Genomic DNA, 144,179 nt, shown 5'->3' with positions numbered 1-144,179 from the left:
TGTTAAAGGAATCGTTTGACAATTTGGGAAAATGCGCGCATTTGCTTTCTTTCTCCCCCAGTGTACCGCATACTTCTCTCCCATCCTCCTACTTTTGCTAGGTCAGCATTTTATTCTTCTTACCCAGAGTCAGACAAATTCATCGATTCCCTTCCTATGGCTCTTTATGCAGTTTACTTCAGTATAATACAAATTGAGCTTAGTTTATGGATATCTATGAAACCAAGAATGTAATGGCTGGTATAACCAAACGTCATGTACATTAGAAATAAAAAAGGGTCCAATTAGCACACACAGCCATGTTGAACAGCCAAAGTAGTAGAAAATATGGGGAAAAAAAGGTTGGAACTGGACCCTGAAAAATCTGGAAATGGAGTTTACTCTGAAAAAGGTTACGAATGAATTTACAACTGGAACCACTTTTTGTTATTGGTTGCCACGTTGCTGAAAAGGTTGCAAACTACTTAAATCCCTCTGCTCTTAAATTAGGTTGACATTTGATTAACTTTCTTGCCAGGAGTTTGATACCACTCTCATGTCTGACATGAAAGTCAATCTTCTCTTCAAACTCTCAGCAATCGAGCAAACGAGGATATTTCCCAAAATGTTGAACAATTTTAATTTCAAATAATTCGGGATGCACCACGCCAGTTTTTCTGCAAGTAGCATACCAGTAGGCCTACTTAGGCTACATTTTGGTACGTGGCAGCAGCAAGTACCAATATGAGTACTTAATAATAATTATTTGAAAACCCTTTAACCGTTTGTTGTTTCTTTACATAACTCATCGGGAAAGCATGCAATGTCGCCTCATGGGTGACTTCAGGAAAGCAGAAGGATTTTTTCAATCCTGTTCTGTTTCTCCGACATCTCCGACTCTGAAAGCGGCCATGGTATCTTCAAAAAGTGAAACTGCCGTGTTTAAGCTAGCTATTAGCTTACTGTAGGTTAACGTTACCTGCTGCCAAGTGTAACGCTAACTAGCGTCACGTGCAGTGATGCATGATAGAAGTTGAGTGGGCTTCGGTTGTATTGGAGTAGTTTTATGAGTATGAGTAGCACATGAGCACAGTAACGTTATCCTGTTACCCATCATATCGGTGCATCCCTACATAATAATAATAATAATAATAATAATAATAATAATAATAATATAATAATAGTCCTGCAGAAGTTCTGGTAGGTGTATTTTGTTACCTTTGGACAGACAGGCTAGCTCTTGTTGTCCTGTTTCCAGTCTATTGTTATGCTAATCATGTGCTAATTGAAGTTAGCAGCCTGCTGGTAGCTTCATATTTACCATACAGACATGGGAGTGGTATCACATGGTCTTCTCATCTAACGCTCAGCAAGAAATCAAATGAGCACATTTCCCAACATTTTAAACTATACCTTTTAGGTGTACATTGTGTGGATGCATCAAACAATGTGACAAATCCACTTTACTGAAACTTAACAACAGCAGTGTCTACCTTAAAACAATCTCTCATAAAGGAAAACATATTCAGCTGGCCCTTTTAGAGGGGAAAAATGATTGAGAGCAGCAATTGAAAGAGGAAGTAAAGAAGGTCAAAAAGTGATCTTTATTTTCTTAAGAATCCCTACCTCTGCTATTAACCAGTGGTAGTTTCTTAACCTTTTTGGTCTTGAATCAAGGGCCTGCTCAGTTGAGTTTCCCCCAAATGGAATTAGACTAAAATTACAACATGAGGTCATGGCTCCCTGGCAATGAACTCAGCAACTAAAAAGGGGTTAGCAAAAAAGATTTCAAATCTTTGAAGAGCATTGCTTGGTATAGAAATAATCACAAAAATAAAGTCAATTATATTTACTGAAGTATGTCAGAGCATGTTAAAGCCAGAAACCTCAAAGTGGGAGGACTACAGCATGAGTTTTATGGAAGTGGCCAGTTTCGGCATTCTTGTGTTATTCCCAAAGGAACTAAAGATAGCAGGGCTTTAAAGTACACATAAAGACTTGTGTGCATAAAAGACATACACACATAGTGCCTTATAAGTTAAAGTTTGTTCAGATAGGTACCTAAAATATCAGGTCTGTTTCATTGTTTTTACAATCACGGCCACTCGCCTTCTAATTATGTGATCTTGCAAAATGGTTGCGGTGTTGCATAAAGTTTATATTGTGAGGACAGCAGCGAGTAGAAAACACCAAAGTGGAGGAAAAAAAATCATCGCTGTTCTCAAATTGGTGTAAGAAGTTACAACAGAATTCCAAACTTTACACTCAGCTTGGATATGATAGCTGCGTATGATGTTGCGAAGCTGTGTTTGCGTCTGGTTTTTAACATCTTTAAAGTGCAGGTTCCTTTGCTTTGCTTGCGGTTCGTCTTTGTCCGACAGCTTCACTTATGGGGCTTTTAAAACTAACGTCCTGGGGCATCATTTTAACCACCTTCATATGGAGCAGACCTCTCTACACAGCAATGCAGCTGCTTCTTAATAGCCAATGTTGAATGTTACAGTAAGAAAAACAACTATATATGTTGGTTTGGAATTTACCTCATATTGTATCTTCACAATAATAGAAATACTCATTTTTTGCTCAGCTGTGAGGAAGACTGCGACTCATCATTTGTGTGACATTATTACTCCCACAGAGCTAAACAAATGCTGGGTGTTACATTTATAATATTTTATAATACAACTTCTTGTAACTATTGCAACACAATCTCACTCGTCAAATACACACGACTGCAAAAGCTCCTTAAAATTTACGTTGAGTTGGTGAGACAGTTGGAAGACCTTAGTCAGGACGACCACAGACAAAATGTACCCTGAGGCTTTGCTGAGTAATGGTAATTAAAATAATTAAAAAATGGATTTTGATCTGAAGTGGTAGTCATAAGTGTAATGAGACTAAAAGAAGTAAACAACAAGTAATGTGAGCAGGCTGTTTTGGTGTTTGTTGGAAGTCTTCTGTTCATTGTAAGCGGTGCTTTATTGTACACACACAGAGCAAACAACCTCCAACAGAGATTTACAAAAAAATAGCAATTACAACATGTCCTTTCAACCCAATAACACACTGTAATGGACCGGCAGCCAATAACTGTCATGAGTGGGAATGGCAAAACAGCCCTTGATCTATTCAAGCTATTTAGATTTGTGTGTGTGTGTGTGTGTGTGTGTGTGTGTGTGTGTGTGTGTGTGTGTGTGTTTGTGTGTACTGGTTGATTGTAATGCAATGTGATTTCATGGTGATATCCCTCAAGTATATTACAAAGTATCCTAAAGATTTTTAATACGCTATACCAGATGAATTCAACCTGGAAAAGTGGCAGGTGTCACACTGAAGATGACTAAAGTTGTCACTGGACCTTTTACACCTGAATTCCAAGATAACAACTGGAGTGTCAAGCTGCTGAAATTCAAAACAGACATTCTTAAAACCAAATGCATTCTGGTGAATCTATTTGAGCACATTTCTTTTCTTAAAGTAGCCTTTAATATGTTGCGTTGGCATAGGCTTGAATGTAACAACAATAACAACAACAGTAACAATTTAGGTTCCACACTCTAGTTTTAAAGTTGTCATAATGTTAAAGATATTTTTAAAATAGCGCTCTGCCAATTTAGCATTGCACTACTATAACATAGTCAGGCATATGACAAAAAAAAGGGATCAAAATCAATGCAGCAGAACTTTATTAAAATGCATTTTCTTCCTTGTCAATACCTGGCGCCTACATTATCCACAATGCAACTAGGCACACACACACACACACACACACACACACACACACACACACACACACACACACACACACACACACACACACACACACACAGACGCTAAATCAGAAAGCTAAGAGAGTATGTGAAACATGATGAACTGGAACACATGTCATGTGTCAAGTAGTGGTAGTGGTCCATGATGAATTAAACATTAAATCACCTGCACTGGTGTGTAAAGCTGATATGAGAGACATTCATTGTGATGTGTGGGTGGCTGATCTGTATGCCACACCTCAGTCAGACTCCCATCCAGCGCACTTCCTTTGAAAAGAGATTGGACAAAGCCTGCTGCATGTATGTAAGCAATCACACACATGCTGTGGATTACTCACAACATGATGCAGATCGCCTGTTCTCATGCGGGACGTGTCATGAGTTTGCAAATTCTTTCCTATGAATGAGAATCTGTCTTAAAGACATCACCAACTACGTCCTGCTCTTTGTTTAATCCTGCACGTACAGCTTTAATGATCTCAGCTGTAAAAACAGAGCGCATACTCATCTCCTCCTCCGCGCCCTGTCCTACGGCAGGTCCCTGGAGGCCCGTGTTGGCGAGGGGGAGTTTGCAGTAGTTGTGGGGACCCAGATGCTAGGTTTGAAGGAAGCTAAATAACTTCAAGGTTCACTTGGTTGAGCGCCGTAAGACATATTTCAACACTTCCTTCGCTCTCTCCCTCTCACTCTAGGTGGGTGCGCCTCCACTGTATGTTTGTCTAAGGCGGTGTGAGAGAGTGAAAGTTTGTGTTATTCCTCAGTGCATATCAATCCTCCTACATTTATGCAGCCAAAAGGTGTCTTGTTGAAAGAAAGAATATCAGGAATCGAGTGCATTGTAACGCCATTTTTAGAGCAAGGAGAAGAAAAAACAAACAAGCAGCGAAGGGGTGAATAGAAATGTTATTGTGAGTAAGTGTGAGTAAAGTAGTTAAACGCTTCCATTGCTCTCCCTTTCTCTTTCCCTCTGCCCCTCAGGCTCCATAAAATGGCAGTGGATAGCAGGCCGTCCCTGCGGAGCATCACTAGGATAAACACACACTCATGAATGGCCTGCATTGAGCCGGGGCTGGAAGGGGATGCTGGGGAATACCGAGGTCACCGGTGGACCCCTCCTGCCGGGTAGAGGTCACCACACTGACCGCCCTCATAGCAGCCAAAGACAAGGAGGATAAATTCTTTGGTAAACCCCTTCTCCACTCCTCCACTGCCATCAGCCCTTGATCCCTACATCCCTCCTTTCTGCATCCCTTACGAGTGAATTGATAGCCCCATGAATCCCCCTGCTCTGCTACTGAGAGACTGATTATTTGTTTAGACTGGGAAAGTCATTAAGCATTAACGAGAGAGTATCAATCTGTCAGGCTGTTTCACTGTCAGCTTGAGCTACTCTGCACCGCAAACCAGGTAACAACAGTGGAAAGTACTTTCATAGGTATATCCTGAGCTAAAGGACGTGTACAATAACAAACTGATAACTTGCTTCAACTGACAACATGATCAAAATGTGGTGGAAGATGAGTGTATTTGACAGCTTAAACGTCAGGCTTATTGAGTGTAGTTTACATAAGACGAGGCTCTCTTGCTTCCTGATTCAGCGTGGATGGAACCGCAGGTCAGGTTTGTCTGCTACTTGAAGCCTTCAGAAAAGTCCTACTGACAAGTAAGAATAGTTTGGCATTTTGGAAAATACGCGTATTCGAAGATTGATACCACTCTCCTATTTGTAAAGAGTGTCAAAGACTTTAGGAATTAAAGCTGCAAGCAGTGTTGGACGGTTCCTCACACCTCCTTGCACGTTGGGGTTACTGGCGGACGCCGCTCCTTGCGGCCGTGCCTTTGTGCGGCACTCGGACACTGCAAATCGTCACCGATGAAAAGGGAACTCTCTGCTGAGTTCAATGATATCCCACACAAGACTCCAAGTCATACAGTTCTTTAGCTGTGAAAGTGGGCGTGGCTAAAGTATAGGGGGCAGGCCAAACCATGACCAATGAAAACGGAACTCTCTGCTGAGTTCAATGATACCTCACGCAATAGTGTACATCAAATCGGTCATTAGTTATTAAAAAAGGGCGTGGCTAAAGCATAAGGGGTGGGTCAAACATCACCAATCAAAAAGGAACTCTCTGCTGAGTTCAATGACACCTCAATACACTACCTTAAACGGTTCAAAAGCCATAAAAGGGGGCGTGGCCTGAGTACATGGGCGTGGTTAAAGTATAGGGGCCGGCTCAGTATCATATGTAGACCACACATTATAAGTTTTATGTAAATCGGATGGTGTTTGTCATATAAGGCTGATTTCCTGTTGCCAGCTATAACCAAAAGTTAATTTTTGCTTATAGATGTCCTCAGGCCTGGACCCTTGTCAAACATGCCAAATGATTGGACAACGTACACTCAAGTAACAACAACTTCTTCGTTCATCGATAAATGCTGAAAATGGCCGCCACGCCCACCGTTGGACGAAAACTCAAGCTTTTAATAACTTTTCATTGTTAAGGTATTGAGATGGCACAAATGAAAACAAATTTGAAGTCGATTGGATGAAATCTCATCCAATCGATCATCCAAAGTTTGTTAAAGTATAGCTCCTTGACTTTTAGGCCTACTTCCTGTTGCCACTAGGGGGCGCTATGACTTGGAGTGAATATCGACCTGTAGATGTCCTCAGGGTTGGACTCTTATGAATCCTGAAAAGTTTCGAGCCAATTGGTCAATGTACACTTGCTTGCGTTAAAGGTATGGCTCCAGTGAGATTTTTTGTACGTCTTGACACGTTAAATATGTTTACCATGTTTGGTTAGTCTACGTTAAACGTACTGCAGGGGCTACATTTTTTTAATTTTGTAGGGGTCGCTAACGAGCCATTTTTGTGTGCCTATTCCCGAAACCCTTAAATAGGTAAATTTTCACCAGGCTTGATGCGACCGCCAATTTTGGTGAGTTTTTGAGTATGTTAAGCCCTTCAAAAAGGCAATTCATTTGCTGGAAAAAGAAGATTTCCTTCAGTTTCAATGGGGCCTTCGCCGCTTTCGTCGCTCTGGCCCTAATAATGTTAAATAGTGAGCCTTAGAGGTGCTGAAAGGAAGATTTGTTTTTATCAAGCTAGCTGTTTCCCCCTGCTTCCAGTCTGTAAACCTAACCTCAGTTTGTTCCTCAAGATGTTCTGAAAGTGTTTTCAGAAACCTTAAAGACTAACCTATTTAACTGGGGTTTTCAAAGATTGCAGCCCATGCAGCTCCTTAACACTGTAACTCAAATTTAATAGTAATACACGAGAACTGCAAACCTAAATGTCAAAGTATTTGTTGACGAGCAGATGGATTTAAATAGTTTGCTGCGCCACAACTTTTTCGCCAATGTGGCAGCGAATACAATTTGGAAATTAAGAAATTGAGTCAATTTTCAGGATCCATCCATTTTTTTTTACTATTTCTTCTTCAGTTTAGTTATGCCATTACATTTTCAAGAAGTTTACTGTTGCATCTTCTTACTTATGAATGGGAACTGCTGTTTGATCTCATCCATAAACTAATCTCAACTCTTATTATACTGTACTTTTAGAGCCATAGGACGAGCATCAATGAATTTGTCTGACTCTTAAGTAAAAAAAACAACTGTCAAATTCCCCCTAAAACTGACTTAGTCTATTCAATTGTTGTATATGCAGGAGGAGGGTTAGAGAAGTATGAGGTACGTGGGGGAGGAAAGGTTTCACAGCTAATAAATGACCAGCGTTCAGATGCACAGATTTATGTGTTTGCTCTGTGACATCCTGGCACCATCCAACCAGCACTGTATTTCACCTCTCTTCCCTCATCGGCACACAGTAACCCTATCCCCTCTGATGACGGGCAGAAAAGATGGAAACACGCTGATCTGTGTAGCATATGTGCTCACGCTGGACTGAGACCACGTCCTGGACCCCCTACCACCTCGTTCCACCTGAGTGCAGAGTGACGGGAGAGGATGGAGAGATCAAGAAGAGGAGGCCGGTGCGGCCAGTGAATCCATTAAGCTACTGTAAAAACAAGGAGCCGCACAGGCCCGGCAGAGAAGTCCCAGCTGTCCTAGTTGTTGCTACTGTGTGCAGCTTCAGACGACTTCATCTTGGACTTGTTGTTAGGTTTGTTTTTGTCAGTTTTAGCAGTTAAAAGTCTCATTCTGGGCTCATGGGCCCATGGTGGGTTCTTTCAGATGACTTTCAGGAAACCTATCATGCTCTTTTCAAAGCAGTTTTTCCTCAAGGCTGTCTCTTATTGTCAAAATTCTCAACTATGTTCATCTGGCACCTACTATCTTTGCTTTTAAATCAAGAACTCACTCTGCAATCCAGTTTTGTTGAAAGTTTCCACATGTATTATTCTATCATGTTTGAGTTGGCTGCATCGGGCTGCACTGCTATACATGAATCAGTAAAGAATAAACAGCCACTGAAGACCATCCAGGGCATCGTTTGAGAAACTTCCGTGGCTAAGGAAACAAATACAGACTTTAAACAAATTTAGATATTGTTATCTTAGGCTTCACACACAGCAGACCACAATTAGTGAAGCCCTGCATATGTTCAGCATAACCCACCCACAACATTGTTAGAGAAAGATGAGAACATGTCACTATGTTTTATAGTTAGTCTTTTTCATTTGGCTTTTTTGTTTGATTGCTTAATTAAAAAGAAACAAGGACAATACAGTAGAGAGCTGCATGCAGAACCTCCCCACCCCCCACCCCCTCCTCTTCAAAGACATTTCTGACTAGCTACCAAAACATGATTATTTCAATTTTTGTTTTGTTGTTAAAACTTCCTCTCCACTGACAGCACTGCAATTCTGGGAAGAATGTGTGTGTGTGTGTGTGTGTGTGTGTGTGTGTGTGTGTGTGTGTGTGTGTGTGTGTGTGTGTGTGTGTGTGTGTGTGTGTGTGTGTGTGTGTCCAAATATTTCACTTGTGAAATGTGAAAAGTGATTTTCACGTCATGACATAGGAACAACATTGAATTCACATTTGGCAACTAGACTTTTGGTTTTTCACAAATATGTGAAATATTACAAATATGTGACAGAACGTTCCACATGTGAAAACGTTTTTTCTGGTAAACAGAAAAATATTGAGATTAATTTTTTTTATTTTGATTAGATGTAGCATCATATACTATATGTTACAAAATCAAATCAAATTGAAAGACATTTTGTATCATAAATATCAATAATCCTTCAAAACCCACCATATATGTAATTTAAGGGCGACCGTAGAATGTAAACCCCTCTTCAGGTTGTTAAAACATCTAAATCGCTCATGGAATTATTACCCTGAAATGTCCACGCTGTAAATATGAAATGAAATAGTTTTAACCAGTAACTTGCCACATCATCAGTATCATAGAGTAAGAGTAGCAGCACTGTTTCCTGGTAAAACAGATATTTTGCTGTTTGGAGAAATCCGCTTGCATAATGATCAGACTGAATTACCACTATTGGGTGGTGGTAATTAGTCTTGGTGTTCACATTTAAGAGTGTGTGTGCACTGATGGTATGTGGGTGTGTAAAAGCCACTTTTGCAGCTTTGCCATGTACGAGAGGGCAAAATGGAAGCATAAGTGAGGCACTCCGAGCATTGGAGATAAAACGTGAAAAAAAAAGAGAAAAAAAACCCTAACCAGAGTGATTGTATTGACTGGGATACATGAAGCGAGTTCAGATTATGGAACTTCAGTAAACACACAAGATGGACCTCCTTACTACTCTGTGAACTGTTGCAATTTGTGTAAAATCGACTAGAAGTGCTGCTTTTTGGTCCTGATCAGGTGTGTTTAGCTTGGGTTAGCAGTAGAATTGCATTAAAATTCAGCCTGTAAATTTAGCCTGTGCTAACACCAGGGGTAGGCTACATTTCAGCAGGTCTGCTGCACCCTGCTGTGCCCGATATGTATCCAGTTACCTGCCAGTGGAGCCACTTCACATATTCAACAGAGATCAGTATTGGCGGGCTTGACCACCCTGAAGCACAGGGGCTGCTGGACACCCCCTTTGGCGAAGTTGTACTTTGATAGAGGCCCCTGAAAATGTTGTGACGGGGAACAGGAAGTGCCTACTGCCTTGGGAGGAAGTATCAAATAGAACAGCATCTTTTTTCCACTTTGGCGAAATCTTTTTCTATAGTGAGTTTTACCACTGGCACTCCAGACAAAAGGGGGCTTTCAGCAGGGACTTGCTTGGATATACAGTGTTTTTACAGTTTCCTTCCTCCCTTTGAGAGAGTCAACATTGTTGTTGCACACTAGGTGCACATTTTCTTTCATTATTTTATCAAACCTGTGGAGGGACAAGAAGGGAATGGATAAGGGTTTGGTGAAAAAACTTCTGTCAATTTCCAGAAAGATCCTCTAAGACGAAACATAAGACTGACTGCAGTAGATGTTGGGAAATGAACACTCAAATACTCATATACTGTATTTCCTCTCACTCCTTTCCCCCCAGTAATTGTTCTTTTTCCAGGCCTTACCGATTCCTGCCTAAGAGGGAAGTTGACAATTTAAGAATGTGTCTTTCTAAGGCATTTTCCTCACCTCGACAATGTCATACATAACCATGCACTGTGTGATCACAAAATCAAAAGCTCCGGTCCTTAATATGTTGCAGAGGGTCATGGTTTTGTCTTTTTATGTGGCTCACATTTTGGCAAAGGCTACATCCAAGAGTCGGGGTGCTTGCTTGTGAGTGTATCCTAAAATCTCTGGATCTAATTGTGGGTTGATCTGTTGCTGTGTGAGAAGAGCACGTATGTCAAATATTGAGACAGATTTGGGCAAACTTCCAAAAGCCTGAGAAGACACGGAGGAAAGAGGCGGGGCAGGATCGAGCCGACCACTTAAATGCTCAGCTCCAGCGTCTCCCTGTTCCTTTCAGAGACCCGAGTCATCTGCCATAGACACTTTGTGGTCGCGTCAATGAGGCGGAGAGCTGGAGGATGGGGAGGGGGAAGAAATATACAAACAGAAGGGAATGTTTCGGGGGAGGAGACGGGAAGACTATGTAGGAAAGGAAAAGTGAGGAGTGAATGAGCCTACATGGGTGGTTTTCACTGTTGACATTTTCCCTTTTGAGTGACAAGGCCGTCGTCATTGAGAAAATCGATGACATAATGCAGAGGATGCAGACTGAAATTTCAAACTTGTCTGAGGAAGCCAGAGTTTGAACTAGTCCCCCACAACCCTCCCCCCACCCCCACCCACCCACCCACCCACACACACACACACACACACACACACACACACACACACACACACACACACACACACACACACACACACACACACACACACACACACAGATAAATGCTCTATATATGGATATAGACAGGCAAAAGCTTTTCATATTTACAGTTTTTTTTAACATATCCTGCAATATTTACCATGAGTGTACCTCTGTGTGTTTGCTGTATAGGTTGCTGGCAGTCTGTGTTTAGAAGCTCAGGGGAAATGTTTGGGTTCTGCATCGTGTCAGCTGCAGCCGCTGGGTGTGGATTACCTGTGGGTGTCATGATGATGAACGGTTTGCAGGAGCTCGATGACGTGTGGGGGGGTTGTTGTTTTTATGGGGGTGGGGGTGGGGTTGTAAAGTTTTTTTATACTGAAGCGTTACTTAGCGATGCTGCTTAATGATGTGTAGGATGCAAACGGTCAGCGGATGCTGCGGTGACATCACACAGCCGCCGGACTCAGAAGTCTTTGGAGGGACCAGGATTTGGGACTTTCCATCTGGCTGAGATGCCATGACTACATGTGCAGCCAATTTTTCTTTGTTCTATTTATTGTTGTAACCTAAGTAGGAGATGTCTAGGTAACCTCTGTACTTTGTTTCAAGTGGACAGAATAATAAATTCCTCTGTAACAAATGGTTTGTTTCAAGCCGCCTGTTATTTTATCATCACATTCTGCACAAGCGTGATGGATAAGCTACGCTCCTCAGTTGTTTGTATATGAGCGGATAGCATGCCAAAGCAAACATGTGCAGGGCTAAAAAAAAAAAATTTTAAAAAAGAAGAGAAAAATGGAGTGAGAGGCAGCGACATAATTCTGCAGCAGATCCCGGATCTGCGGGTTCACACCGGGGTGAGACAGGCAAGATGTAGAACAAATAAAAACACCTCTGAAAGTCTTCAGCTAAATAAATGATGTGCAAGGACGCGTAAGCTTGCACTTCATAATGTGGTGAAAGCTCAGTGTTTCTCCCTGGCCTGGCTGGAGTGAGGTGGCCTGGTGCCAGAGTCTTTAATTCCTCTGTCAAACAGCACTTCATGCATCTCTACAGCTGATACTGTAACTGCAAGTCTCATCATGTGTACTCATCACTGCCGTACTTTCACCATCACTCTGTCTGGATCAAAAGTGCCAAAACATGATGGAGGCTTTGTTCCCCTTTTTTGTTAGCAAGCTCTGATGAGAGGACGCAGGAAGAAAGAAAGAAAGAAAGAAAGAGAGCGAGAGAGAGAGAGAGAGAGAGAGAAAGAAAGAAAGAAAGATGCAATGGTTCAGAAAAAAAGAGAGAGCAAAACGCTGGCATTACAAAAGGGGAAAAGCAGAATATCCCAAAGCCACTCTTGTGTAGCAGGTCCTTGCAATTCTGAGCAGCCTCTAATTAGGGTAGTATTCAGGGGTGGCATTAGTTCCCAAACTTTTTAATGGGGTGGAAAGCGGAGCTCCTTTTACAGAGAGAGGATAAGTGTAGCGACTGTTCCATACACTGAATAGCAGATGGAGAGATTCTGCACCTCCCTGGGAGGTATTCACTCTTTTACTTCTTTTTTTTTTTTTTTTCAATTTCATCCTTCTACTCACCCCTTTTCCAATTTTTTCTCTTCTGCTTTCCACACATTTCACTTCAACAGATGTTCTAAGGTTTAAACCCATTATTCTTGCTTCTAATTTAAATCCACTGATCCAAGTTCTAACAGTAAAAATGTAGTCTTCCGGCCAAACGCTAGCAAATTTACAGCGTTGATGATCACTGTCAATTGTCCCTGTAATGAATAAATCAAATTAATTGACAGATGCATAAGATTTTATTCATATATTAGTTTTTTTCTGAAATGGGGATTAAACATGAATGGATAAAAAAATAAATCCCTGCCCTTAATATTAAAAGTACGCCTGATAACTTCAGAAATACCAAATATTTAATATTTAAAACGTGTCAACACAGATACACAGAAACACACCATTTCTAGTTTGCTTTTATTTAGGATCTTTTAATGTCTCGCTCCTTCAATGTCTTTCCTTACTTAATACTTGGTGTTTTTATTGGTGTTTGAATTTAAAAAGTTTTACTATCAAAATGATTGCAAACATTTGTTTGCTTTTCATTTTTTACGAGGTAAAAACACATTGTTAGTTATAATTAGTTTATATGATTTATGCTATGAATAAAGATTATTATGACGATAACGGTGATTTCAATTATTACAATGCATTATATATATATATATATATATATATATATATATATATATATATATATATATATATATATATATATATATATATATATAAATAGCTTAGTTCAGCTCACTGAGGACTTCTGGTTCTACTTAATGCAGTACAATAATTGTATTTTATAAATGCATTATGGGGCCAGAAACACAACATGTTTACTGTTACACTGCTTCCTGACCAAATTAAATGATCAGGTTAACTTGCATTTATTATTTGTTAGTGAAGGATTATGAAAGTCTAAAGTTAGTTTTTGACATTTGTATATCACAGTGTAATTCATTTTATTAACCTTAAAATACTACTTAACAGAGGAAAAGCTAAATCTTTTAAAAAAACAACTTTTTTTCAGCATGGGTTCGAGTTAAAGTGCTCATGATGTGTTGATGCTTTTTATATAGAAATAGCCAATCAATATAATATATGCCTCACCGTAGAGGGGCATATTTCTGTTTCATTTTCAAATATGTGTGCAGTATTTATCAGTTTTATTTCATAGCTGAACACATTTTAAGCCAGGAAACATTTATTAATCCTATTTTGCAGATGTGTTTTTTTTTTGTTTTTTGTTTTTTTACAGTTTGAATCCAAGTCCAACTGGTATAACTATCAAATGTGTTCCCAGTAGTTGCCAGTTTTCTGTCTTAGCAACACATTTCTGTTACTATATGTAAAGTGATGTGAAGCTGTTGAGGTCAGCATGAGACTTATTTATTCAGTAGGCCTATACAGTTGGTGTCCAAAGGGGGCTCAAAATGACCCGTTTACTGGCCCTACAGTTTATATTTTTACGACTTCCTTTGAAACATAGATTATTCTCACAACCGTGAATGCCTCAACACATTTTACCCGAAGCCCGATGTCTTTTATGGGCTGAGTGTGGTGCTTTATCCCCTCTCCTCATGACCTGTGACCCAGCAGGATAAACTGCTAACTGAGCTTCAGTCATGCTCAAGGAGGCTGATGCCCACATGATCCATGACATTTCGTGAACTATAGGCTACCTATATTCTGCTGCTGTTGATATGGCCCATGGCAAAACACTCAACGAACCAAATTCTGCAGTTACTTCTAGTTCTATATTTATTTTTTACCTTTTATCTTTGTTTTCCTTGTTTTAGCTGTATGCGTATTGATTGATTTTGCAGTGTGTGTGTATATATACAGTACATATGTAGCAAATTGCAAAGCGTGTGTTAAAGATAGGATATGATATCAATATGAAGCCATTCATGGTGATTATTATTATTATTATTATATAGTACTGGAAAGGGGAAGGACAAAAAAAAAAGCTTTTCCTTCTTCCTACTCCTTTTCGGACATGTTAAGTTAATATTGTGTTTTGTTTCGAAATAAAACATTCATTAATTCATTCATATCTATCTCTCTGTAAATTGTTCTTGAATGTAGGCTGTGATAAAGCATTCTGATTGTAATACAAGGTGTAGAAACTGCACTTGGCTTTTCTCTTAATGGTGAATTTAATTCAGTAGTAACAATACCCTTAAACATGGTCTGCTCCACTTTCAACACTCCTAATGACTTTCTCAACTCCTTATTTTAAATATTAGACACATTGTTTTATCAGTTTATTTATTTATGAATTATATTTCAGATTTGTACTACTAAGCTAAACTTCTAGCCTACTACTACTACTACTACTAATAATAATAATAATAATAATAATAGTAATAACTGAGTAGACAATAGGCTATTTTCATTTTTACTACACCATTTAACCAAACAAGTGCCTGCAGCCCACTGGATGGATGGATAGATAGATGGATGGATAGATAGATAGATAGATAGATAGATAGATAGATAGATAGATAGATAGATAGATAGATAGATAGTGTGCAAGTAGGCCTATGTTATATTTATTTTTTACATAGCCTATTGAATCTTTTTTCGTTTAACCAGGAAGGCTCTTAGATACACTAGCCTATTTATTTTACAAAATGGTAGCGAGAGCACACACAGTGACATGTAAAATAGCATATACCCTAATGTACAATGTTGCCCAATAGCTCAATAAGCTAGGAGGCCCTGAGAGACATTAAAGGGAGAGTTCGACTCCATTCATTCTTCATGAAACGTGTTTTCAGTATGGGGTCAATGCTTGATATGAACCCCAACTCTTGGCAAATAATATTCGCCCTATTAGCTTATTTGGCGAACGTGTGCAAACACGCAGCACCACTACCAGAACAACACGCAGAGAAAAGACTGCTAAATGAACTCTACGTCGAATATGTCACAGGAAATCCTACAGAATCGCCTACCACAGGACTGTACACCCACTAATGGACGGCCTTTTTCAGATAGAGACTGTATGCGATAAAACACCATGAGAGGGTCGCAGTCTTCACTATTGAACACAACACCTCTAATATGTAGTCCACTAATATACACTATTGGTGTGTACATATAGAATACTGAGATATTATATAGGCTATTGAAACATACAATTGACCACGGACACAAATGCATCCCCATAGAACTCTTATTGTGATAGTCCAGCAATTGGAGAAAAAAATCTCGCGCTGCTACATTTGTAAACAAGTCTATACAGTAGGCTACAACTGACCCCCTTCCCTTCTGCTGTGTGTGTGTGTGTGTGTGTGTGTGTGTGTGTGTGTGTGTGTGTGTGTGTGTGTGTGTGTGTGTGTGTGTGTGTGTGTGTCTGACTCTCGTTGCGTGTTACATCATCACGCAATAGCTGTCCTCCCGTGGCCTAGTGAACTGGCTCTAAGCGCTGCACCAATTTAGCCATCTACTACACACACACACACACACACACACACACACACACACACACACACACACACACACGTTGCTTTGAATCAGGGGATGCAGACACGCGCAGTCGACGGGCGCACACATCCAGTCACGGAAGCAGCGGGGCTGTATAGGCTACATTATACAGGCTACATGCAGAGCTCGTGAAATATTAAAAACAAAGGGATCTAACACGTAGCCTACAGTTGCAGCTCTGCAGCTGCAGCACCTGTTTCGGACTGAAATGTGTTTTAGAAATGAATAGGCCTATTAATAAATATGTAATTCCATTACAGGTCTTTCTTAACTATATAGGCCTAATGGTGCGTAATTATCTGCACATTTCTCTGCGCTTCTGCGTAAAAATGGCACCTCTATTTGGCTGTTTTGTCACCACAGTACAAATGACATGCTCTTTTGGTGCCCTATGTAGGGGCTTAAATAGAGGTGAGTAAACACTAAAAATGGTGAGTGGATTTAGGTGGTTTTAACCTCCACTACATATCTGCCCGTGAGCCCTGTTGGCCCCGTGGCACACCGGAGCGAAGACTCCAAACATTTCATTTTCTCTGTGGAAAAAAAACTGTGTCAAATAAGAGCAGATAATGAAATATTAGAAGAGGGGTGTTTTCTCAAGAGCTGACCAGCTGTCGACATCAGCACCGGTATAATCAGCGACCTGAAGCAGGCCAAATACAACCCCTGTCTCACCCCTCTGACACCTTCCTGTCCGCTCACCGTAATTACGAGGATGAGTGTGGGAGAGGTCAGGTGGACACGCAGGCCTCATGTGCGCATGTTCCAAAGTGTACAGCACTGAGATTAGAGTGTGCAACATCTGAACAAACTGTTTGATCACATAAACAAATACATAGGCTACATTTCTATTTTTTTAGTGGCTTAAGCACGCTTTCTGAAATGAAAAAAAACTTCCCAATCCCCACTCAAAGCCATACAGTTGTTATCCTGCAGCCTAGTAAGGTTGTTGTTACTGTATCAGCTGATTAATAAGCACAATCCCAGTGTGAAGATGACCCAATACGGTCCTACACACTTGCAATTTAAGGTTTTTGGCAAATTATTAAGCCTAATTTCCTCCAAAATATAAGCCCTGGAGTAAGTCCAGCAAGTTCAACGTTATTTAATGAATGTATTTCCAAACAAATTACCTTTTTTGCAAAACGAAATTTATTCTTGATGAAAAACAAACCGTGTAAAAATATCACACTTCAATTACACAATACTTGCCAAAAATTTACAATGTTTTATTACTGAAATAAACACACACACACTGCATATTATTATAAATGTATGCCTTTGCTCTGTGTTTTTAATACAAAGTTCAAATCGAAACCATAAAAAAAGTTTTGATTTGCCAAACTAATAAAAAAAAAAACATGGATGTGTTTGACACAAATACATTATTAGCCTATTTTCAAAACATGTGATCATTTATAACCTGCCTATTAATTCGTTATCCTGAGACGCCCTAAACAGTGACTGAAACGAATTGCTCCATGGGAAATATAAGGAAAGTTCGTGGTCAAAAGTCAGATTCACACTGAAAAAAATTAACATAAATATATATTTTTAACAGCATGAATTTAGGCACAAATAGTGTTTTTTTATGTCCATCATTCAGCTGCGTGCTATCAAACAAACATACAAAAATAATCCTACCTTCAAAAGAGGGGCGTTTTTTTGTTTTTGTTGCTGTTTCTTTTTTTTCTTTTTTTTTTTTTTTGTGTCTTGAAAAGTTTGTTGTTAAGACATTTAACAGTCGCTAGTGCCGCTGACAGCTCTGTTCGGAAAGTTTTCTACCGGGTGTAAAACAGCTCCGGGGTGGACGGTCTGCGCCTGGCTGGCCGATGGAGGCCCCAGAGAGGACGGTAAGACCGGGATAACGGCGGGAGAAGTCCTGGAGGGGCTCAGTGACCCCCCGATAATACTCTCTATGGAGAAGGGAGACCGCTGCACCGGAGAGCTGGACTTCTGAGCCGGGGCTGCAGCCTGCACGCTGGCCGAGCCCAGACTGGAGCCGAGCTGGGGATAAAACCTGCTCCTGGCTAAGTCCGTGCTGGTTGCCATCAAAGACGGCGCGGGGATAATGGTTCCCGTGTGTGCATGCGAATGCCTGGAGTGCTGATGCTGCTGATGCTGCTGATGCTGCTGATGCTGCTGCTGCTGAAACGCAAAAAGTGCAGAGTGTGTGTGGTAGGACTGGAGCTGGATGCCGTATCCTCCGCAGCCGTACGGTCCGTACCCATACGCAGCAGCTGCGGGGATAAAAGTGTTGTGTTCCCTCAGCAAGTCCTGCGCCTGCTGCCGCTTGAAGCGCTTCCTCCTCCTCAGAAAGCTCCCGTTGTCAAACATATCAGCCGACTCCGGGTCCAAGGTCCAGTAGTTGCCCTTCCCAGGGTTCCCGGGCTCCCTCGGGATCTTCACGAAGCAGTCGTTGAGAGACAAGTTGTGTCTGATGGAGTTCTGCCAGGCCGGGAACTTCTCCCTGTAGTACGGGAAGCGGTTGCTGATGAAGTCGCAGATCTCGCTGAGAGTGAGCCTCTTTTTGGGACTCTGCAGGATGGCCATGGTGATTAAGGCGATGTAGGAGTAAGGGGGCTTCACCAGGTTGTTCTTGCCCGCGGGTTTGTAGCTATCCCTCGAGGAGCCGGAGCTGTCCAGGCACGGAGGAGGAGAAGAAGAGCCGTCCAGGAGGATGCCGTCGTGCATCTGCGCCACCTCGTCCACGTAGGAGCGCGTCTGGTTGTCTCCATCCTCCCCTTCGCCGACCACGTCAATGTCGGTCTCCTCCGAGAGGATAGAGGCATCCGACATCTCTGAGCTCAGAGTCATGGCTCACACACGACCGTGCCCTCGGACGCCAGATGAGGAAACGATGAGATGCACAAGCTGCCCTGCCCTCCCTCTTCAAAAACTCATACGAGGAGGGGGAGAGGAGAGGAGCACGTGTGGCCGTTGGTGAGAGATGTCCCCCTGTTTGCTCTCCCTGTTTCCATATGTTTTTTTTAAGGGTTTTTATCGCCGACTAACGAACGGTCCCGTCGATGCCAGGCTGAGAAAACGAGCTGGGAAACCTGCAAAAGGGCTAAACCTGAATCACAGAGGGGGCGGATCTTCTCCTGTTATTTATACCGCCACCCTGATCACATGGGGAGTAAACGTCACCGAGGCAAATTAAATGAGAGAGAGAGAGAGAGAGAGAGAGAGAGAGAGAGAGAGAGTAAATAACACAAAAGGGCTTTGAAAATTAACTGAGTGGTTTAAAAAAAAAAAGTTTGGTGTGGCCTACATCCTTTTTAGTGGTCATTCCCGGTGGCCTATAGTCCGCATTAATCTTAATCTAAAGTTTTTATTCTAACACAGTGTTGTGCGCCAAAATAGCCAAGATGTTGGATGGTAAAACAAGAGCTTTAGGGAAGTCTATCTTGACAACAGTGTAATTTATTAAGACTTAGTTAGGCCTACTAGCGTGTACATTAAGGGAGCACATGCACATTTTAATGTGCAGAACATTATTTTTTTCAAATGGATTCAAAAAAAAAAAAGTTCAGATAAAATATCAAATTGTATAGCCTATAAAAGACCTGTGATTTTTAATATGAATGCATTCAAAAATAGTACCGGAGACTACACACCATATCGAGGCAGCTCAGTTTGCGTGATCCGGTAGTTATCTAGATTATCCGCGAGCCATTTGTAATGGAAAAGAGTCAGCTGTTAACTCGAATCAGTCACGGGTCACGCAGAGCATGCAAGCCCCAGATATAAGGCCTCTGCCGTGCGTCTGGGCTGGAGCATGATTCTGCTGGTGTGTGTGTGTGTGTGTGTGTGTGCGCGCGCGCGCGCGCGCGTGTTCATATCGATCTTATTTGATTTTATGGAGATAGGAGGATGGAATGAATATTTTAAAAAGGTGTACAAAAAAAAACAAAAGCAAATCTAAAAGTTTTACAGGTTAATCATGCGGCCTAAAAAGAAACAAAGAGCTCATCTTAAGTTAGTGAATAGTAAAAACTGTGTGTGGGCCCATTAAAAAGCATGATAATACATAATTAATCTAATTGTCTAGATTAAAATAGATTTAATAAAATACGTGAAGCTCAATTTACACTATTAATCGGTTTACGGTTCATTCAGTCATTATTAGATAAGTAGGCCTAGCCTAAATCAAGATGAGTAAGAATGAGGTAATAAACTGTGAATATGTATATGTATATATATATATATATATATATATATATATATATATATATATATATATATATATATATATATATGATGTTTTATAATGATTGTATTCTGAACGAGCATCTCGCTGCCGTTCAGCTTTGTCTTCAAATGTGACTTAGTTTTTGATACTGTAGGCCGAAAATGATTTGAACTGTTTTCCTTTTTTCTTCAGAGAAAACAGCAGACATGCTCCTTTTTGTTGTTGTTGTTGTTGCAATAACAATTCAAACAGAGCAAGCTTATTTACCAAAATAGTGCACTCTTCTGAGTTTAATCAAATAATTAAAGAAAAAAACAACTTTCCCAAACTTATCTGCATAAGCCCCCCCCCCCTTCTCTGTTCTAACAAGAGAAGCCAATTTCTTATAAATGCAGTTGACCTAAAACAGATTTACTTCTAATACACATCTATGCATAAGGTTTCTTATGGTGACTTTATTCCAGACTGATAGATGGATTCAGGTAGCCTATACTGTGTGGCCCTTCAGTAACTTTTCAGATGTTCCCATTTGACCAGCGCCATCTAGCGGTGAACTTGTCTCACAATTCAAATACTTTGGGCCCATAAAAGTTAAAAACTGTTGCAGCTGTATGTGTCACAACCAGCTGCTTAGTACTAACTTCCCTTAAACTAACTTTTTTTTTTTTTTTGGTTTGAAAAAGGGAAGTTGTTCTAAGATATATAATTATTAATATACATATTAACTGCATAATAACTGCACTGTTGTAAGGGAGGGAAAAATACTTTATTCATGTTCTCTAATTTCTGCTAACACTGATTGCTATTTCCTTTTCTCATGGCCGATTGAAGGCTTTATTTGATCTATTAATCATTCCTTCTGTCACTTCAGTGTTTGAAATGACACTCTATAGTCTGCACTATCACCATATTATAAACTCATGCCTATACTCTATATTGATTATTGGTATTTAATCTATGGACAAAATAGAATCTGATGAAAAACATTAGACAAACTCGCTACCCACGCTTTATATACAACATTCATTAATAATTCCATGAATAGCTTTTGATTATCTTATTTGAAAATAAAGTCAATGAATCAGCTGTTTACAAACAAGCAGGGATTTTTGCAACGAGGCTGATGTATTAATCGAATAGTTTTGACTAATCGGTGTTCTTAAGCCATATTCGCCTCACTGATTTTTTTCTCTCATTATAATCAATAAGCTGTCCGTATTGATTGTGCGATGATTTAGCGTTGTGTTTCATCAGAAATGATTTATCAAATAAAACTTCAACCTTCTTTGCAGAGAGGTTACCGTGACTCTTTTTGTTTATAAAAGCACGTCATCATGCCTATACATGCACGCGCATTAGAAAACTTTAGCCTTATTCTTCAAACCTTTAACAACTGTTATATACAGTCATTTTGTATAGGCCTATATTTGTTTTTCTGTATTTATTGTTTATTTCATATTCATGTTTAATATGTTTTTGTTGTTTGTTTGTTTATGTATGTAGGCTATGCATCTTTCACCAAGGCACATTCCACATAGGCTAAGTGTAGGCCTATTTATTGTGGCAAAACAAATTCTGATTCTGACTTCTGATTTGATTTGAAACCAGAATGCACGAATGACTCACGAACATTTGTAAATCCAAAAAAGTAAAAAAAAAAAATAAAAATAGTGTGAGTGTATTTCAACTGAGTAAAGTTTGTAGAGCCAAAAAGATTCAGTTTAAGCACAAGACTTGTTTGAATGCACTGTCAGAAAAAGAAAGTCAGCATTACGCTAAATGAATGAAGACCAGGCGATTTTTTTCTCTCTCTTCTTGAGCCGACACTTAGCTTGCATGTATACAACATCAGCACTCGCATGTGTGGTAGCCTAAACCACCTCTAAAGTGTTTCTAAACCCCCCCTCGGTGATCCGAGGGTGTTTCCGTGCCACGGGGTACCAAGAAAGCACTTTAATGCAGTCTCATGCCTGCCTGCTTCTTGCTCTGACAAAACCCCTGGGTGTCACCGAAACGGTCCGTCTGAGAGGGGTCTGTGCATGGGCCATGTGATTAATGTGTATCACATGCAGAAGAGGCGAGACTAAAGTACCACACCAGCAGAGATACTGTGCGTGAGAGAGATGGACTGCAGAGAAAAGTGTTGGCTTTACACGAAGAATATCTACGGAAGAGGATTAGGGCCACATGTGGAAAAAAAGTTATTAAGTTCTGACTTTAAAGTCCGAATTCTGAGAATAAAGTCCGAATTCTGACTTAATTCTGAGAATTCTGCCTTTAAAAAAAGAAAACTTAAAACAAAAATCTTTTTTCAAAAATCTTTTTTTTAAAAAGTCAAAATTCTGACTTTCTTCTCAGAAATCTGATTTATTCTCAGAATTCTGGCTTTATTCTCAGAATTTTGACTTTAAACTCAGAATTCCAATACATTTTTTCCACATTTTTAAATACCACATTCATCCGTATTTAAATGAAGAAATTTTAGACATTTTAACATTTTAAATAGTTTACAATTGCATTAGAACTGTGCTATAGGCCTACATAAAAATGTCAAAACGTGTTGCAGTTTGTATTCCTGCCCTTCAAGAATAAAAAACTTTTTGACAGTGGTCATGGTTTTTCAATATCTCCAAAAATGTGCCTCTGATCTGATTTATACCTGACTGTCAACGTTTCTCAGAGTGCGATATTGACCTCGTTTGTGCAATCAATTGTTCATGTTCAAATGTATCCTGTCCTGAATATGATCACCACTATTGGGCAATATTCAAATAATGTGCAATAACCCACACTGCATATCACACATAAAACCATATTTATTTTTGTATATGTATATAGCGTCATCATCATGTTGTTATATTTATTTATTTTACATACATGTTGCCACTGGAAAAGGAGTTGCTTTTAATCTCATTGTACATGTGTATAGTGACAATAAAAGGCATTCTATTTTATTCACATTACTAAACCAAACTCTCAATTGATTCTCATTGATTGACTCCAGAGTTTGGTAGGTTTTCACTCATTTTTTTATCTCTGTGACTGTGAGGTAAAATTTGGAACTTGGGGGAAAAAAATTTAATTTATTTGAAGTTTGGTTTTTTTTTTTTTTTTGGGGGGATGATGGTTACTTATTTAGAGCCAAAGACAAGAAACCTAAAGCCCTTTCAAAAGTCCCTTGAACTGCACCGAAAGTCCGAAGATAATCCAGCCAGACAGAAATCTTCAGTTTTCCAACTAACAGCACCCTCAGTAGACCAGAATGCAATGCAGACATGGACACCATGACACACACACACACACACACACACACACAAACACAGCCGGATCTACCGGAGTAAAGCTGATCTGAGGTGAAATATCCTTTGAATTCAAAGAGAGTGCACAATGATATCATATCCCCCTCAGCAAGTACGGCACACATTCTTACTACTTTTTCACAAACTTTTTTGGCAAACAGGTGAGCTTAGACTGAATGATAAGAGGTGAAAGGGTCACGTACAGGTGGAACCTTTTGCCCGAGGACCAGTGTTAAGTGCACATTTGGATATGATGAACATAGTTTGTTTATGTGCTTATGGTTAATGGATCATTTTATGTTTTTTAGTTATTTGTCATCATAAAAAATCATATAGGTGTGAAGGTACTGTGATTAATGAACAAATGCAAGAGCTATTTAGGCAAAAATATATATTCATATATAAATCACATCAACATCATACTGGTGTTCTTGCACTTTTAAACCTAAATTTGATGTAGAAGAAGATGCCATCAATTTGTCAAATATTACAACATTTGAATACAAATATGCATGTCCTCCTAACCACACCAGTGTTCATCACACAACAATTGTGTCTGGTAAATGGGCACGGCCATTATCATGTAAAAACAGGCAACATGCCAACACTGCACTGTAATATGCAAATGTAGCCTCATCACCACACTTAGTAGTGTAGTGACGTAATAAAATCCGTTCTGCATGCATGTCTTATGGCCACTCGACTAGTGACAATATAGATCCGTCTAAACGTGACACTATCAGAACTATCAGCTGCAGCCTGAACTTCTTGTGCACGTATTCCATCAGCGGTCGACTCAACAACACAAAGAAAGAGGTATAGCGGAATGATGTCTTAGTGCTTTGATATTGATTTGCCCTCCCTTTTGAGGCATGCTTACAGACTTGAGGAGAGTTAAAAATATGATTGGCCAGAAAACCTATTTAACAAAGGGTTTATTCTGGAGCCCTTTGCAAAGTTTTTATGTCATCCTCAGAATCAAATCAACTCAAATCAAAAGATTAATTTTGATCCTCCAATAACCATCCCACGAGTTACTTATTTCTACAGCCCAGAGCACCTCTGAATTGGCAGTCTTCTGAATGAACAGGATGAAGGTGTCATACTATTGCTCCAAATGGGCAGGACACACACGTTGTGTTAACTGACTACACCCTTCACAGGCTATCTGGCCATCCCGCCTGGGGTTATCTACCTATTGGCAGCACCTCTCACTTTGTAGTATTACTCCTTCAAGGATCCCTCCTATTTAGAATTTTGCAGGTTGCAAATAATCCTGAGGAGAACAGGGGATCATGTTTCCCTGAGTTGGCATTGGATCACAATGGCCCGCCAAAAGAACACTGAAAATAAATGAATACAAGACTTATTACTGCAGCAAGCAATCAGTTCAGTTTCCTGTCTATCTCAAACACGTCTGCACATTGTGCACCTGCATGTGCTTCACAGTAAAAGCCTTTCACTCTTGGAGATGGAGAATCTGACAAAAGCAATTCATTAAGTAAGGAAGAATTATCATATGAGCGGGCTTTTTACAGTGAAGCAGATGGATTAAGATAACACACGTGTCTGGGGTAGTCCGGCGTGCTTGTCAGACTGATTGAACTAACACGTTTTGCCATTAAAAGGTGAGCTCAATGGCTATATTATACCATTGTTATATTTATGATGTTAAACAAAGGCAAACATCATTTTGATTTCATCATACTGTATGTAGTCAGTGGTGGAAGAAGTATTCAGATATGTTACTTGAATAAAAGTAGCAATACTACAGGGTAAAAATACACAAGTTAAACTTCTCATTCAAAATGTTACTTAAGTAAAAAGTATCAGCATCATAATGTAGGCTACTTAAAGTACCAAACGTAAAAGTACTGATTATACAAAATGGGCCATTTCAGAATTATATTATATTACTGGTTTATAAATAATAATAATAATAATAATAATAATAATAATAATAATAATAATAATAATAATAATAATAATAATGTATTACTTTATCAATCCTGTAAGGGAAATTGCAATGTTAATATGACACATATGGCACATAATATCAATGCATTCAGGTGTACATTACTTTAATGTTGCGGCTGATAAAGGTGGAGCTCATTTTAAATGCTTTATATACTGCTGGTAGCTCGCCTTTATTAATATATCATCATTTATTAGTTGATTTAAATTTGTAATCTAAATTTGCAAAGTAACTGAGGCTACCAAATGAATGTAGTTGAGTACAAATTACAATATTTGCCTCCAAAATGTAGTGCAGCAGAAGTATAAAGTAAGTGGAAATACTCAAGTAAAGCACAAGTACCCTACAATTGTACTTAAGTACAGTACTACAGTAGATGTAGCCTACTTTGTTAAAATCCACCACTTACTGTAATGCATTTCAGAGGTTGGTACACCCAGTGAAGTTGTAGCCTATAAGCTTTATAGTTTTTCTTAAACATGCACTAAAATTTCAAATATTGTATGTCTTCTCAATCTGATGCAGATGCAGCCCCAAACCCAATTTATCCATCCTACATGTTATGTGGTGAAAGTGTCGCCTGCAAAGCTAAACACAGGGCATAAAAACCCTCTGCTAGCTAGAGCTTTTTGCCGTACGTCACTTCCTCCCTCCTCTCTCGCTTCCATCTTGCTCCCCGCATGTGTCTGCTGTTAGTTTACAGGTCAGTGAGGAGCTTTAAATACCTTCTTCCCTGCACTGTTTCTCCCCGATCCGACGGCAAGAGGTAAACGAAAGTCTTTTCTGACTAGATGGCTGAAATCTGGCGGTGTTTGGGTCTAACATTACTGACGCAGTGTGTGACAGGCCGCCCACTCCACAAGCTCCCAGTTAGCTAAGAAGCTAGCTAAAGTTAGCTTACAAGTTCTTTCACAAAAGCTAAACCACACCTTGTTTCCGTGCAATGGCTGGCTGAATTAGTCCGCAGGCGTTATCTTACAACTGCCTGCCGTTATCCATGGTGCTTCTGGCTTATTTTGTTTGGCCCACCTCAGCCTTTTGTTATGTGTCTGGCCTCGCTTGTTGTGCACAATGCAGACAACCGAGAAGGGGAACTGTTAGCTAGCTTTCGGTAGCTAACGTTAATTAATCAAACTTAGCGCACTTGACTGTGACACTGACAGCTCCTCCATGGTTTTTAAAGTTTAGCTTACTTACTTGCCGCTTTGAATGCGGTCTAACCGCCGACTAACGTTACCACACCCACGCCAAAGCCTCTCCTCACTGCTTGTGTGTGTTTACGTGTGTGTGTGTGTGTCGTTGAAGCTGGATTTCCCATCATTATTATTAGGGTGCGAGGAGGTAACTTATTAGCCAAGTTAACAATGACAATGTATGGCTACATTGATGATAAGATGGATACAACAAAACCGTTGTAATGTTTAGCACAACGACATTTGGTTTGACAACAATCCACTCCACTAGCTAGGCAGTAAAGTTACATATTTAAATGTAAACAAATATAGATATACATAGAAAATACACTATATTTTAAATCAGAGTGGCGATTCAATATTTACAGAATATGGTTATATTGTTACAAGGTAATATGGCAGACAGACATCCCATTTATATCAATGAGGGCAAACCAAATATTAGAAACACCCCATCAGTATTAAAGAATACAGCTCGACATCACCACTTGAACTTGAGCCTACCAAAAATTATAAAGTTAAATCAACACATCTCTATGGTAAAGTAGTATGTTTACATGAACTGTAGTAATAGAATACCCTATATGGCTAGAGTTATAAGATAATGTAGATTTTATTGATCCCACACTGAGGGAAATTCCCTTATGTTGGTAAAAGATGAATACATGGATGGTTGTGGATTCTACTTTTACTTAAAGGCTTTTTGCATCTGCATGGGGGTAAAACTGACTTTATGCTATCTCTTTTTGGCAAATTTTTATTTCAACAACCGGGGTGGCTGCTAAGGTTGTGAATTGCCAGAGAGTAGCTCAATGAAGAATAGAAACAATCGTCTTTGTTTACAATAACTCAATTGTCAGTAGGGTTGGGCATCATTTAGATTTTAACGATTCTGATTCCAATTCCAATTCTTCCTTTCGATTCCGGTTCTTATCGATTCCTATTCTTTGAGTGGTGGAGTTGAAACGGGTCACGTGCTTATTTCACAAATAAGAGGAAAGTTTTATTTTGATTCAAAGGTAGGTTGCAGTTTGACGGGGCTTTTTCAATGTAAAATAAAGCCATGCTAGAGCACCGCTTACTGTGCTCCATGGCTGCAACACAACAAGCGCCTGGCTGCTACGGAAACCAAAACTTGTGCATGTTAAATTTGGAACCCATGATCAGATTTGAAACCAAATCCTCCAAACGATTCCAATAAAGAAACGATTCCGATGGAATCGTAATTTTTGAAACGATTCCAAGTAGGAATCGGTTCTCGATGCCCAACCCTAATTGTCAGCATGTGACATTTCAGCTATGCCTGATGTGTTCCCAAAATTCATGTTGTCAGTATGGGATTAGATACACAGCCACGTACAGTAGTTATAATAAAGCCCCCAAGAAAAAGACCATAAATCATTATTTACCTAATGTCTATCACCATGCCACCATCCATGTTCTCGTTTAATTATTCTTTACTCCACAGGTATCAAACTCAAATCCGGCCTCAATATTAATTTAGGTTCACAATCAATTTTGGCTGCCTAGTTGTGGACCAAACCAAAAACGGAACTGTTTTTTAAACTGTAAATACGCGACATTCAGAAAGTCCCACAGTGGCAGAGAGTTTGCATATCGGCAGCGTCAGGCTGTGAAACGGGCTGTTGTGTGTCGACTCTTTTAATAATGTAATCGCTGTTTTTAATGATTTGCTAAATTCCATGATGGCTGAGGAACATTTTTGTTGACTTATTTTTTTAAAATTTTCCCACAACATAAGCTGCATCTCATTGCCTCCTCCACTTGCCTCCCTTCCACGCGAGGAAATCATGGGAGGAGAGAGAGGCAATCAGCAGATGAATTTGTCAGCTGTTCAGGCAGAGTTAGCGAACGACTTCTGGTTCGACTGGCGAGGAGTCAAGGAGCTATCAAATAAGGGCCATGGGATGCAGCCATTGATTGTGCCTGCTAGGGCTGGGTATAGAATTCAATACTTTTTAGGCACCGACCGAATTGTCTCTAAAGTATTGAGTATCGAAAAATGCCTCGTCATTCAATACCCAAGGAGTAAATCTCATCAGCGTCAGAGAGCCAATCGGCACGCAGCATACTTCTATCAAGATCTAGTAATGTTTGTGATTGGCTGTCTAACGTTACAGGTCGTAGATAACGCGCAGGAAAAACTGTACGTTACACAGAGGCTAACGTAGTAGGAGCTGAAACATAAATAAAGGATTTGTGCCGTAATTTCATTTTGTTAAAACATATTTTATAAAATTGGTATCGGAAAAAAGTATCGTTCAGGAACCGGTATCAAAGTCACGGTATTGGCATATTTTTGAACAATACTCAGCCCTAGTGTCTGCAGAGTCTTCAGTCAGCGCACAAACGAACCAGATCACACCAAATACTCGTCTCTAAATGCACTAGCCTCAATTTTAGTTTGTTTTGATACAGATGTCTCATTTTCATGGTGTTGCAGTCTGAAAATCTCCTTACTTGCATGCTGTACTCTCTTGTTGGCCTGCTTTACGCTGTATTTGCAGCAACCACGCTTTTCTGTCTTGACCGTGTCATTTTTAGCTTAAGTTCCATGTTATACACTTTGTAATGTTTGCGTGAGTTAATTGCTAAATATCCAAAATGTGTTTTAAATAGTTTGTTCATCCCGGAGGCTGTCAGTATAAAAGATCAGCGGTGCCGGTGACACTCGCATAATCTTAATGTAACTTTCTTTTTCAGATGAAAGAATCAATTATGAATCAAGAAAAACTTGCTAAACTACAGGCACAAGTCCGCATCGGCGGAAAAGTAAGTAACACAATAAACGTATAATCACAGGTTCCTTGAAATGCTTGATTTTCTGCAAAGCACTCTGCCTTCTCTGCTGTTTCTTAAAGCTTTAAGACATGCTAAGTAAGGGTTTGGCACCGTGTTGTCAAAACTATTACAAATGGGGTCAAATCAACTACTCTGGCAAAGGACGTGAAACGAGTTACAACTTGTACTAAAATAATAAAACATGGATTAAAGAAATTCTCCAATTGAAGAGAGAAGAGACCTGACATTCTGTATGTGTGAAAGAGAATTTAAATGCTAGATGATCTGAAGAAGACTCTGTTGTCAGGCAGTGCAGCTGTTTACATCTTAAGCTCTGAGCAAGTTTAAAAAAAAATTAGTTTTAATAAGAAAAGATCATATTATCTATTGTTTGCTTTACAAAGCAGCAGTAATTTTTTTTATGAAGAAGTGTACTGTGGGCCAGAGAGTTACTCTTCTTTAAAGGACAATTCCGGCGCAAAATGAACCTAGGGGTTAATAACATAGGTGTACCGAGTCGACCGTTCTCTGGGACATGTTTTCATGCTAATCGACTGTGCATTTAGCTTGAAACAAGCTAACGCGAACCGGTGATTAGCTGCTAACGCTACCTTTCGGAGGACAGGGTAAATCGCTATTTCATACCACCAACAAGGCTCAAAATGGGACCACACTTCAACGGTAGCATAATGAGGGTCCCTACATGTAAACCGAAGCATTGAGAACTTTGTAAGTGCACAGACAGTTTAATAAAAAGAGATTATAAAGACCGTAGCGTTCATGTTTACATGTGGGCGCCATCTTGGAAACCCATGACCAGTCGAATCACGAACGCCGTGTTTAAGCTATGTTACTGGTTGCCTGGCGTTCGTCGTTCGACTGGTCATGACTGTTTTCCAAGATGGCACCCTCATGTAAAAATGAACGCTACTGTAATTATAATTTAATCACCGGTTCACGCTAGCTTGTTTCAAGCTAAATACAGATTCGATTAGCACGAAAACGTGTCCCAGAGAACGGTCGATTCGGTACACCTATGTTATTAACCCCTAGGGATTGTCCTTTTTAAGGCAAAAATCCCATATCCAGCCTATGAGTTATGGATACAGAAGATGATGCCTTAATAGATCATTAAGAACTAACAGAAATATGTTTGTATGAATGTCTCCATAGGGGAGTGCTCGCAGAAAGAAGAAGGTTGTACACAGAACAGCAACCGCAGATGACAAGAAGCTCCAGTTCTCCTTAAAGAAACTCGGCGTCAACAACATCTCTGGTATTGAGGAGGTAGGCGGAACCTTTCGTCCCAGCTTTGTCCCACTGTGATTTTGTCGTTTTGTCGTTAACCGTGTGAAACGTTGGTCCGTTCCAGGTTAACATGTTTACAAACCAAGGGACAGTCATCCACTTCAACAATCCCAAAGTGCAGGCGTCCCTCGCAGCCAACACCTTCACCATCACCGGCCACGCTGAGACCAAGCAGCTGACCGAGATGCTGCCGGGGATCCTGAACCAGCTGGGAGCCGATAGCCTGACCAGCCTCAGGAGGCTTGCCGAGGCCCTGCCCAAACAGGGTCAGTAACCTCATAATCACGCTGAAGTTAGAGGTGTGACGAGATCTCGACCCGCGAGATTAAAACGTGACGAGATTTAAGTGTCTCGCGATATCGGTACACAAGTGCAGAGCAGCAGCCAGCGTGACGGATGAGTCTGACTTTGACCTCGAAATTAGCATAGAAGATCCCCCCCCCCGCGCGCCTGTTATCCAAAATTGAGTCAGAGTTAACTTTTGCAGAGCGATTAGCGGAAGAAGAAAGCTGCCTGTAAGACCCAGCGTTAGAACGTTAGAGTACTCTCTCTCTCTCTCTCTCTCTCTCTCTCTCTCTCTCTCTCTCTCTCTCTCTCTCTCTCTCTCTCTCGTGACTTTCGATTGAATAAAGGACTTTATTAAACTTTATTGAAGTTTTTTTATCTATAAATATTGTTAGTCTCGATCTCGTGAACCCAGTCTCGTGTCTCGAGTCCCAGCATCCATCCCTCTATAGGTTCATGGCTGAATTTTCGGTTTAGTCCGTTTAAAGAGAAGAGCCTTGCCCTCAGGATTTAACCTCCAGTGATTCTGATCATTCAAACTGCTCTTCATGTTTCTTACTAGCATGACAATATTAACGGGCGCAATAAACAAATCGCGAAAGCCTGCAACATATCGCAATGGACACTCGGAGACACTGGAGATTGTTTGTGTTAGTTGACAGAAATATCAGTAGAAAACTGCACATTAAAATGTAACTGTCTTTTTTTAGTGTCTTCCTTTTATTTGTCATGTTCTAGCAGGACTGCAGCAAAACCGAGGACCGTTATTACATATTTTCCCTACTTCTTACCAATGTTTTCTGTTCTTGCAGCTGCAGATGGAAAGGCGCCGATTGCAACAGTAGAAGAAGAAGACGAAGATGACGACGTTCCAGGTGAGTGCTTAAATGGCGGGGCCTTCATTTCTTTGAAGGTTTTTCTATCATTCTGTTGCTTCCCAGCAGACGAACATACCAGCCAGGAAGCTAAGCAACGTACTGCTGTGGACGCCACCGTACGTCAGTTTTGGAAACAAACTTTGGTTCACAAAAGTCACAACAGATGGAGGCAGCGGTAGCAACTCCCGTGTTCTGTAATGTAAAATGACCATTTCTGTCAAAGGAGTCCGGTGGCTTTGAACAGAGCAAAATGTACTTCTGTGGACGGGGGTAGCAGCAAAATGGGTTTCCCAACCCTTCAAAAAATCGTTTAATGTAATTTACATAAAAGCAGAAAGTTATATGGATGTTAGTGTAATTTTATTAATTGGTTAATAAGAGTGTGTTAGCATGCGCCCCGCAACATTTACTATAGCGCATTGTTAGAGTGATGTTGGAGAATAGAGACTCTGCAGGAAAATCGCCCTGCCCCCACTGCTAAAACAAAATCCTAAAGGAAACAGTTTACTGGGTTTAAAGGCTGCATTACAGTAAATGTACTTGTCGAAACTTAACAGACTGTAACTGTTCTATTATTTGCCTTTACCACTAAGTCATTATATCCGCATTACTAGTGGTTTATTTATCTCATTGTGTAAATATTTTGTGAAAGCACCAATAGTCAACACTACAATATCATTGTGGTATCGATATCGACGTACTTGGTCAAAAATATCGTGATATTTGATTTTGTCCATATCGCCCAGCCCTAGTCCAAACTTAGCTCAGCTAACATTGACTCAGCTCGTTCACATTATCGATCGTCGATTAGCTCGCTGTGGTAACCCACGGCCCTGCTTTTTTAGCTAAGGCTGAGTGGGCGTTTCCATTTGAAAAACCCAGAAAAAGAACGCAGACAGTCTCTGCCTTTTTAAACAGTCCATGCACCGGTTCCACCATTCACAATAAACGATTACCTGAACATGTTATAATTCAAATTTGGTCGTCTTGGGCATCGTTTGGATTTTAACAATTCCGATTCTTCCTTTCGATCCCAGTTGTTATCGATTCTGGATTCCGATTCTTTGAGGGGTGGAGTTGAAACGGGTCACATGCCTATTTTCACAAATAAGAGGACATTTTTATTTTGATTCAATGGTGGGTTGCAGTTTTACCGGGCTTTTTCCAATGTAACAAAACCAAAAAAAAAACTTTTTTTTTTTTTTTAAACTCAAAAAAAAAAAAAAAAAAATAAAAAATTTTAAAGTCACACACTCTTTTTTTTTTTTCTAAAAAAAAACCTGGGTTCAGGAACCAAAACTTGCACGTGTTAAATGGGGAAGCGATGATCGGATTTGAAACCAAATCCTCTAAACGATTCCACTGGAATCCTAATTTTTGAAACCATTCCAAGTAGGAATCGGTTCTCAATGCCCAATCCTACCTAGTCTTGCGTCAAACTCCTTTTTGCAGTCTCATGTAGAAATGCTCCTTCACACTTGTCCATCATGAGGCAAGGTCTTTTTCTCCTCTCCGTCAGTTAAACAACCACGGACGCTTTGTTTTCTTTTGGCTTGTGAAAGGGGTCATTTAAAGGGGATTCATCATGACTTTAAAATGACGGTGCAACGCAGGGTTTTCGTGTTTGAATCTCATGTCCGTTGTTTATAAGATCTTAAGATTGAGTTTGGATCACACACATGAGGTTGCCATTACAATAATCTCAGCTTTTCCCAGGACATCTCTCCCTGTAGCCCCGGCTCTCACTAATGTAACAAACGATTACACATGGATTCAGCAATAGGAGCACTTGAAGCCTGATGGTACAGGGGTTAACAGCCGTCGCCATCATGTTGTTATTGGAGTTAAGTTTCCTTTTTGTTCTCCCACTGAAGGAACATGTTTGCTCAGACCTTTTGGGTTGTTTCCATTTTAACCCTCGACCCCTTTTGAGCCAAAACTTTGAAAGGCAGATTTCTCACATTTCATGGAGTAATTGAAGCCAACTTCTTTGATGCTTCGCCCCATCATTTTTACAGCTGCTTTCAGTAGTTGTGAGGGCCTCATCTGTCGAGCACATTGTAGCCTTACGTAAGAGCGAGGGAGGGAGGAGAAGATGAGCAAATCATCTGGATTGCATTCCACCTAGTATCACGTTTCAGATAAACACACTTTTCCTGAATTGTGCTCTGGCACCTCACCGTCATTTGTGTGGATTGACGTGCCTTTCTCCACGACTCCAATCAATTTACCACTTTTGTTGTTTCAGACCTGGTGGAGAATTTCGATGAAGCATCTAAGGATGAGGCTAACTAGAGGAAACGGGACTCCCTGAAGTGTCAAAACCTGACAGGACCATGTGAGGCACAAGATGTTGTTCTGTCTATTTCGAGAGGTGGAAAGTTGATAGTTAAAATACCAGAGAGAGAGAAGATGGAAAATCTGTCAACTTTTGGCTGTGAGCATTCTGTAAAATGTGAAACATCTGAAAAGAGAGAAAAAAAAAAAAAATATTTGTCTACTCTTAAGTGAATTATTTTTGAGTACATTTTCTAGAATAGTACTCATATTAAAAACCAGGGGTAGCAGTATTTTAAGCCTAATGTATTTTAGTACTCATTCCACTTCTTGTCCACCAGACTCTACAAATGATTGTTGTGCTCTGTATGTCCAGGTAGAGTGAGAGATTGTGTGTAAAACTTGGCGTACAAGTCTCCCACTGTGCGTCTTTTTCCTCCTATGTTACTGAACCTTAATTCTTTGTGGCCTCACTCAAACCACCATATCTGGAATAAAATAAACCTTTGCTACTGTCAATAAATAGCCAACATTTCTGTTTTTTTTTTTTTCTTAAAGTATGATTTCCACAGCTGAAATACTGTAGTTGTCCTTCTGTAAAATGGTCAGCATTAGAGTCCGGATCGGGACGAATTTTTCTGTCCAAGGCCGGCCCGCGTCCGACAGAGCCGTGACCGAACCCGGCCCGAGCCCGACAGGTATTAAGAAATTTGTGTCTGAGCCCGACACAGTTAAAATCTCATTTTTTTTTCCCTCTCATACTAATGACACATGTAGGCTAGGCTACGTTTGTTTGTGTGGAAAGCCCGCTTTTATTAAGCAACTGTAGGAAGGCATTCAGAAATGTCAACAGATGAGCGCATCAGTGCACACGGGGCAACAAGCGCACGTTAATAAGCTGTTAAAATGTTCGTCGTGTTAACCTTTCCTGATCGCTTCGTTTCTGACCGTGATCAGAAAACCAGGAGAGACTGGTTACCTCCAGGACAGACGTTATAACCTGAATAACCACCAACTCTGCTCCGGTTGCATATACAACACGTCTGCTTCCTCTATCTCTCTTCTGCCCACTTACCACACACACACACACACACACACACACACACACACACACACACACACACACACACACACACACACACACACACAGAGCTCTCTTAAAAGGAGATGCAGCACCATTTTACAACAAATGCCTTATCGCGCTGATGTGACCGACCCCGACCATAATTTCTAAATATCTGTCCGAACCAGTCGGCCTCGGGTCGGGTATCCATGCCTTAGTCAGCATCATTAAGTGTTGGTCATGTTTATCTTTGGCCAGGCTGTTGTACATTTATACAACTCTGTTAAATACGGTGGCTGACAGGGGAAATTGCTTTCCTTATTTTAAATGTACTTGAGGTATTTCAGTGAAGTGCTCCTTTTAACTACGGTTGCCGACGGGGGCAAACAAACTGCAACTTTATGAAACACATGCAAATTAACGCACTCGCAGCATTTAGCAAATGCACACTCCACTGGGACAACTATAATGGTGTAGCTACAAATAAGACATGACAAGAAAGAAAATATATAACCACAAAATTGTAAAAAAAAAAAAAGTTAGATTCTTGGCTCAGAACTCTAATCCTGTAGCTTTACATTCTGCGATACAGACTTCTCCCCTGCTTCTATATGAAACCACTCAACAGCTAATAAATACGTATATAGTCTCCCCATGACTGTGACTCTGTTGAATGCAGTTTAAAAAGATCTTTTAATTAAATAACCGCTTTATATCAGTGATTACAAAACAGTGGTTTGACCTTTTCAACTTGCTATCAGTTAAATATCTGTACAGAAGGATGGGCGATACTGAGGTCAGTACAAGTTATTTGTTAATCCACCACCTCTGACTGGTGTAAAACACGAGCACCATCGTACAGTGGCAAACGGCACCACAATAACCTTGTGGGACAATTCAAATGAGGTCTTTTAAAATTCACTACACATCAGTGGACATTGGTATCACAATACACATACATCAATGAGAATTCTATCGCATTACAACGCAAAAAATAAATAAACTCGGTACAACCAACACAAAGATCTTCAGGATCCGCAAACAGCCGGTACCGTGTGCATTCCAGTCTGCGAGAACGTATTTCCAATCCACTTCCAGTCTTCAGAAGTGAATGAGCCACAGACTGAATGTGCTTGGGCTCACCATGAAGACCAGACGGTATGAGCATGAGGCAATTCAACAGATTACATTAATATTCTTTCACTCTTAAAAACGGTTTCTTATAACGGTTAATACGTTTAAAAAAAAAAAAAAACACTTGCCACTACGGGACTAGGTTGGAACAGCCAATGATTGCATGTAATGTAATATACGATATGAAAAGATTCAAAACCTACATGTTTTTAGGTAAAGTGCTCTCCACATTTGGCAGCATACTACAGGTGGAGTGCAGTGCATGCTGGGCTGAAGTGAGAAACTTCAACTTTGTTTTATGTTCTTATAGAAAAATCTGCCATTGTGTCCAGATCAGATATGCTACTGCTGCATTCAATGTGAAAAGTGTAAAGAGTAAGACAGTTTGAAGAAGTTAAAATTGAAAAGTCACACAGTGCAAAGCTTCATGTGCATGATGGCAACTAAATAAGGTTAGGTTAACGCTGTTAAAATATCACTTAGTGGAACAAAATAGTCCCGTTGGCCGACAGCGTGGGCGTGCTACATGATTGTCCAGAGCCGAGCGGCGCCCCTTCAGGATTTTTGTTTTCCTCAGGCGTCGCAGTTCATTCTCTGATTGCCATCAGTAACTTCAGTAAGTGCGCCTCCATCACCTGTTGAACTAAACACAAGCATACAGTATGTAACTGAACAGACCAGGGCTGCAACTAATGATTGTCATTATCGATAAACCTGTTCATTTTCTAGATAAATCGTCTGGTATATGAAATGTCTGAAATGTCCATCCCATTTTTTTCAAAGTCCAAGGTGATGTCTTTAAATGTATTTTTAAGTTTAATATGATATAAAACAGATAAAAGCAGACTGATAAAGTGGCGTATGTATGACACGGCAATTCGTATGCCATTTTGGCGTGTTATTGAGACGCATAATCACTTTTTAGCATGTTTATCAACGCCGTTCGGCCGCCATTGACCTACATTACCTGTGAATTTTCTCCGTAGCGAGAAGTATGAAAGGACGTAAGGACGATGGGTAAAACGCAGGACTTTCACCCAGGAGAGCCGGGATTGCGTCCCACGTGTGCCGTTTTTCTTCTTTCTTTTTTTTTTTTTAAAGCCTTCCCCAATGTTTCTTTCCTAAACCCAACCGTTTGGTTTCCTAAGAGTGTAACATTGGTCACCGTCATTTTTTTTTGTGTTACTAAAGCCTTTCCCAATGTTCTTTTCCTAAACCTCTGTTTTTGGGGGGGTTTTTAACACGCGTGTGACGTTCTCGCGATAGCACAGCACGTTCCCCATGATAACATGCAACGTGGCAACGCCACGTGGTGTGTATGTTTACATCCGCTGTATACAGCGTAGACATACATGTGGATAGCTCAAAATGCGTACAGATAACACGCCATTTGGCTTTAGGAAAGTGGCGTGTATGTTTATGCAAAGTCATGATGCCATGTTGGATAAAAGCAAGAAATATTCATACATGAGAGGCCAAAAACAGCATTTTCTACCTTTTTTTTTTGCATGAAAAATCACTAACGATCAATCGCTTATCAAAATAGTTGCCGGTTATTTTTCGGTCGATCGATTGTTGCAGGTCTAGAACAGAACGGTGTCATTTTAAAGTGAATACTTATGAAACCTTCACTCTCAGAAGGGAGACAAAATGGGATTTGGCAGGAAAAGTTTTTCTGAGAAGCTTTTGATTTTTGGAAGCAGCAGCGTTGTCGACAACTAATTTCCTGCTCAGACCAAAGTACGGTATGACATGCATTTAGAGGAAGTCCAACCTGCCTCCTTTGAATCTGTGTTTCCCACTTCTGGGTTCATCAGGAGGATGAAAGGTCATTTTTTGGCAGAATTGTGAGATTATTTATTGAGTAGTAAATAACTCAAATATTTTTTGTGAGCCTTTTATTAGAAAAGTTCAATTGATTTGAATAATGGCTAACACTTTACTTAGAAGGTATTTACATAAGACACTGTCATGAACACATGAACTCTTATTTGTCATGACAAAAACCGAATGACACTTAATGACAGAAGCGTTATGTCATAAACTTATTTATAATGTTTGACACGTGGATGACAGTGTCATGTCACGCTTATGTAGATACCTTCAAGTAAAGTGTAACCAAATAATGTCTAAGATTATATTATGTACTCTGACATGATTAACTGCTGCCTGTGGTGGGGTGGGAGGTTATGAGTAGACATGGCTTTGTTTCAAGGGATGATGACCGTTTGATAACTCAGTTTGAATAGCGGAGAAAGTACTCTTGTCCACATAAGACAAACATTTAGGCTCAGACTATGGTTGCGTCTGAAATCGGGCCAAATGCGGCCCCTTGCAGATTTTGATCCGGCCCTCATATCAAATTTAGGTTCACAATAAATGTTGGCACACATAGCTTTTGTCACTTTTTTGAAGTTTTTGTCACTTTTGCGGACACTTTTGCCAATTTTTCAGTTTTTTTGGTGCTTTTTCTGATGTTTTTGCCACTTTATCAGTTTTTTTGGTGCTTATTCCAATGTTTTTTTTTCCTAACGTTTATGCCACTTTTCCCGACGTTTTTTTGCTGCTTTTTCCCACATTTTTGCCATTTTTTCCGATGTGTTTTTTCCGATGTTTTTGATGCTTTTGCAATGATGGCTAAGGAACTTTTTTCAGACTTTTTTAGGACTTTATGTCGACCAAACTGTAAGTGAGAAGACTGTATAAAACATGCAATAATGAGATATTTGACTTTCTCTTAAATAAAACCATGTCAATAAACTCTACATCTGTAAACGGTAGTGTGGATCTTTTCCGATACACTAAGCGGTAATTTCCATCATCGCTTCCTGAGAGCCTCGTTGCTGTTGAAGAACCGTAACCATGGTAAACCCTGCCGACCTCCGCTCTAGCGGAATTGCTAGATAATGCCCAAATTACTGAAAGAGGGGAATAACTAGACCAACAGTCGTTTATGTAAAAATTTTAATTAGAGCGTTATTGACGTTAAAGAGCTCCTTGGTTTCTGTCGGTTATGAACGTTGTCGTTACTACTGCATTGCATTGTGGGATATTTATGCCGGCGTAGTGTCCAGTATTGCATACTGTAATATTTTACCGGAAATAGTATGCAATTCGCGTACTATTGGTTTCATACTAAGGACATACTAAAAAAATGTCATACTGTTTTAGCTACTAAATAGCATGTTAGTATGGAATTTCGGATGCAGCCTAGGTGTTTAATGTACACATACCATTCCGGTGGCCCATAGCCACAGCCATGTCCATTGCATTGAATCCGGAATCTGACTCAATGGTAGGATCAGCACCACTCTCTGGAAGACAAGCAACATACCAAAACTTTATTATTGTACATGTTAGACACGCCGCATAACATTTCCTAAACAAAACTAATTGCTGTGTTTATCCCCTGTAAGAAATAGTAACACAGCTGGATCGTTCTGGCAATAGGTGTTACTTGGAGTAAAAAATTTGTCCTCCTCACCTAACAAGATTTCAACACAGCGCACATGGTTCCCATGGACAGCGTACAGCAAAGGGGCTCCTCCATTCTGAAACCCACAGAAGGAACATTACAACAGGCCACATAGACTGATGATCACAGGGCTTCATTTCAGTACTACCACACTGCACATAGCTGTACATACTGTACATGTCTGTCTATAGACATATGCAGTGTGTTAACATAATATATTATAAGAAAAACTGAATAAATATGGATATTCAGTATGAACCATAGGTTCAAACTGAATATCCATATCTATTCAGTTTCACTTTCTTATAATATAAGAATATATTATGTTAATACACTGCATAGGTCTATATTATTCTTACTACTATTATGTTACTGCTACTACATTGCACATATCTGTACATGTTCTCATATTACATAACCATATTTATTCTGCTCTTATAAAGGTAACCGCTAAAACACTGCACATATTTATATTTAATTTATATTACTCTAAACCAACTGTATACTTCTGTAAACCAACTGTATACTACTGTCTACACCGCACTATATTTCTTGTCCTGCCTATGCACCACCTGTCTATACTTTGTATATCGCATTGCACTTTTCTGCTCTTTTTGCACTTCTGTTTGGACCCAAACTGCATTTCGTTGTCTTTGTACTCTGCACAATGACAATAAAGTTGAATCTAATCATCAACATTAAAACCCTAGCACAAAGTGAGTGAAGGATCTACATTATAACATTTGTTGTTGCGGTTATATTCTGCTTAAGCAGATCCAGTAAACATGTGATAAAAGCTTTGTATTCTTACCCAGTCATATTCATTGACATCAACACCACAGTCAATGAGCATCTTCACAATATCAGTGTATCCCTTGCTGCAGGCCAAGGACAGAGCACTTTCCCTCCCTTTGGCCAGGAGGTTGGGATCGGCACCCTACAGCCAAGAATGATACATACCAGTAAATAAATAAATAGATAAATAAGGAGAGCATGCTCTGATATAAACAAACCATGATATATGAATAATGCATAAAGTTTCCCACACATTTTGGAGCAGAAACTCGACCACAGCGATTTGTCCATGTGCAGCTGCCCACATCAGGGGGGTAAAGCCTTCTTCATCTTGGAGGTTGATGACAGTCTCTGTTAAAATTATACATCAAATGCTGCTTCTTAAATTTGAGTATTGCTTTTTTTTTCCAACAAAAGAAGACATTTACATCACCTTGGGCTTTGGGAAATTGTAGTGGCCATTTTTCACTATTTTCTGACATTGTGTAGACTTAAAAAAATAAGTTAGTTAGTTGCAGCATTAAACACCAGTGGTTATGAGTGTTGTTTTATATAATATCATCACTGCATGACTATGAGATATTCTACCCATTTGACAACCCAAATGGGCTGATTACCTTGTTCAATCCTGCTGGCCAGAAACACCATTTCACCCTGGGCTGCAAGCTGATGAATGGACAAAGCTGAGAGGGAAAACATGCACGTATGGATTAACATTTTGACTTGATTCATGTTCGAGACATCCTGTCAAATAAAGTTAAAACAACGGTGGTACTTACAATGCACCAAAAGAGGTGTGGAAGAAACCTCATTGCCACGGTGTTTATTGGTGAGTGTGGTGGACTGTTTGATGGGGGAGAAGTGTTTGGTGGTGGATGGCGTATAAACGTGGCGCACTTGTATCCCCGGGGAAGGTGAGGTCTGGATGTTGCACTCAGCTGAAAGAGAAGAATTTAGTGTTGAGTAAGTACACACAAGTTCCAGCTTCGTACATCAGACATTATCACAAGATAACCAAACTTGCACTGTATTTATATTTCAATCTCAGACTATACTGATATTGCACTATTCCTTCACTCTCTTCAATTGTTATTGTATATTTCTTGTAAATGATATTGTACTGTACTGTTATACTGTATACTTAACAGTAGAGCTGGGCAATATATCGATATTATATTGATATCATGATATGAGACTAGATATCGTATTAGATTTTGGATATCGTAATATGGCAAAAGTGTTGTCTTTTCCTGGTTTTAAAAGCTGCATTACAGTAAAGTGATGTCATTTTCTGAACTTACCAGACTGTTGTAACTGTTCTATTATTTGCCTTTACCCACTTAGTCATTATATCCACATTACTGATGATTATTTATCTAAAATCTCATTGTGCAAATATTTTGTGAAAGCACCAATAGTCAACACTACAATATCGTTGCGGTATCGATATCGAGGTATTTGGTCAAAAATATCGTGATATTTGATTTTCTCCATATCGCCAAGCCCTACTAAACAGTATTTTTTTTTTTATATTTCTTACTGTCCTTTCTGTTTTTATTCTTTATATGTTAAGGGAGTGTTGTACTTTGAGAGCAAAGATTAACCGGAGTCAAATTCCTTGTTTGTTTACGCAAACCTGGCCAATGGACCTTTTTCACAGCAGACATTTTTGTCTTGTCATAGTAGGAAAAGCACAGCTGAAATTGATAACCTTAATGATGGCTCAGTTCCATCAAGTGTCCCAGTAAGCTATTTCAGTGAGTCAGCATGCACAATACCAGGGCCTCTCCTAAGTGGAATGCAGCCATCAGTAATGGTTTTGAATACACTTGTGCTTTTCCTACTATGACACGTCAACATGTCTGCCGTGAAAAAGGTGTATAAAGCTGATTCTGATTCTTACCTTTGAATAAAACAGAAGCCACCTCCAGATCAGAGTTGACCTGGTCCTGGATGTTCTTGCTGTCCTCCTCGTTGAGCGACTTGACAAATCTTGAGCAAACGTTCATGTCAAAGCGGTTGGGCAGGATGAACTTGATGCCCATAGCCACATTTTGGGCGCCCGTGTCATCTGGGCTCGCTCCTACCGACTGCTCAGTCTTGATGGCACTCAAGTCCGGCATTACACAGATCCCCTCCATGTCTTCTGCTGACCCACCAGAGGCTGACACGGTAACGTTGTCCATCCTCTGATTTACTCACCGAGCTGTCACACCGAGATTAAACTGAAGCCAGCGCACACCTGAAAAAAAACAAAAAAATCGGTCGTTTGTCTCATAACTTTGGCTGACAATGCTAATCTATATATAGCAGGTCGTAATATTAAATACACAAGACTCTCTGTTAGCTATCAGCTAGCTGTTGTTGTCGTAACCTTCCCGTTAGTCACGTAAAAGGACCGTGCTAAACGCATTTGAACATGGAAACACTTTTTTTTTTAAAAAGGTATTATTAATGAAGAATTAAGAAAGGTCTTACTCGATAAGGCATTGTTTTATTTAAATATCTTCATGCGGTCACCCCTCTTTATCATACTGTCTATGCTCTTTATTCGATGTTTTGATAAATTTACGCATGCGCAATTAGTTGCGTCCAGAACGGGGTGCATCTACTATTTACCTCCCCCTTTTTAGTTCCGTTCTCGTGCTTAAAGTTGCCCTACGATAGGAAATGTTCTTTTGTTGGGAAAGAAGAAACGTCTCCATATTCAACCTTAACTGTCTATGTATTCAACATGGTTAGCATGATCTGCAGTATTGTTTAATTGTATGAACCTATTGTTGAGTTTGTGTGACTCTGTACTGTCTGTGTATTTGTTGAGTTTTATGTAGCCAAATTTAAAGGCCCATCTAGGGACAGGCATTGCAAATCTAAAGGATAAAAATGCTGTGGGGTGTGGTATTGGTTTAACATACTTGTCCCTATACAAATAAACTACTTATAAAATTATATATAAATATAAAATAATCCATGGTAGGGCAAACGTTTTCTGCCAGATTGACAATTGCAGTCTGACATGATGTTTGTCCCCCTATATTTTTTGCTGGGAAAAATAAAACATTTCCATAGTTACCAAGGTTAGCATGATCTGTAGTATTCATAAAACAAAATCCTTGATAGTAGGGCATATGTCATAAAAGATAAAAGTGCAGAAAAGCTGAATGTAATGGGATGGACAACAACAAGCTTTTGTAATATTATGCATGACATGTTCTGGTGTCTAAATGTAGTCAAGGGTATGAGAATTGCTTATTAATTCAAGGGTACTTTGTGAGGTTACTCCTGTGTAAAACCTCACCATGCACCCACCCGTAATGCTGCCGTCTACATTATAGATGCTTGTCTTGGGTTTTTGTCATTCTTTGTACATTCCTCTCTTTAAACACCCAGTAGTGTAAATCCTCTTGTGCATCTTTTGATGTGTTTGACATGTGACACAGTTACACTTTAAATTTTCAATTCTTTAGTACCTTACTTTACTTATCATTATCTACTATATAGTCCTGTCATCAATTATCATGTTGTTCCTGATTTGTTCACTCCCTTGTTTCTCAATTAACTAATCAATAACTAATCATTAGCTACTCTACTGAAATTTGATTAGGAGTTACTCATTAACTAATGGTTTACTTATATTAGTTTATAAAAGTAACTGTGTGCACATCCCACCTTCTGGCAGGTGCAGGACAAATGAAAGTATAAAACGAAAATAATGTAATGTCCGCAACACTGCTTTAAACTCCCATATTTAATATAAAAATGCAACGTTCGACCCAACTGGGTCGACCCAGTTGGGTCGAAACGTTACTTATATTAGTTACCTAATCGTTCCTCATTTTTTCCTTGGTAACTTCTCAAATTTTGTGGCCCTTTTTGTAAAGTATTACCAATTCTGTAGCTTTATATTCAATAATTAACATAATTAAATGCAATTTCTGTACTCAAATTCTATTTTAGGATTTAAGGAACATTAATAAATACATTTCGCATTACATTTGAAGAAAGCTCCAGGACCGATACAAAAAAGAAAACATGAGGCATAAAAGCACATAACATTGCAGGTACAGATAGTGATACGGAACCAAAAACTGTTGTTTATGTGAACTTTTTCCTGTATTTTTCTCATCCAAAGAAAATGTCCTTACCCTTTCATTTACAGGCCATTAATTACATAATAATAAGAAATAACGAAGGAGCCTTTTACCTAATAAAAGAGTACATTTTAATCTGAAAGGATTTTCAAGTAATTACCAGATAAAAGTGATGCAAATTGAATAATTGCTTCTTTATAGTTAATTCATACAGTCACTAGCTAACATGAAACATTAAATGATTCAGGTCTTATGTTAGGATTGTGAGGATAAAGTTACCCATAGCCAACATGAATGTTGAATGTGGAATGGCGGGTATTGCTTCAAGATGACAAAGCTTAAACAGACACAAATGAAAAGGAACAGCTCTGTTAACAAAAACATTTCAATCATTAATAATCTTGAATATTACAATTGCATAAAGTCATCTAATTATCATTAACTGACTTCATTACAGGCTCTGGTGTATTTATGAGTCTTACCTGGCAGACCAACTCTGTTATGTGATTACTGATCTTGTGGCCTGAGATCACTGATGGCCAGATGTTACAAATAATCATCAAATAATGGTACCTTATCCTCGAGAAGGGGCTTACTGTACATGAGAACAGTTCAACAAAGCAGAAAGATTTGGAGCATGTTCAATACTCTTTTAGATCAGTTTACCAAAGTAAATAACACAATTCCTTTTTTACAAATTCATTCCAATAGTGGTTATTATCTTTGCTCAAACCTCCAAAATGTTAATCTGATTTAGAGGTTACAGCTAATATTTCCTCAGAATGATTAAAAAATAAGACTAATGCCATGTTTATACCTTTCGATGGAGGGATTTGACCTCCATCGAAAGGTATAAACATGGCATTAGTCTTCTTTTTTAATGTTGTGAAGTCAGAGATGAGGAGGTAAGGGTTTCACCATGCTTCACTGGCTGTATGTAATAGTTCATGTACTTTTCACGTAACAATATCTTCTGTCTGTCTCGCTATATAGCTTTCTATCTAAATTATCTTTTGTTTTACTGTGTCAGGTATCATTACTTTCTTAGTCTGTTTTGATGTGACTGTCTCAGGCCTGAAAAGCTGTAAAGTAGCGATTAGGCCTCGCAGGATAAACTGTGTTCAACCCCCTGAAGTATTTATAATTCAGTAATTCCACAGTATGTTGATTGCTGTTGTTGTTTAACCTCTTTCTTTATCAGTGTTACGAGGTGTATCTTTAGAGTGATCTTTAGACTCGCTATGTTTCACTATGCAAGGTTCAACTTAGAAAGTCACTTTTCTGATTGAGCATTTTGTGAAGAAGAAAACCTTCCTTTAATAAAGAACAAAGAAAACAGCTTAAAACTTTGTTTCAACTGAGGGGTGTGTGTTGCGAAATTCAAAACCCTCAATCTCAACTTAAGGACCGGTTTCTTATGATTAGTGTGTTTGAGAGGTCAAGAGGAGCTTTGGGGGCTAAGTAAAAATGACTACACAGCGCTTCATAAGCTGTTATTCTTGGACTGAAATGTCTTTTTGGAGAGCTGATTGAAACAGTCGGATGACCAGTTGTGCTGACATCACACCGCCAGGCAGTGCAAAAAGAGCTACATGTGTTTGTCCTGTGGTCTCTTTGTGCAGCAGTTGTTTTTGCTGTTTACTCCTCTAATGAGGAGGGTCAAGGAGGGTCGTGGTCCGTACATGCTGCTGCGATGACACCGGGGGGGGAATAAATAGCTTGAAGTTGCCTCTTTCTGTCGAGACCCAACATCACATGTAGCCTAGCGCTTATCTCAGCTGCTTTCTTTTGACAGCATGTGATGAATTCCACAGTGTGCTGCTCCCGCCATCTACAGGACAGCTGGATCACATGCACTAAACAACAAGATAAGCAGAACATAAACCAGATTCTACTTTGTGGTGCATTTAGCAATTTATTTAGAACTAGTGACCATGCGATGGGACCACATCAGCCAATCAGACCAGAGGCGTAAAGTTGAGGGGGGGAGAGGGGGGAACCCATCTTCGATCTCGACCTCCATTTTGATCTCAACCACACACCTGTAAAGTGTCGTGATTGCATCTTACACGGTTGTGACTCTATTGTGTTGACAAAATATAAACACTCAAAACCACTTTTTCTGTGGTAGTTCCTGCTACATTAGATGTCTCCAGGGCACACACACACACACACACACACACACACACACACACACACACACACACACACACTGTTACATGTGCCTCTTGTGTGTGTCTTGTTTCTTTTCTCTCTCTGTTTCCCATTCTGCCCTCCTCCCTCTGTCAGTTGCACACCTGAGAGTAATCAGTGCTCAGGTAGAGTGGGGGAGGTGAAGGCAGAGAGTGGAGAGCACATGGAGAGCACACTAGTGAGGAGTTGTCTCCTCATCTTCCTTTTTCTCCACAAGCAGGTTTGTTCTTTTCCCAACCTCCATGCACATTTAGGTGCTGGAGTTTTGTTGTTTTAGTTTATTGTTTTAGTTTGGGCTAGAGATTACCGGTAGTTCAGTTATTTGTTCTTTTTGTTTGTTCTAGGATTAGTTTACCCTTTTTAGTTAGTTTAGGGGGAGACGCGGGGAGCGATGACCCACTGCTTTGTTTGTTACTTTTGAATATTTATTATTTAATAAAGCTTGTTGGATCATTGTTAACTTGGTGTTTGGCATCCTTCTTTTTATATATGTTGCATCCTCCATTCCCTTTTGAGCCTTTGTTTGTTTCTTTTAATGGAGGCCGTAACATATTTGGGGGCTCGTCCGGGATGGGAACACACACACACACACACACACACACACACACACACACACACACACACACACACACACACACACACAAGTACTTGAATCAGTACCCAATTAAATTAATAAAGTAAGGTCTTGTACTCCGTTGTAAGCATCGGTTTACCCACGATACTCCTCCATGAGACCCCGCTCAATTCAGACACCTGAACTGTCCGTGTTACCTGTCACATGGAGTTACCAGCTGTGTAACCTGAGCTCTGAAAAACAAACGTCACACACAGAGCCAGACACACACACATGTGTAATGTACAAACGCACACACATTTTAACCATTATTTATGTCCACATTAGAGAAGATTATGGTACAGGGACACAAATATTATGGATGCAGTGCAATACAAACGCAAACTCATGGACCAGTGGCATGCAGCAGGTCGTCACAATATCACTTAATAAGCACAATACTCAGTTCTTAAGGGTATAAATAGCAACGTCTCCGCCATATGTGGCGGCTGCCAAAAATAGCAGATATGGTACCGTACTTTGAAAGCTGTTTTAACCCTCTTTTTGGCCATCCCAAGTTGTTGCAGCCCTCTTACTACCAACCTGTGTGTGTGTCCTAGGCTACCACATATGAAAACGAGTAGACTGCACCTATAGCCTAGCTCTGAGATGGTGTTTAGGAGTGGTTGGTAACTACCTAACTACCTTTGGTGTAGAAAGCCTCCTCTCCTCCATGCTGGAATCAAAGGTGCAGCCTACCTCCAAAATGTACACTTCACTGGACTCCTCATTGATAATAACATCTGGTGTATTGGCAACCAGGTGTACGCACACACACACACACACACACACACACACACACACACACACACACACACACACACACACACACACACACACACACACACACACAAGCTAAAAACAATTGCAAGTGTGGGGAAAGATGATGCATGTTATCTGGAAGAAATCCACATGATGGCAGTATTGTAACTTCATTCACTTTGTATTTTTATTTATTTTTAGTACTTTTGCCAACAGATGGCAACACTGTCTCACTTGCAGTGCTACATGTGTGATGGGCTTTGTTGCTCTCCCTAATGGCCTATAATCCTCATCTCCCCAATTGAGCAAGACAACACCGTCCGGGGCGGGGGGAAACTGTAAAATTAACGCAGACAGACTGTGTTAAACATAAGACAGTATTGTTGTATACCGTCAGCTGTGGCCTCATTTAACACATTTAATCTGTTGCACATTATCAGTTCGTGAGATAAGACTGGGAGCAGGAAGGGTGGGAAAGTCTTCCTCTTGTTTCCTGTTACGGCCGTACGCCGTGTGTGTGTGTGTGTGTGTGTGTTTGTGTGTGATTGTGGTTCCAATCCAACTGAGACCTGGGAGATTTCTGTCCAACAGAAGACCATTAGGGAGTATTTCATGCAAACTGAATGCTGATATGACACAGTGCTGTCTTTTCCCTCTAAATGCACACGTCATTTATACTTTACTGGATTACAACTTTCAGTTATAACTGTAGTACTTGTAATAATTGTATAACTTAGATATATTATAGGTTACAAACCCCTCAGATTAACTGATGCAGTGGTATAGCATGAGTTACTATAAGGTCCTATAACTATTGACAGCTGCTGAAGGTCCCTTTTTAGTACCACACTCACATTCATCTAGAATCAGTAAATGTTAAATAGTTGTACAGTTAAAGTGTGAGCCTATGGGATAATGGGAAAGGCTAAAACAGTGAGCATATCCATAAAGCTAACTGATCATGCCAGACCAAGTAAACCTGCAGCAAAACCTCAGAATACTGAATTCATCAAGGGAGCGTTTCTTTCTAATGAATTTAACTTCTCATTTGTAAGGAGGAAGAATGTGTTATTTCTTCATTCAAAATTTCTAGCCTTGCTGTAAAACATTGTTGGGTATTTTGTTTTTGTTTTTTACACTTTTTAGTACAACAAATTACAAGAAAAGCTCATTATTGTACAGTGTTTTCTCAATATGCATTTTGCGAAATCAATATTTTTTGGTATGAAAATTAGGCAATATAACTGTATGCACCTAGTTTTCCTTTGATGTTGGGTCATTGACTGCTAGCCCCAAACCTTAAAGGAGCACTCAATTTTACACACGAAGGTCAGTTAATTAGTCCCGAGAAGTGTTTCTGGATTTTGGTCTTCAGGGTTAGGCTCGTTTGGCTTCAGAATAGAACAGAAGGCCTGTGTTACAAACCAGAGGTGTGGGTCTTTAAAGAAGTGGGTATTTAGACAACACATTCTTAAAAGACAGCAGGTCAAATAAAAGACATTTGTGTGTTGCATTATGGGAAATGTAGGATCAAACATTTTTGGAGCTTGACCCATTCTTTAGACTAAAAGTTAGGATCATATCCTCCGCTGCTCCGATTGTGACCATTTCAAAACAATCTCTTGAGAGTTCCCTAACTTTTAGGAAGTGAAACACTAAATTGCTACAATAGGCCACGGAATTATTGGAGTATTATTATTGATGTATTTATGTGTAAGCAGCATTTTAATGTTGCTTTACATACTGTTTAATCTATATAAATCCATGATATTTTATATTCAGATGTTTTGTGGGTAAACTTGTAGGCCAACTAACTGTAAAATAAATGTAGTGAAGTACAATATCTTCCACTAAAATGTAGTATTAAGTAGTATAACATATTAACAATATTCAAGGACAATACAAGTACCTCAAATATGTAGGCTACTTAAGTACTTCAGTACATGTACTTAGTTAGTTAACACCAATGCAAACGTGAGTGTTGCTTCTTTTGTGTACAAGCAGAGCCAACATTACAATACAATCTTTTGTTTTCAACTTCATTTATTTTTTGAAAATATAGTTTACAGATCATCACAGTTCGAAATCAAATAGTTATACAAAAAATATGTGCAAATAATATAGTATGAAAGTAATAATCTAAACAGAGAGAAATACATATATATATATATATATATATATATATATACACACACAAAAGGTACAAAAGTGACAGCCTTTCAAACTACGTTAATATAGACAGCAAGAGCACTTAATCAAAGAAATTTGAGTAGACATCAGATATTAAGATAGCTTTCTTATTGGATACCAGCTTAAGAGACTCAAAGTACATGTCATATTCTACCTGGAATAGTCTGAAGCACGGTGTTGATCTGGAAAATGTTACCTAATAAAATAAAGAGATTTACAATGTTACATAACTTTCTATCTTTACATTCAAAATAGGTAATAATATGTTTCCCTTCAAGTGTGATTGCATGTTTTGTTTTAGATACCATATAATCTTCAAAATCTTCAAATCTTTAAAAATATGGGTTAACGACGACTTGTTCTGTTTTACAGAAACTACAATAGGCCTTTTTCACGGCAGACATGTTGACATGTCATAGTAGGAAAAGCACAGGTGTATTCAAAACCATTACTGATGGCTGCATTCCACTTAGGAGAGGCCCTGGTATTGTGCATGCTGACTCACTGAAATAGCTTACTGGGACACTTGATGGAACTGAGCCATCATTAAGGTTATCAATTTCAGCTGTGCTTTTCCTACTATGACAAGTCAAAAATGTCTGTTGTGAAAAATGTCCATAGTTATCTACAATACAATCTTTGATACAACTCATGCTGCGTTCATGCCACCTCGGAATAACAGGCATCGCCCCCCTGGTATCGTTGTTTTTCCGACTGGCAGCGTTCACATCGTCGGGATGCGTGTTCTTCTTCTTCTGTTATATTGGCGTTTGGCATAACAACTTTTTGCATGACTGCCACCAACTGTTGGCCGTAGCCTAGAGCATCAGGTGTGTGAAAACATGGAGGCCACAATAACAAAAGATTTGCTGAGTTTTCTTATACGAGCATCTAAACAGCACATCGCTAGGTGTTTTGTTTGTGTTATCTGCAGGACAACGAACGGGAAAAGAAACGGATAATATGTTGTTTTTTTATACATATGCCTATTTATGAATAATTTGAAACATATGTCTGTCATTTCTTGGCAGAGGCATTTGTCCACAATAAACAGTTTATTGTCACTAAAATATGTTCAGTGAACCAAAGTCGCCTACATCAAACGTCAGTTGTCAACAACGCGTCACCAACTGGGGAACTCGGTTATCAAAATCCAGCCCGAGTTTCCCACCTCTGATTCCCACAGGACGTTACGTGAATGGTGACGTTTTCACTCGGAAAAACGTTTTTCCGATGTCCATGAACGCACGGTCAGTATAGGTGAAAGTGACGTCACTCTTGAGCTTGTCTCTGATTGTAGGAAATTTAAATTACAAACGACTGTGTACGCCATAAAATGCAAGTTATACAGTAAATATAGTCCATGGAAATACCATGTAAAGCATTAAATCTCGCTATAAACTCACTATATTCAGCTGAATTCAACTTCGAGGGTTATTATAAACAGTTTCATGGGAATGTTTCTGTGCTGTCCAGACTGCTTTATCCTGCATCTGTGTGTGTGTGTGTGTGTGTGTGTGTGTGTGCGCGTGCGTGTGTGTGTGTGAGAGAGAGAGAGAGAGAGGGCTGGACCAAAGCTGCAGAGAGGAGACACAACTCTGGCGACACCTGCAAACAAACTCCTAACCAACGGACACTCACCCGGAGCGAAGATACACGTGAAGGCAGCTGAGACGAACATGAATGCGGAATAAGGCTGTGGAAAGGGTTTATTAAGCGGAGAAGCAAGCCACGGAGAAACTTTATTGAAAGAGAACAACAAGTCGTGCGAATTAAGTTTACGGCAGACAGGACCGAGAGCTGAGAGAGAGAGAGAGAGAGAGAGAGAGAGAGAGAGAGACGACAACAGGTAATGGCAAGCTGATTCTTTCTTCCTCAGTTGGAAAACGTCTCCTTTAAATAGCTTTTGATGAAAAACAAAAAAACAAAACAACAACTGTGCAGTGAGATTACTGGGATGATCGTACTTTTTGGGGCATCTGTCGTTTTATTGACTATCTAATGCCGGTGCGTTCACAGGTAAAACGTGAAAACAAAGCCTGCATGGCGACTTCAATGCGTGCTCTCACAAGGTTACTGATTCTCTCATACTTCGTGTGGTCTTGCAGTCATAGCTGTTTTTTTCGGATGGGTTAACTGTTAACTGGCTGTATTTAATTGCAGGAGTTTTCCCTTCCCGCTGAAAGCAGCATAAGTCATTTATTGTAGCCTACCTGAAGGATGTGTTTGAGGGCTGATAATGTGTATAGTAATTATCTAAAGCCTGTTTTCACTTCTTTGTGTGGGAGTTTTTCGACCGGCTTAGTATTGAGGTTACTTTCCATTATTACTTAACGGGGTACAGAAAAGGTGGCTATTGTTCATTGTTTACTCTCTGATTTATGGCTGGTTAACACATTTTATTATATCGATAAAAGAGGCTAGATATCGTGTTACATTTTGGATATTGTAATTGTATATAATTGTAATGTGGATATAAAGTGATGTAATTTCCCACTGTCTGTTCCAGCTGTTCAATTATTTGCCTTTAACCACTTATCCATTAGCCTATATCCACATCACTGTTGATTATTTATCAAAAATCTCATTGTGTAAATATTTTGTCCAAGCACCTACAACATGGCCGCAGTATCGATTATATTTGGTCAAAAATATTGTGATACTCGATTTTCTCCATATCTGCCAGCCCTACTCAGATTACAGACAAACCTTATTTCCAAGGTAGTTTCATATTTGAGCATTCAGATTTGTGGTCTGAAAGAAAGTTTTCACACCTTTTTTATGTGTGACTGTGACACTGAGCGTGAGTATGATGCTTATTGTGGTTTCATCATTGCAACGAGCATCATCTTCTTAGAAGTAGTAGTACTAGTTCCAAATTTATCTCGAACACAAAGCACATTCAAGGGAAGAAGGGCTGGAAGCAGAAAAGCGCACCTTGTCGTACAGCCTATAACTGATTGCAGTTTGTCATGTGAGAGGAATTAGATTAGTCAATCATGCATCACCTGAAAAAATGTTAAGGACAACAGGATCAACTTGCTCACGTCTGAAAATATTTGCATCACATATAAAGATGTCAAAATGAGTTTCCCAAATGCTTTGTGACAGCGTTCGTTCTCTTGTGATGTGTAATCTCTTTTCTCACGGTCTGTTCTGGAGTACGTGGCCACAAGCCAGGTCAGGTTTCTTACTCACACTGAACATGTCAGAGGCTGAAGTCAGCCGGATCTCAGTGACAGACACACATTCTGTGCAGACTTTGAACAACTGGACATCTGGATTTAAGATGCATTCATACAAGTACTGTTTTTAATTTTTGCTAATAGATGATTCAAAAAGTTATTGAACTCAAGAAGCTCAAATCATGATCCTTTTCTACGTGTGGATTTATGTCTTTAAACCTTGCATAAACAACAGCATATCCAGAATATTCACCTTTTGTTGACATTATGGGGCGCAACTTGGTATCTTGGACAATGTTTTATCCACAATATGACACGTAAACCTTCTCTATAGTTCCACGTTACAATAGTGTAGCTCCATTGATATGAGTAGCATTAAAAACAAGAGATAGACGCCCAGGCCTGCGGCAAAGCACTTCTTTTGATAAGATGTGCTTTGGACACAATATTACAGTGATAGTGATATTATTGTTAGATAAACCCTAAGGACATCAGTTAGTGAATTAATGTGACTTGATCCTGTTCTGTGTCGATTTTACAGTTTTATTTTCATAAAATAACAAGTTTAACCCAGATTCAGAGGTCCGTGCCTCCTGCCAGTATGCTTATAAGTGGATTGCCTTACTTTATATGTATAAAGCAGAGATCTTCAACAGGGGGTTTTCTTTAAAAAACTAAAATTTCTTAACACGAGTTCAACATATTTTTAGCAAATATGAATTAGCCTTTTTGTGAAATAAACACATTGATGATAGGCTTACTGGCCTATAAGTAAGGTAGTCACTAAGGTAGCCGTCCACAGGTCCAGTTAGGAGGGATTCAATGTGCCACATGTATGTTTAACATTAAAACATGATTTATAAAAATCATGCCAACAATTCTTATTTTAATACCATAGTATTCTATTCACTAGAAAGACTTTAGGCCACCCTACACGTTATTGTGTTAAAATATTTTTCTTGGGGGCATTTTTAGGCCTTTATTTACATAGGACAGCTGAAGACATGAGAAGGGGTATGACATGCAGCAAAGGGCTGCAGGTCGGAGTCGAATCCGCTGCGTCAAGGAGTAAAGCTCTATATATGGGCGCCTGCTCTACCAGGTGAGCTACCCAGGTGCCCGTGTTGAAAGTTTATCTTTGCATCTTAATTTTACTATACATATAGTAGGGGGTCCTTGATCCGTCTCTCTCAGCTAAGGGGTCCTTGGCTTATAAAGCAAGTGTCAACATGAAAACTCCTTGGATGTATTATTTTATTGTATTTGTGGAATGATGGGTTATATTGAGAATATTGAAATTAGAGCTGAAACGATTAGCTGATTGACATAAAATGAATCAGAAACTATTTTGACGATTGATTAATCATTTTCTTGCAGAAATGACAAACATTTTCTGATTCCAGCTTCTCCAATGTCAGGATTTTCAGATTTTTCCCTTTTTAATGTTATTGTAAATTGAATATATTTTGGGTTATGAACCGTTGGTCAGACTACACAACACATTTCAAGACCGTCATGCTGGGCTATGGATGTGTGATGGGAACCAAATGATCAATCGCCCAAATTATTGTCGGATTAATTGACAGTGAAAATAATAATTATTTGCACACCTAACCTGGGACCTGAAAGAGGAGAGAACCCCCTACAGAACAAACAAATATAATCTACCTCTGAACCGCAGAATGGAAACTGTTATGGCTTGTCTGTGTGGCACCATGCAGCTCATGCAAATGAGTGTCTAGACAAAGTGCAGCATGCAGAGCTGACACCACTGGGCAGCTTTGAAGTCATGCACTATTCACAGCTGAGAGTGAAGTCACAGTAGATCTAGTGTGTGCTGATGATACAGTTACCCTTTCCTCGTCTGCTGCATGCTGCCTGAAGAGTCGGACATTGTATAGATATAGACTGTATATATATTTCAGCAGAAAATGTCCTCGGGTGTATTTACTGTTTTTGAAAATCATGACCAATTATCACTTTAGCATCTCAGTTCAGCTGCAGCATCCTTTTTTCATCTTGTTTTAGACTATAGGAAACAAAAAACTTTATTCAAAACTTTATGCAGAATTTCAGTGAAAGCAAAGCAATGAATGAAAGATAAAAGGTTGAAAAGTTCCGGTTGTTATTCCCCTTGCATTTTAGTAACATGACTATTTCCTCCCTAGGCATCTGGTGGATGGAGAGAAAATGGAGGTGGACAGAAGAGAGGTGCCTCTATATGTAAGTGCCTATATGTTTTGCTCCAGTCTGTAAGCGTCTGATGTGTTGGTGGTCTAGAAGAGTGGTCTATTTGGATTTTTTTTTTTTTTTTTTTTTGGGGTGCGGTTGGGTGAAAAAAAGTGAACTCTGAGGAGCAGTCTCCCATATTTAGACCCCATTATATTTTTCTCACCAGAATTAAAGCACTCTAGTCTTTCCCTCCAGCCATCACTTTGCTCTCTCTCAGTCCGAACTCTCCCTCTGTGCAGTGGTTGACTGGCAAGCCTTGTGTCGCAGGTGAAACCCAAGCCAGGAGGCTTTCAGTCCCTGGGGAAGCCAGGCTTTACACAACCTGTTCACCAAACGACAAGGCCCTCTAAAAGCATGGCGAAAATAGGAGCCAGAGCGAGAGAATATACCCATTTGTTTCTTGGCTTTTCTACTGAAAGGAATACACCAGTCAGTTTATGAATTGAACAAATACACATTTTCCATTTGGGAGCATGTTAGAGTGCAGGTTGTGCAGGTGTGTTTGAAGATACTGTTTTTGTTTTGACATAGTAGAACTCTGTTTCTCTCTGCTACGTTCATTTCTTCCATCTGTCTTCCTTTTTTCCTTCAATCCCCCGTATCCACTCTCTCTCTCTCACTCTCTCTCTCTCACTCTCTCTCTCTCTCTCTCTCTCTCTCTCTCTCTCTCTCTCTCTCTCTCTCTCTCTCTCTCTCTTTCTCTCTCTCTCTCTCGCCCTTATTCTCCCATCTGTGTGGAAGCCTGGGTGGGCCAGTCACTGAAGCGTTGCCAGATTTCTGGTAAGCAGAGTGTCTGCTTGTTTTGCTGTGTCACCAGTTTACGAGGGGTGGGGGGGCTCGCTCCAAAGCCTTTGCCTCCACTCGCTCATAGTGAGACTGATTGAGAACCGGTCTGAAACCAAGCCATGTGAATCATTACGGGCTCTACCGCTTACACATACACCTCTCCATTAAGAGAAAGTGGCGTCTCCACCCTCTTAAGGTCACAGCTCAACAGGAGCAACTCTCACTGCTGAATGAGATCCAGATTTCAATGCCAGGCTTTGTGTAGGCGAGCCACGGCACACTGCTGTGCTATAAAGGCTGTTATTGTAACACCCTTAGTAAAGTGTTATGGTGCACCTTCCACACATACAACATACCCCATAGCAGATACCGTCCGGCCAGATCAATGGATAAATGATTGCATTGAATTGCAGGCAGAAAGTGTGGGAGTTTTGAGGAGGTTTTATTAAGCTCCAGTGCAGGACAAAGTGGTTTTGTGAAAATGTGTGAGTAATAGTGATCCCCCTGCAAGACGACTGTGTTCTCATGTTGGTGAGCTGAAATGTGAGAAGTCCATGTCTCATGTGAGAGAAATATACCAAAAAACAAATGTTTCTCAATTTGTAGCAATCTCTACAATCTAATCTCAATGCCAGTCTGTCAGCCTGTGAGTGGGTCGACCCGAAATACCTCAACAACTATTTAATGGATTACCATGGCATTTTGCACAGGCATTCATGGTCCCCGGAGGATGAATCCTACTGATTTAATCTACTGACTTTTCCTCCAGTGCCAGCCAGCAAGGTGGACATTCCCGGTTATGAGTGACATACCTTAACAACTATTAGATGGATAGACATGATTTTTTTTGTACAATCTATCATGTTTCACAGAGGATGAATAGTAATAACGTTGATCCCCTAAATTTTCAAAATGTTAGTTTGTCCAATACTTTGATTCATGACCAAATACCTGCAAAATAGATCTGCACAATATGAGGTAAACATGTGATAACGTTGTTGAATAATGTGATAATGATATTACTTGCAATAAATAAACAGATTTCAAAGTGCTGCTTTCAGTATCCTGCTAAATACAATAAATTGCTCCTTAAATTAAAAAATGAAAGGAAATGATTTCCAACATTATTTTATCACTTTAACTGTGTGTGTGTGTGTGTGTGTGTGTGTGTGTGTGTGTGTGTGTGTGTGTGTGTGTGTGTGTGTGTGTGTGTGTGTGTGTGTGTGTGTGTGTGTGTGTGTGTGAGAGACCATGTGCCAGTGGCAGCCTAGCTCTCATGTTTAGAACGTTTGACGGACAAAAACATTATTAAACTAAACGACCAAACAATAAAGGTTGAGGGAAAAAAAGCGCTGCCATAACGCTTCACCCTTCACAATAAAGGTCCAGCTTTTCGCTAAGAGGAAACAATAAAAAGCCATTTATACCCTTCACAATAAATTTACTCGGATCATTTTGCTTAGAGAAAACTCAATAAAAAGGCATTTTTGCCGACACTAGAGCGTATAGACACTATCATAATAACTTGCTGTGAGTTGTAAATTCACCACTGTAGTCCCTTAATCTTTGTTTCTTCATAACAGCTATTATCTCACAGCAGTACGACTTCATGTTCACAAATGGCGATAGATTAGCTATATCCTTGTTGCACCGTGTTTGTTCACTTTCCTTATGGTTTGATAGAGACAGTTATCACAGTGTTCTTTGAGCTAGTAGGTAACTCTGCGTTATGGTTTATGATTTTGTTTCCCTCTACGTACTGTGGTGATTGTGTTTGCCATGCTTTTGACGTGTCAAACAAACAAAACCTCGCCCTGACAGTCATTTAATGATGTTCGATAAGCCAGTCAACCCCCCCCCCCCCAAAAAATCTGTTTTACTTACAAATAGGCACATGCTCCTATTACAGCTGTTTTCTCAAATATGGCATACCTAAATCAGTCTTATAATTTAAGTAAACATTTTGCACAAAATCCAGGTTCTTCTTGGTATTATTATGTTATTACTGTATGTAACAAGGAGTCTATAACTTCTCAACTTGTCTTTGAAATGAAATCTTTGCGGCACCACGCCAGCTTTACTGACAGTATTTTCTGACATAGTTATTATTATCTCATTTGCACAGCAGATTAAATCCGAGGTATGTCTTTTAGCTGAGTATGAGAAAAGGCCTACACTACAGTTCTAGCTGCCACCCTCAAGACTCAAATGATATTCTGCTCCACTGAGTTTCTTTTAGCTCAGATGTACATTACATTACATGTCACTGCAGTACCTTGGGACTTAGAAATATCTAGAATATTTTCACTTTAAAAGCATTCTTAGGAGTTTGAAAAAGGATTTGCCTGACGTGTTAGCTTGTTTGAATGTTTATGGAATAGATTGAGAATGTGGTAGTCTTTTGGCTTTTTCTCAGCCAAACTATGAAGTTATAATGAGTTATAGTGTCTGTTTTTTCAGTAGTTCTTAATCGCAAAATGTCACTTGTGTCAGTTACCTAGCTGAAATACTATACTGTGAAAAGTGTAAAAAAATAAAAAAATAAACGCTCTGTCCCCGCTGACGTCAGGCTGTCTTCTCACTATGGGAACTGACTCTGTTATTGGAGCTGTTTTTGTTGTTGCAGTGGCAGTGATCTCGCTCCCCTGACGTCACCTATGTGTTGCACTCTGGAGATCGTAGCAAAGAGCTCTAAAGCTGATGACTGCTGGTTTCCTGGAGACCACAGGTAGCAGACCTGACCATGTTCCCCCCCCCCAGTGAATGGACAACAACCTGGGGAGATCATAAAAGCATGCCACTGGCGTATCCTGGTGGTCTCATAAAAACTAATATTAATATGCGCTAGTTTTTGTGTCATATAAAAGCTATAGTGCGTAGTTTCTGTCGCCTCCATGAGGAATTCTAAGTAATGACAACAACACTGTCGGTGCGTCCACACGATACAAGCCTTCCGTGATCGCGCACCCCCTCCCCTCGTTCAAGCAGTTGCTAGTAGCCAATTAGGACACTGCGGATTAAAAAAACATGATGAATGGACTCTTCAGAAGAGGTCATTATCTTCACTTGAGTTTCAACGCGTGAAAGTCACCGGGCGACACAATCTTCTGAACATAGCCATACTGACAAATACAGAGAGAGTCGTGTGGAGCTGATAGTCTTAATTAGCTTTGTAGCAACTCATTTGGCAATGGCTTAAATGTAACGGACGTTCATTAATATCAAAAAGTTACGCACTAAAGCTTTAAGGTTATCCGACACAGCACATTTCCCTTTTAGATTTGTATCAAGTTCCTTTTGCATATGTGTTAGAACTCCTCTTGTTCCACAATTTATACATTATGCCTGACCTGAGAGCTGGCCTTATAGGAGGCATGAGGTAAAACCACAAGGTGTTGAATATTTCATTGTTCTTGGATCAGGTTGTGTCAACGATAAAGCCCCGGAGAAGAGGCCATAGATCACATCAGTCTGACGTCTTATCACCAGCCAGCTGTCCTCCTTCCTCCTCCCCTAGGCAGAGGAGATACAGTTCAAGCAAATTCTGTCTGATCCAATTGTACCTGTGTAAACCAATATTATCTGAGGCTGCTACAGATTGTTGGCACAAAAAAGTGGGAACTACAGCCTCCTTGGAGGAGTGTAAACAAAATCAGAAGATATTGAAAGTGAGCGTTCACATAGGTTTCTGTGTCTTTCATAGACGTTTAAATCTAATAGCTGGAGGACGGCAAAGGCAGAGAATGGATAAATCTCCTTGATGGTAAAATGATATATCAAAAATATTACTTTTCCAGTGACACTGAATGGGAAAAATAGCTGCGAGAATGGTTATGATCTTTGTCAAAACCTTAGCAGAGAAAAGTCCCTCCAGCGCAAAGTTTTTATAAAAATTTCATGGTCACTTTGAAACTATATTTAGTTCATTCGTAAGGGTCAAGTGCAGGGAAACGTTGACAGTTTATTATATAAATCTATTCTGTCACATGTTAATACAATGAATGAAATTTGTGTAAAAATGTAAACATAACTACAGATATATTGTGTCTAGCTAGCCTTGTAAGAAATCAGGAAGGCTGCACAAACCCAAGGCCGACATCTTATCTTTTTGTTAGGTGGAAAAACAATCAGCGATAACATTAACAGCGGTGAGTGTGCGCTAAGTGGTACTTGGCGCACACAACAAGCTGAGAAACTGCAGCCTGAGTCAGACCTCTGTTATCAGCCCAAACCGACAGCCTGCTAACAAAAGAGGTCAGTTTCATTTCTACCTCTGAAACACTATGGACTGGACTCAAACTAGCAACTCTGGAAAGCTCCAAGAGTTTTGTGACAGCACAAATACAAGGGAGACTGATATCAGTTTGAAGGCTCAGTCAAAATTGTTGACTTTATGCAAACTCTGATATTGATTGGTTAGCCAGGGGCAAGATGGTCTTGTGCAGAGAACCCTTTCACCTGTAATTACGTTAAAAGATGCATTTAAAAAAAACACAAACAGCATCTTATCTGTTGCGGCTGTACACAGTCCAACAAAGTGCTGCCGCGAGGGACTAAACACTGAGAGATGCATAATCACAGTGTGACGCGCTCAAGATTGTATTGCAATGATTTATTCCTCCACACGTGAAATACAGCTAGTAATGCAGTTACCAAATGTGAAGTTACTTTGTGCGACGAAATAAGTGCGTTAGTGCGGCGGTCAACAGCTCCCAGGCTCACCCCCTCTCTGTCAAAGCCCAAAAAACCCAGGTGAACAGGTGAAACAAACAAATATAATGTTATCACTTCCGCTAAAGCCGCGATGAACACGCCCACCACCAACAATATAAGTGCACAATATAATAATCAATAAATAATATAAATGAGACCATAAACAACATACAGTATGTGGCTCCTACATTATCTGTGTCCAGCTTGCTATTTATGACCAAATACCTGTAAAACTAATGACATTCCCATCAGCCTCAGCTTTACGTTTTGTGTTATTATGTTAACACAGAAATCCATATAGTGAACTTTGTAAACATTATACCTGTCACACATCAGCATGTAAGCATAGTCTTTCTGAGCATGTTAGCATGCTGACCTTAGAACGTAGCTCAAGGCAGCTGAATCAAAAGTACAGCATATTGATAGATAATGATAATGTTATATATAATATTTAATCCATACACAAACGCTTCAGCTTAAGAAGAAATAGTTCTTCAAATGTAAAGTTAAGCTGATGTAAGCCCTAAAAATACATAATGGATGCCTTAGCCAAACACATTAACAATAGGGATAAATTAAGGATGACCCCATAAATCCTAAGAACAAGAAAACAGAAGATGAGGATATTGCACAAGAACGGAACTCCCAAGTATGCGATCCCTCTTGAACTTGAGCGATACACTGAGCTAACCCTCTTGATCAGGTCAGTCTCTTATACAGGGTATGCCGTAGGGTGCCGAAACACACAGGCTGCAGTGAATAATGTGAGTGATAAGAGAGAACACAAATCTTGTTGGTCAGTGTTATCTTCTACTCAGTAAAATCATTTTCGAGGACAAGAGCTGTGGGTGTCTTTGGGGTGATGCAGCTCAAACGAGGTCAAACGAGGTCAGTGAAAAGAACAAGTTCATGAAGTAGACGCTCAGTGGGGCGCAGCTCACTCCCACTGTGAGAAAATGACTGGTGTCTCTCTTTCTTCCTTTTTCCCTGCTGCCCCATTTTTGCTCCTTCCATGCAGTACAATACACAACAGTGAACTTTGTGAAAATGACTAATCGGAACAAACATGTCAGCAGGGTGATAAGAAAAGAACTTTTCCTCCTGGGAAAAGCTGTTTATTTAAGGCCTTTTGAGTCTAATACATTGGTTGTGTTGTAAAGGCAGTTAAATGGATGGATTTTCTTTTTCTCATCTCAGGGACAGGTGGAGGCAAATGTGAGGTTACAAGCCAACGCTCCCGAAGATGCTGAGTTTTATGTAGTTTTACAAGGCTCCAGCCTTACACATGTGACTGCAGCAAAAAGAGGAGATGATGGGCTGACCCTTTGCTTCACAGTTCCCGGTAAGTCCTTCGGTCAAACTCTTAAAAACACACACTCTTTGCCTGTCACCGTCTCATCACCTCCTAGCACAACTTTCCTCCTTTCCTTTCTGTCTCCCACAGGCCATTCCCTTGTGGAAGTTGTCTCTGTCACATCCTACTTTTACGCAGAGGACCAAGTCAAGCCATGCGAGGGTGAAGCATCTCTTGAATACCTCAGAGACGTTGCCCAGGAGGCAGCAGAATACCTGAGTGCAAACAGGGACCAGCTTGGCCCCCAGAGCTACCTAGAAGTCCTGAAGAGGTTTTCTGGTGCAGGGAGTTGATGAGGAGCTCTTCGCTGCAGGCCTGGACTGCAATGAGGAGGATGTGCGGCTCAGACAAAATTCAGGTGATGAAGCTGGTCTCAGGCAGCTGGACGAGAAGATCACGCAGGCTATGGCCAACATGGATTACCCTCAGCAGTGGAAAAACGCCGGCAGTCAGCCGAGAGAAGGTAATGAAATAGGAAGTGGACATCTTGTTGTTGGGGTTTTTTTTGCCAGAGGTGATTTTGTAGCCACTCCAGTCCTTGCCTTGTCCTTGATGCTTTCTGACACTTCTAGAGCACAGATGTGTCTGTATAGTGTGTTGTATGAATCCTTTCAACTTCAAAAACCAAACCAGTCTCACCAACACAAAGCACATTCTATCTACGTGGATTTATTTCACTCTCTCAGAGGAGTTAAGGATGTTAAGCCCCAATTCTTTGAGGCCTCATCCAGTGAGGTCCTAGTTTGTGCTCCGCTCCTTCCTGACTCAATTACAGAGGTCAAACATCAGGGATTCCCCTCTGCTCAGCAAATATGAGAGCTCTCAACTTATCAACTTCCAAAATCTGTTACTGCTGTTATGCACATCCTGGAGATGTTAAGGGTTGATTCACCCAGTTTAAACATACACATGTTGTCACTTAAAGGTCCCATGGCATGAAAATGTCACTTTATGAGTTTTTTTTAACATTAATATGCGTTCCCCCAGCCTGCCTATGGTCCCCCAGTGGCTAGAAATGGCGATAGGTGTAAACCGAGCCCTGGGTGTCCTGCTCTGCCTTTGAGAAAATGAAAGCTCAGATGGGCCGATCTGTAATCTTCTCCTTATGAGGTCATAAGGAGCAAGGTTACCTCCCCTTTCTCTGCTTTGCCCGCCCAGAGAATTTGGCCCGCCCATGAGAGAGAGAGACATCATGGCTTTAAAACGAGCAAAGTGGCAGTGAATGATAGTTATCCACCGTAAATACAGAGTACCTGACAAAAGTATCTGGTAAACAGGAAAGAAGATCCTTATAAATGCCCATAGGAAATCTCACAAACTCAGCTATCTTAAAACCTGGGAACATATACAATATATATCATCATCATCATCATCATCATCATCATCATCATCATCATATCCTGATTTTTTATATATATATATATATATATATATATATATATATATATATATATATATATATATATATATATAAAAAAAAAAAATCAGGATATGATGATGAATCCATTACAAAAGTTATATATATATATATATATATATATATATATATACTTTTTGTAAACTGGACCTTTTTAAAGAACCAACAATATTAATCCTTCAGGTTATTATCATGGTGATGTTCAGTTGGTTTGAAACCCAACATGAACCCTGACTGTGTACAGCCCAACTCTTCCATCACATGATGTGCAGGACCAGCCAGCTGGGCAGAGGTTGGTGTGCTCCAAAGATGGAGCAATTACTGCCATTATTCCTCTTCAGCCAGATTAGAGTTGTCTTGCAGACCTCTGGGTCTATTAAATCAACTCCCACAATCCTCCTCTGCACTGCACTCTCACTCCTTTACACCACATCTGTGACCGAGTAGTTTTTGCGTGCTCTGGCCTCGGACTTTGTTATTTATGAAGTTTCATTTTTTCAAAGCGGTGAAGTCTCACACCATTTTTCTAAGAAATGAGAGCGAAACACTCACAGCATGCCGAGGTATTATTAAATATTGAATATGGGTGCATTTTCAGAGATTACATGGCCTAGTATGGAGAGTATACAGAGCTGATGAAGATAGTTTATTGCCTCCTTACAATTCTAGAGCATTGAAAGAAAAGGGAAATGACACCAGACTGGATCCCTCAACAAATGCCCATGTACTGTTCAGCCCTCTGCCAAAGGCCGCATAAATTCTTAGGGTGTCCTCTCATTGGACAGCAGAATAATATATGTACATGGCTTGCTTAGAACAAAGCAAATGTCCATGCAAAACACAAGCGAAGTACAAATGCAAAGTAGCTGTCGGCCCTTAGTCCCTCCGTGCACTATTTACTGGCCCATTTGACAATGGCATTCTTGTTTCGTTGAACATTGCATGAAGAGCATGTTCAGTATTTACTCCTCTCAGTCAAACTGGGTCACAAATTAGCGCCGCCATTGTGGAGGTGACGGGGACTTTCTAGTTCATCTCAGGCCTCCAGCAACAAATTGGAGGGAAAGGAGAAAATAAGAGTTTGAATTCTTTTGCACATTGTTTCTGGGTTCGAAAGATAGCGCCATGGCAACCTTCAGCTCTCACCCACACTTAGAGGGAAGGCCCACAGATAAAGTACCTCTGGTCCTCTTGACGAACAGCCTTTCATCCTGTGCTTACAAAACAACAAGGGTGTATATGGAGGAGTTGTGCTGTGCAGTGATCAGCAGAAATGTGCCAAGCTGTTGCCATCCTGTGCTACTGCGTGATAGTGCATGTTAAGAGTGAATCAGGGTTGTTTATATGCCCTTATACTTATTGTTTGTACTCCCTTATACTCCACTGCATATGCGGCAAAAAGGCAGCAACTGTCTTGCAGCAGGTGATGGCTCTGTCAAACATCTAGTGTTCTAGGTCAGTGTATCTAAAACATTTTCACATCAAGGAGCCCTAAACTGACACAAATTAGACCAACGACCCCCATCTGATAAGCCTTTGTCCCAGGGTCCCCCACCAGATATAATTTGTGCTTTTTAGATGTGTTATTACAGAAAGTGTAGGAAGCCCATGCCCAAAATAGTCCTACATTCTGTCACTGTGTTACTTATGGATGAAATTCTAGTGAGAATAACCTATAACCACTGTTAGGTACATTGCCAACTTCTGCTTAACCGCGAGTTCTTTATTCATTCACCTGCAGGGTTTATTCCCATGCTGTACATACAGTATGCAGCAGATGATCTGTACATCTGCACACTGAGTTAAGAGAGCATTTGTGGAATAACACACCTTGATCCGTTTGAAGGTTGAAGGAAAGGTTTGCTTTACATAAGTAAGACTGACTAATACTGGATTTTTCAGCCGATAGCAATTTTTTTTTTTTTTAACATAAACCTCAACCTCTTAAGTATAGTTTTGAATACCTACAGTATATACTAGTATGGTCCTAGTGGACTTAAGCTTGATTTATGGTTCTGGGGAGGCTCCACGGAGAGCTTTCGCCGTAGCCTACGTAGTGTGTGTGTGTGTGTGTGTGTGTGTGTGTGTGTGTGTGTGTGTGTGTGTGTGTGTGTGTGTGTGTGTGTGTGTGTGTGTGTGTGTGTGTGTGTGTGTGTGTGTGTGTGTGTGTGTGTGTGTGTGTGTGTGTGTGTGTGTGTGTGAGTGATAGAGCGAGGGAGAAAGTGAGAGAGTGACGGCGATTAGCTTTGGAGCGAGTACCGACTCTAGAGTCATAGTGGGAGAAACAAAGTGTCTCCCCTGTGCTTTCTGACCACGGTGGGAAATCTGTAGCAGGAAAAGTTAACCCTCTCCTTGATTTCATGTTGCTTATGGAGAAGGAGAACCAGGAAATGAGTCAAGGGAAATGCAACGCTGCCAAGCCTCTACGTTACGTAGCAACGGCGTAGATTTTACGCAGACGTATAAATCAAGCTTTAGTTCATTGTTACCTAAAGTATCCATTATTCAGACACTGATTTCCTTGTGTGTTCATTCATTTTATGATGCAAAAGCCTTAACATAATTACCAAAAATCTAATGTAATTCAACAGAATTCCTCCATACATTTAGGTAAAACTGAAGTAGACATTCTGTCATAACCTGCATATCATTTCCTCTGCATTCTTTGTCTCTTTCTCTAGCTGAAGAGCTTCAGCCCAGAGAAACCCTCCTTCACCTTGCAGTGCGTTTGGGTTTGGTTCATCTCTCCCGTTTCTTAATCCACCAACCAAGAGGTCAAAGGGCATTGACCTTACCCAATCAGGAGGGAGACGCGCCTCTCCAGTTGGCTCAGAAGGACGGACAGCATGCCATGTTCAGGGTGCTGGCAGCGTAAGGCTATGGTTTTATCTGTTGTCCTATTTTTGACACATGACACACAGTATGACTAATAAAGACTTCTGATAAGGCAAGGCAAGGCAGCTTTATTTGTATAGCACATTTCAGCAACAGGGCAATTCAAAGTGCTTTACGTAAAACATTAAAGAGCAGTTAAAAACAATAAAACCTATACAAACAGGCAAAATATGAGAATAAAAGTGACCGTGCAGTATAAGAAATGAACAATTATTTGAAGAAAGCATTAAAAAGAAAGGTCTTCAGCCTTGATTTAAAAGAACTGGGAGTTGCAACGGACCTTAGTTTTCTGGGAGTTTGTTCTAGATATGTAGTGCATAAAAACTGAACGCTGCTGATATGGCTGATCATATGGGAGGCTCCTTTCTGTCTCCTTAACCTCACATCCTGTAATCTTTCCTTTTCCTTATTAGTCCTCCAGGTCCTGTAGACGGCCCTGTTCCAGGTGTGTGGTGTGTGTGGTCCGACAGCTCCTGCATGCTGAGGTTTTGTCCCGGGACGGACTCCCTGAGCTTGACTGTGCGACAGACACCTGGCAGCTGCCCTCAGGACGGCATCTTGCTCCTCCGAGACAGACGTGGAGACCACAGCATCCTCAAACTGGTGAGAGCAAACGGCTGGGAACACCTCTATTTAAAATCCTTATTGTAATCCCATCTACTGCGTGATATAGGACAGAAATGGCTGATCAATTTTCCCATGTGTCTCATTGCTGTCGAGATAAGACCGTTTGCACAGGTTTTGTCCGGGTTTGTGTTAACAAAAAGCCCTCCACTCCCACACCCTTTAACATGCAATTAGACACTTTGATAAGAGTTGAGCAAGCAGCAGTAAACAATGAGAGGGCATGAGGGTGTAACATGAAAAGGACGGACGGGTCAAGATGAAGTGATAGTCCCTTGTGCAGAATGATACCTGATGTTTTGAAATATGTGATCACATTAGTTACTCCGCAGGGTTTGGCTTTTATTAGTTAGTAACTACGGCAGTTTGGCCATAAAACGGTATAATATAGTTATTTAGTGATGTCTTTGTATTATTGACAGTGTGACTGTGTTAACATAAGGTCTGTTTTTGCTCCAGATCAATGTGCTCAAAGCTGACAGTGAGGCAGCGAAGAGAGGAAAAGAGGAATTTCTTCCTAGTGATGGAGGTAAGATGGCTTATTAAATTAAACTGTGCAGTATGAAGTGTTTAATTCCTGTTTACAGCAGCCATTTATTACTTTCAGACCTATTAGCATTACTCGCATAATTTGGTTTGATTATCAAAAAACAAATGTATCAAATAGTACAAGCACTTGAATCAGTACCCAATTACATTAATTAAGTAAGTACTTGTACTCAGTTGTAAGCATCGGTTTACCCACGATACTCAGCTCAATTCAGACACCTGAATTGTCCGTGTTCTCCCTTATGTGCCACACGTTAGCTGTCACATGGAGGTACCAGCTGGGTAGCATGAGCTCTGAAAAACAAACGTCACACACACACACACACACACACACACACATTTTGGATTTGGACTGTTGTTTTGTTGGACTCTGGGAAATTTTTCTGACTCTTTTATTACACTATGGAGACTATAGTGTAACAACAAAATAACAATCAACTGATTACTCATTAATAAGAGTAATCATAAGTTGCAGCCCTAGTATTGCCATGACAGTGGTCTCTGCACGCACAAACAGCTCTTATTTTCTGTCTGTCTGTGTGCGGCGGTGGAAAACGAACCACCGCAGATTCAGTTGAGCAAACATTTGTGTGGTCAGACATCCATCACTTACAACCTAAAATGACTAAGAAAACACTTCCAGCAGACACCATAAAAAACCTTTACTCGCATGTTAGTTTTTCCTCAGAGAGTTCGCAGAAATCTCCGGGGTGGGGTGGGGTAGACTGTTTTTTTTGTTTTTGTTTTTACCTGGGGTGACGTGCTCAGGCTGGCATGCAACCACACACAGAAGGAGACCCATGTAGATCGTCAATGCTGCCACTATCCTCTTTAATTTTTTTGTCTGTTACACACAAACACACACCATGCATAGTTCAAATAATCAAAATACAGAAATTGGACCTGAAAGGGTCAGACATCAACTGGCAGATATACACACACACACACGCACACACTTTCCTATATTTGGTAGCTCTCACATAACCTGTGGCCGCAGTTTTTGGTAACCATAGGGATGGCAGATGGCAGTATCGACTTACTAAACGAAAACAGGAAGTGTACCTCAGTATTGACCTTAACCCTGTCCCAACTTCAGCAGCCGTCCATTAATCCTCTCGAAATAACAACCTCACAGTAGGGAGCATGTGCTCTTCATCTGGACCTGTTGCTTCGCACAAGCACAACATCTTATTGGCCAGTTTTCCATTCCTGGATAGTAGAGTCACATCCAGAGGACCTGATGTCGTTCCGTTTGCACAGCGATTCTTGGGAGAAGAAGTGTTAGTGTGTCATGCATCAACTCCTGACTAAATATTTCTATTTTGCACAGGAATAAGAACGGAGCTCCGAGTGGAAGAGCCCACGCTGGTGGACAATGTGAGTATACATACAGATGTATATGTGAGTCTGTGGAACAGAGTGTGTTGTGTGCTGTAAATGTCTATAGATTTAAGTTCATTGCTGGTTCTTGCATGCAACTGTGATTGTATCCGTGCTGTTTTCAAGTAAACCATTTCCCTACGAGCCATGCTTTCTTTCTCTGTTTTCTGGTATGTTTAAAGGTTTTTGAAGAACAACTTGTTCTTTCTTTGGATGATGACGATGAAGAAGAGTACCCATCCTCTTTATCCGGTAAATCTTTTTTTTTGATTTATCTACTTCAAGGATTTAGGAGAAATTTATGATTTCTTTGGCAAACCCAACATAAACTTATCCAAACCAAAATACTGTTTCCATTTTAATATTATGGCAATAATACTCTGGCATCTGGTTTCAATTCCTGAATAGTTAAGAGTTATATCCAGCAGACCTGATGTTGTGCTGCTCCTACTACTCTTCGTGGGAGGAGGATGATCTTAGTATGCCATGCATCAACCTCTGGTTAAATATTTTTGTATTTTGCAAAAGGCATTAGCACACAGCTCCATATGGATTAAACATAATGAATGGGCAATTCGTAAAAAAAACAAAACACAACAACATATTTGTGGCTGGACTGAGCAGCAGGGTGTGGGAACAATGCATAATAAGCTGAGTGAGAAGCCCTGACTGGATGCCTTTCTCTTGTGGCTCTGGCACAATTTGCAGAGCTCTGTTTTGAATCACAGCATAGGAAATCAATACACTAACTGCCTCACAGACACAGACCGAGATTCACTTCTGTCTGAGGTTGATGAGCAGTGTTCTTTGATTAAACGGATGTATTATCCTCCTGGAGTCTGGCTTCGAACGGTGCAGGTTGGGTCTTTTACCCATTGGCTTCCAGGTTAATGAGCAGTTTTCTTTGATTAAATGGCTGTATTATCCTCCTGGAGTCTGGCCTGCAGGTTGGGTCTTTTACCCATTGGCTTCCAGGTTAATGAGCAGTTTTCTTTGATTAAATGGCTGTATTATCCTCCTGGAGTCTGGCTACGAACAGTGCAGTTTGGGTCTTTACCCATTGGCTTCCACAATGACTCAGTCTGGAGGTCCAGGAATCTGCCCCGTCACTGGGACAAAAGCAGGAATGGGGTCAGGCGTGTCCCACTCAAACTCCGTCTGAGCCGGGAGATGCCCCCCCCCCCGGCCTGTCGCCCTGCCATCCCCTCCCCCGACTCCCCCTGGATCGGACAGTGGAGCTCTGTACTTACATTTAGAGGGGGAATGTTAACAAGCTCAAATGTCGTAAGTTTACAAAAGCTGACATTCTGGGTGAGCCACATACATTAACCTTGAGTTCTCTTTAAACACAAGCGTGCACACATTTTTTTAAGCTATGCCAGCGCAAACACTCACTGGCTTGTAAAAAAAACTTTGAGGAGGATGCTCAAATGTTTCAGGTGTTGCCACGGTTACTGTGTGGGGCTGCCAATTTTCTGTGTTGTTGTGGGAAAATGAAGAGTTAGTTGTAAACTCCAGAGAGCCCATAAACGTTGTGACCATAAACTGAAGTGTGTTTATGATAATGTGAAGAAGAGTGATGAGGGGCATTGATCCCAATGTTTCCCCTTTTTAAGCAGACTGCAGATTCTTCTGTGTTGCTCAAGTCATCAAGCTCACTGTTGAGCTGAATATTCTTGTTGCGATGACAGGGTTTCTCTGGTTACACTGACATAACTCGCCAGTGTCGGTTATTGTTGGAGCTAGCCGGTGTGACAATTAGTCTACCAGCTGAGACCGGTGCTCCTTCAATCTGTCACCAGCTTTTAAATTAAAAAGAGAGGAGTTTTTTTGTCTGTAGTCTGTGTGTAGAGCTGCATACGCACTGACAGTTTGACTCGAGGCAGACAGAGACCCGTAGAGAAAATAAGATAAATACGACTGTATATAAGAAGTCTGCCTTGTATGTTTGAGCTCCATGCTAATATCTTCCCTGTGTGAGAGCAGCAGAGAGGAAATGCCTCTGTGATGCCCAGGATTTCCCTTACATTAGCGCAGGCATGGCTGGTCCAGACATCAAAGTGTGAGTGGAAAGTGCACAGAGTGCTATGAAAACTGCTTCTCATCAAGAGAGGTCATTATCCACACTGTTATGGTAGAAATACCATCCACCACTCTTGTAGATATGCACTCATGTCAGCAGTGGTACATATAACTGTACACATACTGTACACATTTACTCTACTTGCGTTTTTGAGGTGCTTTGACTTTACTTTATGCAACTTTGTACTAGGCCTGTAACAATTATTACATAATGTCTAATCACAATTTCTTTCCATAACCGCCTTTTCTTTGTTTAGCCGCAATTAATTGCTAACATCAGCTAAGGTCCTAAGGGGTATGACTGTTGATTGTAATTGTCAGTTTTATGTTTATTTAAGTAAAAAAATACAATGTTTTATGATAATAAAGAAGCGTGGTTTTACTTCATAGGCTGTGTACCTGTGTTGTTACATTATCTGGGTCACATGACGGCGATACAACCAAAAGATGTATTCTGGGATTCATTCAAAACTTGTAATTATTTTGCAAAAGTAATTCATAAATAGACATTTTTTTAAATTTGACTGAAAGAGACCATTATGTTGTTAATCACAATGGTTTGTGAGACAATTAATTGTACAGCAACATTTAGAATTGTTCCAGCTCTACTTTGTACTTCTTCTTTATTACATTTCAGACAGAAATATTATACTTTTTTACTGCATTATATACATTTGACAGCTATAGTTACTAGTACTTTACAAATTAAGATTTTATACACAAAACATGTAATCATCTAAAATGCTGTCTAATACCCATCATTATATAAAGTAGTTAAATGTTAATGCCTAAGTAATTAAAAAGTCAAGGAATTATGAATATGTTAATTAACTATATATACAGTACAGGCCAAAAGTTTGGACACACCTTCTCATTCAATGCGTTTCCTTTTTATTTTCATGACTATTTACATTGTAGATTCTCACTGAAGGCATCAAAACTATGAATGAACACATGTGGAATTATGTACTTAACAAAAAAGTGTGAAATAACTGAAAACATGTCTTATATTTTAGTTTCTTCAAAGTAGCCACCCTTTGCTTTTTTATTAATAAGGGAAATAATTCCACTAATTAACCCTGACAAAGCACACCTGTGAAGGTAAAACCATTTCAGGTGACTACCTCATGAAGCTCATTGAGAGAACACCAAGGGTTTGCAGAGTTATCAAAAAAATATATAAAAAAAAAAAAAAAAAAAAATATATATATATATATAAATAAATAATTTATGAATACTTCTTTCATCACTCCATATTACCGCGTATTTTGATAGATTTCTCATGAAAATAAAGTTATAAAGAGTCTTGAAAACCTAACCCAAGTGTTCAAATCCTGGTCTTTATATTCTAATCATAAATATCACAGAGAGAGAGAGAGTGTACATGAATATTGTTAAGCAGATGTGGTAAATAAAAGAGAGCATGACTCCGGTCAATAATCCACTTTTATTCCCGGAAAAGAAAAAAAGGTTTTACAAAAGACAACCTGTTGGGTTGGTATGTTGAGGTTTTATGAAAACAAACCTTTAAAGGTCAAACAGGGAGTAGGCATGCAGTGTCTCATCCCATTTTCCTTTCTTTTCTCTAAGCCTTGACATTTAAGCGATGAAAGATCAATATAAATATGTTATACAATGATCCCACGTCACGAGAAGGAAGAAGAACCGAAAGATCATGGAAGAATATGCGACCTAACTGTCCAATTATATGCCATATGTTTGGTAACTTATTTTCTCTTTTCTGGCATATCTTCTGGAGGTTTGTTTTTGTTTAAATTGTTGTTTTTGTTAAAATCCGGTTAACTCTCGTTCCTCCGAGAGCTGCTCTGTGGATCGAACCAGACATTTAACTGACGTTGGGATGAATATTGGCAATGAAAAGTGGCTTCTCGCTGTGTTCTGTGACAGTAAATCATTCAGCAGGATAAAAACACATTCCTAGTAGACATCTTGTACAGTGCATTACTGTAGAGTAGTTTATCTTAACTGGGAAAAGGGAGGGGGAGACAAAGAGAAGTAGTCTGTTTGAATGATTATAAACTATACTAAAGCTATCCTGGGGATTGTACTGTGTGTTTATCACAGTAAATGGGCATCCCATGCAGTCCGGTGGAGTCCAGAGCCAGTCGCCGCAGGGTGCTACAGACCCTCTGCTCTCCATGATCAACAGCAGCGATCAGACCTTCACACATCAGACACAGGTCAGACATCACCCGCTCTCTTTAGGCCAGATTCATCATTTCATCTCTTCTATTTTGGTACTTTTTTTTTTTAACTACTTTTTAAAAAACACATTGCTTCTTTCTTTTGCACTTTTTTTCTCCTGTCTTGTGTTTTTACCTTAGGAAGAAGATAACGACATCAAGTGTAGCGTCGGTGAAGTGACCAGGGACAGCACGGGGACAGACAGCGGGTTATGGGACGCGGTGGAGTCAGACGATCTCCTGCTGCTAGCCACTGACACTCCTCCTCCCTATTCAGACGATTTCTACGCTGCCTCTATACCCTGCTCTCCCCCACTCTCACCCGCTGGCCAGGCACTCGCCAGGCTGAGCCGCCCTGCCTCCTCTGAGCCAACAGATCCCAGAGAAAGTCCGCCCATGGACACCTGCGACCTCAGGTATGGTACCTGTGCAAAGGCAAAAGGCCATGACTTTGTTTTTGGTCAAAAATGAGTTTATGATATTTTTGGGACATTCAAGACATCCTTTATCATGTGGATAAGTATCTTGAGTCAATTTCAGTTTTTTTTATGAGAAAATAATGGGTTGTCTTAACAGTAACTTCCAAAAGCCCAGGAGAAACCAAGGCAGAACACCGTAACACCAGTTACCGCTCTTTGACTTTGTTTTGGAACGCTCAAATTGAGTTAGGGTACAGGATAGCAATTAGTTGATGGCTATAAGTAATTGTAAATCATCAGAAATATATGCCATGATCACTAGGTTTTATACAGGTGTTACTATAATGATTTTGTAAATGGTGATCAGCGACCAAATATTGATAATGTGGAAGTTACTATCTTTTTGCCTTGGGGTGACTTCTCACATTTTGCAGACAATACAAAGGCAAAGTACAGTAACTTCAAAATAGAATCCAAAAGTCAAAAAGTCTTGAGTCAAAGTTTGAGCTCAAGATACTTCTAAAACATCTAATTGCCAGATTTCCAGTGTCCTACCTATAATTCATTTGGCTGGACAACTTAAAAAAAACTTTTGTAATTTTTCTCAGTTCCACACTCTAGCCACTTAAGGTCTTTTGCTTTTGTAGTGCAGTATAGAGACATGCCAAACAAGTAGATGCTTTTCTCCAATCACAAGGCTTTGTTCTCCTGTGTGTAACTGGTAATGTTTTGCTCCAGTCTGGTGGCTCTGGAAGTGGACAGTGAAGAGGACAGCCCTGAGCCAAAGTCTCCGCTTTCCCCGCTCTCGTCAGATGTTGAGAAAAGTGAAGACAAAAGGGAAATCCTTCGTCCCTCCCCTGACCTCACGTGCACTCGCAGCCAATCTGCCTCAGCATGTGAACCCGCCACAAAAGTAAAATACCATCTCAGGCTCTCAACCACTTTCATCAGATATTTCCACTTCTCCTTATTTCAGAAGAAGTTTTGAAGTCTGTTTTTGTTTTCAGAATTTATTTATTTTTTTACTTGTCTAGGATTTGGGTGACCAGGGGATTCGGCTGCGTTCGTATTCCTACTCTTCCCCCAAAATCAGCTTCCGTCCTGCTCGTTTTGCCCGGGACAACAGCACATCAGATATCAGCCCTGGTCAGTAACACTGGGACTGTTTACTCCCTCACATAGTTAGATATTTAGTCTTAAACACGACTAACTATGTTTCCATGAACTAACTTCACTTGTTTGGTGTGTCACTAATGGTTGGTGCAAGAGCTGACTTTTTACTTCCTGTTAATTTTAAACCACCTGTCAACTGTAGTCTCACTACTAATATAAAGTGCAGTCAACTCCCAACAAATGAATGTGCTTAAAGCGATAGTTAGTCATTTTGGGAAACACGCCTGTTCACTTTCTTTGCCAGCAGTTAGATAAGAAGATCAATAATACTCTCTTGTCTGTCCGTTGAATGTGAAGCGACAGCAACAGGACGGTTAGCTTAGCTTAGAATAAAGACTGGAAGCAGTTTTGAGTCTAAAAAACCCCACAACAGACAGACATGACAGTGGTATTAATCTTCATCTTCAACTCTGGGTAAGAAAGCACATAACCATATTTCCCAAAATGTTGAAATACTCATTTAACAATATTTTTCTTCAAATATTCACAATGAGCCTACACCGCTGCAAGAAATATTGATTCATGAGCTCTGATTCCGGAGTTGACTGTACAGTACGTGGTGGTAGTTTCACCGTCTGTAGTTGATGTGTGAGCAGCCGTCTGTCCACTGTGCCCTGTAGATGCCGTGCTCCACAGTGTCAGCCACAGCCGATCTCTCCTTCAGGCCCTCTCTCTGTCTAAATCTCTGTCTCTTCTCCACCCTGGTAGTAAGTACTGAACACCTGCAGCCGTCACACTGTGCTAAGGCCCAGCATGGCCAGCATGCCGCTGTCAGTGTCAGTGCTTGTGCTTGTGTGTGTTGTGTGTGTGTCTGATTACGATACCTGAACTTGCGTATCGGCCGATACCGAGTACCAATCCGATACCAGTGTGTTGAAAAAAATCTATACATTTTATTATGTTTTAACAGCTGTATACTACTATCCCTGTATGGATGGGATATGATTGCTATCATTGTTATTAAACTCTTTGTGAAACATGAACAAACACAAACAATAAACGCCAAGAAACTTTCATTTATTATCCAGTTTATGGATATGGTCATAATGGAAAAAAACATTAATAAACTACTTTAAAGTACGTAGATTTCCTTTTTTACGTGGTATCGGATCGGTGCATAAACTCCAGTACTTGCAGATACCGATACCGGCATGTTAGGCAGTATCGGAGGCTTTTTCGATACTGGTATCGGAACATCTCTGGTTATTACTGTACACTGATTAAACTGCTGATCATAAAAGTTTAAAAATATTTGACTTGTTTCAAAGACAAAAACACCTGACGCTGCAGTTCCCCTCAGCTCTACAGAGATTTGTAGCATGTTTTAGCTCATTTTTTTGGTTTCGCTGCCCCCAACTTTAGGTTTTGGTTAATTATCGCCGCTCTCATCACAGTCGTTTTCAAACGCAGGCAGCTGTTTTCACCGGAAAAGCTCTGATAAACCAAACGTGTGCTAGCTGCCTAGCACCAGCAGACGGACAAAGGCAGCAACTAGCTAGTGAACATAGTGGAGCATTTAGCAGTGGAAATGCCAGATTTTTTTCTTTAGGAAGTGGTGCAGACCAAAATAGAGCTAAAATGAGAGTGAATATTTACATTTTTCATGTGGCCAGAAACATGACTCCAATGAATGCTAATGTTGCTCTGTAACTGCTGAATGTGTAAATAAGCAATAAGCAACTGCCAGGCTCACCATATCAACTCAACGTAGTGGATAGCACGTCACTGTTGTGTTTACAGCTCCTTTCCACTGCTCCTCAGTGGCCGAAAAACAATTTTGCATCTTTAAAAATTAACCAAAACTGGTTCAAATATAACTGCCATAACAGAAACATGTTTCTGAAGTTTGGTTTTAATCCTGTCATCCAACATTATTTGAAAAAAAAATGATTTTCCTTGCTGACCGTGAAATGATTATTTCCTTCATCTTCTTAAATGCTCATGCTGAGGCATACAAAACCGTGGAAACTGAACTACAAGTAAAAACGAGTTGGAATAAGTAAGAACTGAAACAATAATCAAAGTAAAAAAAGTTGATTAGAATCATGAAACTGTAATAACCGTGGCATGCGTTTGTCTGTGTGTTTGCCTTTCCTAATCATGATGCATCCTTGTTGTAATCCGAATGGCTGTGATGAAATGAAAAGACAGCTGATTGCTTTGTGAGATATACGAGGTGTCTCTGAGGGTTCAGCACTTTGTGTCTGTCTGCGCTACAGCTTCCATATGTATTGTTCTGTCTTGGTTACTCACCTGTGGATCATCTGTTACTTTGCATATGTGGTTTTATTCAGATGCTTAAATATGAACAGCTGCTCTGGCATGTAAATGAAACCTGACGGGCATAATCAAATATTCACTCTGTAACAGTGTGAAGTTAATAACGAAGCTTCCTAATTGTGTTTCCCCAGTCTTTTGTTCTGCTGCCTGGCTTTATCTCGGGAGGGGGGGTGGGAGTGGGGGGGGGGGGAGGGTCATCTTTGGATTTTCTTCATGGATATTTGGTGCGATATGTTTGTTTTCTGTCAATTTTGAATGTGTTGTAAGGTTCTTGAACAATTAGTTCAACAGCTTCTCCTCATCGTTTATGTTCACAGAGCAAAGAGCATCCAGTATATCAGAGCAGTCCCATGAAAACAGGTATTTATGCTTTACTTTTAATTGCTTATTTTGCTAATTTGTCTTTTTATTCAACTTTATTCATGCTCAAAGGGCATTGAGGTCTCCCTCATTTTCACTGACGACGAGTTTACTGTACATCAAGAGTCATACACAAAAAACAGTTGCAATGACAAATTAATATAAGCAAAACTAAAAACAGTTGCAATTTAAAGAGCGGCGATTAAACACCAACTGTTTTAAAAACCGTAGCAGATGGGAGAACCTCTAACCTCAGAGTTTGTTGCAGAGCGTTCCATGTGCTAGGGGCATCGAAGAAAAAGGCTGTTTTACCAAGATCTGAGCGTGCGCAAGGAACCCTAAAGAGTGAGCCAATTGTTGGATCTGGGGAGGAGATCTAGAGAGTTTACCACTAATGGCTTTAAAAACAAACAAGTGCCAGTGGTAACTGCGCCTCAAGGAAAGAGAGGACCAGCCAACCTTACTATAGAGAATGCAGTTGTGTGTGTGTGTGTGTGTGTGTGTGTGTGTGTGTGTGTGTGTGTGTGTGTGTGTGTGTGTGTGTGTGTGTGTGTGTGTGTGTGTGTGTGTGTGTGTGTGTGTGTGTGTGTGTGTGTGTGTGTGTGTGTGTGTGTGTGTGTGTGTGTGTGTGTGTTGTGATAACTATCACTTATCTTATTAGGTCTTACAGCATTTGGATAACATTGTATTCCAGATGCCTTTATTCTGTCTCTTGAGTTTCAGTGTTTCTCTGTCCTCAGTCATTGGGGCTTTCACTCTTAATTAAAATGACAGTAGGTTTCAACAAATATGTAATCCTCCAGTGCCGGGAGCAACATATTTGGGTAACCGTGACGACTAAGTTGCTTGGTGACAGCAGGCACTCTGTGAAGTTTGCTGCCATCTTTTAGGAAGCTATTTTGTCCTTGTGAAGCAGTGCTGGTGTTTTGATCCTGTCTGTTTCTTTTTCTAGTGGCAACAGAGGCAATGACGTACAGATATCAGTGTGTCCCTGAGCTACTTCCAGCCCTGTTTTTGTAATGCACAATGCACTTATTTATTTTTATTTTGTTTTTAATATATGACTAACAGTGTCGTCTTACCTCAGATATGACCGGCTGCATCTTAGATACATGTCACAACTGTATTTTACAGTGCGCAGGCAGATTATAGTTTATGATTTAAAAGACTGCAGATTATAGTATAAATTATTGACAAAAAAAGTGACCGTTGCTGCTTTATATGGTCTCCCTCTGTTCTAAGGGGATTGATTTAAAGAAAGAACTGCTTTTCCTCTTTCTGTTTCAATCACCCTTTTTCACTGATGCCGACTGATATTTACTCTGCCACTTTATATATAAATAATACTCTTACTGAACTGCCACACCAGCAGCTCCACCTAGTGGAAGATACCAAACATAATCAGGGCTAAAAGGTGGTATAAAAAGCTGTAAAAAACAGATTTGGATCTTTAATTTTAGCATGTCTCCTTGGCCTTTGTGATAGGGCTGGGCAATATATGGATATTATATCGACATCGATATATGAGGCTAGATATCGTCTTAAATTTTGGATATCGTAATATGACACAAGTATTGTCTTTTCCTATTTGTAAAGGCTGCATTACAGTAAAGTGATGTAATTTGACCATACTTACTAGCTCTTTTATCATTTGCCTTTACAATAACAGACAGACTTTATTGATCCCACTTGAAATGCACTTGTCACAGCAGCTCGATGCAGCACAACATATAATAATGGGAACTAGAAAGTACACTATAAACACCTCTTGTATTTACAGGTGGGGATTATATATATATATATATATATATATATATATATATATATATATATATATATATATATATATATATATATATATATATAAACACACACACACACACACACACACACACACACACACACACACACACACACACACACACAGATGAATATACAGCTGATTATGAAATGGATTTATCCACTTAGTCATTGTATCCACATTATTGGTGGTATCAAAACTTTCATTGTGTTAATATTTGGAGAAAGCAGCAATAGTCAACCCTAAAATCTCGCCGCAATATTGACATTGATGTATTTGGTCAAAAATATTGTGATATTTGATTTTCTCCACGTGACCCAGCTTCTCATCAGTAAACGTCAGTGTGTGTCCGTGTTTGTGCGCTGTTCTTTATAGGGAGATTAGGTTCCGTAAGCGAGCCCAATCTGCTGATGATGATGAGGACAGCATGGAGCTGGCAGAGTCCCTCCAACATCTTACGCTGTCTGAGTTCCTCAAAGAGTATGTGAGGGGCAGGGGTTGACCCCTGTTGGACCGCCCTAGCATCCTTAACCGTCCGGCTTAAACAAACTAACCTTAACCAAGACTTATACTGTAGCATGTACGCACCAATGGACAACAAACCACAACCTCATCTCCTCTCTCCCTGTTGCATCTCCCCTCTTTGTTTCCTCTCCTCTCCTCGTTTAATGTCCTCTCCTTGTTTCCTCTCCTTTTTCATATCCTCTCCTTGTTTCCTCTCATCTCTTTGTTTCCTCACCTCAACCTCAACACTTTGCCTCTCCTCTGCTCTCCCTTACAGCAGAACAATAATTAAGTTGTTACTGCCATTTAACAATATGCACCAAAAGTCTGTCATTGTTGTTTTGCATGTATCCAGCCTCTAACAATTCTACTAATTTTCATTTATTTTCACAGCACAGAGTTGCAGAGAATAAACACTCATTTGTTGCAGCATTTTAGTAACTAACAAATTATTTTTGTTATCAGAATTTTATTTAAATTGCTTTCTCAAACATTTATTTCACCAGGAACTACATGCAGTGCAATATCAGATGCATGGCAGGAAGTTGCAGTTTAACCTAACAACATCCCTAGTCATGAACCAGTTCTATGCGTGTGTACTGTAAGCATATAGTAATAAACAGCAGTACATCTTCTCAGATTGACTCTCTGCCTGCACCTACACTAACCCACCATACTACTTGTGTTGTCCTGTAGACTCAGCAAGAAGAAAATCAGGATGGTGTGGCTTTACCAACTAACACACTGCAAACAAACTTTTCTTTAGTGTTGTAAGTTATAGAACAAATTACACTGACATTATTTTCATTTTTCTTCCTCAGAATTGAAGAGGAGGAGTTGGATAAATACAACATCCCGACAAAGGTGGAGTCAGAGAAGTACAAAGTCATTCGCACCTTCAGTTTTCTCAAGAGCAGGATGTCCAGCACGCGCAACAAGACCAAGGTAAACCCAAACAGTCCACGGCTCTGCTGTCACACACATCAGATATAACAAAGATTATAGAATATAAGGAACACAACTTAAACTGTACATTCAAGCCAGCTTTCCTTGCTACATTAGGCTCTCAGCTTTGTTTAATTGTTTAAAATATACAAATGATTTTCAATGCTCCATAGCTCCAGGTGTGTATGTAGCACACTCGGGTATGGAATATGTGACTCTCTGGGAGACGCAACCAGGAAATGTTTTTGAGAATAACTGAAGGTCAGAAGAGTGACAGACAAAACATGGTTTCCTTTTAATGATTAATCCCCTGTTGTTGAGTCAGCACGGAGACTGGAAGCCGTCCCCGACCTGCATCTGTTGTTTATGCTACACTCCATTTCCTTCTCGTGGACATTGTTACGGCTTGGGAAAAAGGCGGGGATTCCTGCCAGGCTCAGATATCTTCTTCCATGTGGGAGAGTTTACTCTGCAAATAGAAACTCACCCTGGTTTAGAGAGATATGAAATGAGGCCTGCTTTGCTCGGAGTTCTGAGCTGTAGCCATCACGTTTCGTCTGTGTCTGTATAGCCATGTTTACGCTTATGTCTCCGGCATGGTTTTCCAAGGCGAAGGGGAAGGACAGAGAGGCCAAGGATAGGCAGCTGAATGGACATCGGTTTAACACAGGGTCCTGTTTGGGCCCCACCGTGTGTGTGGTGTGTGAGAAACCGGCATCTGGAAAAGACCTGCTGCATTGCTCCAGTAAGTAAAAGCCTAATTCTAAGGAATATTATATATTTTCGCAACAAAAACGACAACACGGTAACACTTTATAATAATCATCAGTAACAGATAGTAAATGAAAAGTGAATTAATCTTTAGTTAATTGTTATTTTACTGTTAAAAAAACAATTCCATAATTAAAAATGTTTACTAATTATTAGTAATGCTGTAAATTAACAGTTTATTGTTGCACACATTATATAATTAATATACTTTATTCAGTATTTAAAACCTGTAATTATTTATATATATATATATATATATATCTTTTTCCCCTCCCAGGTTGCACTACTATCGTCCATAAGGGCTGTCAGGAATCTGTCCCCCCATGTTTGAAAGTGAGTATTGTTTTGAAATATTGGAATAAAATTCTATTGGAGCCTGTCTTTGTGTCAGTTGTCTATATGCTGTAACCAGCCTCTTTCATTTGTATTACTTAGAAACTTCAGGATAAGTATGCCGTTACCATGGTGAAAACCAGGACAGCATCCCTCCCACAGAGTGAGTTTACAACACAAGGGTCAATAGTCACCAGCAATTTTGCTGTCCAAGTCACCAGCAATTTAGGTGTCGAGCTCTTTTAACTATGTTGGACGTACAATTTCCTGTCTGCACCGTTTCATTCTGGGGGATGATAAGTGTTCATTCTGTTTGCTCTGCCCACAGATTTCACAGTGAGAGACAGTCCTCCTCAGTGTGTTGTCCCCATCTCTACCTCTCTTCCTCTCATGAAAGACCCTGCGCCCCACCCGGGCCTACTCTCTGGGGCTTTCCCAAACAGTGACAGGTTATAAAGCTCTCAGTCTTTATGAATTACAGAAAATAATTTGGGTAGATTGGTCAAATTGTGTAGGTAATATTGGTTGTCTTACCCACAATTTATTTTTTTCTTTGTGTAACAGTCAGCTCAGTGAGAGTTCAGAGAAAGAGTCTGATGCCTGGAAGGTGACCAGCCGATCAGAAGAGCTCCTGCCGACTCCAGTGTCCTCAACTTCCACTGACTCATCCTTCGGAGAAGGTGTGGAAAACAAAAAAAACAACAAAAAAATACCTAAAAAAGAAAGTGCAGATGGGTTACCATTAGGGCTGTCAATAGATTAAAAAGTTTGTTCGCGATTAATCGCATGAGTGTCCTAGCTACCTCGCAATTAATCACACATTTTTGTATCTGTCCTAAATGTACTTTAAAAGGGATATTTTTTCGAGTTTTTAATGCTTGTGGTATTTCAGACTCGACTACTCCGTTGGTAACTCTAACCGTTGGTTAAAATTCACATCGACAGTACATATAAATTTACTAAATAACTTTAGTCTTTTGGTGAGAACTATCTGGAAGGGCTTTGAAACTCAACTTGCCATTCAAAAGACCCTTTTATTCATCTATTTCTGCTCAAGGAGCTTTGTTTCTGCTAGCCATCCACTCCAGTTCATGGATGTTTTATAAGACCCCAGAGATCTGAGGAGCAGTTAACCATAGTCCTCATAAATCCACAGAGTTTAAAATTCCAACACAAAGGAAGCGGAAGGTGAAGGACATTGGCCAGAATGAGGGCCATCCGGCGGAATTTCCAGCAGCACCTAAACAATCCCGGAAATTAAACGACGTCGATATAGACTTACTCTAAAAATCTCTACTAAAAATTATTGTCCTCATGCATCCAAACCTTCAAGGTTCAAGTCATCTTTATTGTCCTACTAGGGGAAATTTGTTTTGCAGCCAGGGTTCACATCAAAACAGAATACAAAAAGCCAACATCAACAACACAATACATAAGAGAGCAAGAACAAGGAAATGGAAATTCAGACAAGTACACAAGTACACAAGTACAAGAGTACAAGAGTACAAGAGTGCAAGAGTGCAAGTGTGCACGTTGTTGTGTTTCCTGCTGTGAGAAGATGCCAACCAGGGTACTTTACAAGGTCCTTTTGCAACCAACACTGCTCGGAAAATCTTCCAGTAATAGGAACAGAAGAACAAAATGCAAATGAGCTGCTGACTATGCATCAGAGTCCCTCTAGGTATTGTAAGTAAGGAAAATGTTGAAAAACAAATAGGCTGCTTCAAATATAGCTAGTCATATGAAAATTGCACAATGCATTTGTGAATATTTGTATTTATCTGTGAAATTATTTTACAGTTGTTCAAATTGGTTGCTACATATTTGTGTGTGGAGGGGGACAATGTCCCTTAAATCATCATACACGTGTAAATCTCGTTTTTTATTTGTTGATCATGAAAGAAAGAGCCCTGTCTCTTTCTAGTAAGTAAATATTGGGGACACTGATGAATGAAACAGAATGCTGGCAGGTTGGATAAGAGAAACTGATCTTGTACCTCTCTCTATTGATAGACTGCGTGGACGCGTGCATCCACAGTGACATCTCAGCCGATGCTGTGGATTACGAGGCTGAGTCGTGGAGTCTTACTGTGGAGCACAAGTTCTGCAAGAAGCAGGACAAACGAGCTGTCAAGAGGCAGGATGTTATCTATGGTAAGCAGATGTCAAAGTGGTAAAAGAAAATCACTGGAATGTGTTGTTTTCTGTCCGCGTTTCATATATAAAATTGCTGTAATCGCGTACAGTTGTTCTATTTAATTGGGTAACCGATTATTGGCATGATATAATACACACTCTTTGACTTTTAGAACTCAGTGATTCACAGTGTCATGCTGTACTGCAGCACAGCCTGGCTCAGCAGCCTATCTGCTAAACTTAAAACTAAATTATACAATCTACTCAAAGTTTGCGCTAAGATCATTGGTCAACCTGTTGCACACGCTGTTCTATCGATCCACAAAAAGAGCATGCTCAGACTCGCTAAAAGAATCTCTTCTGACTCCATGCACGTTTTTAAATTATTTTATACCAACTTTTGCCTTCTAACGGGCGATTTAGAGTCCCTTCGTTTAGATACAACAGGCATAGGAACTCTTTTGTACGTCAGTCTATCCTGTTGCTAAACCAAAATCAGTTTGCTGCCTTTACGCTCTGTGCACAGCGTCATGACAACCGTTCAAATTTGACAGGAAATCGGCACCTCCACTTCCGGCGAAACATCACTCGGCAACAATGGCCTCTATTACTTTTAGCCGATGGTCCGTCTAAGATCTGGGTTCGAGGATGTCACGAAAGATGTTTGCCATGGCTAACGATATATCTTTGTCTTTGTACTATATGTGTGTAATTGTTGTCTAGCTCTGTGTGTATTTTTCTTTTTTTCTTTTGAGCGGAGCTGCTCGGGAACGCAAAATTAATTTCGGTGTGAACTGACAACAAAGTTGTGTCGTATCGTACTGAATGTCTACGTGTTGAACCTCAGAGCTGATGCAGACCGAGCTTCACCACCTACAGACGCTACACATCATGGCCGAGGTTTTCCGGCGAGGCATGAGGGAGGAAGTGCAGCTAGATACAGAAGCGGTGGAGCGGGTCTTCCCCTGTCTGGACCAGCTGCTTCTCTTCCACCACGCCTTCTTTGCCTCCATGAAAGAGAGGCGACACAGCTCCGCCCAGCCCCAGGGACACAGCAATTACCTCATCCAGCGAATAGGAGACGTCTTGCTCCAACAGGTAGGCTGCTTTTCAGTTCCTTTCTCTTTGGTGTTATACATGGAAACCAAATGTGTGTGTGTGTGTGTGTGTTTTTTTTTTTGTGTGTGTTGTGTGTGTGTGTGTGTGTGTGTGTGTGTGTGTGTGTGTGTGTGTGTGAATCACTGGATGTGTTTTTATTTCTCTGCAGTTTTCAGATGAGAATAGCGAGAAAATGAAGCAGGTGTATGGAGAGTTCTGCAGTCGCCACAACGAAGCGGTCAGCTTTTTCAAAGAGCTCCAGCAGCATAACAAGAGATTTCAGAACTTTGTTAAGGTACTTGACCTTCCCAGAGCAAGTGTCTATTTAGAATTTCTTACTGTATTGTATATATTACTTATCTTTCTTTATCTTATTTGTACATATTACTTATCTTTTTTTTATCTTTATTTGTATATATTTCTTATCTTTTATATTATACTTGTTGTACTTGTCCTTGTTGCACCGTGGGTCGGAGAGAAACAAATTTTCAATTGCTCTGTATGTCTGGCACATGTTGCAGAATTGACAATAAAGTTAACTTGACTTGACTTGTAACTTCTGTTGAACTAATCCCAAAATAAAAGCATCACTGCTCTGCTCAGGGAGACGTAGTATAACTCTTGATGCTATTTTCTTTTCAAGCAACAAGGTAATAATTCTTTGGTGAGACGGAGGGAGATCCCAGAGTGCATCTTGCTGGTAACCCAAAGGATTACAAAGTACCCAGTGCTCTTGGAGAGGATCCTAAAATATACTCAAGGTTAGTTATCTACTGCCCTCTGCTGGCTACATTCTCACATGGTCAACAAAAGCACAAAACACAATGTTTCAGTTTGAAAATATACGTAAGTAACGCAAGATATCTCATTGGGTCTTCATGTTTTCTTTTTCCTCAGAGGAAACAGAGGAGCATGCAGATCTTTCGAAAGCACTGGCTCAGATTCGAGAGGTGATAGCAGCCGTGGACCTCAGCGTCAGCGAATACGAGCGGCATCAGAGGTTACAGGAAGTGTGGAACCGCATAGAGAACCGCAGCGCAGCGAAGCTGAAGAACGGCCATACCTTCCGCAAGCAGGACATGATGGGGCCGGGACAAACGCTCAAACACCAGGGCCTGCTTCTGTGGAAGACTGCCACCGGTCGACTCAAAGGTGACACAGGCGTTTTGTTGTTTTGTCGATGGATATGTTCATTTTGCATCGTTTATCACATGCATGTCCATCGTGTGAATAAATGATCAAGGCTGATGACGTGACTGGTGTTTTCCTGCTTATCCTCACTTCCATAGATGTCCTGGCTCTCCTTCTCACCGATGCACTCATCTTCCTGCAAGAAAAAGACCAGAAGTTTACGTTTGCCACAGTGGTACGCACACAATTCATTTGAATAGACCAATACCTACAGTAGCTGTAATATTCAGCTGTGTCTCTCTGTTTACACCCTATTACCTGTTCTATTTCATCTTTGGCCATCATCACATCATGTAGAAAAAAAAATAATGTGTGTATATATATATATATATAATTCAGGATCAGAAGCCTCCAGTCATCGCACTGCAGAAGTTAATAGTGCGAGAAGTAGCAAACGAAGAGAGGGGGATGTTTTTGATCAGCGCGTCAGCCGCCGGGCCAGAAATGTACGAGGTCCACACATCATCCAAAGAGGAACGGAACACCTGGATGAGGCTCATTAGAGAGGCTGTAGAGAGGTGTGTATGATAAGTGTGGTTATGTTTTATGTGTGTGTGTGTGTGTGTGTGTGAGTGTTTGTGAGAAAAAGGAGCGTAATAAGAACTACACATTCAGATTCTACCATTTGTGAAACCTCAGCTATTGATTTCTCTGCTCAGCTGTCCGGAGGAAGAAGAAGAATACACAAGTGAATCTGAAGAGGAGAAGCGAGCTGCCGAGGCGCGTATTCAGAAGATCAATAAGCTACAAGGTATTTGTGAAACCTGTGGCATCATTTATTTGCTATATCTTTTTCTTTGCAGTCTTGAATATATATATATATATATATATATATATATATATATTTTTTTTACCCCTGAGTTAACATTTCACAACACTTTATCTGTGAACCCGATGAACTTGTGTATCAGAGAATCTGCTGAGCCAAGACCAGCGGATCTGCTCCAGCCTGGAGGAGAAGCTGCAGGTCTACGCAGAGCTCGCTGCTCTGAGTGGGAGGAACGAAGTATCGCTGGTCCAGCCGCGACTGCTTGTCCAGCCGCACTGCGAGGAGCTGCCCCAGGCTGCCGTGTTGCTGGCTGCAGCTGTGCAAGAGGGTGAGACACTGACATATACTGTACCCTGCAGGAACAAACGCAGACATACAGTTCACGGCTGCTTGTTTTTTGACAACCCCGAACGAAAAAATATTAGCTACACTTTACTTTAACCCCTCGTTTTGCATTTAAAAGCAATATATAAACATTTGATAAATGGTTTATAACCCACTATAATGTAGTTGTAAGCAGATATAAGGACATTTTAAGTGATTATTAAAGTACAGTAATATAATCTACAGTATGAAGTCATATTTTCTATTAGTACAACTGTGTTTTACTGTATTGTCATTCATTTTCTGTTTTTTTTTACACCAGCCCTCACTTGCGTATCCACAAGAGCAGCTATAGTTATATAAGCTAGTTTATGTAAGCCATTTATAAAATGTTATGTGCTGCTTATGAAAACTAAATATTGGGGGTTAAAGTTAATTGCAGTAAAGAATTAAAGGTAATGCAAAACCTATTTCCATTTTAATAAAGAAATTCAAATTTTTTTTTACTTTATTTGTATTGATGTTTTCTAGTTACATGATTGGGTTGGCATGGGTACCACAATACCACTGTAAAAGGAACTGGGTCTTTTTAATTACACATTCAAGGGATACATCTTATTGGCATATATTTACATACAGTACATTGTTTTGCCCAGTATTTTATATATTGTTTGGGTAGTTATCTTACGATAAAGGTCAGTTTCTCCATACAGTTTATTTCATTGACTGTTAAAAAAAAAAAAAAAAAAAAAAAAAAAAAAGTAGTTTAAAGAGATATTCATCCTGTGGTATAAATGTATCTGGGACTTGGACCAGGTATAATGTAACAAAAGAGCAATCAACTTCTATTCCAAATATTGTCATGATCTCTTCTGCAATCGCATGCCAGCATGAAAAGAAATCAAGGAAAAAGCCCATACACTATAAAACATGTTATTACCACACTGCCTCCATCATTTGTTTTGTCCCTGAGAATCCCTTGAGTCACAAAATATGGTATTAACGGTGTGTTCATCCAACAGAAAACTGTCTCATATTTAACAGTTTTAATTGATTAAGCAGAACTCTTAGTTTTACACGTGTTGTTGTTGTTGTTCTTGATTCCCAGCTGAGAACCTGAAAGCCACGCTGTCATCCAAGGCCTGTTCTCCACCGAGCCACAGCCTGGACTCTGACACCGACTCTGTGTTTCCTGTCAGCCCTGCTACGCTTGTAGAGCCCCCCTCAGACTGGCTCTCAGACACGAATGACATCGACTTCAAGGTACAGCGCAGTTTCTGCTATATTAAATTTATGTAGCTCTTAGCTTTTCTTGTACGACCCCCATGGTATAAATAAAGATTTTGAAATTTAAGAGGCGTTAAATGTTGATGGAGCAATATGATGTATTGTTTTTCCTATAACTGTAGTTGTGATGGTGGAGGTACAGCGGTAATGCCGAGGTATTATGGGTCATTATAGTCTCTTACAGCCTGCATCTGAACCTCACTGCCTCTCAGTTCTTCACAGCTGTGTGGCTCAAGATTGCCAACAGTTGTTTTAATAATTCAGTACAGTCTATTGGAATACCATTTCAGTCTTAATGTGTTGAATCATTGATAAGCTCATAAAGGAAGAAGTCCATTTAGTTCCCAAAGGTAATGTGCCATTAAAAATGGATATGGAGACTTATTACAATAGCCATGCAACAGTTTTGCTACCGTTTGCAGCTTTTTGTGACCTGTGAGGTAAATGACTCCGATAGGAAAGAATAATTTTATTATCGACTGCAGTGTGTTAATTTAACCCTAAACCGCGTGATAGGACACCATGCAGCCTCAAGGGGGCGCAAATGTTGCATGAATGCAGCTTTAAATTTTGACTCCCCATTAGCGTAACATGGGAGGAAAATATTTAGACTTCTCTGTGAGTAGATGTGTGTAATTTAGCAGAAAAATGGGATATTTAAAACCCTCAAAATCAAAACGCAGCATGGTAACTTGCATGTTGTGTGTTGATGTTGTCCTTTTAACAGGTTGCTCAAAGTGTCCAAAGCCTGACCCAGTTACTCTACAGCGTGCAGGTGAGTGCATTATTCAGTATACGGTACACCTGCTACTTTTTCATCCTGCTCACAGTCCTCATCTTTATTATTATCCAATCAGCAAGTCAGCCAACAGACATACCTCTTCTGTTCTCACTGAGAACATATACATGTTATGTTAGTGTCATGCTCAGTTAAGATAAAGGCTTAAATATGCCTGCACACTCCAGCTCTAGTAAACAGAACCAACGCTGTTTGAAGCCAAAGGTAGCGAGCTGCAGGAGCCAGAATCCTACTGATCTTTTTACTGCTGAGAAGACATGAGAGGGCCTTTTGTTTTACCACACACACACACACACACACACACACACACACACACACACACACACACACACACACACACTGCTGTTAAGTATAAAATGTAAATTTGTGCTTGAGAGGTTGTGTGTATGTATTTGCATGAGGGGATGTGTGCGCGTACACTCTTGCCCATCTGTGTTTTTAAGGTGAGGAGATTTCAATGACATTTTCATATTCAAAGTTCTGTATTCCTTCTTGCATATGAACCTGAAAACCACAGTTCTACCAGTACAGGCAGTGTAATTTCACCATGTGAAAAGATGCTGTTGTCTTAACACATAAAAAGTTAGGGCACCCAGTAGAGCCTGATCATATTTATTTTCTCCATTCAAATCACCTGTTTCACCTGTTGTAAGGATGCACATGTGGTTAAAGTAGTGGTTGAGCCTTTGCATTTCAATGAACCCATCTTTGTGCCTTTGCCCCCAGGCCGCAGTGACCATGCAGGACAGCTGCTATGAGGTCCAGAGGCTCCTCCTCCAAGAGACTGGGCGTCCGTCCCCCCGCGCCCAGCGGCCGCACCTTCCGAGCATCCGGGGCAACACCCTACAAGAACAGGAGAAACAGCGTAACCTGGAGAAGCGGAAGGAGGAGGTGGCGGCGGCTCATCGGCTCCAGAACCGACTGCGCCAAGAGAAGGAGCGCTGGGAGAGGGAGTGCCAGGCCAGGGAGAGCCAGCAGGGGGAGCAGGAGAGCAGGCTGGAGGAGAGGGAGAGGCAGTGCCACCTGGAGACGGAGAGGCTGAGGCGCGAGAGGGACGAGTTGGACGAGCAGCTGGAGGAGTACCAGCAGAGCCTGGAGCGGCTCAGGGAGGGCCAGAGAAACGTGGAGAGGGAGCGCGAGCGTCTGGAGAACCAGCAAAAGCTGCTCCAGACCTGGAGACACAGCCGGCAGAGTAGTCTGCCCACTGTGATTCCTCCCATGGTCATCCCTCTAGATGGGCAGCAGGTACGGTTGTTACGACTTATTCTGAGGCGTTAATCGAAGGGCTCAGTAATGCTCCTGACTAAAGTTCCCGACCCTGACACAAGTGTGAGATGAAGTGTAGTGTTTATGGAGTATTTCTTTGGCACAAGCCATTAATGAGATGCTTTTCTCAGACAGCTATCGGCCTGAGTTACGCCAGTTCACTTATTTACACAGTGCAGCTCAATCCCCTCTTGATATACGACCTGCGATAATGAGAGCAATTTCAGCATCATTTGTCTTAGTGCTCCGGCAGCTCCACTCACCAATAAACATTGTAATGATTGATGATAATTAAACCTTTGCAAATAAAAGCGCCAACAAAATAATTAAAACCAGAGGCGCGCAGCCCGAGAAACCAATCAATCGCGCGCGAAAGGACTTAAATTATCGACACTTTGTTTGAAAAGCACTACAGTGAAATGTCCCCCGCAGCTGGAAGGCATGGAGGATAAAGGGTGCACTGTTCTCTGTGCCCTTTAAGACTCTATGTACCTCACATGGACAAGCAGCAGTGGGGAAACTAATATAGCACATGCATGTATGTGAGCCTCTGCTGGGTGCTGCTTTGTGCTGCTTTGTGCTGCTCAGTTCAGCAGGTGTGACTGCTCAAAAGACGCACACAGAGAGCACTTGAATGGACAGACAAATAAGCACACTCGTATTAAATTATTCCTTCCCTCCCTCATTAATTTACACACCACCGTGGGCTTTTTACAGGCTGGATGCGATTAGGCTCTCCTGGCCTTTTTTTTTTTTCGGACTTATTTATTCCCATTCATCTATTTTAGTCAGTGTGGAGGCTGCATTGACAACAGTGGACTGACAAAAGCGTGTGGAGGCGGGGGGTGGAGGTCCTAATGTTTTCCACTGCTAATGTTTTAGCCAGAGGCGGCAGTTCACAGGGTCAGAGACAGATCGAATGACGCGCACACACAAACACACCAGCTCTCAGGTGGTTTCTAATTAGCTGTGCTGCCTTGGCTCCATAGAGGAAAGGCTGTCATGTGAAGATGGGACAGGAGAGAGGGCGAATTAGGAGACGACAGGAGGAGGGGCTGCAGCAGTGATACCTTTCAAATAACTCACCGTTAGCTCTAGTTGTATCTAGTAGGGGTTGTGAATTTTCACTGGTCTTTCGATTACGATTATCCTGTCAACGATTCATATCGATTTGATATCACGATGCGTCACCTCCTCAATATCATTATATATTGCTACACGTGGTTTTCATCGACAAACTCCCATTTTTTTGTATCTGCTCTTAAACACTTCCTGAATGTAGCGGAGTCCGAAAACAGCAGACGGCAGACAAAAGGCAAAAAAAAGAAGAAGCAGCGACCGGAAAATCAACAAACAACATCAGTAGGCAATAATCGATAATGGTCTGTCGCTGCATCGATGCAGAATTGTCCAGTTCAGTATTGCGATGCATCGATGCAGTGATTAATTGCAACACCCCTAATATCTAGTCATGCATTTTTTGTTCCATTTCGCCAGGGTTTGAGTTATCCATCTCTGAGAGGTTTGTCTCTAAGCCAATACAATGGTAATTCGTTTGTGGTGCTCAAAACAGTGACATTTAGAAAGATTCTGCAGCAGAGTGGCTTTTCAGAAATAGCATCTTCATTACTGAGGACAATCCGCAGAACACACAGATATGGCAACCGCTTTCCACCAAATAAATAGTCCGTACAAAAATGCCTTACAGTGAAGTCTGTATATTATCCAGAGTTAGTAATTTTACAATGCTGTGAGCATCACAAGTGAATTCTTTTCACTTCCATTGTATTGGGAGGCGAGCTGAAATCTTAGAGACGGATATCTCAAAACCTGGTCAACTTAAATCAAAGTAATCTCTATTAAATTAGATATCACTCGAGGTGAGTGGGAAATTGATTTTGGTTGAGTCAGCCTTGTAATTCTTTTTAATCACAGTTTCAGAGAAATTGATCTAAAGCTCTATTCATTATTAAAGTCTGTTAACAAAGCCTTTTATAGGTTTTGCACATTCAATTTTAAAATGTATTTCCTCATCTCTAATGCAAATGCATCAATACATTGTTAAATGGTTTCATAGGTGTAGAAACTATCCAATCGTCACCGTCCATTCTTGCTCTAGTAGCTCGTGCCTGGATAGCTCACCTGGTTCAGCGTGCGCCCCAAGGCCAAAAAAATCATCATAAAAAAAAAAATCTCCTTCTGAATGCCTGTTCACAGTGTTCTTGATTTTAACCTTTCAGCTCTGTTGCTGAACTGGACCGTGCCATTTGCTCTCTCTCCCCCAGGACTCGACACCAAGTCAGTCCAGAGACCACGCCGGTAACGGCTCCGTGTTTGTGAATGAGGCTGCGTTCGCCAACACCAGCGTCAACAATCGCCACGTCCACCACAAACGACATGACCCCAACGCGCACAATTGTCTCAACACCCTGCTGGCAAGATCCAACAGCAGACATGCCTCCATTGCTAAGGCTCCCCACAGACCACACTCAGACTCCCAGGGATGGATGATGGGGACAGGATACTTGTGCAGCCCTGCAGGGAGGCTGGGGCTGCAGCAAACACCCAGTGGTAAGAAGATAGGGTTTTATAATCTGTCATAAAGACAAGGTTTAAAAAGCAAAACACAAATCGAATGGTGCCTAGGGGCTCAAGGGGACTCATATTACTATATTTTGTTGTTTTCTGGCACTATAATACATGCAGTGTGGGATGGTTTCATCTAATATATGTTTGTCTTTCTGGTGTATAGAAGGGCTGTCACTAACGACTGTTTTAATTATCCGTTAATCTGCTGATTATTTTCTCAGTTAAAGGTGCTATATGTAACTTTCAATTTGTGTTTGGGGCTGGTGCGCGGTCACGGAAGGCTTGTATCATGTGGATGCTGCAACAGTTTTGATGTCATTACTTAGAATTCCTCATGGGGGCGATAGAAACTACGCACTATAGCTTTAATTTCCTTCTTTTCTGTGATGGCCCTGCCACAGTATCAGCCATAACTACACTTCTAAAATAAAATTAAAATGCAACAAAAAATAATAAAATACAAGACATCTCCTGCTACCTTTTACCTGCATACTCCCTAACACAGGCTTTTCCGGTGTTACGCCAAAATAAGGCATCAATAATGACTATAATAAAATATATATAATATATAAAAATAGCATTCTTTTCACTGTTAGTCTCGTTTGAACAAAGAAAATTGGCAAATATATAAAGATATAGACAATATTTTTACTTGAAAAATAATTTATTCGATTATCACAATTGCATTTCTGACGATCGGCGAATCGATCGATTGACTAATTGTTGAAACAATAACTTTTAGAGCAATAAAAGGTAGAAACTAAATGAGCTGATTCGAGTTGTGAGCACATAACTACAGTATTCATTTACATATTAAAACAGATTTTTTTTTTTTGTTGCTTTCAAATACCATCTGTGAAGGGAAGTAAGTTGGCATAGAAAAATCCACTAATGAATGCATCAAGTAGCTCAATTACACATTTTTCATTACTGGTTATGTTTAATATCCTGTATCGTAGTGCTAATGCTGTGACATTACACAGCTCAAGTGCCTCTGGTATTGGACAGCAGTGGGCCGTTATCATTTTGTCTCTGCTGCTCAACATAAATGAGAAATCTGCTTCCCGTGAGAATGTAAACAAACCCTCCGCCTCATGTATGTGAGAGCGCACTGTACACACACGCTCTATCCTTGGTGAGGCCTTTTCTGTCCTTCCGCTCAGTTAATCAGTGACTCCTGACAAAGAAACCACCCCACCACCTCCACCTGCACCAACAGCAGCAAGCGGGGGGGGTGGGCCTTCACCAGCAAGAGGAAAAGAAAATCAATGGTTCCACTATCTATCGACTGGCAGGGCAGACAACAGCATGTGAATCACAGTTCACAGGCGATGGCGGACTGATTGGGACATCGATCTAAAAAAAAAAAATCTTTACAGAACTCATTACCGCATGACTTGTCATCGCACCGAGAGATGGGGAGGTGCGAGGAGGAAAATGAGAGATGCAGACACGCATTAATCTGCGTTTCACTCACGAGCTGTCGGCTACATATTCACGTGTGCCCGTCCTTGTTCCTAATCCATTCATGCACACGCTCATTCTAATATTCACGGCAGGCGGGGGCGGGGGGAAATTACAGGTCACATGTGTCTTGTTCCTTAGCCCTTGTAAACAGGGGGGTCAGTGTTACGTGCAGCTGATGGAGAGTTTCCGGTATTGTTTACCAGCAATAGCAGGCAGCACAGTCCCTTCCTCATTGATCAGCTTATTAACCTTTCCTCGTTATTGAGCACACACAAGCCCCAATGAAACCTGGATCACTTGTTAACAAGCCTGGGGTGAATACTTTGTTGCCATCGACAACGCAGGGTGCGTTCCAGCTGATATCTAGCTTACCCACAATGCATTCCTTAGTGGATCCCAAGAGGGCCTACGATGGAATACTCTTAGACACTGAATAATGCTGCCTAATCTTTACATAACGCCCCATCCGAGTTATACCTCTGTAAGGAGTCATTTTAGTATTTTATGTGCAAGCTCATATTTTAGGACCTCGTCATACTGGATCACGCGCTGCCTGGTATGTGGAGGAACCTGGTATCTCTTTTCTATCATGTGAAAAGAAAAGGAATTTCTTTCAAATGCAAATTCTCCATTGTGCTGTCAGTCACATGGATCAAAACTTGATCTCAATTCTCATCCTCACCTGAGCATGTGAAGATTTCTTACCATGCACACCATGCATATAAATGCACACCCTTTTTTGTTCAGTGGATTTCCATAATTTGTTCCTGCACAATGTAATCTCGAGGAACCAGTTGAATGGAATTTCCTGAAATGACCCCTCATCTGATGAGTCGTGTCAGTTCTGTGTCGCTCACCTTTTCACACAAAGGGTGAGAGCATGGTGAGTTGGCGGAGGAAGAATAGAGAGATGAAACTGGTGCTCTTTACAGTATGTGGATCGATTCACACCTTGTAAAATATGCGGCATGATGCATAAACCTGATCTGTGACTTTTCTAACAAAGCATCGGGCTGCACTGCAATGGTTAAATGATACTAATGATTATTTTGCTCAATACTGAGATCATGACTGGAATAGAATGAAATGGAACTTTTGTTGTACCACTAGAGGGTTGATAGTTGATACCATTTAATGAAATCTCCTAGCGTGGGGATATTTTAGTGCTGTATGTTCATTATATTGATTGCACATGGCACAAAGACTGCCTTAGATATCTTTTTATTTATTTTTTGTTTTGTACCAGCTGTGTCCTATAGCGTTTTCCAGATGGCTTCAAATTTAAAATGGAGGTGTCATAGACAAACTTTTCCTGTATACAGCAGTGTTTTACATAGCATCTAATGATGTTGGCAGCCCACAATTTTCCAGATTCTAACAACCCGAGCCAACTGGCACAGTCAGGTTACCATACTAGACTGAGATTTTCTCAAAAGGTTCTGCAGCCCTAACACACCGATATGTTTTGCTGCATCCTTTAAATAGAACACATTTGCTGTCTGCGTTATGTCTGCATTAATAACGCTAAAATCTTGTGAACAAAGAAGGTATTGAGCGTTTTTTATCATCTGGATGCACACTGATGATCTCATCTATCAGAGGTACGGCCTATATGGTGGCTAACAGAGCTACTCTAACAGACTCTTATATAATTAATCAAACATAGACACTTTCCTACAGGGACACAATGAGGCAATTTATAGTTCACGCCATCTGTTACCATGACAGCACACCTGCCCAAATGCTAGACAGCACCCACCATCCGCACACAAATGTAAGAGCACACACATTCTCAGCTAGATTCCACTGGTAAAAAAAAAAAAAAACACATTCTCTTTCAGATCTCCTTTAATTAAATAATAATAATGCCAATGATCCTTTGAAGGGATCACCCCGGAAGCCGGGGATGTAATATGTCGCTCAAAAAAACTTCAGCAGGCCATATGTCTGCCAACTCAAGGGTTTAAATCCTTGTTATCTGCTTGAAGGCTGCTCTCGCTACGATATCTCTTTATCCTTCCTCGTTTTTCTCTTCTTGTTAACTGTCAAGTATGAGGAGGCGGGTGTCATCGAATCCCAACCATGACGATGGATTATGTTGATAATGATAAAAGTGACACCTCTAAGTAGAAGGGGGGATGATAGATAGCTTGAAAATGTCTTTGTTTTCATTCTCAGTCTCATGCTCCGGTGCAGGAGGCTGAGCTGCAGCAGCTGTGGTTGTATCTATTAGATGAGTTAGACTGATGATTAGACTGAGCTCATTAAACAAGTGGTACATGCCCCCATCCTGATGATTATGTATCAGTGGTTAGTAAATGATTGATTTGGTCAATGCATTATCAGTATCAGTAGCTGCATTTCTTCTACATACTAGAGTGTAATAATAGTTTTTTTTCCGCTCTCAGATGACAGTCACAGCTATATCAGCGAGACCTGGTCGTCAACAGCAAGTGGAGCTAACCCATATCCGGTGCTCCCACATCCCAGTGACCCTCAGCTGGACCTCCGTGCACTGGTTTCCTTGGAGACTGACAGCGGAGCGGAGGAGGGCAGTGAGGAAACCATTGTGTACCTCTGAATGTTGTTAGATTTCAGACTCTAAACAGCCAACCCAGCACTTGGAAAAAAAGACATTTCATGAAGCGTCAGAATTGAATCCAGGGTTTGCTTCAGAAAGCATTTCTCTCTTTAACAGTCTTTTGTTATGTTTTTCTTTTATATATTTGAAAGATTTTTGTGGTCTTTTTGTAATTGTAAATCTACTGGAAATACGGAGAGAGACACAGAGATAAAGAAGGTTGTTTCAGACTCAATCTCACATGTGTCATGCACCTTAGCTCAAAGCACCCCTGGGTGTACAATGTCTTGTGTGTGTGTGTGTGTGTGTGTGTGTGTGTGTGTGTGTGTGTGTGTGTGTGTGTGTGTGTGTGTGTGTGTGTGTGTGTGTGTGTGTGTGTGTGTGTGTGTGTGTGTGTGTGTGTGTGTGGTCTTTGACTGGGTCCCTGCAGCTACACCTTTCATCTTTTCCCTGTCTCTGCTTCTCCTTTCTCAGGTTCCACATATCTTGCCTGAACGCCATATTTGTTAAATTTACCACAAAAGAGGAGGAAAGTCGTATACCCAGTATAAGCTGGCTGTATCTCTCTAGCGGGTGATTGTCTTGCCATGGAGCAAACTGCCCCTCTATCATTTATCAGACAGGCTCTGTTTATGTACATAACGTGAAGCACAAAACACTAGAGTTGAAACATGAGGTGCGACAGCGTCAGTCGCACTTTTTTTAGACCGCTGCCTATAGTCATCATTCATTTCTTTTTATCTATAGCATGTTTTTCTTGTTAAGAGAAATAAGCATAGATGTGGTTTGAAGAGAGATGTTGCATCTGTGCAAATACGTCCATTTTATCAGTGTGTAGACATTCAACCGCAAAAGCCTGAGAAAGCATGTTTTTGTAAAAAGTGAAAGGAAGTTGTGGTGCAGGAAGATGGACAGAAGGAAAATATGTTTGTTCAAACCATTTTAAGCACTAATGTAATTATTTTCCAATTGTCATGACAATTGTCATTTAGCCACACAAGCAGCATAGCTCTAGGAAGGTAATGCCGGTCAGTCGGTTTACTACTTTGGTCCATTGCCATGAAATTTTGTGCAGACGTTCATGGTCCCCGGAGGATAAATCCTAATTATTTTAGTGATTCCATGACTTTTCCTTTTTCACTACTGTGTGTTTAATATCGGAGGTTTGTCATGTCCCACACAGGATGAATCATAATAACTTTGGTGATCCCTAAACTTTTCATATAGCACCATCTTCAGGTCAAACCTTTAATTAATCTAATACTTTGATTCATGACCAAATACCTGAAACACTAATAACATTCCCATCAGACTCAGCTGTACTTTGTGCTTAGTGCTAATTAGCAAATGATAGCATGCTAACAGTCTAAAAGTAAGATGGTGACCATGGTAAACATTATACATGCAAATCATGTTAGCATTGACATTGCGTGCATGTTAGCATGCTGTTATAAGCATTCAACCCAAAGCACCACTGTGCCTTAGTACAGCCTTACAGAGCTACAAGCATGACTGTAGACCCTTAATCTATTGTTGTTGTTTTTCTGTCATTACTTTAGAAAACTACCATCTTTGCTTTATACAAGCTGTAATGGGTGGAAGATGTTGTCCTGAAATTCTTTGCAAGCATCCAGAACAATAGGAATGTTGCCTTATTGATATTGTCATGCTTAATGCTAAACTATTACACTTGAATATATTTACATATTATCTCTCATTGGCATTTGTACCTGTGCCAATGCTTTAGGTGTCTCTCAATGTTTTTACAGACACTATAAAAGGTGAAATTGATTGAATTACTGTTGTAGTTTCTAAATGGGACAATAATACAGTGGCAGTATTTTTGATGTGATCTTAGTACCATGTATATATGTTTGTGCGTTTATTAATTTATTACAGTAGAAAAGAGTTCTACAGTGCTTTGTGAAGGGTTGTATTGTACATACAAGTGTACCTGTGTGAACAGGTGTGTTTTAATGCGTCCGTGTTGTGTGCTCAGATATGGCTGTATTGATAAAATTACTTTTACTGAACTTGGAACAGTGCTTTGTTTTTCCTTACGCTACAGTAAATGGGGCTCAGTGAATGTGTCAATACAGTAAAAAAGCAGAGTGGTTGAAACACAAACACAATGTTCAGCTCAGATACAAGTATCACTTCAGTTTTATAGCCCTGGTCTGAATGTGAAGCATCGCTCCAACAGTGTCAACAGATGTTCAGTTGCCAGCAGTGGCAGGTGGTAGACCAGGTGCATGAATATCAATTTCCTGTCAGACTGCACCTCTGAATTGCAATCACAAAAACCACATCACTATTGAATGAATGCAATATTGTGGTCACTAAACGTGTGGGTCATTGCATTCTTTAAAATGTCTTATTACACTTAGACCTTTATGGGTATAAAGATTGCCACCAGTCATAGCCTGTATCTCAAATGAAGGCTAAAAATAAAAACGGATATACCTCAATTTGGGCTTCCTGGCTTTCCATGAGAGCAACAATGTATCTCCTATGCGCCACCTGTGTCTCTGTTGCTCTTTCCCTCTTTGACAGAAGAGCAGATGCCTGAGATCAACAGGGTCCCTGCTCTACCCCCAATATGTGCCTTATTATTTCAGAGAGGTGCTGCATAAAAACGCCCACTCCATTCCTTGTCAGCTTCAATCGTCAGTCTGTTTTCTAGCTTATTAAATTTTGCCTTATTAAATGAGGGGGAAATAATGGGGGGAAATACAGTGTAATTCATGCTTTAATTACCATGTATTGATTTTAATCTAACTTAAACTTGATTAGACTTCATCCCTATTTAATCAGTCCCTCCCAATTTAGTCTAATGAATAAGGTAGAGTAAATGAGTGCAGAGGTAGAAAATCCGTTCTTACTAGTACAAGCAGCTGTCATTTGGATAGGATGCATCTTCTGCATATCTTTCTCTTTTAATAAACGACCATCAGGCCATCCACATGTTCCAACAGTAGTGTAAATGAACCTACTTTGAACTAACTCAACATGAATCTATTAAAATCCTTCGGACAGACTACTACATGACATTTTTGAGTTAGCAAAAATATGGAGTTCCTCAGGGGTCTATTTTTGGGCCTCTTCTGTTCATATTCTGCATGCCTCTACTACTTCAAATTATGGAAAAGCCCAAATCTGTGGCAAACTACTGTAATGATTTGCCAGGCCTTGACAGCAATCTGACATCACCATCTCATTCAGATTACTGCTGATATAGTTGTTACTCCGCATTTACACCTGCATTCAGTTTAATTTAAAATATGCAAACAAACATTGTACATGTTCTCAAATGCTATTCATACTTTCTTGTTTATTTTCTTGTGACTTCTTCTTTGTATCATAAAGTATTGATTTTAAAATACTCAAGGCCCAAAATACCTCTCTGATCTCCTTCGGTTTTACTAACCCTGTAGGCCTCTGAGGTCATCTGGGACTGCTTCGTTTCTAAGGGTTAAAACGAAATATAGCGAAACAGTTGTTAGTTTCTCTGCACCACAAATCTGGAAAAAGCTTCTGGGAGATCTGAGGTCTGCTGTAATTCTAACCTCTTCTAAATCAATGTTTTTATGTTTACCGCTGCTTTATTAAGTTTGGGGCTATTTGTGCACTTTAAACACACTATAGCTTTAATTCATTTGGCTAATATTCTACTTTTATTTTATATTGTCCCATATAATAAGTCTTAAATTATTTTATTTGGATTTTTATTGTCTTCTTAATGTTTTAATGTATTTCCATAACTTATATGAGCACTTGGTGTTGCTTTGCCTTTCTCTCTATCTGGCCTTTCACACTCAAGAGCATGTGGAGATGGTTTTCAGACCACCGTTTGATGCTCTTTGTACTTCTGTTAGCCCGTCAAGGATCCATTATGCATATTCATTCTTGCTGTTAAAATGAAGATTACGCTCTCTTCCATTACCTCTTTTTAAGCCCTAAACTAATTACTTTTTAAACACTGTGTATACTTCAGTGAGCAGCAGGTCACGATTTTATGGACCATATAGTTGTGTATAATCAAAATGTTCTTGTGCTGGTTGAAGGTAACCTGTCAAAGGCACAAAACAGCTGTTTGAAGAGGTAATGTTTGTGTTTGTGTATGACAAAAAGAGATGGCAGAAAGGTGTGGAAAGAGATGGGAAGAGCACATTTTACTATAACACAAGCTTTGTGTATGCATGTCATGGAGTTTCTCTATGTATATAGGCTGCGTTTTGTGTTTGACAGGTTGTATTGTACTTACAGGCACATGTGCTCGTACTACGATGGCTGATATGTAATGGCAATCAGCCATCTGGGTATTTCCAGTTCAGCTGACAGTTGATCCCTGAAACCATCACAAAGGCTTTTCATTTCCTGATAACTTTACAATGTTACTGATTAGGATCTCTTTCCAGTCAGTCAACAGTGGAGCCAAATGTGTAAATATCCTTAAGTGAAGTTTTCTTTCAGTAAACCATACATTGCAAATGAAATAGTGTTAAATACTTAATAGCTCTTTAGTGAGTTTCTCCCTCAGCTTCAGTCTGTGTGGATTCAATAATCAGAAGTAGTTCCTTCTTCATTACACAGTAAAGAAACCCCAGCACTGTATGTGGCCTCTGCCTGTCTCCCTAGTTGTTTTTTAATGACCCCCGTGGAAGGTAACCAATAACGCCAAAGGAAAAACCGATAAAAGGGAAACATATTATCGCTGAGTCATCTGCCAGAGGGAAACACGCATTGCTTAAGCCTTTCCCAAGGGAAGTGTAATGATTTCTGTAGGCGCACAGAATAAACCTGCCCGGCCCAAATAAATAACAGCCATTAAAGCGTATCCCAGCGAGGAATGCTTTTATGAGAAACCTGAACAATATACAGCATATATACAGGTTATTAGATTTCTCTTGGGGTGAAATATAGTGACAGGCTACACTCAATAATATATATATATATATATATATATATATATATATATATATATATATATATATATATATATATATATATACAGATTACTCACAACTGCAGCTAGAGGAGAAAATCTACGATGACTGTAACAACTTACTGTAAATTGTTTGACTTTCAATACTTTATTTTCTATTAGTATATTCGGTGGAACTAAATATGTCAAATTTAACAATCTTTATAACAGGACTGTGCAGCCTGAGCACTCTTTGCAAATCCTTCAGTGTTACTTTTGAAGAGAAATTTTAAGAGACACATCCTCTGATCTTTACTTTTGACCTTGGATTTAATTGGTCTCACTCGTCGCGTCCCTTTAAAGTCACGGTCATTTCCTGCAGCTGTGTCATTGCCAAGTGCAATGCTGTTTACCCCAAAATAAATGCTAATTACAGCGTTTAGACATTTGACAGCTTCAGTGTCACAGCCACGAAGCGATGGTATGCAGGTCAGATAGGCACTGGAGGCTAAAGATTACCAGACAAAGAAATTAATCTGCAATTATCCAGTAATAAACTACAAAAAAGGGTTGAATAAGGATTCATTAACCTTGTAATGGTTAACTTTGGTTGACGCAAGCCATCCATGTTTGTTTCCTTACAGACATTTCCATATTATGTAAAACCAAGTTGGATATATCAGAGCTTTGGGAAAAACACATCCATTGGCCGGTCAGAGTTATGACTTGGATGTTGATTTTATAAGCTGGAAAATGGCAAATTAGTTCCTTCCGTGTGACGTGAACACAACATTAATAGGCTTGCCAACAATTTTACAATGGGATTGCTTTGCAAATTTCTAGTTGCCTATATATAAGTCTCAGAGGACATAAGTTCATTCAGCAATGTTCAATTTAAGTCAATGTGTTATTTTTTTCCACATCTATTCAGGGCCACAACTAAACTCCAAGTAAACAACGTCATACATATATCATACATTTACTATATCTAAAGGGTAATGGTAATAATTATCTAAGAAATTAACAACAATACTGACAAGGCACTTATCTGCCACATCTGAGGTACATCTGAATCTACTTTCCCAGATTGAGGTTGGAGGCATCGCTACAGATGAAGATGAAAGAAGATGATATGGCACTGCAGACGGACCAAACACACAAACAGTGTTCTGCCTCACTGTAAAACACAATCACAACAAACATTTCTCCCATTTGCTTTAGGTACAGAAATCTGTTATAGTAAACCTGCAACGTAAGGTTACATAGTTGTACCTCCATTATGATGCTGCAGCAATGTTTCATCAGAACCACCACTAAACCCCAAATCGTCATCTGAGTCAGACCTAAATGGTAATGGTTGTAATTAACTTAGAAATTAACCAAAACACCGGCAAAGCACATCTGTGGTACATCTGAATCTACAGTATATGAAGCTCAGCGCAAATTCTTTCAGGGAGACTTCTATAACTTTATCAACTCTCTCCTAAAATGATCAGCTGTTTCGAGGTGTTCACTTTTCAGTAAACCAATCAGTATTGGCCATGTATTTCACAATCCAATCACAGCATGGCATCCCTGCTTTAAAATTTGTTCTCTCCTCTGCGGCTGTCAGTTTTCATTTCAGGTAAAGAGTGCGACCCTCCTCCTCCCCTTCCACCTTCAGTTGTTTTCACCCACGGCACCCTGGGTCTTCTTCCGGCTGACCGCTCCTTCGATCCGGTCTTCGGGCTCCTTCACCGCCACCACCAGTGTCTAGACCCCATCGGGGGGATATATCTGGGTTTCTCTACCCCTTTAAAAATGTATATATTTTATACGATGGAGTCTAATCTCCAAAGACTTTGTACATTTCATATTTTGCATATGTAGATTACAAATAAAGTTTTGCATATCTGTAACAAAGTCTCTCCTGATTGAAATATAGACTGAGGTTGGAGTCGTCACTACAGATGAAGTTTATAGAAGATGATATGACACTGGAGAGAGACAAAACACAAGCACCCTAAGTATAATACACAATCACAAGCAGAACATGTTTTCCTCTGGTTGAGGAAATGTTTTATATTGATGTTATTGCTCAGGATATGTCATATTGATAATCCATGGACTTATAATGCTTCACAAAGCAATACAAAAACGATCCATATTGATCCATGATCATGTCAACACTGCATTTCTTCTTCTATCCTTTTCTCCTTTCACTCGTCTACTTGTTTGTATCTATTTGTAATGAGCTGGCAAACTACTTGTCTTTTTATTATTATTATGGAATAAGAAGAAATATGTTTAAAGACACTACATAAATGCATGCAGCATCTGTCGTACCACCTGCTGGAGATTGTGCTGCCATGAACGGTGTATCATTTTTCATGATGTGTGGTCACCGCCTGCCATCCTGTCTGCACTGCTGCATTCATTCTGTCATCAGTGTCATCAGTTGTTCCTGTGATGATGTTGGTACAACAGCATTTCAGAAGCATGTGTGCATTAGCCTGCGTTAGCTTATATGGGAAGGAGAAAAATGTGTTTAATCATGTGTGTGTGGTTTGAACATAAAAACATGGTAACGTTATAGCATCAGCTGTCTGCAGCTCACAGCGCTTTCAAAAAGTTCACAAAGGAAGATTATTTTTGGGGCTTTTCCACCCTTAATGGACGGGACAGGTGAGAAAGGGAGAGAGAGGGGGAAGACATGCAGGAAATTGTCTGCTCTACCTACTGAGCCAACCCGTCCACGAGAGAATGTTTTTCTAATAGTGTCTTGACAGAGTGTGGCCACTTTTAAATGCCTCCTTTAATTGCTGGCTGAGTGGTTTTGCACTGGTGGGGGGGGGAGGGGGTCTTCAAGACCTACTGATACATGCCAAAGGCCTGTACCTGTCAGCACTTGAGGAGTGTGTGACATGCATCTGATGCCGTTCATGAGAGCGTGGGGATGAGCAGTTCACTGTGATCCTGCACCGTGACGGCTCGGTAATCCTCAACAATAGGCACACTCATTAGTTCAACCCACCCACCTGCTTCTCAATAGGACCCTCATTTTCCTTCTTTGTCCCTCTAAATTATAGAGGACTGTCAGGTGTCCATGTATGGTGCGTGCGCGTTTGAGGCAGTATAAGTATGGGGTAATGGATAATAGATAGGTGGGTTTTAAGCTATAGGATATGTTCATGTAACTTAACCTGTGGTCACTAGATAGTATAGCAAAAATAATCTCAGTATGTTTCCTATACGCAGTAAGGCCTACCAGATTTAAATACACAGCGAGCTTAGTTTTGTGTGGGAGTTATTCAATAAAAACTGGGGTTGAGTTAGGTATGATCACATTTTTTTTTATTATTGCATCAGAAAGAGGTGCATTACAGGCTGTCACGGTACAAGGAACTATTGATTAGACCATGAGACAGTTTTGCTAAAGAACATTTTTTTTGGAAGTAAAACTGAAAGTGAGCAGACTGAAAAAGCTCGAAATAATCCCATATTGTTGGTCTGTAAACTGTAATGGATGTGTACAACAGACAGTTTGGCTAACAAAGTTTGTCGTCATTCGTCTTCTGAGTAAGTTTGGCTAATGTGTGGGTGTGTTTAAAACCTGTATGATCGTCTGCCTAATGCTTTCGCTATGTGTATGTTCCCAGAATACAGCAATTAACAAGATTATTATTATTACCGAGAGGAATGTAAGGCCCTGGTTAAAATAAACTGGCTTCATGATGGCTCATCTGAATGCATACAGTACGTGTATTCAGTTTCTTCTGTCTCTTAATGAGTATCACTTTCAGTTCATTGAGCCGTGAACTCTTTAATGTCAGTCTTTCAATCTGCTTTCCTTTGATAATGCTCTTCCGGACATCAGAGGAGGCAGCAGTTAACAGATAGCTGGCCCTCCTAGATGAACACTTGGTAATTAAAATAGGTGAAAACAAGGTCAGTCCACACCTCCATCCGCCCGAGCACAAAGAAGAACTGGCATTTATAGCTTTCAGGGGTCATTTGCTGTTAGTCACAGGCATAGCAGCCCAGCCTCTGCCTTGTGATCAGCGGAGAGGGCTAAAGTTAGTGATGCTCCGTACACCAGATATTTAGGACAAAGCACATTAAACAGGTTAGACACCCGTAGCTGAAATGGGTCATCATGCATTTCCTTTGACCAATCAGGCAGAAGAAGAAACTCATCCTTAGTTTGACACTGCTGAAAAGAGACAGTTGGAATGGCTGTCAGAACTTGAGATTTATGTGGAGGTCTTTTTTTTTATATCAGTAGGCCTAGCCTATGCACTATGTCCTATGTCCATCCTGTTTGTATCTCACATATTAGGCTACATAACAAGCACACATTGTGGAAGTGGGGGTGGAGTAACAAATTGCACTCTAACTACTGTTACAAAGTTGTTTTTTTAACAGTACAATGCAATATAATACATATTATGTCATTATTTGTTATGCATTGCATCTAATTAATATGCATTGCTAATTTATATTTATTTATTAGGGGCTGTTATTACCTTTTTAATAGCAGCTGGAGAATGAATGACAGGAAAGGGGTGAAAAAGACAGGAGACAGTAGCAAAGGGCCGCGGGTCGGATTCGAACCTTCGCCGCATGACGCACCCTACATGGGGCGCGCACGTTCCACTGGGTGAGCTAAAAGATCGCCCCGCAACTAAAGAAGCCAGGGGCTTAATCGACGACCCGGTGGTCACGCTGTGTGACGCAAATCAAACGCACCCACCACGTTTTTGCGTGATCGACAGGTGTCGGCTGTGTCTAACGTTAGCTAACATGCTAAATGCTAAACGTGATGATGGATCTTCAAGCTCTGACTTGTGCGTTCCCCTATGAACTTTTACCTTTAGTGAGGTACACGTGGATATGTGGTTTGACTGTTTTATTCTCTAGCTATCACAGTTGTGACTGCAGAAACTCATTCAGCTCAAAATGTTAGAAAACTTCCAGGATCTCAGTGGGACAGAGATGCTGCTGGGTGGACTGGTTTTGTTATGCTTCGAGAATGAACGAGCAAACAAAGTTGACCCTGAGCAGATTGTTGAGGATTTCGCCGGTGAGTGAGTACAACAGTAGGCCTAACTGTTAATAGCTTACTTTCTGTCCAGAGGACAAAGTCGTGAGCGCACCGCAAGTTACGTAAAAACTGTGCAGCTCTGTGTTTTTGCTAATACGTGTTTGCGGCTGCAGCTGCTGTGGAGTTTATATTGTCTTATTCATTTATGTTTTAGTCTGCTGTTGATTCTATAAAAAGTGGCAGGTTATTTAATTTCTGTAGCGTGTGTGTGTGTGTGTGTGTGTGTGTGTGTGTGTGTGTGTGTGTGTGTGTGTGTGTGTGTGTGTGTGTGTGTGTGTGTGTGTGTATATATATTTCAGGTCAGTGTGTAGTGTGTTCTAACAAACAGAGTGTAAATGTAATTTCCCCATCGGGGATCAATATAGAGTATAAATTAAATTAATTAAATAATGGTTGCACCCACTGTGGTGTCCAAAGCTCTTTTTTTATTTATTGTCGGTCTTTTTTTTTTTACACGGATAAAGGCTGGTGTGTAACGTTAATTGATAATCAGTTGTATGCAGAGGCTGCAAGTGCCATCTTTAAAGGGAATATATATGTTGGTTTGGACATAGGGGCTCTGTGGTGTGATGTATATACGTTGACATGTTAATGTACTTGTTAGGTACTGTTTTGTAAAATGTCTTTTTAAAGTAACTGTTCTTTTACTTGAGTAAAATATTCTAATACTCTTTCCATCCCCACCTAGAAGTGAACACCTATGCTGTGATCGTAAACTTTAACCATGTACTCTACACTTGGCACTTCAGATCTGATACTGTACATACTAGACTGAATCCTACCGTTAACCTGTTTATATTTTTATGATCCATATACTGTGAACCTGATTTAGGCATTGTATGTATGGTATATATTTTGGAATTGCACCTTATTGTTATCTTATCTTACAAAACACAACATGCCTGCACCTTGTTTGGTTGTTTTCAAGAGTCACCCACAAACTTAATGTGGTGCTCAGGTGCTCAGATCATCATGTGTCACCTTTAGCCATGCCCTGCATTACATCAGTGCCAACCAAAAGACTAATAGCAGGGGAGCAAGGTAAACAGACTCTTACATCCACCCAGTGATTCATGTTAAAAAATAGAGCAAGCAGAGCAATAACTATCTTTCATTTAGATTTTCAGCAACATTATACTGCCACTTAAGATTTATTTATTTTGATTTATTTGATTAGTACAATGCACATTAATCAACATTTCTGTAAATGTGCCAGTGTTAGCCAGTCGGCTAATTTTCAACTGTAGTCCAGGTTGTGTGCATGTCTTTATGGTGGGAAGAAACCAGAGCATCTGGAGGAAACCCACGCAAGCACGGGGAGAACATGCAAACTCCACACAGAAAGGTCCGGGACAACCTCGGTTTGAACCCAGAACCTTCTTGCTGTGAGGCAGAAGTGCTAACCACTGAGCCACTGTGCTAAGGTTAGGTGGTCAATGCCAAAAAGATAGCTTGCATATTGTTTGTATTGCCAAGCAAGTGGAGTCTACAGGTGTGTGTGTGTGTGTGTGTGTGTGTGTGTGTGTGTGTGTGTGTGTGTGTGTGTGTGTGTGTGTGTGTGTGTGTGTGTGTGTGTGTGTGTGTGTGTGTGTGTGTGTGTGCGAGCGCGCGTGCATGCGCACATTAAGGCGCGTCTCGCATTGCTGACCGATCTCCACAGTGCTGTCAGTGATGAAGTATTTTGTCTGGCTAAACCACCTATCCGTTCTGGGATAGGGGTGGAAAAAGCTCTAAAAAATTTGTATTTCTTCAAACCAAGCAGATTGCAGTAGATTTTGTTGGGACTGTAAAAGTGAAAACAGGAATTTTATATAATGTTAAACACTCTCAGGAATGTCTATACTGTGCACTGCACAGTGTTTTTTTTGCACTACAACTTTTGAATTAAGAGAGTTATGTTGGTACTGTAAAAGAGTAAACAGGCTGGCCTTTCAGTTTGTATAACAGTAAAATAATTTCATTTATTTTATTTTGTGTAAAGCAGAAGATTTTTTGCTGTGCAAAACTGTTTAATAAAGTATATTATTAAGAATTTTTGGGTATTTATTTGAGATAATTATGTTTTTTATTAATCGAGCAATAGAAAAATAATCGTTATATTAATCATCCAATTAGTCGTTGGATTAGTCGACTAATTGATAAAATAATCGCCCGATTAATCGTTTAATAAATAATCGTTTACCCCCAGCCCTACATACCAGAGTTAGCTATACAGCTAATTTACATCTGTGGTCCCTGGGCAAGGGAGATAAAAGGACAATATAGACAATACAGACAATACTATCAAAACAGATAGAAACTTAACATATAACAAGCATTACATAACATTTGATGTCTTTGATGTGATTTCTTCTTCAGAGGAAACTGCCGCTCATCCCTTTCCAACCCGACAAAGGGGAAAACCGCTCTGAGCTCGCCCCAAAAAACAAAACACACCACACACACACACACACACACACACACACACAAAAAAAAAAAAAAAAAAAAAAAAACACACACACACACACACACACAAAAAAAAAAAAAAAAAAAAAAACACACACACCAGAGAGAGTTATATTCATAACTCTAGCAGTTAGGGCATGAGTTAAAAAGGATTTGGTCTCATTAAAAGATTTTGGGGGCTATAGAGGAAGAGGGATCAGAATTCATTTGATAGCCTGTGGCTGGGGAGCGGAGTACTTCAATCACAGAACAATTGCTTAAAAATCACAGCCGCTTCCTGTATTAGCTTCCCCCTCCCCTCAGCTCAACTACTCAACTAGACGTTTGTTTGTTGTTCACACTGCTATTTCTGATTGATGTAGCATTGTTGCGCCACAAGGCGATAATCAAATGTTATTTTTCTTAACTTGCAAACACCTCTCAAAGCTTTGTAGCTTGGAAAGGCCCATTTTAAAATGCATTTACACATCAGGCAGCTCGCAGCAGTTGTTCAAGTGCATTTAGTTTTATTAGCTCGGGTTAGAATACTTCATGTTGTAGATCTACATGGAGTTTTCAGTTTTTTGATATTTCCAGATTCTTAAAACAGGGATATTGAAAATGATTAAATAGATTTAAAACCAACATGCATTTGTTTGGTTCTGTTTTTAACTCTGAGATGCATACTGTATGTCTTTGGAACCTGCACTGTTTAATAAGTGGGTCAAAAATGATCTATAGTAGTAGCAATGTATATTGTTAATAAAATATATGCACACAAGAATGATGAAGTTATGTTTGTCATGTTCACATCAAAATATCAAACCTGCAAATCTTAGTTTTTACCTGACTAAATATGCTGACAAAGCTAAGCTACTAAGCTATTCAACCACGGCAAACAGCATCCACAACTCAACCTGTAAGCTGGAAGGTAGACTGATTTGATTATAACAGCAGATACTCTTTCACATAATTGTAATCAAAGTGTAGCCTAAATGTGATGTACTGTAAAGCAAAGCAGCTATCAATATTTGAGGTGAAAAATATAGGTAACAAATGTAACTCAAACTGTACCTGAGTTGACAAATATTGAAAAAAAACTGCATCGGTTTAACAGTATTATGGGGATTGAAATGGTGATTAACATACCCAAAGACTGTGTGATGAATGCTGTAAAGGTGTAAGGAAGTTTGTGCAGTAAGGTACACCTCACAGCGACTGTTTCAGTTGGTGGATTAATGATCTTAAACCGTGTACCAGAGTTAAAAACACACAATCACACAATGTTCCAATGTGCAAGGCCAATTCTGTACATACCTCAGGCTATTTTGATTGAAAACTTTGTCTTTAATCAAAACAAAATGTTGTGTTACAGGCCTGTGAATCAGACGCTGGGAAATCCTACGCTGCAACAGTAGAGAAAAGAAAGAATGAGCCGAGAGAGTGAATGAAAGAGAAAGTAATGTCTGGCTTTATTAGCCAGCAAATGGGATGCCAAAATAAACAGACAACCTGAGAGTTTGGCTCCAGAAATAGATGAACAGCTAACAGGATATGAGCAGGAACTGTGAGAATCCTTCTCAGGGTCCCATTAGACAAACAGAGGGGGTTTCTGTGGGAAATTAGTAGGGCTAACGATTATTTTCATAGTCGATTGATTATTTTCTCGATTAATCGATTAGTTGTTTGGTCTATAAAATGTCAGAAAATTGTGAAAAATGTGGATCAGTCCAAGATGACGTCCTCGATGTCTCGTTTTGTCCACAACTCATAGATATTCCGTTTGCTGTCCCAGAGGAGAGAAGAAACTAGAACATATTCACATTTAACAAGCTGGAATAAAGGAATTTTTACTTTTGTCTTAAAGAAATTACTCAAAACGACTAATCGATTATCAAAATAGTTGGCGATTAATTTAAAAGTTGACAACTAATTGATTAAGCGATTAATCGTTGCAGCTCTAGATATTAGCTAGTGGTTGTTTGCAGAGAGAGAGAGAGAGAGAGAGAGAGAAATGTTTAATCTATCTTGAATAAATAGTGCTACATAAATGCAGGCCATGTCTCATTAACCAGCCCAAAGGACAGTCTCCTCATAGAGGTATCTCCCCAGAACAACCACCCACCAAACGGGCATCTTTACCAGCCAAGAGGAGTAACCAGTTCTGTGACTAAGATGTTGTCCTAAAATATATTTTGTGAATCTTCTGCGCAAAAGTTCGCAGAAGATGCTAACTTTAGCACAAAAGACATTAGACCCATCTTGCATGTGAACAAGGTAATAACTTGGAATCTGCAAGCAGGAATAAAATTACATTTTCTCACGCAATATTGAATGCAAGTGAAAATATTGTAGCTTCTATAATGAAAGTTATAATTGAAGATTGTGGAACCACCTGCAGTTTCTCCTATTCAATGCCTTATTGGCAGAGAGATTCCAAATAATTCAAAGTGCTCATATTATGCTTTTTGGCTTTTTCCCTTTCCTTTATTGTGTTATATCTCTTTTTTGTGCTTGTTATCGGTTTACAAAGTGAAAAAGCCAAAGTCCCCCCCAAAGGGACTTACCATCTCCAACAGAAAACACTGTTCAAACTGCACCAAACAGCTCTATTGTAGTCCAGCCTTTACTTCAGAGACAAACATGCGTCACTTTGTAACACACGTTATAATGCTCGCCTAGCTGCTAGCATAGCACGCCCTCATACTCTGCTTCTGAATGGCTAGTAGTCCTTACCTAGGTACTGCGCATGTGCGACTCCCAACAAAGACGGAACAGAAGTGAGATGCCTCACTCTGTAGCTAAAACAGAGAGCTCAACACACAGGGTGAAAAGAGGAGCTGCAGCAATGTGCAGTACAACAAAAATATGGTGTTTTTTGTAAATTAAACCTATTCTGGTACAACCTTTAAATACAATTATGAACCTTAAAATGAGCACTTAAAAAAAGCATGTCAGGCAGCAAACAATGTAAGAGGCTCACTTGGTTTTAATACATCGGTGTTTTTATTTACTTATTTTATCCGATTTTCATATTCTGTTTGATTTATACTCTGCTTGCGTACAATGTAAATTCACTCTCAATTATTTCTAAGAGTGCGCTAAAAGTAATTTACATGGTTTGCTCTATCATGAAAAGCTCCCCACGCTTCTCCCCCATACACCCACACAGTTGACACACTACTAACCCCTGGGCCCCATATGAATTTTAATCACAGGAGGGTAAAGCAGTGAAGTGCAAATTTAGACACAATGCCACAATTACCAGCCTAGCGGCAGTTTCAGGGGCCCAATTAGCAGCAGAAAGAACGGCAGAAGAATGTCCCATTAGGCTCTTGGTTTGCTAACCAGGGACGCGTGACAAAGGTCAAAGAGCTTGCTGTAGACTCTCTTTGGATAATTAATCAGACTCTTTAAAATGTGTGATACAGAAAAATGTTTTTTAATCCACTGGTATCTGTTCTTAACATCTATCTTTTTAAAAGTACAAGTCAGGAGCGTTTAATGAATTTAAATGGCAATGAGCTAAGGCTCTAAAAACATGCATTTACCACGAAAAGGCCTGAAACATTTTAGCTCCCACATAATGGAAACCCTCCCAACATGACTCATGGACACGCTTAACTTAGTGACATTTAATGAGGGAAAAGCATTTAACACTCACTGGATCCCCTTAAAATACCATAAAAGACACTTTGATGTACCAGCGTTGTGGGCTATTAAAAGTTTTCTTGCATAAAGATTCTCATTTAACACCAAATGGACACCCGCTTGGTCATGGGTGACTTACTTCTGGCGGTTTGGGCTACAAGGCCAGTTCACCCAAATTCCCCCCCCAAAAAAACAACCTCATCCCAAGTAATTATAGACAATTGACAAATACTGTACATATTTGTTATTTGGCTCAAGTAACCAGTACAAGAAGCCATGAAATGTATTATCATGAGTCACACGTATTAGTTATAATTTGTGTCGTATGTTGTCTCTCGACTCCGACATCTCAGCTCTTCACCAGCATCACTATGCAGCACATGGTAATCCTGTGATGGCATGCTAGAAAGCAGAGACGAGTCTGGAGCACAAAACAACATCTGCATTTCATTATACCGAAAGAAGGTATGGAAATCCAATAGGAGTGCTCTCTCAGGATGTTTGTGACTGTGTGTACAGTGCATGCACATACACACCTGGTACACATTACTTTTTTTCGGGTTGTTTGCGCTTGTTAAGAAAAACAGCAAACCGTTTGCCAGTGCGGCATTTCCTGTGTGTGCCCTGCGTTCCCGTTGCCCTAATAATTGCTACTATCTTTTTTTCCCTTTATCAGGACATGAGTGCGCAGCACAATGGTGCAATGAAAACCAAATTTATTCATGAAGAACATAATAATCGTACAGAAAGCAGAGGAGGTGGGAAATAGGAACCATTCCTGAATGATGATGGGCTGCTGGGTGTCCTTGGTGTCTACCATGGCTCGGAGGTTGAGACCCAGATGGATACGCTCACTGTGAACAGGGGTGACTGACAGCTCCGGTCTCTGTCTGCGTTTAATTTACACGCTGGGCTGTCTCGCGCTGATAACCTCCTATGATATAACTGCCATGGTGGCAACAGAGGAGAGGGGAGAAGTGTTTGATTGTGACTCATCTGGTGGTCACTCATCAGTCGGGACTCCACTCTGCAGTTCTAAGAGAACTGGCTGCTGATGATAGATCATGGGTAATGAGAGTGTGAGAAGTTCATGTGTCATACAAGTCATCCGTCCCGTTTCCACCTCCCTTGAGTTTTGAATCACCTCCTCTTGTGTCGAGGGAGAAGGAAAAGCGGCAGACGAAATACGCTCCTATCTAATTTGTGAGCGAGAGCGCTGGCCGTGATCTATCAGCTGGTGGAAATGTCTTTCCAGAGAGCGGAGTCAGAATGTCAGATGGAGCTCAGGAACAACACAAAGAGTGACTCACTGCAATGGGAGCATCGTTTCTGGGGAATGTCCTTAGTTGTGGCCTTTCACTCTCTGAAGATGTCTACCCCAAAGTCTTTAAACTTTTAAGACTTCAAAGGGATTCAGTCTTAAAAAGTCTAAAATTAAAAAATCTAACTTTTAGGCCTTTAAAAAGTCTAAAATTCACAGAATTATTGTCTTCTAGGTCTTAAATTATTTGAAATAATTTTCCTAGGTCCATGTAACGCCAACTCTAATGCTCATTGAAATGCTCCTGCAGCGCTAATAATAGGGGAATTGTTTTAAGACGATGTTTCCGGAGTCTGACATCTGACTTTTATTTTTTTTTTATGTCATGATATAGGTCTTAAATTTCATTCATAATGTTCTCAAAAAGCCTTAAATTTGACTTGGTGAAACCTGCCGAATTCCTGCGTGTGCATTCTCCACACTTGATTCTGACCTAGTGTTATCCACACGTAGGACCCAGATGAGATTGAAGAGGTGTCGCTGTGGAGTTGGGAGATGGGGGAGTTTAAATGATGAATCCTGTCAGGAGCACACAAGGATGAGAGAGTGGTGCCGTCGATCACCTCCGCTGTGTCAAAGCAGCACATTTAATGAGGAAATCTGGGCAGACAAGGGGCGGAGACAGCCGTCTGTCGCTGAGGCTGTCAATCCGTTTCAAATTCCTGCATTTTCACAAACTTATTCAGGGCAATTTAGTATGATACAAAAAAAAAAAATCTAAAATTCTTGCCAAATGAATTTGTTAGTTAAGATGGAATTTGAACTGTGTGCTGATGGATAAGTGACCACGACTGGTTATCAGTGAATTTTGTTTTCTTTTTATCACAACTTGGTACTCGTTTTTGTAGTTTTGGCCAAAATGTCATTTCAGCAACATTGCTACAATGAAGTACGAGAGGCGAAGAAAAACAAGTGGTCAGGTGATCAGACCGGTTATGAAAAAGCAAGCAGTTTAGCCAGATTATCTAAACTACTTTATCAGGAGATAAACTGCTGCAGGTGTGTTAGGTCAAAGGTAAACTAGGAAGTCTGTGAATAGTCATGGATGTTTTGAGAAAAGTCAAAGTACTGTTCTCAAAACCAGTAATAAGACCCAAGTTAAGCAGAATTATCCTTTTTAAAGGTACTCTAAGCGATGTCAGGTATTGTTTAGGCTACAACATTTTTTGTCATATACAGCAAACCTCTCCTCACTATCCGCGAGCTGCCGGTCCCCTGAACACACTGTAAAAAAAAAGCCCAGGGTCCGCTAACTCCAACAAAAACAAAGTGGCCAACCTGGACCACAAAAACATAACAAACCGTGTTCCAGCGTTCAGCCAATAACCGACAAAAAGGATTTTGGGTGGGGGGTTAGTGCACGGAAGGGATCGAGGGGGAGGGGACGGGATGAGGAGGAGGGAGGGGCGAGCTAGTCTCATTTTGTTTGAAAATACTTTGATCGTCAACAAGAATAACGTCACCCAACATCGCTTAGAGCACCTTTTAAAGAAGAATAAGGCTGGTGATATTCTATATTTTTGTTATTGTTAACCAATCTCACGAAAAGACCTAAAGCAACAATGTTTGAGGCCCATCTCTTAATAATTTCTGACTTTTCTGTCTGTTGCACTCAGCCCGATCTTAAAAAACTGTTCACAAATATGGACTTTATATTCATAAAACTGCTGGGGACTGAAGTTTTTAGCAAACTTTACTCAACGAGGAGTAAATATTGTATTTGTTGGGGACTATTTTGTTCATCAGAACGGATAATGACAACGGTGTGGCTCATTTATGTGTTTTTAAATCACAATGGAGCTCTATGACACAGAGGGATAAACTATATCAGGCTTTGGAAACTGAAAATACTTTTTAGTGGGATCAATTTGTTGCTTCACTTTTGGACTTTTTTTATGGAATTATTTGACAATAAGAAAAAATGCAGAATCAAACCATAATTTTCCTTCATTAAAGTCAGATGCCACTATCTATGAAGAGCTGTATACAGGCTATTACTGTAATTGCTTACATTATGTTGATTTGCATTTGAAAGAAGAGTAATTTTGGAAATGTGGTGGCCTATTTGTGCCTATAGACTGTGTTTCTGTCACTCCAAATGGGGATAAATTATTTTAATGAGGATGTCAGGGGAGTATTGTTTGGCTTTGATGCACTCCTTTTTAAGCCGAGCAAAATAAGGGTGGGGGAAAAAATTGATACCTAGTACCGCAATATTTTTCCGTGGCAATACTGTATCGATACACAGACGCCAAGTATCGATCTTTTATTATATATGTGTTATATATCCCGTTTTGCAGCAATACAATTGAAGTGAGATGAAGAAACAAAGACATGTATCGTTTTAGATAAAACAGATGTTGACAAAGTTTCCTTTTGGGGACACCATTTGAAGTTGGGGAAAAAAAATTAAGTTGAAAAAAAGGTCATAAAGTGCAATATATCGCAGAATATTGCTATATGTTTAAAATTTCAATAATATTGTATCGTGACATAAGTATCGTGATGATATCGTATCGTGAGGCCTCTGGTGATTCCGACTAGAGGATGGATACCCGAACCCGGGCCGGGTTTGGACAGATATTTAGAAATGATGTTCAGGTTCGGGTCGACCTCGGTCACATCAGCGCGATAAGGCATTGAACATTTAAAATTTAAAACCGCTTATTATGTAGGTGCGCGCCTGTGTTAACGTGCGCTTGTTGCCCCGTGTGCGCTGATGCGCTCACCTGTTGACATTTCCGAATGCCTTCCTACAGTTGCTTAATAAAAGCAGGCTTTCCACACAAACAAACGTACATGTGTCATTAGTATGAGAAAAAAAATTTGATTTTAACTGTCGGGCTCGGACATAAATATCTTAATGCCTGTCGAGCTCAGGCCGGGTTCGGTTACTGCTCTGTCAGACGCAGGCCGGGCTCGGACAGAAATATCTTAATGCCTGTCGAGCTCAGGCCGGGTTCGGTTACTGCTCTGTCAGACGCAGGCCGGGCTCGGACAGAAAAATGCGGCCCGATCCGCACTCTAATTCCCACCCCTATAGCAAAGGAGTATTAGCATTACTGTTGTGGGGAAATACAAAAAACCTTGAGACATATGGACAAGACGCTGGGATGTAATTTACGCTCTGCGGCCTCAGTGAGTAAGTATATTCAAGAGGTTTTATCAAAACTGAGGGAGAATAAAGAGTAATAGCATATAATGTAGAACAGTTTTGACAATCTTATGTGGTTCAGGTAATAGGATTCCACACACCTGTGTCTGTTGCGTAAGTGGAAAATGAGTTTTGGGGGAGTCATTATAACAAGAGTGTCTCTGTGTTTTTAACCTCCATACATCACAGAGATGACATACGAATAGGGAGCGGTAATTGCATTCTCTCCCCCCCCAGTTCATATTACAAGAGAAATATGAGAAGGCTGCTTGTGTGAAGGGTCGTCTGTGGCAGCTTTGACAGCCAATTTAGTCCTGCAGAAACAGACCTGCCCCTGCAGCACTGGAAGGTAGGGCTGTCAGATATGCACTGGCATAGAAAAGACCTATCTGTTCTTCTTCTTTTTTTAAACCCCTCACCCATCCTTTTCTATTTTCTGTGTCTTGATTAGAGCCAATTCAGATTCGTCGCTAGAAACCTGCTGTATAATAAAATGTCGGCTGTTTCGACGTTTTTTTTTCTTCTTTCTGTCTTGACCTCAGCTGTATAGAGAAACTGCCCTCCACCAGCGTGTTTTTATTGCTTGAAAAAAGTGTTTCTATTATGTATTTATGAAGATGAAAAAATCTCTGGACCGATCACTGTGGACATAGACGAATGGTTTCATATTTTGGATTGTACTGTTTGTTGCTTTTCTTATACTGCTGAAGGGCAACAAAATACGGGAACGGTCTTAAACTTTTCCCAGTTAAAGCACAGTTTGTCTATCAACCTTGTTTTGTTGAAAAAAAGAAATACAAAACTTTCTCTTTGCGCTGTGTGTCTGTAGATTTTCACTGGAGCCCTTAGCATAGCTTTACGACTGGAATCAAGGGTAAACGGCTAGCCTGGCTGAGTGACTCCAATGTCAACAATACACCTAGCAGCACCTCTAAAGCAGTTAACATATGTTGTTTGTTTGAATAATTTTGTGTACATATTAGACACAGATTTAGCGTACTGATTAGTGAGCTTTACAGGCGCTGGTAGGCTTTTTTATTTTTATTTGTTTTTTTGGCTTTGAAGTAAGCCAGGCTAGCTGATTTGCTTCCAGTCTCTATGCTATGCTTCACTAAGCTAATCAACGCCTGCTCTGTTACACTGACGTGGGAGTGGGAGTGGCATCACTCTTTTCATCAAACAAGAGGCCAAATAACTTTATATTCTAAAATGTCAAACTATTCCTTTTAAAAGTTGAAATCAAAGAGACAAATCTAGTCAGTGTTGTTGTCCTGTGTAACTTTTGCTATGTTTACACGTGGCCGGCTATTTTCATAAACGGACATTTCAACCGCTCCGTTTTCAAAAATAACATGGCAGTGTAACGAGAAGCTCAAGCCCACGTTAGCCAATCAGAATCCCGAAAATAGCAACAACAGCAGTGAATCACTTCCTCTTTCTCTCTCGGCTGCCTAAACCTCCGTTTGTCTCCGTTTACATGCAAACGTGCAAACGAAGATTTCCAAAATCTCCACTCTGGCCGGAGTTTTTAGAAAGACTCGGTTTCAGAGGCGAATTCTCCGTTTGCGTGTAAACGAAGGGTACAAACGAAGGGAAATGTCTCCGTTTGTAAAAATAACCATGTACGTGTAAACAGGGTCTTTGCCCTCACAGCATTGCCTTTCTGGAGAGGTTGCATAAACGTGTGAGGGGTGAGTTGGAGACACTTTGCCTGAGCTGGATACAATGATACATTAGAAGTATACGTCACTGATTTAGAGATAAATCCATTTCATTTGCTGAGCCTTGGCGGTGCGATGAGATATGGTCATAAGTTTATCGCGCTGCTTCGCGACCGAGTGTTTGTGCCCACTTCAGCTGCTGTAAATCAACGAGGAGGTTAGAAAATTCACAGCACAGCATCAGATCGCTAGCTTCCAGTCCTTGGCTAACCGTGTGTGTGTGTGTGTGTGTGTGTGTGTGTGTGTGTGTGTGTGTGCGTGTGCGTGCGGCGGAGATTTACGTCTGAAAATATACAATAATATGAATCCAACCTATTAATAGCAAAGATAAATTGGTCTTTGTGAAGAAAAAAAGAGTTACGCTTAAGGATTCACTGGGCCTTTCACATGTATTTTTAACAATAAAACATGATATAAATAATATGTATCCATTCATTTTTATCCATCCGGCCCAGTTTAACATGCAACTTAATTTCATACAAGATATTTACAGTAGTAAATATCTTCCGTCTCTCTTTCAGTTAAGGGGTCCTTGGCCTAAAAAACGTTGAAGATCCCTGTTCTATACATTAATGTACAATGTGGAAAAGGAATAAGAAGCTTTGTTGTTTTCAAGTAATTTCTCTGTAATGCTTATTCCAACCACAAACAAGTGTGTGTATGCTCTCAGATAAATTAATTAGCTCCAGTACACACTCCCTGCTACAGATCAGAGGTCAATGAAATCGCATGCTGCCTTTTTCTCAAAGGCACCACTTGCTCATTTAGCCTTTTTCAAAGCCGATACATGTGACTGCAGCTGCATACTTGTGTGCAAATCAGTACACAGTGCTGACACAAACACACATACGCTGAACAAACTTATACAAAATACCTTGGTTAGGCTTATCTTTTAAAGAATGCCTTTGTTTTTTTTGTTGAAGTGTTATGCCTTTACATCAAATAGCACAATAGCTTAATGTGGTTTACTGTCATTTTTTTTTTTTTTTTTTTTTAAACCTTGTAACAATACACCTGACTATTGAATAAAACAAAAGTTTTTTTTTATTAATCCTGCAGGCAGATGGCTCTCAGGAGAAGTTACACTAGAAACAAGTGTGTGCTGGGTTTCTCTACTAACCCCCCTGCAGTGCTTTCCATGTTAGGAAAGGCTGAAAGGAAAGTCAAACCTGTTGTGAGCTGGCACACAGATGGTGACTGCAGCCCAGGGCTCTCTGCCCCAAGCAGGAATGTACCTGAGCTGTAACTGAGTAGCTGGAATATAATGGCCTGTCGCTGATATCTATCGATGTCCAACAGATCTTTGGTAACCTTTCAGGAAACTTTTACCTGCGTCTCTATTCATGTTTGCTTGTTAGGTTTGGATGTTGCCAAGTCGGAGATTCAGGTGCGTCATTCTAGCAGTGGCTAATGTAGCCTTGAGTCTCTAGCCTCAGGCAGAGATTAAAAGACCTGACTTGCTTTTTCATTTTTTAAACTTGGAGTCAACGCAGACTTCACTTGAGGCAATTTATCAGATTTTGCACAGCTCCCTCGAGGAGCCACAAATCCTTTTATACAATTTTTTTTTTATTTTAATTTTTACAGATGCTGTAGTTCTCCCCAAGACCTGTAAACAGACTTCGATGTGTAAAATCAGTGCAGTTCCCCTTTAAAAAAGATAATGTAATGTATGCACAAGTGAACTAGCTATGATACAACACGCTTTTCTCTGTAACCTCTTTAATAATTAAACCATTATTTATTAGCCATTTCTGTTCTACTTTGATGTTTCGTTTACTCAGGTGAGTAAATATGGTCATAAATGATAATAAAACCTCAACAAAAGTTCTTTTGTTTTCAAAACCGTAGAGAAGCAGGAATGATTGGCAACTAAATTATAAAACAAATGATTCATTTGACTAAAGATAATGGTCACATTACACGAAGAACTGCGGCATGTGCGTCCCAAAACAAACAACTAAAATGCAAAGCATTATGGACGCAAAAGCATTGTGGGAAATGTAGTATTGTCTTCTACCTCTTTTATCTGTCTGAATATAATCAATTATGTAAATCAAATATATTCAAATTAAATCCAAGTATATATTCTGAATTTTATAACAAAGTTATTACAAAAGTCTCTGGGAAAGAGACTTTTACCGCAAAAGATTCTGCCAACACAGTTTTTGTTTTAAGCAGCCATGTGGTGCCAGCGGCACAAAAGCAGCATAACATCACACTTGTCCTCGTCCGTTCCAAATAACGATAACTGCCAGCGCATGCAATGGCTGTGTACGAAATCACTTCATATTTACCAAATGGTGCACTACTTTCTGCTAACAATCCCACAATGCAATGTGCCGCATTTTCTAGATGCAGAAATTACCGTTGATCGACTCTACAGCTGATAAGTATGTGTTCATACCTCAATTTAATGCCCACTGCAGAGGACACTATTAAATGTCTATTATGAAGGGAGTAGTAATCAAAGTACAGATGAAATAAAGTTGAAATGTTGAATTTACATAAGATGCTTACTTTTAATAACAATAATAATAACAATAATTAATAATATTATAAAGCTCTAATGATTCACCTGATTTGCATTTTGAGTCAGTCTATTAAGAATAGATACAAATGTATTGTCGGTTTACACAGAAATGCATTTGAGCAGTGTTATGATTATACAATACACATTTGCATTTCCACGTTTCAATTTCCTGTAACATTTCACTTTGTAAAAGAATAATAATATGATTGAGGCATGAAACAAGTTCTGCCGTACCTATTCAGAGTAGTTTCTCAGCAGGATGTATAACCCAAAACAAAAGCAGTGCTCCACAATGTAACAACCAGGTCATGGCATTGTTCAGCTGACGTTGAATAAACAGGCAGTGAGTTGTTGAATTCCTCACATGTATTAAATCTGAACAGTACAACACAATATACTGTTACACCCTATCATATACAATAGTTCTACAACCTCTCAACAGCCCCACAAAAGATGTGAATTATAAAAGGGAAGGTAGAGCAGATAATTAGTAAGCAGTTAGCAGAAACCGGTTTTGTTATTGTCAGAGCTTGACTGTGCATTATCTGCTGTGAAGTAAAAGGAAAACGGTCACCTGTCAGTATGACTGCTCAAAGTCATTCTGGATCAGACGCAAACGAATGCCCCTGTTATTGTTTTGAGAATAAATCCAAAGGCAAGAAGTACAGCCGCATATTCAAATTAGCTCCATCAAACAACAATAGCCACCCACACATATGTCTGCACTGTAGGTAGAGAGGGAGAGAGAGAATGTATGTGTTTGCTTTGGGCATTTTTCAGAATTTTTTTTTTTTTTAAATTGCTTGTGAGAAAGAAAGCAGAGGACGGTGAATTACGTGGGGCTTAGTTGACCAGAGGGATATTTAAAGGACAAAATGATGCATTCACAAACATGACTTTCAGAAAACCTACATCTGTGGCAATCACTATAGAGCAGAGGTATCACGGCAGTAGTTCATGCTATTATCGACCTCCGCAGCACAGCTCGGAGCATCTTGGACTGTCAGTAATGGCAGTGACGTGAGATTTATCTATTTGATTCTACTTTTGTATTAGCTCTTGACAACTCTATTTTGCCTCCTGGCCAGAGGTCTCAAAGCACAAGAAATTATCCTTTCGTTCTCTTCTGAAGGCTATACCACATTTAACAGGCTGCGGTGTGTCTTCTTTTATTTATCATGGTTGTCACTGCGGTTTGCTAATAAAACGCCTCGTGTGCAGTTCACCCAAGGAATGGCTTTCAAAATGGGTGCTATGAAACTGCCTAAATTAAGCTCCGCTGGAACAACGTACATAAATTCTCCCAACCGCTGCATTTACAGCTTTAAAAAATGTTTTAAGTAATCAAGTTTTCATGCTTTGAGTCCTAATTAGAAATTCAGTTTGCAATTGCATAAAACAAGTCAACTTTGGTGTTACGGCTGTCGTATTAACTGTATATGCCAGAAGCTAGTCAACCACGTTTATAGTGTGGAAAATTTGTATAATGTGAACCGCAAGCCTTGTAATTAATGAGGTAATGTTTTTTTTCTATACAGTCACACTCTCTAAAACCGATCTAACCCATGACCTCATTATCAGAATTTCAGCAATAAGGGTGGATAGCGCAGTGAGGCAATTTGCTGCAATATGGCTTTTATTTACTGCTGAATTATTAACAGTACACTGTTAACCGTTCCAAATGAGACTGTCACAGTTGTACAACAGGGCAAAGCAAATACCGTAGACTTCGAAATGATGGGTCAGCTAATGATGTCACCAGATCTGTCCGCTCTCACGGGGTGACTCACGCAAGTCCGCCAGTAGTCAAAGCTGCATCACTAAATGAATCATACTCTAAGCTTATGTCACAGTTTCATTAGTTAGAAACTCTCCTGAAATATGGATGGATGACAGTATTTTCCACATCAATGGCAACGTCCTTCGGTGTCAGGGGAACTTTTAAACTCCGGGGTCAGAGGTTGAGCTGGTTATGATAAACACCGCAGAGAGGAGTGTAATGGATTGTCATTCAAAAGGCGAGAGGAGGGAGAGAAGCGAGACCCCCAGATAAGGAAGCTCCGACAGTAGGACACCGAGTGAAAGGATGACCTTTTCCAGAGCAGACGTCCAGAGGGGAGCTCTGCTGTATTCATCTCTCTTTCTTTGTCCATGGTTCCATTGTCAAAGTTGGTTCAGTCAGAGGAGGAGAAGGTCGGTTCACCTTTGTTTGAGAGGCAAGATGAATAAATACATGCGCTGGAGAAACCTTTCCACTCACACTCTGAAGGTTTGTGGAGGAAAGGCTTCAGGGACCTGGAGCTATTTTTACCTTGAAATGACAACTTCTCACTGCACAAAGGGGCACTGCACTAGGAGTCAGTTTTCAACAACTTTAAAGCAACACTAGAGAACTTTTCCCGCTTCGGTCCCCCTACAGGTTATAAGCGAAATTGTCCATTACATTACATTGTCCAATTCATTCGAACTACAGATCTGCTACCTGATCTGGCAAACTTGTATGCAAAATTTAAGGGACAATTCCGCTTCCAACCTGTAGGGCGACTAAAGCAGGAAAAGTTCTCTAGTGTTGCTTTAAAATTTTAAATACATTTTCCAAATGATTTTTCTAAACTGTAAGTCAGATTTCATTGATTGATACAAATAGTTGGTCTGATTACATTATGGAATGGTGAAGGGAAATATTTTAATGTTTATGACTTGCGAGTGCTCTAGTCACCAAACTCAAGATGGCAGATGCTTATTGTGCTTCTCCTTTTTTAAGTCCTCAACATTTAACTTAAAAATACATAGTTTGTTGTTTTAGCAATTATTATGATTTCTTTTTTTTTTTTTAAGTTTTGGGTTTAAAATAACCCTGTACTACTTTTTAAAAAGTGACCCTTTATAACGGGTTTATAACCATTAATTAATGGCTTTGTTAATGAACAATAAATCACTTACTAATGCATTATAGATAAGCCAATAATAAGAATGACTTTTGGGTTGCAAGGTTGAGGAAAATCATCCAACTTGCTTTGTGTTTTCGGCCAGGTTTTCAATTCGTCAGGAAGACCTTACCAGGGTGGACTGATTTTGCACAACCTGGCAACCCAAAAGTTATTATTATTAATGGATTACAAATGATCTATATAGTGATTGTGGTCAGAAGTCCATGTTCACTGTCAGTAAATAAGTGGACGGCAATCTCCTGTTTCAAAGTCTGACAATTTGGTTGACCCTCCCAGCTGCACAACCTTCCCCCTCTGCCCACTTGTGGCTCTATGACGACGTCTTACTACTTCCTACTTTGCCCCCGACGGACAAGACTCATAATCCCAATGGCCAACATGGCATCACGACTTTGCGTAAACATACACGGAACTTTCCTAAAGCTAAATGGCGTGTTATCTTTACGCATTTTTAGCTATCCACGTGTATGTCTACGCTGTATACAGTGGATGTAAACATACACACCACGTGGCTGGTTATCGCGAGAATGTCACGCGTGTAAAAAAAAGAAAAGGTTGGGTTTAGGAAAAGAACATTGGGAAAGGCTTTAGTAACACAAAAAAAACGACAAAAACACGATGGTGACCAACGTCACACACTTAGGAAAACAATAAACGGTTGGGTTTAGGAAAGAAACATTGGAGAAGGCTTAAAAAAGAAAGAAAAAAACACACGGGACACAATCCCGGCTCTCCTGGGTGAAAGTCCTGTGTTTTACCCATCCATCACCCCAACCAATGTCCCTCCGCAGAATTCCGTCCTTTCATACTACTCGCTACGGCGATAATTCACACGTAATGTAGGTCAATGGAGGCCAAACGGCGTTGATAAACATGCTAAAAAGCGATTATGCGTCTTGATAACATGCCAAAATGGCATACGAATTGGCGTGTCATACATACGCCACTTTATGAGATCAGTCTGCAATGGCTGTGTGTGCGGTGTTTTGGGTATTTACTGAAATGACTTTTTCTCGCGAGGACCGTTGTGGATATTCCTTCTGTCCTACTACCTTCGAACAATAACAATGAATGAATAACATTAGTCCCCTAACTCTGAGCGACAGTTGTACGATTGCAGAGTTGGTTGTGTATCTAATCTATATTCCCATTTCAATCAGCCCTCAGAATCCATTTCCTTCCATCTAAAAACAGGAAGGCGCACCACATTGTTTCACTTCCGAATGCAAACAGTGGTAACTAGGGTCTTACTCCCTCCTGACCTCCGGGGTCACCGAGAAGTGGTTGTACGTGCAACAGCAATTTATCAGTTGCCCCTCTCACCCTCAAGCACATGCTTATTCCATCCTCCACGCAGGACCCCTTTGTTTATCAGGAAATGTAATTCATTTCAGGAGGCAGACGGTGGTGCTCTGTGTGGGGGAGAAGCAGCTTATTGGGCCTGATGATGGAAGGCCACATGGACGCTGGCAGGGCAGCAGCCTTTGTATAAACATGAAAGAACAAATGAACCTCAAAGGTCTCACATTGATATACTATTCATAATTATTGAATTATTATGTTACAATTTCCAGTTTAGGTGTGTGCCATTTTAACCTCGGTTTTTAGTATTGTTTGTACTGGATTTATGAAACAACTGCCTAAGAGGAAAATTACATCAATATGAGCCTATGAAAATACATATTACAGTGCTGCAGCTGTTCAGCACTGCTGCTCAACCCTCACACCATGTTACCAAGAGAACATCCACTTAACTCGTTTTTTTTGTTCACTTTTGGAGAAATGTTTTTGTGTGATGCATGAGCTCGCTGCACAAAAACTGAAATAATAGGGTTCCATGAAGGAAGCACATTGAATATTGACTACACAGTGCACTTGTAAAAAAAAAAAAATATTTTATAACCTCTCCAACACTTAATCTTCATCTTCTTTATCGGCAACTTTTAACAATACACACGTAGCTTCAGTCTGCAGTAGTTGCAGGCACAGTATGACTAATTACATTACAAAGTGTATGGCCCAACTTTAATCTTAACAAACTTCGTTTAGTTTGTCTAACCTTTACCAACCATTAATCTAGCTTAATCATTAAGTTGTTTTCGTTGCCTTCAGTTAATTGCAACTATAAATCTATCCTCTCCTTTTTTCTTTCTTTTGTGGAATCTATTTGTGTGAAATGAAAAAATGTAAGATATTTTGGAGAGGTGCTGTAGTGTTTTTGGCATTTCAAAGTCAAACCAAACCCATACGGCTCAAGAGGACCGATTGATGTTGACTTTCAAGTCGAGGTAATTAAATTTCTCGACAAACGCACCAGCTTCTCACCAAGCATAAGCAATGGAGGAAGTCACTGATGTGTCTGTTGATTGGGTTCAAATCAAACCGTCTTCTATGATGCTTCTAGCTGTGTTTGGGTTTGCTGCATGTGTCTTTGTGCGCCTCATTGACTTGAGTGATGCTAATAAAGCGACATTCTGTGTGAATGCATACTTTGAAGACTCCACTATCTTCTTATTATGAGAACTGCTTCTCGCTCTCTCTGTCAGGCTCTGTCTGAATAAACATATGACTATATGTGCCATCTGTGAGCTGCAGAACTATGTGTAGAACATGAAGGCTCTGTGTGTGCTTCTCTGTAATCCTAATGTCAAAAATAAGTACAATCCATGAAAATAATAGCAATCTTTGCGATATACATTTTGACATGCCAGGAACAAAAAGTACTTATTTAATTTCAGTCCAGTGTCCTGGATTAATATTGGACATGTAAGTCCCTCTAGATATACTTGCAATGTCAACATTCACTGCCACTGCAGGAAGTAGTGAAAGTAAGGGAGAATCGGTTGGGGTGGTTGATCGGTGTGTAGCATGTCTGCCTTTCATGCAGGAGACTGGACTTCACGTCCAATCACCGGCCTGCAATCGCCCTTTTATTAACCATAAACACAATCTTTCCTTACCAATTGTTTTTGCTAACACTATACATTAACCCTAGTGTATTTGCCATAACACGATATTTCCGTAACCTTCAAAGAATAGTTAAACATGTTTGAGAAATATGCTTATTTGCTTTCTGGTAGAAGAAGAATTGATACTTTATATGATACATAATTGTAATTTTTACACTTAAATTTTTTTATTGATTAAAGAAACTAAATATAAAGTGTTAATTTCCCAGTCTTTATGCTATGCTAACTGTCTCTCAGCTGTGGCCAGTGCTATCAGTTTTTAAAGGTCCCATGGCATGAAAATGTCACTTTATGAGGTTTTTTAACATTAATATGCGTTCCCCCAGCCTGCCTATGGTCCCCCAGTGGCTAGAAATGGCGATAGGTGTAAACCGAGCCCTGGGTATCCTGCTCTGCCTTTTGAGAAAATGAAAGCTCAGATGGGCCAATCTGGAATCTTGCTCCTTATGAGGTCATAAGGAGCAAGGTTACCTCCTCTTTCTCTGCTTTGCCCGCCCAGAGAAGTTGGCCCACCAGACACAGAAATGGCACATACTAAGGAAAGCTCATTGTGGGACTGGCTCTAGTAGCTGTAATTCTGCACCAAGGCTGAATTTCAGGAAAGAGACTTAAGATACAGTATTAGGGGACCACTAAGGTCTATATAAAAGCATCCAAAGAGCACCATGTCATGGGACCTTTAAACCAAATAGTGTAGGGGTATTTCCCAAAATATCCAACTTTTGCTCTAACCATGCTGTAGTTGCCATGTGCAGATATTTTAAAGTGAGAAATTGAAGTACTCGTCTAATATCAACGTTCTCATCTGATGATTGTGTTGTTTAATCGTACAGTTTATGCATTTATTAGATTAGCATATCACAGTGTTGTCATACAGTATGTCTTTGCATGTGCATGCCACGTGTTTATTTGTGTTCGGCCTTGAGTGTGCCCGTAAACTTCTTCACCCTGACTATAACAGCTTTCCATGACCTTGCAGTCTCCTGGCAGCAGGTTGAGTAAGTGCTTCATTATGAATACCAGCAGCAGCAGGTTCCCTGGTGTTACGCACACTGTCCACCCCAGAGTCTAAATCACCTGGGCGTATAGGGAAAGCATTTAAAAGCAGTCTTTAATAGTGATTAATACCCCTCTACCACAAACAGAAAATAGGCCTCCAAACACCACCATCCATCACCAATATGAAACCACATCCTCTATAACGCTTAAATTACATTCATTAGTGAAGCCCACGGCGCAAAGGCTACTTGGGAGGTAGCCTGTGCAGCAATGGTAAATGTTCTTATATCAATCAGTTGTGTGATTGGAAAATAACACAAAAATAAATTAGGAAAAATGAGAGCGGGAGTTGGTTACACTACACATCTGGTGACACTAATACTCTTTCTACAGTAAAGCCCCCATGTTTCCCAACACAAAGCTGACTCACGAAGGACCCTTTTACACCATATCTGAAGACCTGTGATAGCAAAAGCAACTGCATGGTCAGCCAGTTAATTTGTCATTGATCTTTTTTTTTTTTTTTTTTTAAGAGACATCCTCATTACATTTTCATGTTCAAGTCTAACCTCGAGTTAATTCTGTATGCACTTTAATAATGCTCCTGCAACCTGTTCACAGCTCGGTGTAAAAACCTCTCTCTTATTCACTTGCGCGCGCGCGCGCACATGCACGTTATCTTTCATCCATCCACACGAGTTTCATTTGTGGGATGTACTGGTTCAGTTTGAGTCTTTTCAGTATTTTCATCAGAACTGGGTGTGGTCTGCTGCTGGTTGTGCTAAAACTGCAGTTAAAATTGCACTGAAAACAATAATTCCCAGATTTCTTTCTGTGTTGCTGATGGTAAAATCTGAGGAAAATGGAAAGCAAAGAAGCACAAAGTCCAATAAAGTTATGGTTAAAAGAACCGTTTGACGTTTAGGAAGTACTTGTAGGTTTGAGTACTTCATCAAAACCACTATGATGTTGGTGCATTAAGCATGGAGCTAGAGCCAGGATTAGCTTAGCATAATGACTGGAAGCAGAGCAAAACAGTTCAACAATACACCTACAAACACTTCTATAACTCACTCATTAACATTGTTGTATCTCATTTGTTGAATTTGTACACAACAAGAAATGTGAAAATCACAATTTGAGGTTTCAGGGGGAGTTACGTGCTCAAACAATTTTTGACCAATAAGAGCCGGACGCAGTAACTTCCTGGATTGTTGACGTCAACCTGACTTGTCGTTCTCCAAAGAAATAGTAACCGCACGGAACTCCACGTAAATACTTTACAAATTGTGCGTTTGTCCAGATTAAACAAAACAAGATACAATGTCTGTTGGTAGGCATATTTTTGAACTTTGGAAAGAGCCTGGCTAGCTGCTTCCGGTGTTTATGCTAGGCTAAGCTAATTGCTTCCTTGCTCTAACTCTCACACACATGAGCGTGTTATCTAACTCTCGGGTGGAAAGATATTAACTATTCCTTTTTAAGGGTTAGTTCACTAAAAGTTTAAGGTTTAATCAAGAAAAGTATTTGTTCAACATGTTAGCTTTACATTCCAAAATGTGTGAGTCTTGAGAAAAATGTAATAATTGTGATATGCGCATGTGTTCATCTCTGTGTCTGACAAACATCTTATTTTTGAACATTTCATGAAATGTATGGTCCAGACATACCACCAGCCCTGTTTAATCAAAAACACCCTCTCATAGCTGTTACGGGAACCACTTTGTGCTGGTTTAACACAGTCGAGCTAAATATCACACCCTGGTTCTGAATTCCTTCACTTCATCCTGAAACAAGTTGAAGGCACATGATAATGATCCAGAGCATCTCACACAGACAGAGATCGCAACACCCACAGACTTGCAGAGAGACTCAAAATGAAGTGAACACAAAGCTAGCACCTTTTTATTTTTATTTTTTACAAAAACACTGAGGAAGACAGGAATATATCCGCAGTAGCATTTTGATGGTGTTGTTCTCCTCTTCCTTCATCCTTCCTTATAATCCACCCTGTGTATTCCTGAGAGGTGTTTGGGTAGATTGCCACAGCTGTGTCGCTGTTAGCCCTGGGTGGTTCGACACCTCCGTCAAACCGACAAACACTGGCCAACACACACAAACACAACACACTACATTCACTCTCTTCCTCTGTCTCGTCCCATGACACATGTGCGCGCACACACACACACACACACACACACACACACACAAACACACACACACACACACACACACACACACACACACACACACACAACCCAGGGTGCCACAACTCGAAAGAAGAGATTCACTCACACAAACAAACAGTCAAAGACACTTGTAAGAACATATGTATAAACATGCCAACGCACACAAACGCACACTTTCAGTTTGGTCCTCAGGAATGTCTCAGACTTGTAGGGTTTGACACTTCTTCCCTACTTTCTGTCTTCCACATATAAACACACAGTTGGTTAGGGCTTTTTTAGTTAAGGGACTTATTAAACAATACCTTGAAAATGAGTAGAAGTGTTTGTATGGCTTTGGTTTGCTATGTTGTCCGGTTATTTTTTAAATCCCCAAAATGTACACAAAATTGGCTTTTTTGAAATGCTCCCTTGTGTTTGCGCATTTTCTGTAACTAATTAAAGCTGCGATGTGGTCAGTCCAACTAGTCAGGCATTTTCTGCTTTGTGCCAGGAAACCATAAAAAAGTATTTTCATGTACCATTTAATGCAGCCCTCTGTAACCGGCCTGCTGCTGTGGCCCATAAAGGGAGAAAACCAGCTTCCCTGTCATTACCTCAGACGTGTTATGTGACGTTTCCCTGATGTAAACATGGGAGTGTCTATGTTGCAGTGATGAAAACTCTCATCATCTGACCACCAAGAAGAGCTGATGTTTAGGCTGTTGTTGCCATGGGAACAAACATTTGTTTCGGGGGTAGCAGCCACTCGGTTTTGTCTCCTGCGGCTACTGTGGAAAAAAACAACTAAAGTAAATGTTATTGGTCAAAGGGGACGCGACAAAACGCACTTATGCAAATCAGACACACTCACATGCACAGATATGTATGCATCATGATATTCATCATCATTTCATGCCGTGATCCAGCATCTTATTCATCGGATCAGCCCTCTGACTTGTCAGCAAAAATGCCGCTGAAAGGAAATATCGATTTAGAAATAAAATAGGGGGAAGCATCATTGTGTTTGAATTGCAAATGCCAGGCCACGTTTTACGACTCAATATGCAACGTAGGAACGAGTGTCTCAATCTATCTGCTCCCTGCATGTTTTACCCTTCTACTCTGAGAGGGAATGAGCTGGAAGGTGGATGTGGTTTCTAATGAGAGAGTAAATTACAGGGTGCCGGTAATAAGTAATCAACTCAATGCATAGTCTACATAAGGTTGAGCACCTATTCAATTACTATGCCAATAACTGGTAGTGTGACTTATGTTGACCTATGTACTTTAACCACTATGCTTTCCTCACATTAACATCTTTTTTTAGCATGTTTGTGATTACTAGAGATCCTAAGTCTGTTGGACTTGCTCAATCAGACAATAGATCCTGATTTAAACCATACTGTAATACCCTTGTTTTTATGCATTTTTTTTTTTTGAAAACACATGTTCTTTCTTTTCATTTTGCTCTTTTCATGCCCACAAAGCTGGTATTTTCCATCCCTGAAAAATGAATCTTTTTAAAAATGCTCCAAGAGTGGATCAAATCCAAAACGCTAGTCTCACAGTGTGGCATCTTAAAAAAACACTGACTTATGGTTGCCAATCTTCACAGACACTCTCAGAGACATCCCCCACATAGCAGCAATATTAAAAAGCCTATTTTCTATCATATCTTTATGTTCATGCTGTCAGACCATAGCACATAGTTTATCGATCGAGGTTGCGGTTGCCCAGGAGTTACTGTTCGCCTCGGTTAGCAGGAAGCATTTACGACCCTCAATCAAATGATTATTTAATGCTTGTGGAGGCGTTTGGAAACAGAAACCGAAAGATGTGTCGGAGACAGCATCTGTTACGTTTTCAGCTATATTAAAATAGGTGATCACAGTGAGAGTCCGACTACAGCTTTAACTTAATGTAAGGTTGCTTTCACACCTACCTCGTTTGGCCCGCTTAAAACAAACCCTGGAGCATTTGGCCGCATAGTCCAGTTCGTTTGGGCTGGTGTGAAAGCGACAACGGTAGCGAGTAACCTTGCACACAATTTATGGACGTATATATGATTTAAGGCATGACAACTTTCAGATCCATAAGCTGTTCTGACCACACATTGCTGGTTGTCTGTGTGACATCATCATCTCTCTCTCTCTCTTTCACTGTCTGTCAGCTGCTCGCATTGTTCACCTTCTTCTAAAATATTAGAAACACTAAAGCAGAACCAGAAAACCCAAGACGTTATAAATATGGTGTTGCTCCATTATTTCTGAGACCAGAAGTGTCGGCGAGTTTCGGATAGTCTGTCCAATAAACAAGCTACCGTCTTGATCGCGTGACGTGTTTACAGTGTTTGGTGCGTTAGACAAAGTGCAGTGTGAAAGCCAACTGAACCAAATGAAAAATGCAATAATGTTGCTACTTCCCCCCGAATTGCACCGAGTCCACCAAACTATAGCTGTGAAAGCACCCTAACCCCCAATTTCCACTGGAACGGCTCCGGAACGGCAGCGGAGTCATAAGGTTTTGATTCAAGTCAACGTGTGTATTTCCACTGATGGCAGAACGGCTGCGTTCCAACTCCGGCACAGCTCCGGCGGTCCAAAGCCCTCCGGAGCAGATAAGCAGAGCTTCTATTTTTGCCGGACGCCGGAGAGCTCTGCAGCAATTCAGCACACGGCAGATAGTGCAGGACAGGAAATTGAGCACTGAAACAAAATAAAACATCAGGTTAATTTTCAAAATAAAATACACCGTACTCACTGCGGATCATATTTCCCTGCACTACACCTTGAAAACACAGCACATCCTCTGGATGGAAACAAACTTGTTGGTTTTGTGGTTCTATTCTACCTGAATTCGCGAGAACTTGTGAGTCCTCGTGACTACAGCTGTCAGTCATGGCCGCAGCCGTGCCGCAACAAATCCGGACCTAGTGGGTGTTGACGGACGGCATAGCACGCAACAGACACGTAGCGGAGCCGGTCCGCAGACGTTCTGCATTCAGTGGAAATCCGGAGTAAGGCAGTCGGTCGGATTCCATCCTACTGCCACAATGTTGTTGTTTGCAGCTGAAGAAGAGGTTTGTCTTTTAAAATGTTGGTGTGGTTGAACTTTAAGAAATCCATCTGAAGGCCATGAAGTGTGGACAGAACCTTGTTTCAAATGTATCCGCATTAGTGTGGACACGGCTTATAGGCTGCCGCTGTACAGTGTGACAAACAACATCCATACAGCGAGATAATCCCTCACAATAAACACAAAGCCATAATTGGGTTTTCGGTTTATGGTTTCTAGTTCTTTCGTTGCACCTGAGCGGTTTTCATGTCACAGCGCGCAATGGAAAATAATCCCTCAAAACTCCTGACACACAAATAGAAGTAATATGATAACACATTTATATATAAAAATGTACTCATTTGGAGTGTCAGTTTATCTGAATGTAGTCACTCCAATGTTAGTCTATATCCTTGACGTTCCACTAGGCCTGCACGATTCGGGGAAAAATATGAATCACGATTTTTTTAGCTTAGAATTGATATCACGATTCTCTGCCACGATTTTTTTCTCACAAAGTTTAATGTTTATTGCACACATGAACCATGACAAAACAAAACAAATTGGCAGTACCAAACATAGATTTTTTTTGGCACCTATAGCACATTGCGCATCACCACAAGCCTGTAAACATAGAGGCTTCAATGAATAAAGTAAATAAAGTACATACTGGCCATTTAAGTACAGTAGGCTACCAAACATTTAGACATATAACACATTGAACTAAATATGGCCCTGATACAGGCTATTTCTGAACTCCTTGAACATGTATTAACATAATTAAAACATGTCAATGTCAAATGCTTTCAATAAATTTAATTGAAGGAGAAAAAAATAAATAAAAATCTAGGCATTTCAAAATGATATTGTGAACAGGGGTGAATCAAGATCGCAATTTTATAACGATTTATCGTGCAGGCCTACATTCCACTTCCGGGATTTCTCCGGTGCTGCAGGAAATTCGGCCGGATGCATGTATTTTCCGTTTCCTTCCGCTTTTTTTGTGTTGGAATTTTAAATTGTGTAGATTTATGAGGACTATTGTTAACTGCTCCTCATATCTCTACATTAGAGCTGAAGATCTTTGCCGGGACATGGCGTGAATATGGATCCTGAGGTGGTGAAACGGTCTGGAGGACTTAATTAATTTCTTTGTTCCAACTTCCAAGTGGCCTCTAGCCTCCGTTAGTCATGAATAAATGATGTTAAAAAAATGTATAAATGACTCATTTTTTACGAAAGACAAAGGAGCTGTGTGCGTGCGGCGCAGTCTCTTTTTTTCCGCCGAGTGGTGCGTGTGCCCGCTTGCGGTGCGAAGCGCGTGTCCGACACTCTAATGATGCTGATAGACGGCCTTTACAGTCGGGCTGTAAACGGGTTCGGGCTTTTAAAAAGCTGTCAATCAAAATGTACGGGTTGGGCTCGGGCCGAACTCTGCCGGGCTCGGGTCTTTTCGGGCCGTACTTTTAAGGCCCGATTACAGCTCTACTCTACATGGTAAATTGAGACAGCTAGCTAGACTATCAGTCCAATCTGAGTTTTCTCTCAAACGACTATTTTGCAGCAGATTCATTCAGAGCTTATCGCCACCAATAACGATTGTGATGGGTTTAAAGAAATGCCAATAAACCGGAGCACATTTTTTCTCCCATGCTATGTGGAGTAGCCAGACCCTCCTCCGCTCCGCAGCGTGTGGATGGTCTGGCAAAGCGAGACTACTCCAATGTTATCATTCACTTTTTTTCCCACCATATTAGCTGTAGGAGGCACAGACAAGCACACGTGTGAATATGTTTCTCTTCACTGGGTGGGAACTCAAAGTGGAAAAGACAACAAAATCCCATACAACAAAAAGATCCCTCTCTAAACCTCCCAAGCAGTGCAGGTCACTTCTAGCAGCTGTTTGTTGTTGTGAGATTACTTTTGGAGAAATTTGAGCCCATTTTTCCTCAACATAATTTAAAAGCATCACGAACATCCCATATGGAACCAGTGTGTGCTAAGAGAAACAAACGTAGGCATTGTCTGTATCCATATACACTAATTCTGTCCAGACATACAAGGTTTGTACTTTCTCCCCCCCCCCCTCCCCCCTCCATGAATTAAATATCAGTAACATACAGCGAAGGATCCTGAGGACCTGGGAAAGTAACATGCGTGTATCTGTTTAACTGTTGATTGACACTTTTCATATTACTTTTGGAAAAACCTAAAAAACACTTTCTTCAACTGAGTGTCGGGCTGTGCCAGTAAAGTCTTTGCAAGTGTTTTCAAAGGATCAGTCAGAAAATCTGTCTGTCTCAGTTCATAATCTTCCTGAAAGCACCGTGGAAATGAGTTGAGGTCCTGTCATTTCCTCCTTCCATGTTTCTATAAATGTGACCTGATGGAGGACAAATGGATTATCTCCCCACACATATGTCCAACTACTTCTCCGCACTCTTTGTCAAATGTTTTCTCTTAGCATGCTTCCCACATCTCGATTCACTGCTGTGAAAGTGATTGAAGCAACTGAATTAGTTTATTAAAGGGAAATAGGAATTCTCCGCCCCACTTTCCTCCTAGTGTTACAGAGTAATATGAAATGTCCAGCAGCAATACTGCCAGACTTCTAATAATGTTCAAAAGCAAAACTCCCATCAGTGCATATTATTTAGGAACATACTTTATTAAAACAAAGAGCTCTTGCTCCCTCGGGCCAATTACTTTCAGAACTCCCGCAGAGTTTCAAAGTGTTTAGTCACTGTTTTCAGCAAATGCAATTTATTTTGTGTTGAAAACGATAGTAACTAATTTTAGGTTGAGTGTATTGTGTAAATTAAACCCTATTATTTAGCAAAAACCTCCAGTGACTTAGGGCCTTCATTTATTGAAATGTATACGCAAGTTATTCTACAGGATATCTCCACAAATTATATTAGCACAGCCATGCTCAATGATGGCCAAACGGTAGTTTAAATGAATGAAAGAATAAATCAGTTTGGTTTCGATATTAAAGAAATATGAGACGCCAAGTTTGTCATATTAAGAGTGTGTGTAGATATCCATGTTTGTGGATATTATGGATGGATACGCGTCGAGGCAGTTATAGTGCGTTACATTTGTACTCGGAAGTCGGATTTTCCAAGGTCAAAGTCGGAAACACGGCCCCTGACCTCGGATTTCCGAGCTCGGACCTTGGACAACCACCGAGTACCCCGACGTAAAAATCCAACGTGGCTGCTCCGTGCATCAACAGTTGTGCAAGCAGTAATAACATACAGTTATAAGCATTTCTGTCTTATTTGTGTAACACTAAAGATCTTCTATCTGTGGACATCTTGTTACGCTGTTTGTATTGACAAAAACCAGCGTAATGCGTTGTTATAAACTGTCATTGCTAACAATAGCTAACCTGGTTAGAGCTAATGAAAACAATGAAAATCCAACTTGTAACTGGAACACATTCAACTCGGGTGTGACGTCATTCCCAGCTTCGGCTTCTGAGTTCCGAGGTAAATTGTAAACGCAATATTGTCACTGTACAACGTACAACTATTAGTCTTTGAACCCTCTCAGTACGACTGTCCTTTTATAGGTTTCTCTCAAGCAAAATGCACAATGCAAAAGTCCAATTAAGACCTACATGGTGCAGTTAAAGGTGCAGTAGGTAAGCCTTATAAAACTAACTTTCTGTCATATTTGCTGAAACTGACCCTATGTTCCAGTAGAACTACATGAAGCAGGTAATTAAAAAACAATCCAGCTCCTCTGGCACCACCTACAGCCTGTAGTACGATTTGCAAAAATCCACCGCTCCCTGTTCAGATACACCAATCAGGGCCAGGGGGGGTGTCTAACTGCGTGTCAATCACTGCTCATGCACACGCATTCATTCTCCCTTGTGGGGGGAGGGGCTTAGGAGACCGTTTTGGGCTTTAGCGAAAAGGGGGGAGGGACTGAGAAGTTGTCGATGTTCACATTTTTTGGCTAAGTCCTGGATCTTCCCAATGCTACCTACGGCACCTTTAAGGGAACGCATCATTGACTCTAATTTCTTCATCATTCATTCGGCATTTGGCAGCTGCTCTCAGTGCCTGCTGATCCATCTGTCGCCTCTGTTTTCAAATGAACTGTTCATCCAACACAGACTTTTTTTGTCTTTCACATTAATGTCTATAAAACATGACCTTCAGGTATCCTCGACTAACGTAGATAACATCTTTATCTAAGTATCGGCAAGAATTTCTTTAGACAAGTGCTGTACCTGATGCTTTGCACTGATTTATGAGGCTATAAATCTCCAGGTTTTGTAAAATTCTTTCATATTTTCTGTAAAAGATGCTTAAATGAATATGAATACATTATTCAGACATGCACAATAATTCACTCTGAACAGATGCAAACAACATACATTTTTTAATTATAGACACTTATTACTTACCAATATTTTTTATCTTATAAAAAAACAGTTCATTTCTGACTTTTATTTTCCCATTTTTACTATTACTTTCCACACAGACCAATAACCGTTGAACAGCTTTTATTCAGACTCAATTTAGAGTTTTTATTTATTTTTTTTATTTTTTTTGGCAGGTGGAGTTCAAACCATGTTTAATTATTTAATACAGTAATTTACATGGCTCAAATATTGTGCCATTTTGTTGGCAGCTAAACATGTAGCTATAATGAGTATATATGCAGTAGAAGAAAATTTTAAGCAGAAAATTAAGCAGATGAGACGTTTTCTAACAACACCCCGTTTACACCATGCCTACCTATACAAATACAGATATTTTCGTGACATAATACCATATAGAGAGCCCTTTTTAGAAACTCCAACAATCAGCAGCACTCCTAAGCCAATTATTCCGATTGGTTCTTTTTATTTCTTGCTTTATGTTTTTACCTGTTCAAATTAGGGTTAGACGATATTTAAAAATGTTCCAACCTGCCACTGTCAGCCCAACAACCGGCGATTGCCGATATATTTGCGCAGGTGTATGTGCCCTTGAGGAGCACTCTGGGGTGGGCCCAGTAGGGCTGTCTGTTGTTGTCTATACCAAGCTAGGTGTCCCTGGTTCAGATTAGTGCTGCTGGGTACACCAACTAAAACTGAAGGTCAAGACGCTCCACAGCTGCAAGTATGTGTGGGCAGAGGTCCAATTTCATGCTAGTGGAAATGAAATCTTCGGAGCAGAACGGCTTCCAACCTCTTCGAGACGAGATAAGACAAAGGAAAGAGCCTGCTCCAAACTGTAATAAAAGCTAGTTTTGCTGTGTCTCACAAAATACCATTTAGTGTGATATAAGGAGCTGCTCATGGGCATGACCGGTTCATTGTTCATAATTAACAACACAACAGCCATTCATGTGAATTGTATACACTACTCAGAATTTTCCGTCTGTTAAGTGCTTAAAGGAACACGCCGACTTATTGGGACTTTAGCTTATTCACAGTAACCCCCAGAGTTAGATAAGTACATAGCATACATACCCTTCTCATCTCCGCGTGTGTCGTAACTCTGTCTGATGCACCCACTGCTAGCCTCACTTAGCACAGATGCTGGAGGTAACCGGCTCCAACTAGCCTACTGCTCCCAATAAGTGACAAAATAACGCTAACATTTTCCTGTTTACATGATGTGATTTGAATAGTCACAGCGTGTACAAATAACAAGGTTACATGAGTCACAGCCGTCTTCTAACCGTATACAAACTGGGAACTGTATTCTCAGAAAGGCGAAGCACTGCAACTTCTGCTACTTGGGCGGAGTGATTTGTTTACAGCACCTGAAGCCCTGTGGTGAGGAGCAGAAAGTTCGCCTGGAGTTCGCTCAGAGTCGGAGTAATATCACTCCGCCCAAGTAGCAGTGCTTCACCTTCTGAGAATATAGTTCCCAGTATGTATACGGTTAGAATATGGCTGTGTCTCATGTAACCTTGTTATTTGAACACGCTGTGACTATACAAATCACATCATGTAAACAGGAAAATGTTGGTGTTATTTTGTCACTTATTGGGAGCAGTAGGCTAGTTGGAACCGGTTACCTCCAGCGTCTGTGCTAAGTGAGGCTAGCGGTGGGTGCGTCAGACAGAGTTACGACACGCACGGAGATGAGAAGGGTATGCATGGATTTATCGAACTCTGGGGGATACGGTGAATAAGCTAAAGTCCCAATAAGTCAGTGTGTTCCTTTTAAAATACAGATTTTTCCCTTCAGTTGGCTTCAGAGTAGCTTTGTAACCATTTCCTGGCTTCCCAGTCCCATATTTACATGCATTAAAATGTAGAACCTGCTCAGTACAATAATGAGCTTCTCAGTGCACAGAGAGACCTGCAGTTATTGGTGAGGCAGAGGAAAGTGCTACTGGGAAACAAAATTGTAACCGCAGCATGGAGGCTCTAGGCTCCCACCATCATTCTATTTACTACAACAATTTCTGCTCCCTTGCGAAAGCAATTTTACTTTTTACTAAGAGTAGCAAAGCACTATTTCATTTTAATGGTTACCTTTGGGGTCAGGATTGAGAAGTCTTCACATAATCATTTGTAGGCATGTTTGTATTGTTTATAGATTGAGTTCTTCTGCCTATGCTGGGAGTCTGAGCCGATCACTGAGACCATCTCTGTATATACTGCATCTAGTTAATGCCTTTTTGAGAACTATTGATTGGTGAGTGCATAATGGTTGCATCACTGAATCAATGCTGACTCTGATTTGTACAAATGGGGCACTGAGATAGTTTTAGAAAAACTAATAAAACATAAAAAACATAAACCATTAAACAGTCACTTGGAAAGTAGATGGAGTAAGCTATTAGTTTTTATACAGTGGTCTTAAATTTCAACGCTGGAAGTATGCTCCAAATACAGTAAAAATCTAATTTGCTGTGTTTGCACAAGCAAAGAAAAAATGGGTTTGCAAATACAAAGAGGCGCCAGTCGTACCCCGCCTTAAAGCACATTGTTGATATTAAGTAGTGTAATGCACAGTATGGCTGCAGAAAACATATTAGCAGCATTACTTTTAACATAGACTTCTTGTTTTGAGAACAAAAAAAAAGTTATCTGCTGCTACCATGAGCCCAAGTTTCTTCCTGCTGTAGATGCCATTAATGAACAAACCTGGAGTGACATTGAGTGTACTGGGATTTGCTCATAGCACCTTACACAGTACAGTTATACTGCCAGCCAGTATTCCAACGGCTATTCTGCTTTAACATTTTTATGGAGGGGGGATTAAATAAATGAATAACAATATATTAATACAGTAAATCCAAGCCACATGAATGTATCTTTCCACAAAAAATGAAATGACTCTCATAACAATGTTTTTCCATTAACATAGCCACCCCTGCATGATGGAAATGGGTGGTCAGAGGGTTCAGTTATGCAGCTATCTTACTCCTGTGTTTGCATTTCTCTCTCAGGGTTTGAAGTGGTTTTAATGTGCTTTTGGTTGAGGTCCAAAGTCTTGATGGTAATTACCTTGCTTTTTCTGACTCTCATAATTTCATGCCTCCGGGGGGCCATTACAGAAGCCTCTACATCTAATTCTGCTGTATTAAAGAGAGGGGGGAAAAAAGGCAGGGAAATATTCTGGAAGCACTACAGCTTATACATAATGTCAAGAGAAGAAAGAAATGAAATATGTACTTTTGATTGCTTTGGAGCAAAACAAATTATGTGTGCGCATTTAAGGCTTATTTGCAAATTTGTACATCCTGAAAGTGGAAAAGTGTCATTAAATCAGATTTGAATGGAATGATATGAAGTGCATTTTTGAGTTCATGATTTCTTTTCCCCACTGAAAACAATATGCAGCCATGTGTACTACACTTAAAGAAAAGATTTTGCTGGCAGAGAGTTAGATGAGCAGACTGATACCAGCCAGTTAGCTTAGCATAGCTGAAAGTCTGGAAACGGGAAACCGCTAGCGGGGCTCTGTCAAATGGTAACACAGTCCACCTACTAGCACCACAAAAGCTGACTAATTAACACGTATTTTGTTTGACCAAGACATACAAAAACCGAAGTTTGAAAATCTACTGAAAGTCTACACTGACCAGCTGCTCAGAGCCAAGAAGTAAAGTATAACCACCCGTAAAACGACAAATAGGGTTTTGTTACCCTCCTCCAAAGTGCGCTGAAGGAGGGTCTGGCTATTCCACATAGCATTTGGGGAATAGCATAGCATTTGGGCTCTGGTTTAATGGCACTAAACGCCGCAAAGAGCCAAGCTGCTACAAAATAGTCTTGCGAGAGAAAACTCAGATTGGACAGATAGTCTAGCTAGCTGTCTGGATTTACCCTGCAGAGATCTGAGGAGCAGTCATCAATAATCCTCAGAAATCCACCGAATTTAAAATTCCAACACAAAGAAAGCGGAAGGAAACGGAAAATACATGCATCCAGCGGAATTTCCTGCAGCACCGGAGCAAGGAAGTGGAACGCGAAGGATATAGACTACCATAGGACAGAGCCAGGCTAGCTGTTTCCTTGTTTCCCGTCGTGCTAAGTTTAGCTGCTAGCTTTAGCCTTATATTTTTATATATTCCGTTTTATATTTCATTGAATTTTGGGTACAGTGTTCAAGTGTCTAGTGCCATTCCATTCCATTTGCTGGATCAACCAATCGACTATTTTTGTTGAGATTTGGCAGATGTGTGTGTTGGTTGCTCTGGTTACCCATAATACCCTTCTTTGCTAGATCTACACAGATATTTGCTGAATTGTTCCTGCAAAGTGATGATACTAGTTACAGTTCAGATAATCATCATCATCCAACAAGATTTTTAAAAATACATTAGTTGCACTGCTCAGTATCATAGTACAAAATGATTATTTACGAGCACAACATAGCAGTGATGCATAATTATTTGATAATAAGTTAATATACCTGCTTCTTCAACTCTTCATGGTGGCTGATACTCGAGGCTAAATGATTTCCCAAGAAGAAAGTTTGTCAAGATGACTGACAAGCGTTCATTTGGAAACTCAATCAATCAATGGTGAGGAGGACTGTCACATACTGTAGCATACTTCGCTCAGTCAAAGCCAATTCAATATTAGGTTTGCTTTGACGTTGCCATGTCAAACCATAATGGCAGAAGCTCATAACATAATATGATCGTGGTACATGAAGG

General features: G+C 40.2%; 4 protein-coding genes across 5 annotated transcripts; 2 read left to right on the top strand and 2 right to left on the bottom strand.

Moving 5' to 3' along the window:
• Positions 1-17,185: 17,185 nt before the first annotated feature.
• foxd1 (forkhead box D1) lies at positions 17,186-19,127 on the bottom strand. The gene has a single exon (XM_039778829.1). The coding sequence runs from the start codon at positions 18,871-18,873 to the stop codon at positions 17,794-17,796; it is 1,080 nt and encodes a 359-aa protein (XP_039634763.1). The 5' UTR covers positions 18,874-19,127; the 3' UTR covers positions 17,186-17,793.
• Positions 19,128-26,118: 6,991 nt separating this feature from the next.
• btf3 (basic transcription factor 3) lies at positions 26,119-34,798 on the top strand. Of its 2 annotated transcripts, none has more exons than XM_039779008.1 (6): positions 26,119-26,228; positions 29,443-29,511; positions 30,694-30,807; positions 30,893-31,094; positions 31,926-31,988; positions 34,240-34,798. In XM_039779008.1, exons 2-6 carry the CDS (start codon positions 29,443-29,445, stop codon positions 34,284-34,286), a joined length of 495 nt encoding a protein of 164 aa, XP_039634942.1. In that variant the 5' UTR covers positions 26,119-26,228; the 3' UTR covers positions 34,287-34,798. The 2 variants fall into 2 exon arrangements, with proteins under 2 accessions (XP_039634942.1, XP_039634941.1); XM_039779007.1 differs by having other exon boundaries at positions 26,149-26,291.
• Positions 34,799-36,005: 1,207 nt separating this feature from the next.
• Positions 36,006-43,342, bottom strand: ankra2 (ankyrin repeat, family A (RFXANK-like), 2). Its single transcript, XM_039779006.1, has 9 exons — positions 43,214-43,342; positions 42,639-42,977; positions 41,515-41,673; positions 41,353-41,418; positions 40,989-41,086; positions 40,752-40,877; positions 39,950-40,016; positions 39,699-39,779; positions 36,006-37,108 (listed from the first exon to the last, which is right to left on the bottom strand). The coding sequence occupies exons 2-9, from the start codon at positions 42,919-42,921 to the stop codon at positions 37,053-37,055; spliced, it is 936 nt and encodes a 311-aa protein (XP_039634940.1). The 5' UTR covers positions 42,922-42,977; positions 43,214-43,342; the 3' UTR covers positions 36,006-37,052.
• Positions 43,343-52,286: 8,944 nt separating this feature from the next.
• arhgef28a (Rho guanine nucleotide exchange factor (GEF) 28a) lies at positions 52,287-100,131 on the top strand. The gene is given in 36 exon segments (XM_039779004.1): positions 52,287-52,433; positions 55,938-55,992; positions 62,698-62,842; positions 62,945-63,128; positions 63,130-63,317; positions 66,953-67,142; positions 67,580-67,769; positions 68,250-68,319; positions 69,670-69,716; positions 69,902-69,971; positions 73,887-74,002; positions 74,147-74,421; positions 75,163-75,337; positions 75,459-75,570; positions 76,218-76,304; positions 78,195-78,237; positions 81,364-81,487; positions 82,097-82,232; positions 82,536-82,591; positions 82,694-82,754; positions 82,920-83,040; positions 83,156-83,271; positions 84,605-84,745; positions 85,575-85,825; positions 85,995-86,120; positions 86,469-86,586; positions 86,723-86,977; positions 87,115-87,191; positions 87,356-87,534; positions 87,676-87,767; positions 87,928-88,113; positions 89,218-89,372; positions 90,124-90,171; positions 90,922-91,440; positions 93,747-94,032; positions 97,926-100,131. Coding segments are annotated over 35 exon segments (5,145 nt in total). The 5' UTR covers positions 52,287-52,433; positions 55,938-55,959; the 3' UTR covers positions 98,099-100,131.
• Positions 100,132-144,179: the final 44,048 nt, after the last annotated feature.

The sequence above is a fragment of the Perca fluviatilis genome, chromosome 17, assembly GCF_010015445.1.
Source record: "Perca fluviatilis chromosome 17, GENO_Pfluv_1.0, whole genome shotgun sequence".
Taxonomy (NCBI): Eukaryota; Metazoa; Chordata; class Actinopteri; order Perciformes; family Percidae; genus Perca; species Perca fluviatilis.
The sequence above is the reverse complement of the archived record's forward strand: the minus strand, read 5'-3'. Positions and strand labels throughout refer to the sequence as shown.

Coding starts and splice junctions, on each gene's coding strand:
- foxd1 (XM_039778829.1), bottom strand. CDS start 18,873: ATGACTCTGAGCTCAGAGATGTCGGATGCCTCTATCCTCTCGGAGGAG.
- btf3 (XM_039779008.1), top strand. CDS start 29,443: ATGAAAGAATCAATTATGAATCAAGAAAAACTTGCTAAACTACAGGCA. Junction 30,808..30,892: donor ACATCTCTGGTATTGAGGAG/GTAGGCGGAACC, acceptor GGTCCGTTCCAG/GTTAACATGTTTACAAACCA. Junction 31,095..31,925: donor CGAGGCCCTGCCCAAACAGG/GTCAGTAACCTC, acceptor CTGTTCTTGCAG/CTGCAGATGGAAAGGCGCCG.
- ankra2 (XM_039779006.1), bottom strand. CDS start 42,921: ATGGACAACGTTACCGTGTCAGCCTCTGGTGGGTCAGCAGAAGACATG. Junction 41,419..41,514: donor CACACCTCTTTTGGTGCATT/GTAAGTACCACC, acceptor TTTCCCTCTCAG/CTTTGTCCATTCATCAGCTT. Junction 41,087..41,352: donor GGCCAGCAGGATTGAACAAG/GTAATCAGCCCA, acceptor TAATTTTAACAG/AGACTGTCATCAACCTCCAA.